This window comes from Felis catus, chromosome C1, assembly GCF_018350175.1.
Source record: "Felis catus isolate Fca126 chromosome C1, F.catus_Fca126_mat1.0, whole genome shotgun sequence".
NCBI lineage: Eukaryota > Metazoa > Chordata > Mammalia > Carnivora > Felidae > Felis > Felis catus.
This window is the reverse complement of record NC_058375.1, coordinates 179,952,554-180,096,732: the sequence shown is the minus strand read 5'-3', so window position 1 is coordinate 180,096,732 and position 144,179 is coordinate 179,952,554.

The following is a 144,179-nucleotide window of genomic DNA, read 5'->3' as shown; positions in this document are numbered from 1 at the left end:
GCAAACATGTAAAGAAAGATGGACAATTATATCCTGATAATGGGAAATAAATTAAATCAACTAATTTGGAAAATCATTTGGAATTATCCAGTAAAACTGAAGATGCAGATACTCAATTATTCTGCCTATATAACCTATAGGAAAATTAACTGCACATGTGTGCACAAGAAGGTGCTCATGAAACATGAAACAGAAGGTTGTATCAAGAGTTTGTATTTTTTTTTTAAAGACACAGGTAATTACATCCAGCTGCTTCTGTCAAAACACATCACGTTCACCAGAGATGTTTGCTGTTTATAGCCACCAAGGGGCCATTTCTTTAGCCTCTTGACCTCGTTTCCTTTCTTATTCTTGTGTTACTCAGCCAAATCTACAACTCTATCAGTGGGATTTTATAGTTTTTGTTTTTGTTTTTTTGTGAAGATATTGTTTCTTAGCCTTCTATTAACACTGCGAGTAATGGTTTGCCTGTGCTATCAGAGGTCAAGGGAGAGGATTGGTATCCGCCTGGTTCAAAATAGCAGATCATTGTGAATGGAAGATAATAATTAAAAACATAGCACTGGAGGGGCACCTGGGTGGCTCAGTCGGTTACGCGTCTGACTTTGGCTCAGGTCATGATCTCACGGTTTATGGGTTCGGGCCCCGCGTCGGGCTCTGTGCTGACAGCTCAGAGCCTGGAGCCTGATTCAGATTCTGTGTCTCATTCTCTCTTTCCCCCCCCTCACTTGTGCTTTGTCTCTCTCTGTCTCTCAAAAATAAATGTAAACAAACAAAAACATAGCATTGGAACTTAAAATTAACTTTTTTTATTATCTAGTCAAAAATGATTCTCAAACTATGATTTTTAGAATCTAAGGCTTCTGGTGGGATATTTTAGGAAGTAACTGCTGGTCTGTGTTACCTTCAGGTATCTTTGCTTTCAAATGTCTAACGTATTAGAATCGCCTGTTTTGAAAAAGGCTGTTGAACAGTTTTAAAATCACCGATACAATCAATTCACTCCTTATGTGTCTGAGGAAACTGATAGAATCTAAGTGACATGAATAGATAAAACTTAAGTCTATTCAGGTCTCCAAGTGAGCAAGGAGGGCAATAATCATATGGCAAATACTTAGTGGAAATGCAACTATTGAATCCACAGAAACAGACTTTTGCAGGGAAGAGGACATTGCCTTATTATGTGGCTGTCATGGACAAGAGGCCTTAGATTTATTTTTAATACCCAAGGGAAATTAATTACAGATGGATAGAACTTTCCCTTTCTAATAATAAGACCTGTCAATAGCAGATGAGTAGTATTTGATGGTGATCATCTGCCTCCCATTGGGTTTCAAGCATTGGCTATACATTCACTTAAGAGCTGTGTGGTATGGTAGAAATTTGATGGCGGTGCAACTTTGTTAAAATTTACATTTACATTTTCTACTGATAAAACGATTTTTTTCTCATAGCAAAAATATGTTTTAATATTTTGTCATAGCCAAGGAGAAAACTGCCTGTGCCCTTCCGAGCTTGAAGAAAAGGATTATATTAAATGGATTTTGCATGCATTGAACCTGTTTAAATGATCTTCCTGAATTATTTGAACTTTTAAATACATATACTGATTTTTAAAAGGTCCAATCCCCTAAATAATTCTATTGAATTTATTTATTTTTTTAAATGTTTTATTTATTTTAGAGAGAGAGCGAGAGCGTGCGAGCGTGCTGAAGTCAGACACTTAACTGACTGAGTCACCCAGGCACCCCTGAATTTATTTTCCTAAACCTTTCTCAGCATACTGTTTCCTTACTCAGAAATGCATAAATGATTCTGTTGTGCAGAGGAAAAAGCTCAAAGTACTTACTACGGCATTCAAGGTCTACCACTGGAAAATGACTTTTCTAAAAATATTTACCACTCAGCAGCATGAACACTTCACCCCTAACAATAATCCATCCATAGTCCCTCAGATAAGTCTTGTTCTTGCTCATTTCTCTATATTTACCTCTATCATTTTCTATATTTCTGTCTCTATCCACAAATATATCTCTCACTTTGTTTCTATGCTTCATACTAAGGTGCTTCATCTCTGTGTTTTTTTTTTTTTTTCTTTTCTATTTTTTTTTTTTTTTTTTTTTTTTTTTTACTTCTCTACCTGGAGTTCCTCCAGGCTCATTCCTGGTGTGTATTTCTTCTATTGATATTCTATTTCTTTAAGCATTTTTTTTTATTTCCATGCTTTAAATACTACCTAAATGCTGACGTATCATAAATTTGTATTTCCATCGATGACATCACAACTGAGCTCAAGCTGACAACTTGTCTTCACTCACATGTCTCTCAGGTGTCTCATCAAAGTCACAAGATACACCACTGTGCTTTTGAAGTTCTTCCCCCCAAATTGTTTCATCCTAATTATCCCCCCCTCTCTGAAAAAGGATCACCACACAGCCATTTTCTCAAGTCAGACACCGATGTGTCAGATGTTGTGTTGCTACCCGATGTCTAGCTTTCAGAAAACTTCACTTATTTGGTCTCCAAAACATATTTGAAATCTGTACACGTCTGTACATCTCTCCTGCCAATGTCCTTGTCCAAGCAGCTCTCATTGTTTGTCTGGAGTACTAAACTAGATTTATATCTAGCAGTTTTATGAAGCTATGATTTAAATAGCATAAAACTCACTCATTTTAAGTGTCTAGCTCACTGATTTTTAGTAAATTTACAGAGTTCTAAAACCATCACCTCTATCCAGTTTTAATCATTTCCGTTACTCCCTAAGTTTCCCTTGTGCCTATTTGAAGACAATTCCCATTCCTGTCCTGGCTCAGCCAACCACTGATCTGCTTCCTGTTTCCATAAAATTAGCTTATTTTTATATTAAACATAAATGGAATGATATATTTTATGTGTAACTTATTTCATGTACCATAGTTTTTGAAGTTCCTGCATGTTACATTTTGTTCATTTTTATTGTGAATAATATTCCACTATATGAATATATCATAGTCTGGTTGGACACTTGAATAGCATCCACTTTTGGCTGCTTTAAAAATTTATGCATAATTTGAATAATGCTGCCATGATTACTTACATAAAATTTCTTTGTGTGGATATAGATATCCACTTACCTTACATATTCTTAAAAATGATACTACTGTGTAGTCAGGTAAGAGTATATTTAACTTTTTAATAAATTGATAAAATATTTCCCCAAGTGGCTATACCATTTACATTCTACCCAAAAATACATGAATTATCCAGATTGTCAATATATATGCCAATATTTTATATTATGCTGTTGTGGGTTAAATTGTGCACCCCCCCCCCCCAGGAAAGATATGTTGGAGTTTTAACCCCCAGTACATCAACATGTGGCTATTTTGGAGACATGGCTTTTACAGAGATAATCAACTTAAAATGAGGTTCAAGAGTGAGCCCTAACCAAATATGACTGATATCTTTATAAAAAAGGAAATTTGAACGCAGAGACAGGCACACAGTGGGAGAAAACCATATGAAGATGAAGGCAGAGATCTAAAAGTCAAAGAAAGAGGCTTAGAATAGAATCTTCCCTTACAGTGGACAAAAGAAGCCAACCGTGCTGAAACGTTGATTTCAGACTTGTAGCTTCCAGAACTGTTGGATAACAAATTTCATTTTCTTAAGGCACACTGTTTCTGGTACTTTGTTGTAGCCATCCTAACAAACTAATACAGTCCGTCTTTTTGATTAGAGGCCTTCTAGTAGGTTTGTAATGATAGCTCACTGCAGCTTTACTTTGAATTCTCCTAATGATTAATGTTGTTGAGGATCTTTTCATGTACTTGTTAGCCACTCATATAATTTCTCTAGTGAAATGTATACTAAAACATTTGGCCATTTTAAAATTGGGTTGTCTTACTACTGGGTTGGAATATTTCTTTTATATTTGGGATACAGACTTTTATTAGATATATGATTTGTAATTATTTTCTTCCAGTCTGTTGCTTGGCTTTATAATTTCTTAATGATGCCATTTTTTCCCCTACTGTTTAATTATTTTCACTATTTTTCAAAACAGCTTCATTGAGGTATAATTGCTATATAATGAATTGGCCTTATTTAAAATGTATAATTTGATAAGTCTCAATGAATAGACACCCTGGAACCATCACCACAATCAAGATAATTAATTTATGCATCACCCTCCAAATGATTCCTTGTAATCTTCATTCCCTAATCCTGCAACAATGCAAGACAAGTATTAATCTGTTTTCTATTACTATAGATAAATTTGTTTTTTTCTAGAGTTTAATATAAGTGGAGTCATGCATTATCTACATCTTTTTTTTTTTTTTTTTGCAGGGGGGAGAGTAGGTTTCTTTCTTTATTTTGAGATTTATCTATACGGTTTAATTTATTACTAGCTTTCTTTTTATTATGGAGTAGTATTCCAGTGTACAATAATACCACAACATGTTTATCCTTCATATATTGGTGGTACCCTACCAGTGATGTCTTGTTATACTGGGTCTCCCAGAATAATAATAATAATAATAATAATAATAATAATAATTTTAAAAGCTCTGATTTATAGTGCATATTGACTTCCATGTTGTAAAATGTTTCCAACATGGCTCACTTCAAGTGGTTAGCAAAACTCCTGAATACTTAGCTCTCGAGAGCTTGTAGGAGCTGTCTCCACCACACCATTGTCCACTTCCAGCTGCATCCCATGTGTTTATGTTGGAAGTCGTCCCCAGTTCCAGCTCTAGTATGGCTCCAGTTTGACTCAAGCTAAAGAGCTATAAAAAGAGAAATTATACTTTACAGCTGGCTAAATAAAAACAGAAAAGCATATAGCCTTTAAAAGCTGCAGACAACCAAACCCTAACAAGAAAGAGAGCTGGCCTTAAGATGAAATACACATTCTGTATGAAGAGATGGCTAAAGAAAATGAGTGACTAAATGAATCCTTGCCTGAAACCCACGTTTTCCCAGACTTCTCAGTTATGTGCACGAATCGTTTGTCCACATCGTTTAAGGCAGTTAGTTTAGAGTGTATTTTGTGACACGTCCAGTTGAAAAATTTTTACAATGAAAGTTGAAAAATTTTTACGGTGAAAATATAGTGACAAATTCTAAGATGTTTTGCAGGGTTATGCTGATAGGAGTGACTATCTTTTGAGGCTTACCAAATGCTGGGTATCGGATCATTATGAATCCTTTCTTATGATACAAAATTTGTGATGAGAGATTTTGACACTCTTAAACTTTAGAATTTGAAACTTCATTTCTCTTTCATAAGATCTGGCTCTTTCATTTAAAGATGTGGTTTTCGGGACCATTGTCTTTAAAATCAGTTTCTTTCATTTGGAAATTGGAAGCCAGGAAGTTAACTTTTCTGTAATAAGCCTTAAATTCAAAATCTATATTAAAAAGCAAACAAGGAATCCCACAAAATCTACATTTAATTGTGGAAAGGTTTCTGGGTAGGAAGGAATCACCATGAGTAAAAACAGATAGATTAGAGATATAAATATAGATAAATAAAGAACTGATATGAAAATGCCTCCTTATTTTATTAAAGGGGAAATTTTAAAAAATATGAGACTTCGTTATAAATAAATAGCACCTATATTCTAACATAGCTGAAACACGTGTTCTTTAGATTCATGGCCCAAAGTCCATTTTCTCACCTTCCAATTAAAAACAGATCTGGCCCTCTTTAAATCTCAGGCCAGAGTAATTTGCCTCTCTTTTGAAAACAGCTAGTACTTTCTGCAATTTTTAGTTGACTTTAATCCATTATCTTAGATTGATATTTTTGTTTTGTCTTCTATTTTCAAATTGATTGTGAATTGCTTGGAAGGTTATCAGATTTTCTTTGGCATTCACTTTCACATGTTTCATAGTACGTATAGTAGGTGCTAAGTTTTTACCTGTTAATTTTAGGTATACTTATTACTTTTAATTCTGATCTCCATGAAAATCAATGTTTTTTTTTCTTTTTAATTGCAATTCTTATAATCCATTTTTCTCTGCCAATGAAGTACCATAGATTGTAACAGCCAAAATGTAGAAAACATATTTTAAGGGAGATGGAATCTGGTAAATTAGTTTTTATAGAGTTCTAATACTTGTAAAACAGTCTTTAAATACTGTGAATATCCTTTACTCAACATCTATAAGGACATGAATACTATTTTTAATAACATCATCTATAATTTTTTTTGTTTTCATTTCATCCACCCTGTATACCAGTATTCTTTTATATTAAACAATATATAAATACAGTGAACTTCTCTTAGAAAGAGTGTTAATGACATCAAACTGGAATAATATTTTTGGTAGTTCCAAGGATATTTATGCATATAAAATTTTATCTGTTATTGAAAGAATCATCATATTTTATAATCAGCAAATGTTAGAAAATATTTTTGAACCACTTGTGTTAAGTGAATTCTTTGCCATTTCCTAATCATTTGACACCAAATTTAAATTAAAAGAACTTTTAAAGAAAGACTGCTTCTTTCTCACCCACATATTCATGTGGATATTATCTAAATGTTACTTTCCAGAACCATTTTGTATTCATGAAAATCTCTTATGAAAAATAATCTTTTTTTTTTAATTTCTAGCTTCTTTTCTCTAGGTAGGATCAGCATATGTTCACAAATATTTGTGGCTAAAAATTTTCAAGGTGATAAGTTTCATTTATATCTTAAAGGAATAAACACCTGAATGTGAAGAACTAGGGATCGCCTGAAGATGACTGATAACGAAAAGAAAATTGAGTAGAACAGAACAATTATCTATTTATTTCATACATGAAATCTACAGTGCACAAATAACCTGAAATCTGATCTTTTAATGTGAGGGTTTTAGTCGTTAACCCACCATATTGACTACACAAAGCTCCTGATATTGGAATACACTAGAGAGAATCATACAGTAATGCATATCATAGTGATTTGCTGTCGAGCAAAGGGAAGTCTTCCTCAGGTTTAGCCATGTAACCACACTGTATTACCGCACATGGGGTTCTTCTCAGCACTTTGCCATCTGAAATAAACATGAGGCCAACTCCCATAAAAATGATTTATTTTCTTTTTTAAAGAACATGCTTATCAGAAACCAGCATACTATAGCATGTTGAAGAGGAAGCCTAGGTTTCATTTCCAGTAAGAATAGAATAGTCTATCTGCCTTATCATATTTATGCTAAGCCCTATATAAAATATAGAATTATTATTTATGGTCCCGTCAAGCTCAGAAGATGCCAAGAAAAAAAGAAAACTCCATGAACTTCCAGAATTTGATATCATTGTGTTGAAGGTTGTCCTTGTTAGGTTTTAGAGCCCAGGCCTCTTGTGCCCGTTCTGTTCGTTATGAAAGAGGAAAATGCCAGAAAGGCAATGCTAGTGGTTTTATTTAGCTTGTTCTGATTGCTTAATTTAATATTGAACGTTTGTGATTCTTTCTTTTGATATTCATTGCTTAGAATATATGTTCCCAATGTTTTCAATTAAATAGCTAGCTAAAAGAAACTTGCAAAATGAGTGACAAAATTGGGGGTGCACTGGAAAAAAGTTAGGCTTCATTTTTGTCCCTCTTAATTTGGGTGAAAGCTTCTATTAATGCACAGAATATTCTGGAATCCTTTAACATTAATGAAATCTCATAATTTAATGACATGAATAAAAAACTTAAGGCACTCATTAAAATGGAAAGAGTTTTCCCACTTCCTACTGTAGGATTACTCTATGTGTGCACTGGGTTCTCTCATTCACCATTTTACTATTTTTTTTTTTTTTTCTGTCTCGGGTATTAAGGAAATGAAGTAAATTGAGGCTTTCGTTATTGTATTTTATTGAAAACCAAATTGGTGTTTTCGTGCATGTGGCTCTTTTTTATTAAAGGATGTTTAAATATATTCTCCGTATCTTTTTTCATTTATGTGCACCACCAACTTAAATGCATATCATTGGTTTTGAGAGAAGCCTAGTCCTTGTCTGATCAGAAGGTAACAGAGTAAGCAATTTATAGTGGAGAGGCAACATGCTGGGCATTCAGGATTAGGTAGTTACGAAAGTGAAACTGAACTGTATCTTTAACACCAGGCTGTTGATTTAAATACATTATGGGTATGCTATTATAATGTGGTATGATATAAACAAGTGGTCTTTAAGTTGTTGTCTTTTTTTTATTATTATTATTTTGAGAGAAAGAGAGTGTGGGAGGGGCAGAGAGGGAGGTAAAGAGAGAGAATCCCAAGCAGGCTCTGCACCGTCAGCACAGAGCCCAGTACAAGGCTTGAACCCATGAACCATGAGATCATGACCTGAGTCCCAAACCGAAAGTCTTACAGTTAACTGACTGAGCCCCCCCAGGCGCTCCAGTATTCTTTTTTGAGCAGACATCATATCCATTTCAAACTTCTTGAGATTTAACTTTTAGATTTTGTTCTACAGTTTACATAAAGTTTACATAAACCTTAAGAAAAGATAATGGCAGATTCTTTCACTGTTTGTTTCTAAAAGAGAAATGGAAGTTGATTTTAAAACTGCTACTTATATGTAGTGTTTGGAGGTAGGTTTTCTTTTCCTAAGATGAATTATGGAAAACATTTGAGGTTCATAAGGTACCCTAATATTTGGTTGATTTTCTGGGTTAGCTTTGAGCATTATAAATTCAGTAAGGTAACACTCTTCAATGAACATGAATAAATATATTAAGCCATATACAATTGTATTTGAAAAAAAATGGAATGAAGATTAACCCCCAAACAAATAGTAACCCCCAAACTGAAATAATAATTTGAAAATATTCTAGGGAACTAATAATACAGACATTGCTAAAAAAATATTCTAGGGGCACCTGGGTGGTTCAGTCGGTTAATCATCTGACTCTTAATTTCAGCTCAGGTCATGATCTCACGGTTTGTGGGTTCAAGCACCGCATCTGGCTCTGCACTGACAGTGTGGAGTCTGCTTGGGATTCTCTGTCTCCCTCTCTCTGTGTCCCTCCTCTGCTCATGATCTCTCTGTCTCTCTCTCTCTGAAAAATAAATAAACATTTAAAAAACATTCTAATACTCATTTGAATAATTTTTGTAAAATGATCGTTTAGCATTTTGTTATAAAAATATATGAATAAAGACTATTAGAATCAGAAGTGCACCTATAGTCTTACCATTAATTTTTTTAATACTTCCAAAAGGCCATTTTGCAAACTTGTAACACTGGGGATAGTGTGGCATGTATTAAATAATGTTAGCATATACATGGGTAAAGGAAAGGGCTTATAAAATCACCCTATTTCTGATCCTGGTAATTTTTTTTTAAATTTAAGTGAAGAAAATATAAAACATATAATTAGTATTTATATTATTCTTATAATTAAAGAATAATTATGAATCATTTTATTCCTTTCTGTGAACCATTGTGTTAATAGACACAAATATGTTATTAATAATACTAATAATGTGCCAGAATGGATGTTTTAATGTATATGGCCCTTTTTTATTAATAAATATTTAAGGATTTTCACATTTCCTTCAAGATATTTGGAGGAACACTGTAGAACCAGAGTTTTCATTTAATTGACAAATAGTTATTGGGTACATAAGTTTGTGCCCAGAACTATGTAAGGTACTAGTTTTTTAGCTATGAGTAAGACCAAATTAAAAAAAAACAAAAAAACAAAAAAAAACAAGCCTCTTCTAAAGGGAATTTGCATGCTGCGAAAACTGTGATGCATATTCTTAGAGGAAGGACAGAATTACAAGAGAGATCTATAAGGAGAAAATATAACAAGATAACCTAATCTGGCCTAGGTTAGAAGGAAGAAGTAAAGAAAGCCCGAGGGAAAAACAATTAAACAGGGACTTGTTGGGTGCGTAAGTATGACAGAGATTCTTTGCTTGATCAAGTTCCTGAACCTTCTAGTCCCATCTGTGTAATTCCTTGTAGAACTCAGTTTTAGCAAGAACCCTGCTAAATCATTTTAACCAGAACCCCCAGTCTTCCATATCGACCACCCTCCATATCTGATGAAGTTCCCCATCCTTTAACATCCCCTGTGCAATGTCTGATCACCCTGGCTTGCCTTCAGCAAGAATCCTGTTAGGTCTGTTTAGCAATAATCCCATCATTCCTATTTCCTCCTAGTAATTTTCCATCCACTGACTTTCACCCTGACCCTTGTCTACAAATTCCCACTTGCCTATCCAGTATTTGGAACTGAGCCCAATCTTTCCCACTGTGAAATCCCATTGCAGTGGTCTCTATATACCACGATGGTTCTGAATAAAGTCTACCTGCATATGTATTGAATATGTGTGTGTATATGTGTGTATGTGTGTGTGTGTGTGTGTGTGTGTATTCACATATTCACACATATTCAATACATATGTATATATTTTTTCTTTAGCTTGTATTAGTGAGGAGGGACCGAGAGAGAGGTAAAGAGAAAGGTAAAGAGAGAGGTAAGCCTATTTCAGAGAGAACAGAATGTTTAAAGCATAGGAATGAAAGGGAACTTGGTGAACTCCTCAAGACAAAGCCCAGGAAGATATTAAAAGAGATACTAAATGAGAATAGAGAGCCAAAAGAGCCAAACATTGATTTTTTTAATGTTCATTTATTAATTTTGAGAGAAAGAGAGAGAGAGAGAGAGAGAGAGAGCGAGCGAGCAAAAAAAGAGGAGGGGCTGGGAGAGATTCCCAAGCATGCTCTGCACTACAGCACAGAGCCTGACATGGGGCTCAATCTCACTAACCAACTGAACCAGCCAGGTGCCCCCCAAGACATTGAATAATTTTATAAGTCATGTTAAGAAGCTGGGAATAGTTCCCAAAACAAAAAAAATTTAAAGGTTTTATTGAAGGTTATAATATAATGCCATGTTGGTTTCAACATGTCCTCTGATAGTTCATGTGCATTGCCATTGTACTACAGATTATATCCAACTCTTCTACAGTTATTAGTTTTAATAGTCAAGAATCTGAAAGGCTATGTTAGTTATTGGTTTTCAAGGTATATATTTAAAAGGGGTCATGTCTGGTTGAGTTTCAGGGCCAATATTTCCGATGCTCTCTGTAATAGTGTATTTGCTTCCTGGGGCTGCTGCAAAAAAGTACCACACGCTTCATAGCTTAAAACAACAGAAATGTATCGTCTCACCTTCTGGAGGCTAGAAGTCTGAAGTCAAGGAGTTTTCAGAGCCATGCTCCCTATAAAACTTGTAGAGGAATCCTTTTTTACCTCTTTCTAGTTCCTGGTGATTTGTCAGTGATCTTTGTTGTTCCTTAGCTTACAGATACATAATTCCAATTTCTGTCTTCATAGTCACATGCTGTTCATCCTATGTATTTCTGGGTCCTTATATGACCATCTTCTTCTAAGGATATCAGTCATGTTGAATTAGTGCCTATCCTACTCCAGTATGACCTTATCTTAACTAATTGCATATACAGTGATTTTATTTTCAAATAAGGCACATTCAATAAATAAAGGTACTTAATACTAAGACTACAGCATATTTTTTTTAGAGGGACATAATTCAACCCATAATGGTAAGACCATTATATCTATTCACATTCTTCTTGACCTACTATATGTATATGTATATGTATGTATGTGTGTGTATATATATATATATATATATATATATATATATATATATACACACACACACATATATACATAATAGGAATGATATAAATGATATAAATACTATATATATATATATATATATATATAATAGGAATGATATAAATATTAGAAGCTACAGTTTTAGAAACACTAGTTGGGGAGGAGCAAGAATGTCTTATATTGCCAACTATTTGGTATATCACTAGAAACAATGAATCCAAGTAGTGTAAAAAGTGTTGTTTTTTAAATCCCTTCTCCCTCTCAGTCATGCTGAATTTTATGATAATTATTACAAAAAATAATTAATTGCAAACATGTGAATGGCATTGTAAACATTAAACTAAACTACATTATAAAAATTATGGATGGAATAATATTGAGAGAATATCGGCTTATAAATTTGCAATGGAAATGACATTACCTTATAACCTCTATTCATGAGATAAAGTGACAATGTAAGGTCAAGGTATATATCTGTATTTATGAGTAATAAGAAGATTCCTAAAGTAGAAGTTATGTAGCTAGAACGACATTGAAAATATGGTAATTAAATTACAATTGTGTTATTCATTTTCAATGACATCTTAAGGACCGTTTTCCAATAAAATATTGTACTCATTGATTAAGGATTCAATCCGTTTTTTTTTCCTAACAACATACTAAGGTTAATGTTCTCATCAAGAAGCTTCTTAGAAAATTTCTTCTGACAGTGATTTGCTATCCTATTAGTTTTTTATATCAAAAATATATACAACTATTGGTGTCTCATTTACCGCAGAAACTAAAATTCTTACTGTTAAGAAGATTCAAGGATATTTTGATATCAAATCTTTATAGGGGACAAATACAATATTATCTGACTTATATATGAAATCTTGAAAGGAAAAAAAAAACATAGATACAGAGAACATATCAGTGGTTGCTGGAGGTGAAGGGGTAGGAAATGGGTAAAACTGGTGAAGGAAATTAAAGATACAAATTTCCAGTTAAAAAATAAATAAGACATAGGGATGTAATGTACAGCATTGACTATAGTTAATAATACTGTCCTGCATCTTTGTAAGTTGCTAAGGGAACATATCTTACAAGCTCTTATCACAAGAAAAAACAGTTGTAGCTATATATGGTGGTGAATGTTACCTAGACTTGTGGTGATCATTTCACAATATGCACAAATATTGAGTCATTACATTGCACAACCAAAACTAAGATAATGTTATATGTCAGTTATATCTCAATAAAAAAATATGCAAGGTAGAAGTTAGTTGAGCTTTGGTAGGTGGTAGACAAAATTCTTAATTCTCAACCAGAAAAGAAACTGATTAGTAGTTGTTGACCATGAGAAAAATCCAGTGAAAAGTCTAACACTTTTGATCCAAACTTTGATTAGACTTCTATCTTTACACCTACTAGCTGTATCAGACAAGGGTCTATGGATTTTGTCTGCTTCATGGCCATGCTTTCTTCCTCTTTTAAGCAATATCATTTCAGTTGAGTTCTAGTTTGCCATTCTGGTTCTCCCATTAATTCATTTCCCACTCATAAGCCATTTTGGCGGGACTGTTATTCAATGTACTGTGCCATCCCCTAACCAGTGGTTGAATATATGATGAAGGCGTACCTATTGCTTAGGAATTTAAATCCTGAGTGCAGAAAGACTGAAACTGTTGGGAGCTTTTTCATCCCCAAACCAGAGTCTTCAGAAAACCAATAATAATTCTATCTACCTAACATTCTATGTGTATGTGTAAGCTCCCATCTTGAATGGATAAATGTTTCACCCTTCTATTGTCTTCTGTGAGTTACCTTATTTCCTTCTTATACTCTTTGCTGAGGTTAGTCAGAGTTATGAATTATTTGTAGCAATAATGATGACAACATCACTTTAAAAAAAGAAATATTTTGATCAACCTGTTTGGTGTTCAGAAAAGTATATACACTTGTTGAACTTCAATTTCTTCACCCTCAAAATTAGAAAAAAATATTTACTTGTCAGACTGATTATAAGAAATAAATGAGATTGTCAAAAGCTTTCAGGACAATGACTAGCAAGTAGTAGATTCTCCAAAAGTAATATTCCCTCCTACGTTCTTTTCTTCTATGCAAGTCAAGAAAAATACTACCTGTTGAGGAAGCAACATAATTATTTTAACTACTTATATATTGTTTATACATTGCATTAATTCGTAATTACACACACACACACACACACACACACATGCTGTTTTTCTAGAGAACTCTAAGCCAGATTTTATTCAGTATGACTGGTGTTTTTATAAGATGAGGAAATATAGACACAGACATACACAGAGAAAAGATGATGTGAAGACAAAGGGAAAGACAGCCACCTACAAGCCAAGGACAGAAGCGTAAAGACACCAACACTGCAAATAACTTGATCTCAGACTTCTGGGCTCCAGAATTATGAGAAAATACATATATATTTTTCAAGCCACAGTCTGCGGTGCTTTGTTACAGCAGTCCTAGAAAACTAATACAGATTTTGGCAGCAGGAAGTTGAGTGTTGCTATAACAAATATCTAAACTTGTGGAAGCAGCTTTGCAACTGGGTGATGAGCAGAGATTGTATGAGTTTTGAAATGCATGTCAGAGGAATGCCTTATAGAAAACTGCAGGAGGGGCGCCTGGGTGGCGCAGTCGGTTAAGCGTCCGACTTCAGCCAGGTCACGATCTCGTGGTCCGTGAGTTCGAGCCCCGTGTCGGGCTCTGGGCTGATGGCTCAGAGCCTGGAGCCTGTTTCCAATTCTGTGTCTCCCTCTCTCTCTGCCCCTCCCCCGTTCATGCTCTGTCTCTCTCTGTCCCAAAAATAAATAAATGTTGAAAAAAAAATTAAAAAAAAAAAGAAAACTGCAGGAAAGGTGACCCTTGTTACAAGGTGGCAAAGAACCTAGCCTAATTGTTTTAGTGTTTTGTGAAAAATAGGACTCAGTAAGAGATGAACTTGAATGTTTAGCGGAGATTTCTAAGCAGAGTGTTGAAGACATACCCTGGTTTCTCCTTGCTGCTCAGAGTAAAAGGTGACAGAAGAGAAATAAATTGAGGAAGGAATTGTGAAACAGAAAGGAATTAGAATTTGAAGATTTGGAAAATTCACAGCCCATTCATGTTGCAAAAAGGGAGAAAACATGTTCTCGAGAGAATACCAAGGTATATCCTAGCTCATTTGCTATTACAACTGTGGTTCATGGATCCAATCAATCACTTTAGCAGAAGCCAAGAACAGAGATCAGATTTTTCAGAAAGAGGCTTGCATAGCCCTCTAGTCTGAGGGTGTCAACCCCCTCCCATTTGCACGGGAAGTGAAGGTTTTGAGAATTTTATAAGAGTAGGAACACTACTAGTTTGGCCTAAAAAGGACAGAAATGGGACAAATGAAGGAAGACTGTTGAACTTCTGGGATTCTACAGATCATCCAGTGTTGTTCTCTGACTGCAAACATGAGTTATTCTTCAAAAAAAGGGAAGAATATCCCCAAGGTAGCTCAGAACTTGGCTGCAAGCACCACTATTCCAGACCTATGCAATGGAAATTCTCCTTTTGGAATGGAAATGGCTATTCTATGCCTATCCTATTCCCACACTGGAATAACTAAAGCAAGTAATTTGGTAGTTGTAGATAATACTTGCATAATTCTACTTTTCCTCTCAATTCCAAAAGCCACAGGTATTATTCGAGCATTATATTCCTAAAATTACTTCTCACTAATCTTCCTATTTCTTTTGTCATATTTTCTTCATGAAAAAAATAAATGAGGGCTTCTATCACAGTGTAATATTGAATGGATAATCTTTTTTAATGTTTATTCATTTATTTTGAGAGAGAGGGAGAGAGAGAGAGAGCACATGCACAAACCTAAGTGGTGGAGGGGGGAGAGAGAGGGAGAGAGAGAGAGAAAAAAGAAAGAAGGAAGGAAGGAAGGAAGGAAGGAAGGAAGGAAGGAAGGAAGGAAGAAAGAGAAAGGAAGGAAGGAAGGAAGGAAGGAAGGAAGGAAGGAAGGAAGGAAGGAAGGAAGGAAGGAAGGAAGGAAAAGAAAGAAAGAAAGAAAGAAAGAAAAGAAAGAAAGAAAGAAAGAAAGAAAGAAGAGAAAGAAAGAAAGAAAGAAAGAAAGAAAGAAAGAAAGAAAAGAAAAGAAAAGAAAAGAAAAGAAAAGAAAAGAAAAGAAAAGAAAAGAAAAGAAAAGAAAAGAAGAAAGAAAATGAGAATCCCAGGCAGGTTCTGTAGGGCTCGAACTCACAAACCATGAGAGTGTGACCTGAGCCGAAACCAAGCGTCTAATGCTTAACTTACTGAGCCACTCAGATGTCCCAAATGGATAACCTTTCAATTCCAAACCCTTTAGTGGTGACATATCTTTTCACAAATTAAATAAAATCTTCCTATCATAGTGTTTAAAGCTTTCCTTGATGGCTCCTTTCATATCTAATTAGCATTCTTTTCCTGGTTTGCAGCACTCATGCTGTTTCCTCCAGAGTAAGGAAATATATTTGTTTTTATGTTTATATAACCTACTACATTTCTGTCTGTTATATAATACTCCATTGCTGGTTTCTTCAATATGATCAGTCAGAGTGATATAAAAGAAAGAAAACAGACAAATTTAAATAAAGCAATAATCTAAGTCAAATTGGCAATAATTAAGTGTTATTAATAGGACTGTGTTTTTATGGCACAATAAGCAAAATTTAGCTAATATTTATATAACTCACTGAGCACCAATGGTTGCATTTCAAAAAATATCCTAGAAACTTCTTTCTTGGATTTAGATTTAGTCTGAGTTTAAGTTGTGATAATTCAAAAAAGTGAACATTTTGTTTTGGGGAGTCAATTATTTTTTCCATAGGAATGTTTATTTCCTGAACTGTGACTTCAGAAAATTCTGTCAGGTTATTCTCTTAAGTGTGCTTTTCATTCAGTGTTTTAATTTGTTTAGATCCTACAGTAAAATAATATACTAATTATAATTTAGATCCTATGCTTACATAGACATTTTGGAAGGGTATGCTCTACAGAGTGAATTAACAAACATAAAAAAATCTAAATGTTAATGAAATATTCCTAAAATGAAAGCATAAAACATGTTGTGGTTTACTCATATTTAAGCATATGATTTTTTTAATTAAAAGTTATCTTAAATCTAAATTCTACAATGACTGGATTACATTTAAAATATAGTAATGTTTACTTAATACCTTTCCAAAGTCTTGGACCCCTTAATAAGTTTAATGATTAGGTAAATTCAAGCAACATTTGCAGACTTTACAGGTTTATGAGGTATGTTTATGGATGCCATGGGACCACAACTTAATTTTTTTAATTTAAATCAATAAATATTAAATTATTAATATTTATTTACATTTAACTTGTATAAAAGAATGCAATTTTTAACTACTTTTAAATTACCTGATAGATTTGTATGGGTAAGTTGTATGTATACATATATAATAAAATCACAAAGATTGAATACCAGTTAAAAGAAGATATAGGACTGGGGTTGTTAGTATATCATAAAAAGTTTATAGATTACTCAAATTCTGAAAGAAATATATTACTATATTTATATCTTTCTTTTCTTTTAAATTGTATTCAATCTTTGTTATTTTTATTTGATATTTTGAATCTTTTTTGCATAAATTAACTCTTTAAATTGGAATCACACAGTATATTTTATTGTATGAATATTTGAAAGTCTATAGATTAGAAAATTCAATCATTAATATAATGTGATGAATTATTCTGATGAAGAGAAAGTATTGCTGACAAAATTAATGAACAATTTGAAGCATCATTGATTGCTCTATTTGCCTTACGGATGAATTCACAGTAGAAATATATTTGTAAGACTAAAATGCTTGTGGATAGTTTATAGATACAAATAAATTCTTTTATTTAAATGTTATATAATGTTTAATAAATAAATTGATCATTTAGATATTTTCTAGGTATGTTTTTGGAAGTATTTTTATTGAAATTGCATAATAATTATAAAAATATTCATAAGCAAATGTTCTCAGTCTGGATTAGCACAGCAAATATTTTGAGATTTTCATATCTTGGAAAAGCTTCTGTTTATACATATATATTTATCTAAGAAAAAGATACTGTGGAATAATTTATCCTTTTATTTTTCCTCTTCCACTTCTGTCTTTTTACACAAATCAGCGGCTGCACAAAATTGTTACGATTTTCTACTTTCCCAGTCACTTCCTTTCTAATTCTCTGTGGCTATCAGTGTTGTGTTCAGTCAAAATTGTCACTAAGTTTATTTTAGACTCTATGACCACTTTAGAACTATAAAATAAATTGATTATGTAAATTTTAAACTGGTTAATTTGTATAATACTTGTAGCAGGGCAAGAATTCCTGTTCCCTTTAAGAGTCCTTCTAGCTGGACTGAGAATCAAATTGACATGAGACAAATTAACAGGAGAAAATCAAATGTAATAGGTGTGTATGTACAGGATATCCACACAGACATGAAATTTCGAAGACAGAAAGATCCTGAGCTAAGCAGAAGGGGGTAGGAGCCTGGGACTTCAGAGGAAAGGAGCGCATTCATAGTGCCATAAGAAGAGAAGATGTTGGGGGGCGCCTGGGTGGCGCAGTCAGTTAAGCATCCGACTTCAGCTCAGGTCATGATCTCAGCTCAGGTCATGATCTCGCGGTCCGTGAGTTCGAGCCCGGCGTCAGGCTCTGGGCTGATGGCTCAGAGCCTGGAGCCTGTTTGCGATTCTGTGTCTCCCTCTCTCTCTGCCCCTCCCCCGTTCATGCTCTGTCTCTCTCTGTCCCAAAAAAAATAAACGTTGAAAAAAAAATTAAAAAAAAAAAAAAGAAGAGAAGATGTTGGGTAATCAGATGTTTGCCCTGTCATTTAGATGGGTCACTCATATAAAACTGATCTTTGCTAATAACCCTTATTCTGGCAAAAAGCCCCCAATTTAGATTCTTCTTTGTAGTTAATGGAGGGAAAAAAGGTTTTCTTTGAGCACATGGGGGTCTCAGTTGCCTTCAACCCAAAATCATCTTCATGCTAGTGTGGCCCATCTTTGGGCCCCTAAGTTTATATACTTTGAACATTGATAATTTTAGACATGTGCAGCAAAAGTCTCAGTCACATTTTAAAGTAAAATTTTATAGGTTTCTCAGGAATTTATAACAGAAATAATAATGGAATCTTGGTATTGCGTCCTTTTTTCTTGTGTGGAGTTTAGTATACAACCTTGGAAACCAGCAAAGCATAATGAACTATTGAAATAACTAAACTGAGTCTTTGCAGGCACATTTTTCATGGGGAGTATTTTTTGGAATAGCCTTCAAGGAGTTTTATCTAAAGAAGACAAGATAATAACATAGTTATGAAATATTTGTTCATAAATAGTTTTAGATTTCTGTTTTAGAATTGTTAAAACTGGAGATTTAAAAAATGCTTTTATAATGATAAATCAATGTTTTTCTGCATTTGGGTCATTTCCTTAGGTCATTTTGCACTTGAATAAATTCCTGAACTCATCCATTTGACATAGAAATGGCTTGTAGTCTGGTGAATTGGATCAATATTGTTTTAATATTTATTCTAAATTATTCAGTCAGATTTGCATACAGAGGTAATGAAAAATAAAACCCAATAGATGAAGTCAATGTCCGTGCACATATTGGATTGTGTGGGCTAATTTGTCCAAAGATGATTAACATCAAAGCTAGTCACAACACCTGACTAGGCAAGGTAACAATTGTCAGTAATCAAGGTAAGGAATAGGATGTTTAAACTTATTCACATGAAATATTTTGAGCACCGTTTGGCTCCAATTAATCATTGCATAAATGTGCATACCTTTGTAGTCTGATTTGCTAAAAAAGAATGTAATAGGAAAGCAGCCACCTTTTCAATAAATCCTTGCAAAGTCAGTGGTAGTAAATCCAAAATTAGATATATCATACTTGACAAAAGAGCTATGGAGTAATTTCAGCCTCACTTTTGTCTGGTCTATGCCAAAAAAAAAAAAAGAAAAAAAAAGAACACAAATGCCTTTTTGAGAAGAGAGTATAATGAAACAATAAAAATCCAATGCTAACACAATCTGTCAATTGTTAACAATAAAATATTCAGAGCAATCAGGGTAGTTGCCTGACATTGGTAAGGGATGGAGGAGGGAAATCAATATTTATTTCTCTGAGAATACCAACCGGGCTGGTGGTATTGATGTTTTCAACAGGATGCAAAAGCTTTTCACTGAAAGACTTTTCACCTTTTAAAAAATTTCACCTAAAAGTCAGTCTATGCATGAGGTTGATCATTATATCATGACCATAGAAATTTTAAAAGAAGATAACGTTTCTCATGTTTACTGTGAAATGCCTAGATTCTAAGCATTACTTAATTGACTATGTTGTGTTATATAGATTGATCAGTTCCAAATATATACCTTTACTTCAACAGCTGTGCTTAAATAGAATTTTTTTTTCTTCTGTGAGGAGAACAAAAAAGCTTCTTATCCTCAGTTCTCAGCCTAAGATGCTTACTGATCACAGCACTTATTGTTAGCACCTTTAACCAATCTCTGTTTTCTTCTTTGGCCTGACACCCTTGGGGACAAGTCTATGGATTAGAGAGACACTGCTGTGGGTGACTTTTGGTTGTTATTTAACTTTGATGCAGCTGAGACCTCTTTAACTAATGCTAGCTTGCTGACCTTTGGCTCCAAGTGGAAGGGATTCATTTGAAAATGAAATGCTTCTTGGAACATTCCCTGGTGTTGGAACCTTGAACTAAAAGTGAATTGTTGTTTGCTCCCCACTGACCCCTGTTTTCAGTGTACTCAATGACCTAACAGCATTTAAATAGCTATCATTTCCTTTTGAAACAAACTAGGGTTAAAATGAACAGATGCAGCATACTTGTTTCTCTATTCATTTTATTTGAAATGACTCTGCAATTGACATCAATAAAAATGTTCACTTTCTCTGAAATCTTTCCTACCATTTCATTTTAATAACTAACGCAAATTAGTTTTTTATAAGTTACATACAAATTATATTTTTAATTTCTTTTTTTTTCCTTTCAATTAAATGGTAGATTATCAGAATGAAGAGTGATTGGTTAAGGCAACAAAATAAGGTACTTACATAATAAAATAGAAGAAAACATTTTTCTTAATAGACACATGGCCATAAGAGGAAAGTGACCAGATTAATGAACTCTACAGGGTGATATTTTGGCACTTACAATAAATACAGTAGCTAAACTTTTACTAATAAATGGCCAATGACTATAGTATGTATTGTTAAATTTTAGTACATGTGATGTAATAAAGGATTTTAATGCTAAAATTGCCCCTTTTGAGAGGATAAATTATGTATATAACACCATCAATTGGTAGACACACGTAAAAGTATTGTGTCAGTCATTCTGCATTCCTGAAGTCTTTTTTAAATTGAATTAGACACCAAGACTCCACCATAAATATGTTTAAGTCACTCATCCTTTTCTGCTTGTGAGACTATTGGGTCTTGGGGTGATTCTGATTGGCCATAGGCCCATAAGGAGGTAATCCTGGATTTTCCACTGGATTGATTGTGATCTTGGCTCTATGATGACATAAGCCAGCACCTGATAGACCTCGTTCTTCAAGTGGCCTCTTTCACTCTCCCTACAGTCCAGGTGAAATAAAATCCCTCATGGCAGGGACTTTTAAGCTGCAACATGCCATTCCTGCATTTTTTGGGTTAGGTTTATAATGCTAGAGAATCTTGAGCCAGATGTCAATTCATGAGATCCCAGTTTGGCAGGCAACAATCCAAGATAGAATCACTAATTGGGTACGACTAAAACAACAACAACAACAACAACAACAACAACAACAACAAATAAATTTACCACCCTAAATAACAAAACCAAGTATGAGTGCAAACCTGGATGAATGTGGTGTTTCTGTTACTGTGGATGCAAGTCTGGACCACTGTTAACTAGGAGAACTAGAGCAAATTGCTTTGATTTGAAGGCCCAGGGATTGTCTAGCTCTCATAGTAACACAGGAACACCCTTTCCATTCGAAGTAGGTAAAGTTCCTAATCTGTTTTGGAGTCAAGAAAGAGTCAGCAAAATTCATGTTTATGTTTGATGTACCCTGAATACTCAGTTTCTCAGAATATCATTTTATTAAAATTATTTTTACCTGTTATAAAAATGTCATTTTTCCATACATGTTCCTCATTTCATGTAGGCTTATGCTTAAGATAAAATGTATATTAAGGAGTTTCCTGCATTTCCATTCTAGCTGAAGTGCTTACTCTGTGTAGAAAACCAAAAACAACAGACAGAAAATAGTTGTAACTAATTAAGAAAAATATATTTAAGGGACGACTGGGTGGCTCAGTTAAGTGTCTGACTCTTGATTTCGGCTCAGGTCATGATCTCATGGCTTATGAGTTTGAGCCCCACATCAACGCAGATCCTGCTTGAGATTCTCTCTCCTCTCTCTCTCCCCCTTCCTACTTGCTTCTCTCTCTCTCAAAATAATAAACATTAAAAAAGGGAAAATATATTTGAGTTACTAAGTTGGTTATTAAAAATAGTCATGTGGTATTTATAGATACAGGAATCAATGGTACAAGACATTTCATTTTACTGTTAATTTATAATATGTATTTACATTTAAAACCTTCAAAATTTTCCAGTCAATATAATCACTAACCAGTTTGACAGTTTGTATTTTCAGGTTTTTATTGTTTTTAAAACTGCATATGATTATTGTGTTTTTTTTAAGCTTATTTATTTATTTTGACAGAGAGAGGAAGAGTATGAGCAGGGTAGGGGGGGCAGAGAGAGAGAGAGAGAGAGAGAGAGAGTGAGAGAGAGCTGTCAGTGCAGAGCCCAAGAGAGGGCTTGATCTCAGGAACCATGAGATCATGACCTGAGCCAAAATCAAGAGTCAGATGCTAAACTGACTGAACCACCCAGGTGTCCCTGCATGTGGTTATTGTTATAGAATATAGTGTTCCATGAGAATATTTATAGAAGAATGTTGAACCTATAAACCAAATACTTCCTACCAAGTTCTCTGATTATCTGTGGGACTATCATCCTTGATTTCAGTTGGGCAGGAAATCATCACATTGCCTCCTAACTGTTCTCTTTCCAACATTATCCCTTTAACTCAATATCAGCCTAAACACAGTGTGAACCTATTAAAATGTCCGTCGGACCATATCAATTCTCTGCTCAAAACTCTCTGATGCCTTCCTGCCCCATCTGGAGTAGAATCATAAGTAAAATAAAACAAAACAAAACAAACAAACAAACAAACAACTCACAATGTAGAAGCCCTCAAAGTCTTGGACCCTCTTACCTTTTTGATCTCACCTCCTGCACCTTTTCTCTCACTTAGACTACAACGGCCAGTGTACCCTTTTGTTTCTTACTAAATTGTTTCTACTTTGAGGCATGTGTTCTTGATATTCTCTCTAGAATACTCTTCCCCCAGACAACTACCTAGCTTACTTTCTCACGTAATTCAAGCCTTTATTTAAATATCACCTTTTTAGCACTACTTTTACCAACCTTCTTAATTAAAATTTTATTTTAATTTAATTTAATACCATCGTGGGATTGCCTATCTCACTTTCAGCTGTATTTTTTTCTATGGCACCTATCACCATCTAATAGGCTAGTATGTGTCTATTATCTGTATAATTTGTCTAGTTCAGTGAGAGCAGGGGTTTCAGTAAGAGTTGTAACTGCAGTCCCTAGAACAATATCTAACACACAGTACATACTTCGTAAATATTTCTTGAATAAATTAATGGGTGATTGACTAAATGCCATTTTATTTGGATTCCATCATGATTTAACAACTTTATCTCTCAGGTGTCCCAGCACTCGTGCTTAAGCTGATGAAGTTTCTTTTGTGGATACACTCCAAATTAGGAACGTCAATCCTAGTAATAAAGCTTAGTCAATGCTATGCTTCCAAAACATGGGCCAAACAAAATACATCATGATGTAATGATATAACAGAAAGAACAAGAACCGGAAGCTAGGAAATCTTGACATTAGTTCAAATTATGCATTATCCTCATAACCATATGATCAACTGTTTACAGCCTTATGTCTTTATCTCTGAAACGAGGACACTGATTAGATCAAACATTCTGAGTCCTAGAAATCAGGAGTTTTTGGGGTGTGGATGAATTTGGGAAATTATTCTAAGAAATGAATGCATTTATGTGTGCTTCAAATATAGTTAGTAGATTGAATAATATTTAGGTCAATTAGATGTGTATACTTCTATTATTCAAATATATAGATATTAATATGACATATTAGTATAAATTTCAAAAAACTATAAAACTGTCTCAAAATATAAATTTAATAAGATCTTAGAATGTGTTGGGTACTGTTCTATAAACAGGTTGTAAATGCTATGTGCAAGTGACAATAGTTTAGGATCCATCTTTGAAACATAAAATTGTTTCCTGAAATATCAGAAAGCAAAAGAACATTTAGAGAAATAGAATTTGCTTCCTAATTAATACTATGTACTTTTTTCAATTCACCATAGGGAGGAAAAGATTCTTTTCAGCTATTCTCATCTTTGTCTAATTTTATACTTCATAGTAATATTTCTTTATTTCCACGTGATTTTCACAAGCCTTTTAGAGATAAATATGAGTCTCACTTTTATACTTAAAACTCTGATCCTAATGGTTTTGGTTTATTATATCCCATGATCTCAATGTGTTTATAAATTATGAGTATTTAAATTGATCTAATAAATAAAATATAGGCAAATAATAGGTTAAAGTTTTAGATATTTTTATCATTTTCTTAGTTTGTTAACCTCTCAGTCATCAACTGATATTGCTTTTCCAAAATTCAATCAATATACACTTGACTTTTCAAAAGGTTCACATAGAATTATTTTGGCATAATTCACAAAAGTCAAGTATGCTTGAATTTCATTTGAGTTAATTGCCAGGCTTAAATGAAAACTAGCTATATTTATAAAAACATAATGTGTTTATAGCTATATAATGAATATATTCCCCCAACTTCATGTTTAGAGACTTACTTTCTAAGGTATTAATGAAGGTCTATATTTTGGAAGTGAGATCTACAACTGGAAGTTGCTACATTTTTATTTATAATGTTATTTCACTCTCTAGGCAGGTATTGTGATATTTATACTTCCTTATGATTGAGTGTATCTAAAAATAAATGTAGTGCTTATAGGATAAGTACATTTCAATGGCGTTCATGTCTACAGGATAAACACTGAATATAATGCCTCTCAAGTTCTGGTCTTTTAGTTTCCTAGTCTCATTTCATTCATATTCCAAACACTAAACACTCATTCTAAAGGACTTACTGTCAAAATCACAAACTTGTCTCACACCTCCATGCCTTTAAACCTGGTAATCTTGCTGCTTAAAATGTCCTTCTTACTGATTTTTCTCTTCTTTTTTTTAATACCCCACAATATAATAGATACAACTGATCTATTATTGAACCCACCTAGATTCTTTTCTTTTTTTTTAATTTTTGTTAATGTCTACTTATTTTTGATACAGAGAGAGACAGAACATGAACAGGGGAGGGGCAGAGAGAGAGAGGGAGACACAGAATCTGAAGCAGACTCCAGGCTCTGAGCTGTCAGCACAGAGACTGATGTGAGGCTCGAACTCACAGATTGTGAGATCATGACCTGAGCTGAAGTAAGACGCTTGACCAACTGAGCCACCCAGGCACCCCTAGATTATTTTCTTAAATCAGATGGAAAATTATTATTTTTTTTACCACTTGATATAAGCATAGACAATGGCTCTGGATAAATTCAAATAGAAATATAAATGTAGGAATTCCTATCATATCAGTCACTATTTACTAACCATTTTTTTATGACAATGACCCTGAATATGTTCAAACAGAAATATGAATGTAAGAATTCCAGCCTATCAATCACTATTTACCAGACTCTTTTTTATGAGTTGATGTCCACATCTTCAAAGAAGCTTCCAGGCCAGTGAGAAGTTTCTGGAACTTCAGAGATGAATATGATTTGATTGCAGAATAAGGTGAAAATATATTTAAGAAGTGCAGATTTGTAAGAGTGACAGCAGACAGGGATAGGAAGATAGCCAAGGTCAGGCTATAAAGAACTTTATGTGAAAATCAGTACTGGTGATATTTTCCCCCCCTGGGTAGATGATAGAACACCCCTGAAGATGGTCCACACTGTAGGAGTATTTATACTTAACATAGGAGACCTAGATTTCACCTATTTATGGAAAACCTCCCCCTCCCCCCATAACTCTGGAGACTAAGACTCTAAATTGTAGATTGTTATGTTTTTATAAGTGGTTTTGAAATATTATTCTGACAAAAGGAGCCAATATATTAAGATTTTACATTAGTGAATTTGCCACTTATAAGCCTTGCATTTCTCAGGAGGAGGGGGTTGGGGAATATTTCTTTAGGACTAATACTTATCATGTATAAAATGGTATTAATTATACCTCTTATATTAACTTAAGATTATATTGTGATGATCAATTTAAGTGATTTACAAAATGTAAACCCCTATGTAAATATTGTTGAAATATTTAGATGTAGAAATTCAAAGTTAAAGCTCTGGAGCGGTGGTTGAAATATGGATTCAAAACCTTTTTTAACTGTTCTAAGCTTTAATTTCCTTACCAGTATGATGAAGGAATAAAAACCTACAACCTACAGTTGCTTTGTTACAAAAACATGAAAATACAGAGTAAGTGGAAATAGTAAACAATCAAAAATATCACGTTTTCATTATTTTTATTAGTAGTATTACATTTATAAATAGTTTAATTTGTTCTAAGATATTTTCTTCTCTTTTTTCCATTTTTGTTCTCTATGGAGGGAAGAAAATCTCTCCCTATGTAAGGGACATTTGTATGACTTGTGTCCCTACTTATTATTATTGTCTTAGCGAGAGAGAGTGTGTGTGTGTGTGTGTGTGTGTGTGTGTGTGCGCGCAAGCAGGGGAGAGGGGCAGAAGAAGAGAGAGAGAGAGAGAAAGGGAATATTAACCAGTCTCCATCCACACTCAGTACGGAGCCTTTTGTGGGACTCAGTACCTTAACCCTGGGATCATGACCTGAGCCTAAATCGAGTCAGATGCTCAACTAACCAAGCCATTCAGGTTCCCCCCTGTTCCTATTTTTCTTAAGAAACATAAACTTTACTAATTTGATATTATTTTCCAAAGTGATGGATCACATCATTTGAACGACAATTTCAATCTTTGCTCACATAAGGATGATATTTTTTTCATGTAATTTTTGCATTAGGTCTGTTATTTTAAATTATAATAAAATCATTTTTAAATGATGTATGATTGTTAAAGCATGTTTACTCCATGGAATAAAATAACATTGCAAAAATAAGCTATATTTGGTTATATGATTAAAGTTGACTTATGAATTACTATGGAACCTCACATAAATGGTGAATGCAAATATTTTAATAAAGAAAAAAATAATAATTTTTCATGCCTCTCTAGAAAAGAACGTGGGAAGCAGAGTAAGAACTATATAGGTATGTTCATTTTTTTAAAAAAATGCCTTTTGTTTCTGGAAAGACCCTTACATATATATTTATTACTTTTTATGAGAAATATGACCCATTGATAATTCAAGAAACTGTAAGTTTAAAAAATGAGTTTGTTCAAAATATTCATTACTAATAGTAGTGTCTGCCTTATTCTCAAATATTAAAATATTCACATTGTTAAGAACACTGGAGGAAAAATGTCTTTGGCTTTCCATGTAAAAAAAACTTTTAACTAATAACTGGACCTAAACTAATTCTAACAGCTCATGTTTTAATAATTAATGTGAAATTTATACCTTTACATTGTATAGCTCATGGGAATTAAGGTTGTTATTTGCATTATTTGGAAGTATTTTATAGAGTAATTTAAGTGAGATAAAGAAGTCTTAAAAGACCCTTTTAGTAGCCTTAAGAATTCTAGTCACAGTTTTATGGTACCTTAATTCACTGTGGAAGTGACCCCAATTTAGTAACTACATTCTTTCAAAAATGAAAGAAATCAAGAGTTGTGAAATATAGTTGGTAGAACTCCGTAATTTCTGTGATGGTTAATATTATGCATCAACTTGATTCGTCTGAGGGATGTCTGGCTAGCTACTGACACACAGACAGTATTTCTGTGTGTCTTGAGTCTGTGTCAGGAAGAGATTAGTATTTAATCAGTATGCTGTATAAAGAAAATCTGCCCTTACCAGTATGGATGGGCATCATCTATTACTCTGAGTACCCAATAGAACAAAATAAGGCAGAGAAAGGATGAATTCCTTCTCTTTTTTCTTGAACTGGGATATCTATCTTCTTATGACCTCAGACATTGGAGCTCATGGTACATTGGACTCTGGCATTTACAGACACCAAAGTTGTGGAGCAAACACTTCATAGTAGATTACATGAGGTAACAGTGAGATAAGACATTCCAGTTTCCACCCTTGATCCCTGGATCCATTAATTTTGCCACTGTAACCAGCAGCACAGTATGCTGGTAATGGATGTAGAATATATACTGCATTCCAGAGGGCCTTAATCTTGCCCCACGGTGTATGGCTATCCATCTATGGCCATAAATAAGTCTTCTAAAAGCCATATCACTGTTACAAAGATCAACTATTACAGGATAGATGGAAGAAGGTAAGACCAGTATGGTACCCAGTTTTCAAGATGGAACCCAACATGTCTGCCTCCTGGTATTACACCATATGTAGTTCCCTTTCATGTTATACTACACCGTAGTTATTCTGTGTAAAAAGTAGAATATCATGAGTGATGGTATGTCACTTCTGAGTTATATAAGTCTATGGCTTCCTGTTGGCTTGTCACTTTATCCGATAATTCATGTTGTAAGCAGCCCAATGGAGAATCCCAGATAGTAAAGAATTGAAGCCTGCAGCTAAAAGTCCTGTGGGTGAGCATTTGAAGCAGATCTTCCAGAATGACACTCACAAGAGACACCTATTAGAGACTTTGAACCAGAACTACCAGCAGTTCGTCAATTTCTGACCTCCAGAAAAAGTGTAGGATAATAAATGTTTGCCATTATAAATTTATAAATTTGAGGTAATTTATGACATAGAATAAATAAGCAAATGGAAGTAATTTCCATGATCATGAGCTATACTTCTTTTACTAAAAATACATTCTTTGGTTAGAAGCAATGCCCATGTAGATTGATAGGCCAGTGAATAATGCGTTACATAAGTCTACAGAAAGTGGTTTTGGCAGAAGCACTGAGGGCAGTGAAAGCAAATCCATACTGAGGGTAAGTTTAGTTCATTGAGAACAAAGTGCTACCGTTCACAGTAGAAGTATTCCTGTTCACTATATCCACCTCTCCTGACTCTCACCATAGAGCTGGTGCCATTTCTGCAGCTCAGTGATGGTCAGTTCAAGGCTTTAATCAGTTTATGAAATTAGAGGTCTCCAACTCTATTTACGTGTGTTTCCTAGCAGCATGTAAGTGGAAATAAAACTGTTGGTTCTATCAAGTTGTCTCTCTCATCTTAAAGATAAGTGTAGTCCTATTGCTATCAATAAGTAGTTCATATGAAACATTATGATTGCATCAGTATAAACACCAAAATCCAGTTACACAATGTAAAGCAAAAATGGGAAGAATTTGACAAAAAATGGTAAGTAATCCATTATAATAATGGGAGATTTAAAATGATCTCCCTCAGACAAAAATCTCTGTATCCCGCAGATACAAATTAGGAAGGACAGGAAGGAAATTTACCTTCAAAGAAGGACGCACTTACCAAACTTTATCTAAAGTTTGTATTACTTTTATGAGTAGATAGAACTCTTGACAGTTTGAAAACCAAAAGATAAATAAAAAAAAGATTCTCAACAGGTTTTAATTTAGGGGAAACACACGCATACACAAATATATATACACACATAAATAGATAACCAAATATATTAATAATTTATGATATTTATTAATTTATATCTAATATATTTATTAATACATCTGTATATATATATTTGTATATATATTGTATATGCATGTAAAAAGATTATCAACAGGTTTTAATTTAGAGATACACATATACAAATGTATTTGTATTTGTATATATGTATATGTATATTTGTACATGTGTGTGCACATACTGAGAATATTAGCATACACTGCTACTGATATGTCTTTATTGAACAAAAATTTTCTATTGTGAAGGAAAAATATGAATACAATTCTTTGTCTACCCAAATATAAGAAGCAAGAAAGATTACAGTTTTTAAAAATAATTATATGCAAAATACTGCAAATATTACATAAATGCGATTTTGTTCATTTTCATTACAGTCACATTCTTTAAACTTTTCTTTAAGCTTTAAAACAAATGGATAAGTTTATGCTTATGAAATCACTTATGCTTGTGAAAATGAAAAATATTCAATAATGCAAAAAGTACTTACATTAAATTAATTAATTAAATATTTTACAGTGGAAAATACCTGCAAGGCTTAGGTGTCAGTAGAAAGTTATCTCAGTAACTGTTTCTATGGTGGATGGTTTTCAATATAGAGTACTATTTTCAAATGTCTGTCTCTGGCAAACCCTCTGTTTCTTTACATGGTTTGTGCAGGTGTCACAAATAAAAACGTCAAACTCATCTCAGAACTTTCTTCATTTGTTTTTTAAAAGTAATTAGTTTCAGTTGTTAAATCAATTTTCTGAGTAAAAGAATGTGGCAAATTTTTATTACTGCAATTACAGTTTTTCCATGTTTTAATATAAGATAAAATAGAAAGTAAAATTCTTCCATAAAGGTTAAGTATATATCCACACATTTTTGTGCTATTTTTATCCAAAAATGACAATATTTGGTGTAGTTATTTCAGATTAAACTAGCTTATAGAGCATATACTGTTCATTTTAGACAATCATGTGATTTATATTAATTTAGAGATACACATATGTAAATATATATATACACAAATGTATTTGTATATGTATATTTGTACGTGTGTGTACATACTGAGAATATTAGCGTTAATATATTAATATTTATATATATTAATATTGCTTATTAAATTAATAATGGGAGTGCTTTTCCATACTTTTCTGGAAAAAAACCCTGTGAATATATAGTTTTGCTGTGTGAATTTTATTATTTATTTAGTACATTTCTCTCGAAGTCGAGTATCTTCTCTTAAAATCTTCCTCCGACTGTTATCAGGACTCACATCCTTAAATGCAAGTCCTTACGGACAAAGACAGACTGTAATGACCACTTGCTTGTTCCCGAAGGCAAATGAAAATATAGACATATTAGAAAGAAATAGCAATTATTTTATTTGCAGAGCTATAGTTCAATAAATTTTTAATGTTAATTTTCCTCAAAGAATTGTATTCTGGAATAAATATTACATAAGAAATAGACATAAAACTTCTTTCCTTGTTTTAAAATTGACGAATATCCAATCTGCTTTAGTAATGAGACATAGCTAGAGGATTCATGAACAAGAACTCAAGCATTATGGGTTTAGACAGCGGAGATGTGTTGGGAGGAAATGATTATGGGGAAAGTAAATGGGGCAGACAGTCTCTACTCAAAATGTGAGCTCTATTATAGCAAAGCATTTTGTCTATTTCGATGTTACTAGAACAGTGCCTGGAATATAACAGAATTTCCAATAAATATTTGTTAAATAAATAAATGAATATTGGATATAAGTCAAATTTTCCAGTTTTCAATAAGCTTTAGCCAGTTCCAACTGGTTCTGGATCTCCTGGAAAGTCAAAGCCCATAAAAAAGAATAAATAACAGTATTTCTTCCCTAGTTTTCTTCATGAAACAAAGTTTTAAAAATAATTGGTGGGCCCATCTATCATCTGTGGCAAATACTGTCTCCACATTATTTTGATGAAAAATTCCAAGCATCTATACAAAATTATAATGCAGTATATGCTCATCAATCAGATTCAACAAATATCAATATTTTGCAACATTTATTTTTAAGTTTATCTTCTCAAAAGTACATTAAAGAAATGCCCAAGCATCATATTGTTTCATCCCATAATACTTCAATCTAATATCTGAAGGGAAGGTCAACATAATTCTTATGTAACTGCAATGCCATTGTTACACCTAACAAAATGAATGTCAGTTCCTTGGGATTATCTCCTACATGACCAACGTTCAAATATTCTTAATACCTCCTAAAGTATTTACAACTACAGTATTATGTAGTTAGTTGTTTCAAAGTAGGACCCAAACGGATACATTCAGAATGTCTGTTTGAAAGTCATTTGACTTTGAAAGGTTTGAAGAGACAGTATATAAGACCCACTAATAACATCTGTTCACAGTGGTCAAAGTTGATGAATCTTGCTTTTGCTCTGGTACATAACTTGTTCTGATCCAGAAAATTTTACACATTGAAAGGTTCTAGGTAGTAAATGTAATTTATTACATTTTTACATTGTATATATTTTAGATTAGTGGTGCAGGAATAAAGAAATTTAGGTTTTAAACCAGTTCTTTTGCTAAATCATCATGTTAATTTGTTGTCTGGATTTTACTGTATCTTGTTTATTCCACAGATAAGATATCACAAATTCTGCCTAGAAAGATGGAGCTATTATATAAAAGTATATAAATATGTTTTGGGGTGCCTGGGTGGCTCCGTTGGTTGAGTGTCTGACTTTAGCTCAGGTCATGATCTCACAGTTCGTGATTTTGCGCCCCAAATTAGGGTCTACACTGACAGCATGGAGCCTCCTTGGGATCCTCTGTCTCCCACTCCCTCTGTCTGCCCCTCCCCCACTCCTATTCTCCCTCTCTCTCAAAAATAAATAAAAATATTAAAAAAGTAAAAGTATATAAATATGTTTTAATATGTGAAATACATTACTCAAGTTAGAGTTGAATCAGAAGTAGTATAAACAAATTGAAATTTTATTTCATCCATTTATTAAGTTATTCCATAGCTATTAAGAACCTGCCACATTATGGACTAGACCCTGGGGTAATATTCAACAGTAAGTGCTTATCTTTGCGTGTTCAAACTAAATAGTTGACTGTGTCCGTGCATGTGCGTGTGCGTGTGTGTATGTGTGTGTGTGTGTGTGTAAAGGAGAGTTGGGATGTGGGAAGGGGAGAGGTTCAGGAGGAAACAAACTAAAATAAGTTATTAGAGCTACACTTATTAAACATGCACATTGCACTATGGAGTGCAAAAGAAAATCTTTTTATGAAACAAGTAAAAAATTAGTCCCATAACAGATAATATATTAAATAACAAAGTTGTGTTAAACATTTTGGCTTACATCTTTAATTATAAGAGACAATTTATTATTTAACATTTATCATTTGAATACCTCTTCTATTTGAAACATGTATCACCATCCAGCTTTAAGACTATATTTTGCCCTGAAACTGAAAACATGCTTTTTAGCTGTATTGCCAACATAAATAAGTTGACTTCTCTGGTCTTCAGGTTTCTCACCTAGATATTGAGCGAACATGTTGGTGTTTGGTTTTCCATAATTCCTTTCAGTTACACACATCTATGATTCCTTTTACATTTTGGCTTGAGAATGACCATAATATTATTTCATTTTAAATCTTCAATTTTCAGATTATAATTTTAAGGTTCTATGACTATATGCTTAATATAGTGCTTCAGTATTTCAAAAACCACAGTAATTGTGTAAGGCCAAAAATATTTTTTGTTATTTACCTAGTATTTACCACTGGTTACAAATACCAGTTATCTGGCAAGCAGAAGAAGAATCAACAAGACAGCACTTGCAAAAACACAGATTCCTGGTCATAATATCTACAAATTCATATTCCTAAATTTGTGTTCAGTTGCAGTAATCCATAATTTTAAAGAGCACATCACTAGATTCTGGTAGGTCATTAGGTTTGAGAATCAATAACATTTCTTTTACTTGTATATTATCCTTTATACCTTATTGAAACTGATAATAAAGTATATGTTCACATTATTAAATCTTCAACAAAGTCACATTAACTTTGAGGGTCAAGTCATGGATAAAACACAAGAATTCCACTGATCTTTAAACAATAAGGGAATGTACTTTATTAGAATATCAATTTTGGGGGTGTCTGGGTGGCTCAGTTGGCTGAGTGTCTGACTCTTGACTTTAGCTCAGGTCATGATGCCAAGGTTGTGGGATCGAGCCTCCTCTGAGGCTGAGTTTGAGATTTTCTGCTTGAGATTTTCTCTCTCTCCCCCTGTGCGCCTCTGCCCCTCTTCTCTGTTTCTCTCTCTCTCTCTCTCAAAACAAAAAAACAAGCAAAAAAAAAAAGAATATCAATTTTTCATTGTATTTATATGCTGTTATCTGAATGGAACATTTAAATGATGAACATATATATTAACATTAAACTATAATTGATAACATATTAATGCAATTCATTATAAAAACTCTATAATAATATGAAGCAAATGTAAAAGTTATAAAAATGATGCATTTTAGTGTTTAATCTGATTTAACAAAAAGTATTCTTTATGGGGTTAGAATTACATACGCTGTACCATAAAGAAAGTAATAATCTTAACTGGCCTCTGGAATAACAATTACCTTGCATTCTTTAAGAAATAAGTTATGAAAACTATGTTAAATTATTCCTGTTTAAAACCACTGCCACAACAGAATAACAGCAACAACAAATTTCCTGTGCTGAATTAACTCTGTCTAGTCTCCATCTACAACTAAATTATTGATGCCCTAAAATCACTTCTGTAAGGCTTCACCACCATTGTGTTTTAAATCAATCAAGCCTTTAATTCAATGTATAAGTATGTACTAACCCAGTGAGGGAAGGAGGGATTTGTTCAGCCTTTGTTACAAAATAGATCTAGAGATTTGCCTCCTTACTCTTTCACCATCCTGTGCTTCCATCTCAGAATGTTGGGTCTCCTTTGTGTTGCTTCTCTTGACCACATTTCTTTCCTGAAACCTCAGGCTTGTGGGACATCTGTCTCCTTTCTTCATTTTCAGTCCTATAGAATTTGGTTCAGCAATTTGTCCTTGACTTTCCTGTGAGCATTTTGTATCAGTCGCAACGTGTTATCTTTTTCTTAGCAATTTTCTCCTGTCTGAGACTAAGGTTTCCCTCTAACTTCAAGGTCAAGTGTTATTGGTAGTATCCTCTGAAGTACTGGGATCAGCTGACACATTTTTATTTAAATTAAGGTCTTTGAACCCACACCCATCTCCCATGGTCTCTAAGGATGGCTGATGGTCTTATATGTTCAGATCATGTCAGATTAGGACTTCTTGCTTCTATGGAATCTTTAATCTTGGCTCTTTTTTATTGTATCACCCCTTTCCCTTTAAATACCATTTCACAAGGTTGAGAACCTCCCTGAGGAGTGCACTGTTTCCAAAACGTGTGTTAGTTATTTTGAGAGTACAGAGCGGTGTTACAGTGCTAATACTGTAACACAAAACAGAATAGTTTATGGCTGGATATTATACTTTACTGTGGTTCTAGCCTCTGACTCTTCTTGCCCTAGGAAAATTCTCACTCATTATTTTCAGTGATAAGATCTCCTGCCCAACCAATCCCTTCCCACACAACCTTGTTGCATTTTTAGGCCAAGCATTTTAATTCAAAGTAGTCACTGACGTGTTACATCTAAGTACAATCCAAGTTCCATTTTGGACAACTTACGTTGACACTTTTTAAACTAAACACCTCTTTCTGTCTTTGACGAGTATGTTCCTCATTCCCTTTCCATCTTTATAGTGAAGTTTGCATTTCTCTTTTTTTAGTATATGTGCTGCCGAAGCGAGCACGAAGTTTGCATTTCTCTTAACTACTTACTACTATTCTATCTTTATGAGGTCATTTCTATTAAGATGTCCCAATTCTCTCACTCCTACAGTCTTCCTCCTCCCCACATTGTCTGTAACAATTTCTGTTGTTTTGCTCTTCATTCCCTCAGAGTGGGACTGGGCACATAGCTTTTAAATTAATCTCTGCACTATCAGTTTCTTCTTCCAGTCCACGCAGATGTTGGCAGAAGAAATTGGGGAGAGCAGTGATCTAAGTAGGAATAAGGTAAAACCACAATTTAAAAACCAAATAAAGTGAAACTTTTTATTTTCCTTATCTCTATGCCCCAATTTTAAATAATTCCACAGTGCCCATAAGATAAAAGTAAGTGTTGCTTGCCTACTATTTCAAGATCTCTCCATTCAATATTATGTGCACCTCATGCTGGTCCAGGCTGCTGCTCACTGTTGTCCTGAATGCCCCGTGGGATATTCCTGTTCTTTGTCTTTTCTTCTGCTTCTGCACCTGCCTCTCTTATGTTTTCCTTTCTATTTTCGCCTACCTGTTATTCATGCCTTAAGACTCAGTGTAATTTTACCTCTGTCATTATTTCTTCCTCAGGTAGTGCTGGTAAAAGGAAAGTCCACAAATTTTTCCTAAGTAAAAAGAGGAAAGGAGATTCAGGCAAGTTATCAGTTCCAGATTTAAGTTTGAATAACTCTAGATGACTGGCCTGGCACCAAACTCTGAGATAATAACTCCACAACTGACCACGACTGTAAGTTTTAGTAATAATGAGCAAACACTTGTTGAAGTGTTTGTTCTCAATGCCAAAAAACTATTCAGAACAATGAAATCCTAAAAACAAATGTAATATTTGATTAGATATAGAAGTTACTTCCTATTTTTCAATTTTAGTGATCACAAGGTGTTTTCCAAATGGATGCTTTTATTTGTATTCATCTGTAGGATTGGATACTAACATACTGTTAATAATATTAAAAGGCAGGGGCGCCTGGGTGGCGCAGTCGGTTAAGCGTCCGACTTCAGCCAGGTCACGATCTCGTGGTCGGGAGTTCGAGCCCCGCGTCAGGCTCTGGGCTGATGGCTCGGAGCCTGGAGCCTGTTTCCGATTCTGTGTCTCCCTCTCTCTCTGCCCCTCCCCCGTTCATGCTCTGTCTCTCTCTGTTCCAAAAATAAATAAACGTTGAAAAAAAATTTAAAAAAAATATTAAAAGGCAAATTGATGGCTATTTTATCTTATAAAATCAAATATTAAAGGTAGTGTTAAAATAATTGAGTTCAATTGTATCAGTAATTGCTATTTTAAATTACAAACATTTAAAATTTAAATTATAAACATTGAAAATATTTAAAATCTTTGCTGATGTTTTTCTAGAACGAAATTCGATGCAGTATTTCATTGTAGTACAGAAAGGTATTATCTGTCTCAGCTTTGCAATTAAACACTACAAAAACCACACTTCATATCTGACATTTGCTTCTAGGTGCTATAATACACGGTGGTGTCTTCAGTTATATAATTTTAAAAGGCGACAAGCTGCAAATTCTAAAAATAAAATTCATATTCACATAGTAATGAAAGAAATAAAATTCCAGAAGAGACATACATCTCTGCTATGGGCTTGGAGTAACTGATTATAGTTGAATTCATCTTTTTATGAAATAAAATAAATCTAGTATAAAAATAAATTGTAGGTACACAGGCAGTAGTCTATTAATTATACTTCCATCCCTTTACGTTCATAACTTACGGGGGACTTCATTCTGCGTCTTGATTATTTTTCTTTATACTTGCCTTCAAAAGTTCCATATCTCAGATAGTCTTTAAAAATATGTATTTAACATCTCTTAGTGGATTTATTTCCTTTGTAAGTAATTTTCATGGGCCCATTAATTCTGTCCCTTCCATCTAGATTTTATTTTCTCTCATCATAAAAATTGACATTGACTTAAGCAATATTCTATCTTTACTGATCATGACAGGTACCGACTCTTGGCATATCACCCAGGTTAGAATTTTTTTTGAAATGTGAGTTAGGTGGACTTTGGAAATGTAAGTAAAGTAAGAAAAAGGGTTGTAATGAAAGACATCTGAGATTTGTTTTATGAATAAGACAATGGGAATGGTATGTAACAAGCATTGCTAGATAGCAATTAAATATTTCAATGACATATTATTTACTTAGATATATTGTTATCCTGACATAAAATTGTGTCTGTGTTTTTAAAAATGACAATTATTGATTCTTACCAAAGAATGCCAACTATAAATCTTCCTAACCTATCCTCAGTCCGCATCACTGTTGTTTTTTTCTTCCCCTTTCCTCTATTCTGCTGTTAAAGAAGCAATTCCATCATTCATCATGAGTATTGCTGTTATTTAAAATTTTTGTAATTATATATAATTTATCATGGAGTGAGCTTAGAGTACATTTTGTCATTCAGGGTCAAGACTATCCTTGCTTATTATCTTCTGGTTATTGGGATGATAGTCTGTGAAAAAGGATTTTAGAAAGCATCAAGGCAAACTTTTACAGACAAATGGTTAGCACCTTAACTGCATCTGTACCTCGGAGCCAAAGATAAGCCAGTACCAAAATAGACACCAATGGAGTCTATGGAATGTTAGGTGTCAGCATGCTTCTTGTGATTTATATATTAAAGGAGGCATTGAGGTTCCTGGGTGGCTCAGTCGGTTGAGCGTCCACTTTTGGCTCAGATCATGATCTCACGATTCGTGAGTTTGAGCCCTGCACCCGGCTCGCTGCTATCAGCCTGTCAGCGCAGAGCCCCCTTCGGATCCTCTGTCCCCAACTTGTGCTCTCCCCAAAATAAATATTTGAAAGAGACATTTATCCTACCATAAAAGGAGGAAAAGGAGTGCACAGTAATTTTGATTATTGGTGGAACTCAAGTATATGCAGTGATAAAATATTGCACTATTTTTCTTTATTGGGACATATTATTTAGCCCTAAATGGTCACCTGTAATGAGGGAAAGTCTTTATCCATCTTCCATTATATGTTTCTCAAATTTAATGCAGCTCTGCTCAGTCAGGGATTTGATACTTTCTTACACTAGAAATTTGGAACTTACTCCACGTCTTAGTCTACTTGGGTTGTCACAACAAAATGCCATTAACCAGGTGGCTTAAAAGAATACATTTGTTTTCACGTAGTTCTGGAAATGGAAGTCAGAGATCAAGATGTCAGCATGGTTGACTTCTAATGAGAGCTCTTTTTCTGTCTTGTAGTTGACTGTCTTTTGCTGTGTGTTTACATGGTGCTTTTCTCTGGTGCTGATGAGTGGAGAGAGGAAGGTCTCTCTCTCTCTTTCTCTCTCTCTTTCTCTCTCTCTCTCTTTCTCAGTCTTTTTCTATTCATTTGAGGTCATCAATCCTATCAGATTAAGACCCCACCTATATGATTTCATTTAACCTTAATTAACTCCTAAATACTCTATCTCCAAATATAGTCACATTGAGAATTAAAGCTTCAACATATGAACTTGGGGTGGGGGGGGCACAGTTCAGTCCACTAAACTCCAATTTACCCCCAATATTTGTTGTCTCTTTAGCTTACCCCTCAGTGTTCATAGTGCTCAAGGTGATTTGCTTTATCCTTACTGTTAAAAAGTTTCCTATCTTATAATTGAGGAGGCGGCACATTGCCTTTTGTCCACATAAACCCAATAGCTAATCCATAATACATTTGTTTCCTGTAGCTCTTGTTCTATTTCTAATAATCCTGATGCTCTCCACCATCCTGAAGCATCTGGCTTCAAAGAACAGTGGAACTCTGACCGATACAACTGGTCTTAATTTATTATGAGTTAGTTAAAGTTATTTTTGGTGAACACAACAGAAACTTATTCTGGCTAGTTAGATTAATGAACAAATTATTGGAAGGATTCTGAGGTATCTAGCATATTACAAGAAATAGCTGAATTGTTATAGCTAAGAGTGTGGTAAAACCAGTTCCCTCCAAGGGAACTCATCAGTAGAAATTCATGGGCCTTCTCTCCAGAATCTGCAGAAATAAAGTTCAGGTCTAGTGATATTTAATTTCTATGTTTGCCAGTGGCAAATATTAAATTTTTTTAACTTTGACATAAAATTTGATTGGTCCATTTGGATAAGATGCCCACCTCTGAGTTAATCACCAATAGCCAGTCATGAGAATTGCACAGTATATGGCTTCTGTATTAGGGGGTGGTCTAAAAGATGCAGTAATTGTTAGGAGCTGGAAAACCAGTCCAAGGGTTATCTATATTAGTTGTGAAGAATTAACCACACATAAAAGAATTAGGACAAATATGGTAAATAATTTAAAAAGTACAAAATTTAGAGTTACAGAGGTTTTGAAGGAAAAAGCTCAAAGTTAAAATATTCAAAACACTGCATTCCTTTATATTTCACCACTTACCATCACCATCACTATCATAGAATATTATTACCATTAGACAAGGAATTATGCAGTGAGGCACAATGTAACTTTTTTTTATCGCAAAAAAGATAGGGTGAATATACTTAATTTATTCACTCTTTGCCCAGTCTTCACCTGACAAATCCCACTAAGTTTTATACAAATTAACCATAATTGTCTAATGCTTTGCCCTGCCTGATAGATTTTGAGTATGTTCAGCCTTTAGAGGCATCCATATCACTGCTGTTAGTATAACTGCAACACAATTCTCTCCCAAGCTCAACTCCCTGAACCTGGTAAGTGAGGTTCGTTGATTATCTCACTCCTTACAATGGGCAGTAACATCATTTTGTACAAATTTTACGATGTATTAGTAGAGACCGCTAGGTAGTTGTACAAAATAACATAACCATAGTATCCAAGGGTGTGGTGGTGATACTCTGAAATTCTACATTCTCTTCAGAACTTGTGTTTTCCTCATTTTTCCATGTAAATTCAATTTTGTAACATTTATTGTGTATCATTAAATCTGAGGAAGATGCTGTCCTTACCTTAGTTATTAGATTTGCATATTCTCACTTCAGGCTGTAATCTCTGTGAATGTGTATGTATGCATGCATGTGTATGCATTTGTTTTCTTTAATTGGATAGTGCAGAGAAGTATTATCCAAAATAGTAACCACTAGTCAAATGTGGCTATTATGTATTTCAAATGTGGCTGGGATTGAAATGTGTTATAAATGTAAAATAGACATTGTATTTTGAAGAGTATGAAAAAATCTTAGCAACCTGAGATTATTATATGCTGAAGTCATATTTTAGAAATACTGGTCTAAATAAAATATTAAATTATTAAAATTTATTAAAATTATTATTAAATTGGTTATTAAAATTCCACTCCTTTCTTGCCTTTTAAAGATGTAATATTTAGGGGCACCTGGGTGGCTCAGTCAGGTAAGCATCTGACTCTTGATTTCTGCTCAGGTCATGATCTCATGGTTCATAGGTTCGAGCTCTGTGCTGGGCTCTACACTGACAGCACAGAGCCACCTGCTTGGGATTCTCTCTCTCCCTCTTTCTCTGCTCTTCCCACACTCATGCATGCACGTATGCTCTCTCAAAATAAATAAAAACACCTTTAAAAATAAATACAAATGTGGCATTTAGAAAATTTTAAACCATATCTAGATAGATGATAGATAGATAGATAGATAGATAGATAGATAGATAGATAGAGATATTTCCATTGTTTTAGACCAGCATTGGACAGTGCTGGTCTAAGGTTAAGGCATGTGTTACATGTATTTTTAAATCAGATATCTTTCTAATGGTCAGAATGTAAGTCTAAATTGCTGTTAATAGAATACTAATTATATAATAGGCTTAAAATTTTTCTAGCTAAAACAAAACTGGAATTATCTCCTTCCCAATCATGGATTAATCCAGTCTTAAGTTACATGCTCATTGGATTTGCTGATGAAATTATTTTTTTAACTAGAGAAAATGTCATTAATACCAATAAGGGCATGCTTCTATTCCCCACTAAGGAAAAGATGGTTTTAATACTGGGAAATTATTTTTATAACAGCAAATATTTCTAATATGTTGTTCTATGGAGTCAATTTGCTTCTTAAAATTCACAGTTTTCTAATGGAGCCAACAAAATGACACATCTTCCTTTGAGGAAATCCCACCCATCCTTGCACTTGCCAGAACTGTCCTTCATTAGAGATCAGCTGTAGAGCAAAATACTACATATACATATGTACAAAATACTACATATACATATACATACTACATAGCAAAATACTACATAGTGAGTTATTTTAATGTTTCTTATTGTAACATAGTCAAAGATATTAGATACGTAGCTCCTTTTTCAAGGGGTGTAATTATATTATGGACTGGATGTTTGTGTCCCCCCAAATTTACATATTGAAAGACTTATTCTCCCCCAACATGATAGTATTTGGAGGCAGAGCTTTTTGGAGGTAATTAGGATCACATGGGATCATGATGGTGAGGCCCTGAAGATGGGATTAGGGCCCTTGTGAGAGATTCCAGAGGACTTTCTTCCTCTCTCCCTGTTGTGTGCAAGCCAGGAGTAGAGCTGTCACCAGAACCCTTCCTTCCATGCTGGCTCCCTGATCTTACATGTCCAACTTCCAGAACTGGGAGAAATAAATTTCTGTTTTCTAAGCCATCTAATCTAAGGCATTTTATTATGGCATCCTGAAGTAAGACATTCATTATTATTAATAGAACTCATAATAAATATTACATAGAGTAAATCCCTCATGTTAAATACTCAGGAAACTTCTGAGACTTAGCTGGATTTCAAGAAGAGTTTCATTATCATTTATAGAAACTGCATCTAATTATTATCTAATTAGTTGGGATTATATATTTTTCACTGGAAATTTTATGAAAATATTTATACCCCTCAAAGAAAGTATGTGGATGGGGTTAAAGATTCTGCCAACATTGTATCATTTTTGCCTAACTTTATACAATTCAAATAACCAAAAGTCTAAGTTATGAACACATTTTTCTTACATATTTACTATTCATTCAATTTTCTGCTTCCAAGAAATTCCTTTACAAATTTGCATATTGGCCTGGTATTACTTTATATCTTCAACCTTTTTTTTATGATTTGAATATGTTTTTGATCACAGTCAGGTCCCTAACTGCTTGACTATATTTCCTCCTTAAAAAAAATAAATAAAGAGCTGAACTGTTCAATACAGGAATTGTATAAACTCAGTAATCTGGTTAGATAAAATTACTAAATTTTTGACCAAAATATAGATTTAATTTACCTGAATTCCCCCACCATGTTGCTCTGCATGGATACATGCAGACTTGTGTTTAATTAATTAGCTAATTAATTTATAACAGATTGAACTTTGAAATCTTTCCAATATACTATTGAATAAGTGGGACAAGTTTTTAATGACAAACTTGCTACTTATTTATTAGGAAAATTTTTTTTCTTTTTCACAATCACTCCTCCAGGCTTGTTCTAACAAAAGCATAATTGGTTTGAACAAAATTGGGGATATCAAAACTCGTGCCATCAGAGGTTAAATTATGTCTGATTTCCTTAATCTCTTCTCTATATTTACTTGTTCTTTATGACAGAGACAAACAGAACATTTTTTAACGAGAAAGAGAAATTCAGGCAGTGCTGTACAAATGGATTCTGCAAAGTCTGAGTCATAAGAGATGCCATATCCTGTAATTGTGTGACTATTCTCTTATGTGTGTTCAGACAGGTGGGTATTAAATCACACCTGCTGCCCCTAGCTAGCCTCTAGTGTTTTGGTTGCTGGCTCAGATCTCAACTTTGAAAACCAATAAATTATTCTCTATACGTAAAGCTGTCTTTACCTCGTTGCTGTGTTCATTGGTCTTTTAATGGTTGAGTGGATCCCTTTTGTGTCATTGTTATTACGTCTCTCAAACAGGTATCAGGCAAAATGAAATTATCTTTCATAGTCTGAAGTCAAAGATATGATTTCTTCACTCTGATTATAAAACTGACCTAGGATATTAATTCCATTTTTTGAGGGGGAGGGAGGCACAAAGAGCACTAGGTCTCCAAGATCTTATTGGAGCCAAATTTTGCAAAAAGCCAACTTGTCAATCGACTTAAGAAAACCCCACCTCCCTTGTGAAATACCAAGTTGAAGCAAATGTTTTGTTTTTTTTTTCTTTTACACTAGTGAAATTTTAGCATTCTTTCCAATCAAGGAGCCAGGTTCTTAGATGTCAAAATTCATCCGAAAGTAATTCATTTTTCAATGAGGCCTAGAAAATTTGTAAAATGAATGTACTGAAAGGAGATAATGCCAGTGGTTCCCAGGTCTTAAAGTTCCAATGACTATTCTAAATGTATCCTTCTATATATGAACTAATGGAACTACATCCCTGTAAATAAACTTCACATAGGGCAAATTAAGTTCATTTGTACTGAATAGTTCACATCGTTATTATTTTTCTATATATTTGTGTGAAGTCAGAATTTAATAGTGATTTCAAAAAGTATGGATTATATTCTCTTTCTTCTTGCAATAATAATCAATTTGAAAATTATCTATTCTTCAACACGAAGTAATAATATTCTGCCTATAATTCGGTAACTTTTCTTTCCCCATGACAAAAGTCTTTTCACTTGAAAAAATTGTTATCTTTTCTCCATTGTCTCCTCACAGGAAACTGATAACCTATGGTTAGGCACCACTTAAGTAAATTATGACAATGTTTTACTGTACAGCCCTGAAATGCACATTGAAAAGTAGAAAATAAAAATAGTGAAAATAGAATTCAATGTGAATTTCAGGTTCAATACCCCTTCCTATTTCTGTTGCAAGTGTACGTGTTAAATCCCTGACAATGTCTTCAAGAATTGTAAGTCTTTTTGTTCATGTGGACTCAATGGCATGAAGATACATTGTCATCTTTATTAGTTGTAAAAAACAAATATCTGTAATTAATGTATCAATAATTTGAACATAATTATATTTTACATCATAACTATTTTCAAAATTAGGATGTATGTTCTCATTATTATTTCTAGTTTTAATTATTTTCCAATAATTTGTTGTCTGAAAAATAAATTATGATTTACTGTGTATAGCTCACATGAATGTACTATACAAATGACCTAAATGTGGGAGTTGAAAATAAGGTTGATTTACTTAAAAATCTATTAATGAAATAGCATCCATATTAAGAATATAGTTTCATACAAATTCTGAAAATATCTATATTTCTTTGTATATTTGTATGAATATGTAATCTTGCACAAAACATTATGATATCTCAAAAGAAACATTTAATATTTTCCACAAGATGAAAAAAAACAAGCAAATGCTAATGCTAAGTGCTTTCAAGATTTCTCAGTCTATTTTCTCATTTAATTTTTTTTTCATTTTCTTATTTTAATACCACGTCTTTTCCTCCACTTTTCTCTTCTAATTAACCTGCTAGTTAAGTAGCCAGTCAAAAGGAATAAGGCTTAAAGTAATAGGCAGTTCTTTGAGAACATAGGATTGGTGATAATTCTGGAAGAAGAAACATCATTTTTGTTTCATTGCTTCTTTTAAAAGCAAAGATAGACTAGATTGTGTTTATAAGCAAAATATTAAAAATCTTAAAATTACCCAAATAATAGTTGGTGCTAGAAATAATTTATTATCATATAAGAATAAAAATAATTACTAGTTACTAATAAATATATATCAGGAATATGTTCTGTGACCTGCATGGTATTTCATTAACCTACACAATAGCCATATCATGAATTTACTAGTTTTGCCATGTTTCCAGAAAGGAAAAAAAGTCTGACGTTTAAGACATAACTTTAAAGCCCAAGGTTTTAAATTTTAATCTGTTTACATATTCACTGAATCTAAGCAACCATGGAGAGACAAATATAACAATAAAAAATCTAATTGGAAACACTGTCTTTTCTACAATGTTTCACAAACTGGGCCAGGTTTATATAATTATAACTTCAGATTATTAAATATAGTGCCCAGACATTTCTTGTCTGCAGAATTGGTTGGCATTTCTGAGGCCATCAATTTTGAACAGAACTAAGCCATTTTAAATTACACTTAAGCAGTGGGAGTGTGTGAGTCTGTGTGTGTGTGTGTGTGTGTGCATATACATGCATGTATGCATGTGAATTTAATTCTCAGCCTTCTAAAAGTGTTTTTTTTTGCTCTAATTACAATGTTCTTTGAATCCTCAGTAGCAAACTCTAGATATGTTTTATGTCTCCCCCCATTAAAATTTTATGCTTCACCTCTGAGACTCCTATACCAGTCACAAAAATTCATAACAGTTTAAAACTGAATAAATTCATTATGTTTAGAAATATACTATAATTGTTTGGAATTAAATATTCAATGCCAAATCCATTTCACTATCAATTAATAGTATTAAAGTGTATTTTAAAGCTTTCAGAAAATATATGCATAAGAAAGTGAAAAAAAAAACTATACCTCTCCCATTTATTTGGCATCCCAGGCTCTCCCCTGATAATATCATGAACCAAATTAATCTGAATCCAAACAGCACTGCTAGGAATTTACCCAAGGGATACAGGAGTGCTGATGCATAGGGGCACTTGTACCCCAATGTTTATAGCAGCACTCTCAACAATAGCCAAATGATGGAAAGACCCTAAATGTCCATCAACTGATGAATGGATAAAGAAGTTGTGATTTACATATACAATGGAATACTACTTGGCAATGAGAAAGAATGAAACATGGCCTTTTGTAGCAACATGGTTGGAACTGGAGAGTTTTATGCTAAGTGAAATAAGTCACACAGGGAAAGACAGATACCATATGTTTTCACTCTTATGTGGATCCTGAGAAACTTAACAGAAGACCATGGGGGAGGGGAAGGGGAAAAAAAAGTTAGAGAGGGAGGGAGCCGAACCATAAGAGACTTTTAAAAACTGGGAATAAGCTGAGGGTTGATGGGGGAGGCATTGGGGAGGGCACCTGTTGGGATGAGCCCTGGGTTTTGTATGGAAACCAATTTGACAATCAATTTCATATTAAAAAAAAATCTTTGCCTACTACTTGACAGTTCTTGTGCTAAGGACTGAAAAGAAAAAGACTAGTAAGAAAAAAAAAAACACATACTTATATTCAAACGGCTTTCAATCTGGCACATAAAAATGGGAAGAAGTGAGAGGTATTGAGGGCCTGCCATGTGCCAGGAAATAGACGTCTTTAATACATGTTATCTTGGTTGGCAGTGTAATGTAGTGGTTAAACACCAAAATTGAAGCTGAACTGCTTGGGTTCCCACTTACTAATGAGTGGTAAAAAGCAATCCATAAAATCTCTCAGTCTTTTTCCATTTATAAAATTGGATAATAATCCTGTAACTGAAATCGGAATTCAAATATTGAGTTGACAGCATCAGAATGGAGGAAAACTAGACCCTGAGTCACAGGGAGAGAAGAACCCCAGTGGACCCACATCTAACTTTTGAGCCAGAAATATTATTTGGGATTTATATGGTATATCTGTGAAAACAGTGTGGCCCACTCAGACCAATATAGGAAGTTGGTATCTTCAAGTATTGTGCTAGCATAATAAAATTTTGAACCATGTGCAAGTGGCTTAGCAGTCGAACAGTGGCTTACAACAAATGCAACTATCCTATTTGGTTTGTCCATTTCTACCCTGAGGTTGAGTCTTCTACTTTTAATTCACAATATCCCTTATTCAAATGAATATTTAATTAAAACCTATGAAAATGCAAGGAATTGAGTGTCTTAAGAATAAACAAGACATTTAACCTGCTTCAAGGAACACACAAGATAATAAAGAAGATAATATGCAGGAAAATAATTGGTATTTAGAATAATGTATCCATATTAAATAATGCAAGTACTGGGAGAGCATAGACAATGTACAACAAACTAAACTTGGAAGTATCAAAGAGGACTTTAAAGAAAAGGAAGTAACTAATGTTTTAAAGGAAAACCAAGAGTTTGGCAGAAGGAAATAACACTAAGCTTGTCCAACGAGAGTGAATGGTAATGTTCAAAGGTAAGAAAAGGTTGAATTCAGGGAATCACAAGAAGCAATAGTGTAGGAATGACAAATGGCACAATGATGAGGCTGGATTAGTTTGCAAGTGCCACACACTAAAGGCTTTTGTAAGAAGACAAAGATAATTTGTTCATTATAAAAAACAGGGTTATTGAAGTTACGTTTGGAGATCAATTGGATGAGAGGAAAGGCAGAAGAAAATGCTTTTCTGCATTGGAGTGATGTATGTAAAATGTAAATACATACACGACTGGGTAAATGACTATATTGGAAGAGAAAGTTTGAGGAATATCCTAATGTTTGCCTTTTGATAGCTGTTTTGAGGAACCTATGGACATGTAAGGAATTATAACCATTAGGTAGGAAAATTGGATAATTACATTACATTACAGGCATGAAGTTCATCATTTTGTCAAATAAACGTGAAATCTGGATGAAAAAATTACCTCCAGAGACCAGAAAATACTGTTTTCCAGATCTCCCACCTCCTTTATTCAATTTCCCTACCCTGTAGTGAACAGTATAATAATTTCTATACAAAAAGTAGAAAGACTTTATTTTAATAAGGAATGTTCAGATGTGTGTGTGTGTGTGTGCGTGTGTGTGTATAAACAAAAATGGTAATATAAAAATGCGACTACTCTTCCATGATGCCTTTATTTTCTAATTTGAGATTGCCAGATTTCCTAATTTATTTGTGCTTCATCATAACACAAATTATGTCAATCAATGTGTTTGTCTTCAGTTTTGCAAACTGTTATGGAGCAGGTGTCATGTCTTTAAAAGCGTTTCTGAGTAATACTAAGCATGAAAGCATCCACCTGAGGGAGCTTAATAGGTACCCATCCAGATGCTCACCATTTGTAAACTACTCCCTGGGTGTAGGTTAGGCACTTTGGAAATGTGTCAATGAGTTAATAAGTACTACTCTGACTTTTATTCTTTCACGTAACTAATATATTATAAAGTAACAACTTTAGTAAGCTTGATCATGATCACAATTATGACCCAATAATGACCATATAAGTTCTTTGAGGTATGTGATAGGTACCATGAGAAGTTCATTAGCATCTTTGGAAACTGAGAGTTAACTGACGATGATAAAAACTCAATGTTCCTTGCAAGTAGCATACGTACTTTTATTTCATGGCTAACTTCTAATATATTATTGAAATTCCACATTGTTTTGCTTAGGAAAATTTAAGGGATATGCATTCTAAGATTTTTTTTGTTAGGTCTCCATCATATCATCCAGTTCATTGGGGCCCCTGGTGGGTCAGTCCGTTGCGCTTCTGACTTTGGCTCAGGTCATGATCTCATGACTCGTGAGTTTGGGCCCAACGTTGGGCTCTGTGCTGACAGCTCAGAGCCTGGAGCCTGCTTCAGATTCTGTGTCACCCTCTCTCTCTGTTCCTCCCGTTTGTGCTCTGTCTTTATCTGTCTCTCAAAAATAAATAAATGTTAAAGAATTTCAAAAGTCTAATATGTAATTTTATTTTTCAGAACATGTATGAGTAATCTATAGAATAATTTTTCACTAATCTAATTTTTCATTTTTTTGGCATAAATAAATGTAGGTACTAGTATACCTGTTTATGTAAAACTGTACTTTCCCCCAATAACATGTGATTTTCACAAGGAATCATGGCTTTATTTCTTTTATATTCTCCACCATTCACAGCATATTATTTTTCAAGCATTTAAAGGTTGAATAGTAAGACATATCAGAATTAAGAGCATTGAATGTACAAATGAATATAAAAATTTGTAATCATGCACGAAAGGGCCACATAATCGTGAGCCTGGACCTGCTTCGCATTCTGTGTGTCCTTCTCTCTCTCTCTGCCCCTCCCCAGCTTACGCTGTCTCTCTCTGTCTCTCAAAAATGAATGAACATTAAATTTTTTTAAAAAGATCATAAACTAAGAGATTATGGTCCTGTACTTCCATATCCACTCTGATGTCCTCCTTATAGGCTTTTAGCAATCAGACAGCTGTATTGTTTTGTTTTAAACAAACCAATAATTAATATTGAAACCCAAGTAAAAAAGAATAAAACTTTTCAAAGAGTAGAAAGCTCAATATCAATAAACACATCATTTTACAAAAGAAAAGCCATGGTTTAAGTCATTTTCAAAGACGAGCTTAAAAATGGGGATAGGAACACAGTAGTATTTCATGATTTGTGATTATTGACATGGATCATTGATGGACTTAAATGATTTCTAGTCTTTTTGTTAAAGTTGTTTTTATTTTTAATCTTTTTTCAAGTATTTATTGAGAGAGAGAGAGAGAGAGAGAGAGAGAGAGAGGAAGTGAGGGAGGGGCAAAAAGAGAGAATCTCAAGCAGGCCCTGAGCTGTCAGTGAGGAGCCTGATGTGGAGCTTAAACTCACAAACTATGAGTTCGTGACCTGAGCCAAAACCAAGAGTCAGACATAACCAACTGAGCCACGTAGGTGCCCCTTAAGTGATTTCTATTAAGACCCACAATAAGTTGAATTCAGATACACTTAAAGGCAGTATAGTGGTAGCAGCCTAATATTTTGGATATGAAGAGTTGTGATTAATTTTGTTGACTATAATAAAAAATGAGTCAAAAATATCTAACTTTTATTTTTATGACTGCCTTGAACAAAAACAGTTGTAATAATAAGCTATGATTTTCTCTTTAACATATTTCCAAATTTTGTGAAGAGATACAGATTTTCCCGAGTTACAAAAATATGACCTATAACCTTATGCTTTAAATTAAAAACTGCCAATATCAGAAAGGAAAGATGGGGAATGGGTAGTTATGTCATGATTTGTAATTATATCTAAGGGTAAACTCTGTATAAGAATGAGAGACTAAATCCTAAGCTGGAAGCTTGAGTAACAACAAACTATCCATGTTATCTGAGTGCCAGAAACATCTAATGTGTATTGGTCAATAGCATGTATAGATCAGTCCTGATAAAAGACACATGAATGGGGTGTAAGTACTGTCTGTTCAAACACATCTTACAAACTTCTTTATTGAAGTCTTTCTTAAAGAAGCCAAATTAAAAGTAAGAACCAGCTAGAGAACTGAACACGTCCATAATACAAATGTTGGCTTAAAGTATATGAATACTTTAGTTGAGATTGTGTGTTTTTTTTCTTCAAGGAACACAACTCCATAAATATAGATATTTTCCACTTTGAGAAAGTTTGCCTTATACTACTTTGTTTTACAAAATAACTACCTTAGAACAGTATTCCCCTTTATCTGTGGTTTCTCTTTCTGTAGTTTCAGTTATCCGCTGTCAGCCACAGTTCAGAAATAGATGGTCCTCATTCAGACTCTACATTCACCTCGCTTCAGCTCATCATTTTATCATCATCTCACATCATCATAAGAAGGGTGAGTACATTACAATAAGATATTTTCAGAGATCATAATCATATAATTTTTATTACAGTATATTATTAGAGTTGTTCTATTTTATTATGTCAATAATCTCTTACTGTGCCTTATTTATAAATTAAACTTTATCATAGGTATGTATGAAGAGGAAAAAACATAATATATATAGAATTTGGTAATATCCCCAGTTTCAGGCATCCACTGGGGTTCTTGAAATGTATCACCCATGGATAAGGGTGTAGGACTACTGTACTTATTTCACTGAATGAAAGAAATCTGATGGGCATCTTTAAGGAAAGAAAGAAAAGAAAGAAAGAAAGAAAGAAAGAAAGAAAGAAAGAAAGAAAGAAAGAAAGAAAGAAAGAAAGAAAGAAAGAAAGAAAAGAAAGAGAGAAAGAAAGAAAGAAGGAAAGAAAGAAAGAAAGAAAAAGAAAGAAAGAAAGAAAGAAAGAAAGAAAGAAAGAAAGAAGATGAAGAATGCTGAAAGTGTAAGGCATCTGTTCCGCAAGCACTTTTAGAGGCAGCATGCAGGGCGAGCAGCACTAGTGGCGCCCCCAAACTCCTTTCATGGGAACTACACTCAACATCTTAGCCTGGAGCTGCCAGATGTAGCTTTGAACTGTGTTGGTGAGCATCTGTGCTTTATCTCAATTTGTTTTCTGCATCTGTTGGCGAGATATGTCCTAAGGTACAAGAAATGCCTAACAGAGGTTATTTTGGGGGGGTTTGAGAATGCTCAAAATTTTTCCATATAAACTAACGGGAATTGTTTCCTTGTTTTATGCCATTTAGCTTACAAAAGGTTTCATAAGAACATTCTACTTTTGAATAGTCAGGGGAAACCTATATAAAGATTCTGCAAATAGATATTTCCTTAAACTCTCTAAGACTCAAACCTAATCCCATCCTCATTAGACTTTACTGTTTACTGTACGTGTGTGTATATGGCAAGCTGTAGAAAATTTTATAAACTAGAGTGAATTTTGTTTCTCATTAAAATAACCAGAAAGTGTGTTTCTGCACTCAGAAGAGCACAAATTGCATTTTATTTGCTTTGAATTAATTTCAGAGTGATGTTAGGATCTAACTTTTGCTTGGAAAAAGAAACTCAAAGAGCTAGTTAGAACTAAGTCAAGACATTTGAAGACCTAAGCATTCTTTACAATATTTATGGATTTCTTTGATGTGATCTGGATATAGAATTAATGCCCACATTTTTTGCTCATGATCGGTTCTTTTAATTCTTGGTTATATACCAATTATACACTTCAGAGATATAATTCTCTATTTTACTGTGGCATCACATTTAACTTGTCATCTAGCCCCTAGTGTTATTGATTCAATATATTTCCAGAAAATATACAACTGTATTTCCAAAACTGTGTTTGGAATTATACTATAAAAAATTTGAACTTATGGTAATATTAAACCTAAAACTAGAGGAGAGAATAATATAGAGAGCAAATGTTATAAGTTGAAGAGTTGATAGATGAGAGATAATAGGTAAATAGAAAATGATTTTTTTTAAGTTGGGAGGTACTGTGTCTATAATTTTCTAGATAGGGACATATATGTATATTAACTCTGACACAAATCTTAAAAATACTACCATGGAAGTCAAACTGAATTATTTCCCCAAATGATGAGTGAACATTTAACTTAGAACATATTTTTAAAAAGTGGTTGAAATGTTTTAACATGCATTTTAAATTTACAACAATTTTGCATGTGTATTAACCTCTCTGGATATCAATGCATAGACATATTAGTCTAAAATTATTGTATATGTTACATGTTAGAGTACCAGGACATCTATTTTAAGAACCGTATTTTGTTAAATATTTAACTTTAGATGATTCAATTTAGATGTATCAACTGAAAATGAATAGCAGTATCTCCATTCTAATTTAACTGACATTATTTGCCATAACCGTCTATTTCAACACGACAATTTACAAAATGGTATATAGGAGTAAATCCCACACAATTCCAAATTATGCATAAATAATGTAAATTGATTATAAATATAAGGTGAGTGTAGTATCAATCCAATTTGCCTTACAAAAATTATTTTAAATTAAGGGAATAGTTTAAATAGGATAAGAATCCAGGAATTCACCTTTTTTTTTTTTTTACTGAGCAATTTTACAAATCCTTTTAATAAATAAAACGATGACATTTGGTATAATTAGGTTCAAAACCTCTCATGAAATACCATCCATTTAAACAGTTTGTATTTAACAGACTACCACAGCTTTAGAAAAAAATTCCATAATGAACAGTTAAAGCAAATGTCATCTCTTACTCAACCACTTATTTATTTAGTGGAGAAAACATGAATAGAAATTCAGATACATTAGGACACTATAATAATCCCATCACATTAATAATGCAGATGGCACAAGGAGGTTAATTACATCTAAAGTGAACAGGTTTTGTTCACAATGTTTTTTCTTTCAATTCTGCCCACTCCACCTCTATAAGCAAATACATTTTCTTCCCCTTGTCTTCTAACAAAATGTTGTACATGTGGGCATATAGTCCTTAATACAGATGACTAAATTGCTCCTTCCAAACTTATTGCCACCTTAACAAACTAGTTTGGCATTTAAGTGATGGTTTTGTTAGAACATTTAAAACTGTTTTCACCCCAAGAACTGCTATTTGAAAATATAGAAGAATTAGTCAGATTTCAAAACTATTATGTGTGGCTTACATTACATACAATATTATCTTCTTCATTTGTTGAACGATTATCTTGTTCACTAACCAACATATACTGCACTATATATTAGGCATACAATCATCAATACAGTTAAATATAGTCCTTGCCTCATGGTATTGCAGTCCATTGAGAAAGTTTGGCAAAAGTCAAGTAACAACAACAGAAATATTAACTACAACAAAAAGACGGTTTTCTTTAGGACAGATTACCTTAGCCATCCATGTGATGGAATTGCTCCATTCGTATTTAACATGTTAATTTAAATTAATCTATATACATAGTCATATTATTCATGTTAAATATAAAAAGTCATGATATTGTCATACTGAGGCATAATAGGATTGTTACAAAATATGGGCCCTGTTAAATCCTGGCACACATATTAGCTATATATGATCTTGGACAAGTTGCCAAACAACTCTGACCTCAATTTGTAAGTTTTAAAATGGGGATAATTATGATACATCACAGGGTTGTTGTGAAGGAGATGTGAATGGGCATTTGTAGACCATTTGAACAATACTGGGCACATTATAGTACTATGTTGATACTTACCTATTAAATGAGAAAAAAAAGAATAAATTAGTAAACTAACACTGAAAAATAGTGTATAACTTACCTCACATGATGTAAATGAAAGAATTCAACTTTTTGGTTATTTTCAAAACATTTTCCAATGAAAGGATCACTTAAGACACATATGAATTAGTACACACACACATGAACATACTTATAGTCAAGCACTGGTATCTATGGTGAGCAATCTTTAAAGACATTCATTACATAATTAGAGATAAACCAGGTTCACCCTATTTTTTTATGAATTTCAAATGACGAAAAGATATTTCTTGGGAAGAATGCTTTAAAAACCTTAAACCTCAATTGTTTGTTGTATATGTGTGTGTGTGTGTGTATGCCATTTATAGCTTATTTTGATAAATTTGTATTAACTTGCATTAGTAGGTTATTATGAGTATTATTAGTTATGAAAATATACATGCCTTTCTCAAACTAATGTACTTATCTTTGGCCTTCTGTATCATGACCGTGCCTGGGGTGGCTCAGTTGGTTGTGCATCCAACTCTTGATCTCAACTCAGCCCTTGATCGTGGTGGTGTGAGTTCAAGCCCTGCACTGGGCTCCATGCTGGGCGTAGAGCCTACTTAAAAAATAAAATAAAATAAAAAAATCTTTTGGCCTTTCTGTAAAGTATGATCCTTGAGAAACTTATTGCCATTTTTTCTTATATTTATGGCAATCACAACATTATAGTTTCAGTGCATCAGTACCTTAAGAAACATTTGTATCTTGATATCAGTCGCTGTCCTCTTTTTTTGTCAGTAGGTCAATGGCATCCCAGGTTGTATGTGTTTATTTTCTCGAGATTATCCTTACATACCCTGCCCCCTTCTAGAGGCTTTTATGATTCTACTGTGGTTTGATTCATTTAAAAATAATATTTTTGCTACAGAGAAAACATACTTTTATTTGCATATGAATTGATTCCTCGGAACACTTCTTCTAAAACACATATTAAAAACACAATAATCATATATTTCTTGGAAAATCCACTATTAACATGTGCACATCTAGTAAAGTATATGAAAAATAAAAGCTTTTAAGATCTTAAAAGCTAGTTTTATATCTTAAAAGAAAAGTCACTCCAGGCTTCAAATTCATCAGGGTTTTTTGAATAGAAAATCTTATGTATTAGATACATTAAATTGTTTTTCATATCCCAATTTCTTGAAGTTCAAAAGTGGGAAATTGTGACTTCTAAAAAAATTAATTATATGTAACACATTTTTTTTGTTCCACTTACCAGTTAGATGTAGGAAATGATTAGATGAAAAGGCTATGATTTTTTTTTTTTTACTTTTTTTTTTCAACGTTTATTTATTTTTGGGACAGAGAGAGACAGAGCATGAACGGGGGAGGGGCAGAGAGAGAGGGAGACACAGAATCGGAAACAGGCTCCAGGCTCTGAGCCATCAGCCCAGAGCCTGACACAGGGCTCGAACTCACAGACTGCGAGATCGTGACCTGGCTGAAGTCGGACGCTTAACCGACTGTGCCACCCAGGCGCCCCGGCTATGATTTTTAAAAAATGATAAATTATATAAACTGGAAAAATAACATAAACATTAAAAAGGCAAAAATCTAAATTTTGTAAATTATTCACTTGATATACCATTAATTCACTAATTGTCAATATTACTGAAAAATACAAGAAATTCCATTTTTCAATTATTTTATATAAAATTCTACTGAAAAGTATGATTTTCATGCTACAAATGCACTTTTCACATGTATTGCATAGGATGATTAAAAGTTTCTCTGTAGAGAGGAATAAATGAATGTGTTAGGCCCATAGTTCAAGTAATTTCAGTCTATTTGCACAGACATTCCAAAGAGACTTTATTATATTTGGAAGAAATCATTATGCTGGTCCATGAATATGTCATTTAATTTTGAAATACCCTCTTTTCTTGCTAAGAATGGTCCTATGGACATGAGTAGCATTCAAAAGATATTTTTGAATTCACAGTAGTAAAATTAAAGCTGCCATGATTTAAATGTGTGCAAATCTTAGGAGAATGATAGATAGCTAACTCATCTGCATATAATGAATATGAGATCATAGAGAAATGTGCAGACCATTTCAACGTCTTGCTTTCCAACCTTTCTCTTCTGTTTCCTAGAAATATAAAATAAATCAGAAATATAACAGGAAATGCCAGGTATTTTTGATCAAAATATTACTTTTACTAAATATATTTAATGTCCCATATTTATTTAAATAATTTCCAGTTCATTCTGTTTTGCAAAGTGATGATGATATTATATTATTTCACAAAACACATAATAAAATACTTATTTAGAGTGAGGTAAGTTTATGTTTTTTTTTTCCTGAAGAGCTGTTGTATTTTCTTTTCTCAGATAGCTATCCATCATTTTTCTCTTTATAATTTATTTCCCAGGAAACCTGGAATTAAGTCATTTTTATATTCCCTAATTATATATGCTATCAATTAAGATGCTTTATATATATATTTTTTAATAAAATTATTTTCCATTACAAAGGGGGAAGGAAGGATCTCCCCTTGCTTCTGGATAGAGGTGATCTTCACTAAAACCATAGAAGGGGTTGCAGTTGGCAGTTAGGCTGTTGGAAGAATGAAGGTGATCTGGAGATCTTCCATACAGTGTTCTGAGAGTGGATGCCTAGGTTCCCTTGTTGGCATGGTTTGTGTATGTGTGTGTGGGGGTGGGGGGTGGTTTCTGAATAGAGCAGAATTTTCTAAAAGTTGTCCACATTGCTAGATTACTCCTTTCCCGGTACTTTGGCTAGAAGAGCTGGCTTTTGCTGTAACATTTTGTTGTCTGTCATTGGTGTTCCCAGTCAGCTGGCTTCTTTAACTCTAAGTCTGCCATGTATGAGACAAAGAACAGCAGCAACAACAACAACAACAAAGAGAAAAAATAGAGAACTAACCATTTTGTTATTTCAGTCTTTCATAGTTTTCATAGGTTTGTGTTACCTGTACTATCCAGGGTTTTTATTTGTACTTAGTGGAAAGATAGGGCATACTACATTTATTTCATCTTCTTAGAGACCTACTAGTGACTGGTGACATTTGCCACCATTGAGGGGTAATAAAATGGTGTCCAGTGTGTAGTGTTGGGGAAAATCATGTGGGGAGCAGAAATGAATCACTCTTACCCCTCCCAAACAAAGAAGTGTCATTGGAAACCTTTTGGGGAGTTTGAATTCTCAAACTGTCATCCCAACACAGGAGCTCACTTCCCAAACGTGGGTGTCAACTGAGGCCAAGTGGGAAATCTGGGTTTTTTTATCCCCCCTGGGAGTAAGAAGGTGATGACTACATTTCCCTTGCTATAGCCATGTTAAAAAAATAGAAAAACAGAAGTTTTAAATAAGCTCCAGTCTCATAATATTCAAAATGCCAAGGTTTCAATCAAGTTACATATCATACCAAGAACAAGGTAGATCTCAAGCTAAATGAAAAAAGACAATCAAAAGAGGCCAGCAGTGAGAAGAAATATATGCTAGATTATCTTGCAAATATTTGAAATCATCTGTTTTAGAGACTCTTTATTGAACAATAATGAACATACTAGCATTTTTTTAAAGTCATAGGAAAGAAATCGAATATATAAAAAGAACCAACTGAACATTTTAATACTGAAGAATAATATAACCTAACTGGGGGGAAAATTCAGTGGATAGGCTCAATAACATAACTGAGGGAAAAGAAGAAAGAATCAGTGAACTGGAAATACATGATTGAAATGACTCAATGTAAACAACATAGAGAAAGTAGACTGCAAGAAAATAAACAACCTCAGGAACTTGTGGGATTATAACAAAATATCCAACATTTGTATCATTGGTATATTTGAAGAACAGGGATAAGTAGGCAACCCTGAAAAAGTACTCAAAGAAATAACACTGGAAAAGTTCACAAATTGGAGAATTATAGCAATGTTTGAATATTGTGGTTCTAAACATAGGTACAGTTTCTCAGGATCCACATAAGAGTGAAACCATATGGTATCTGTCTTTCTCTGTATGGCTTATTTCACTTAGCATCACACTCTCCAGTTCCATCCATGTTGCTACAAAGGGCCATATTTCATTCTTTCTCATTGCCACGTAGTATTCCATTGTGTATATAAACCACAATTTCTTTATCCATTCATCAGTTGGTGGACATTTAGGCTCTTTCCATAATTTGGCTATTGTTGAGGGTGCTGCTATAAACATTGGGGTACAAGTGCCCCTATACATCAGTACTCCTGTATCCCTTGGGTAAATTCCTAGCAGTGCTACTGCTGGGTCATAGGGTAGGTCTATTTATAATTTTTTGAGGAACCTCCACACTGCTTTCCAGAGTGGCTGCACCAGTTTGCATTCCCACCAACAGTGCAAGAGGGTTCCCGTTTCTCCACATCCTCTCCGGCATCTATAGTCTCCTGATTTGTTCATTTTGGCCACTCTGACTGGCGTGAGGTGATATCTGAGTCTGGTTTTGATTTGTATTTCCCTGATAAGGAGCGACGTTGAACATTTTTTCATGTGCCTGTTGGAAGGAAAAAAAAAAAAGAGGTTAGAGTGGGAGAGAGCCAAAACATAAGAGACTGTTAAAAACTGAGAACAAACTGAGGGTTGATGGGAGGTGGGAGGGAGGGGAGGGTGGGTGATGGGTATTGAGGAGGGCACCTTTTGGGATGAGCACTGGGTGTTGTATGGAAACCAGTTTGACAATAAATTTCATATATTAAAAAAATAATAATAAAGAAATAAATTAACATAGGTACAGGAAATATTTAAAATGATTCTAAATGGAGGGAAGTAGAGGTACACAAAGAGAGGTAAGAATTCTATACTTCACCCAAAGTGGTAAAATGATGACACACATTACCTGTTGGAATTTGTCTATCAGTATCTATCAATGCATATATGTAGGTAGGTAAATATATAGACAGTAGATAGATAAATGATAGATAAAATGTAATACCTAGAACAACTGATGAAATTTACATATGGGAATACAAAAAAATACTATAGATAAAAATTGAACTCAAAAATTGTTCAAATAACCCATAGAAATGCAGGAAAAATAAAAAAAAAGAAATTAAAAACAGAAAGAAAAACCAGGAGATAAAGCAGCAGACCAAGCCCTAACACAAGAATAATTAAGTTATATGTACGTCATCTAAATATATTAAAAGACAGATGGGCAGACTGGATTAAAAATATGGCCCAGCTATCTGTTGTCTACAAGAAACTCATGCCAAATATATATGAATCAAATTGAAAGTAAAATGATGGAAAAAGCTATATCATGCAAACAAAGAAAGTAGGTGTGGCATATTAATGTAAGATAAATTAAACTTCAAAGCAAAGGAAATTATCAGAGAAAAGGAGACATGCACCAAACAACAGAACTGCATAATGTGATGGGTGGAAATGAACAAACCTAAAAGGAGAAATAGACAAATTCACAATTCACTTGAACATGTCAATGTCCTTTTCTCAAACAAATGGCAAAACAATCAGACATAAATTCAACAAGTATATAGAAAAACTCAATAACCCTGTTTAAACAACATTTATAATATGCTCTACCTCAAAACGGTAGAATATGCGTTCTTTTCAAGTGCACAAATTTAAACCAAAAGAGGTCATATACTATAACTGTCTTCAACAAATTTAAAATAATTGATATCATAAAAATGTGCACTCAAACCAGAAATCAAGACAGAAAGATAATAGGAGCATCTCCTAACACCTGTAAACAATACACTTCTAAATAACCTATGAGTAATTGAGGAAGTTTCAAGGAAAATTAAAAACAAAAACAAAAACAAAACATCTCCTGAATGAGAATGATAATATAACATGTCAGAGTCTGTTGGACACAGTTAATAGTACTGAGAGGGAAATTTATTGCACTAAATGCTTGCATTAGAAAATAGAAAACTACTCCAATAAATTATCAAAGTTTCTACCTCAAAAATTTAGAAAAAGAGGAGCAAAATAAGCACAAAAAACCAGCAGCAAAAATAGATGATAAAAATAGCAAAATCTATAAAGTTGAAAACAGAAAACAATAGAGAAATTCAATAAGATTAAAGCTGTTTTTTAAAATTAATAAAGTGACAAACCTCTGCAAAATTGACAAAGAAAAAAGAGGAGACAAGACATAAATTACCAATACTATAGACCTTGCAGATGTCAAAAGAATATTAAAAAATTCTTACAAACAACATACATTTGACCACTTAGTGTAAATGAGCCAATGCCTCAAAAAAACACAAGCTACCACAACTCACCCAATGTAAAGTGGTTTGTATAGCCCTATAACTATTAAGTAATTTGAATTTCTATTAAGAATTACTAAAATAGAAATATAAAACCTAAATTGATTTTCTAGAGAAGTCTGCTGAATGTTTAAATGAGAATTAATACTAATTCTACAAAATATCATGTAGAGTACAGCCAGAATTTTCTATTTTATTTCATAAAACTAGTGTTACCCTGATATGAAAACTAGAGCACTGAGTAGGAAGAAATATCTACAGATCAATTATTCTTCATGAATATAGTTGCATAAAATTCTTAGGAAAATATTAGCAAATAAAATTCCACAGTAAGTGCATACAAAGATTTATAAAGCATAACTAAATATAGTTTATTCCAGGGATGTAAGGCTAGTGTAATGCTTGAAAATCAATGTAATCTATCACATTAGCATGCAAAACAAGAAAAATCACACAATCATAAAAATCAATGCCAAGAAAGCACTTTACAAAATTTAACATCTATTCATGATAAAATCTCTCAGGAAGGTAGGAATACAGGGGAACTTTCTTAACTTGATAAAGACATGCACAAAAAACCAACAGCTAGCATAGGTGAGCTTTTACTTAATGGCGAAAGACTGAATGCTTTCCCCCTAAGATCATGAACAAGGCAAGTATGTCTGGTCTCACCACTCTGAGTCAATGTAGTGCTAGAAATTCTAGCCTGTGCAAAAAGGAGAGATGAGAAATAAAAAACATAGAGATTGTAAAGTAAGAAGTGAAAACATCCCTATTTGCAGATTCTATGATTGTGTAAGGCAGAAAATTTCTAGGAGTGTACAAAAAAACTCAAACTCCTGGATCTAATAAGTGAGTTTAGAAAGGTCAGAGTAGACAAAATAAACAAAAAATTAATTATAGTTTTTTATACTGGCAATGGACACATAGCAAAAATAAAAATATAATACCATTAAAATTGCTCAAAATAAATGAAATATTTATTAAGTAAATAATATTTAACAATTCTTACAAAACATATTCAAAATATGTATGCTGAAAATTACAAAATGTGATGAAATCAAAGAGTTTCTAAATAAATGGAGAAATATACCGTATCATGGATTAGAAGACTCAGTCAATACCGTATGGATTATCAAGTCTTCCGAAACTGACATATAAGCTTAACACAATTTCTAGTTACATACCAGCAAGAAGCTTTATAGATATAGAAAACATTATTCTAAAATTTCCATGAAGTGGTAAAAAAATAGATAAATTGGACTTCATAAAATTAAAAAAATTTACTCTGTGAAATGACTTGTTAAGAAGATAAAATAGCAGTACACTAAGTGGGTAAAAATAATTGCAAACCATATATCTGGTGAAGGACTAGTATTTGGAATATATTTTAAAAACTTTCAAAACTCAAGAGAAAAAAAAATCTATTAGAAAATGTTCAAGGAGCACCTGGGTGGCTCAGTTGGTTTTCAGACTCTTGATTTCAGTTCAGGTGATAATCTTGTGATTTGTGAGATTGGGCCAAGTGTCCAGGCTCTGTGCGGACAGTGCAAAGCCTGCTTGGTATTCTCTCTCTCTCTCTCTCTCTCTCTTTCTCAAAATAAAAACACTTAAAAAAAAAGAAATAAGAAAGAAAATACACATTAAGAAAATTAAAAAAAAAGAAATTAAATATGATAGCACAAAATTCAATTTTACCAAACTTAATATAGAGAAAATCATATAATAAAGCATAAAATAGTATATCAGTAATGTAATTAACTAATATCTTCTAATGTGAACAAAAAATGACCCAAAGTCTTTCCTTCTGTTATCATTTTAATATAAAAACTAAGACTGGCTAATTTTTTAATTAACTTTTTAATTTTAATTCCAGTATGGTTAACATACAGTGTAATGTTAGTTTTAGATGTACAGTACAATGATTCAACAATTCTATGCATTATTTAGTGCTCACCATGTACTCTTTAATCCCCATCACCTTTGTTACCCATCTTCCACAGCCCCCTCCCCTCCGGTAACCTTCTGTTTTCTATAGTTAGGAGTGTGTTTCTTGGTTTCTCTCTCTCTCTTTCTCTTTGGTCATTTGTTTGTTTCTAAAATTCGACATAAAGTAAAATTGTATGGTATTCATCTTTGACTGATTTCATTTAGCTTATACTCTTTAACTCCACCCATGTTATTTCAAACGGCAAGATTTCATTCTTTTTTATGGCTGAAAAATCTTTCAGTGTGTGTGTGTGTGTGTGTGTGTGTGTGTGTGTGTGTGTTTACAGATCTTTATCCATGCATCTATAAATGGACACTTGGGCTGCTTCCATAATGTGACTATTGTAAATAATGCTGCAGTAAATTTAGGGGTGCATGTATCTTTTTGAATTAATGTCTTTGTATTTTTAGGTAAATATCCAGTAATAAAATTACTGGATTGTATCTTTATTTTTAATATTTTGAGGAACCTCCATACTATTTTCCACAGTGACCGCACCCCTTTACATTCTCACCAACAGTACATAAGTTTTCCTTTTCTCCACATACTCACCAATACGTGTTGTTTCTTGTGTGTGTGTGTGTGTGTGTGTGTGTGTGTGTGTGTGTTTAATTTTTTTCAAGTAGCCTCCGTGCTCAATGTGGGGCTTGGACTCACAACTCTGAGATCAAGAGTCTCGTGCTCTACCAAGAGCCAAGCTGGTGCACCTATTTCTTGTGTTTTTGATTTCAGCCATTCTTATAGGTATAGGGTGATATCTCATTGTAGTTTTGAGTTGCATTTCCCTGATGATGAATGATGTTAAACATCTTTTCATGTGTCTGTTGGCTATCTGTATGTCTTCTTTGGATAACTATCTGTTCATGTCTTCTGCCCATTTTTAATAGGATTATTTGGTTTGTGGCTGTTGAGTTGTGTAAGTTATTTATATATTTTGTATACTAACCCTTCATTGAATATGTCATTTGCAAATATCTTCTCCCATTCAGTAGGTTGTCTTTTAGTTTTGTTGATTGTTTCCTCTGCTATACAGAAGCTTTTTATTTCGACGTAGTCCCAAGAGTTTATTTTTGCTTTTATTTCCCTAGCCTCAGGAGACATACCTGGAAAAATATTGCTATGGCTGATGTCAGAGAAATTACTGCCTGTACTCTCTTCTGGGATTTTAATGGGTTCAGGTCTCAAATTTAGGTCTTTAATCCATAGAATAGCTAACTTTTGTTTTGTGCTATGTGCCAGACTCTGTTGCAGTGCCTTGTCTATAAGTATATGCTCAATTACAATACAATTTTATGGGGCAGCTGTTTCACCATCTCCTTTTCACAAGTCAGGAAACTAAGAGATGTTAAGTAACTTTCCCAAGGACATGCAACTAATAAGTCTAGGATTTGTGTGCACATAAATCCACTATACTAATTTTCTCCCATAATGTAGGACTAATAGCTATTATACAACAACAACGGATGATAAATCAATTATGGTAATTATCACTTATAAAAAATTTCAGCAGCAGAATGAAAGCCAGTTAAAATTTATTAAGTAGATGTAAGAATATGTGCTTATGAACTATCTAGAATATTGAATGCAATTCCAGGAAAATGTGCTATGCCAAAAGTCTTATAGTGTCACTTTTCATGAAACAGTTGGTGCTGGATGGTCTATATCCTACTAACAATGTTTTATAGTATAATCTTTTTGCTTAGAACCCAGAAGTCTCTGACAAATACCAGTTATCAAATATTTCATTAATTATAGAAAATGGGCTGAAACTGGTATTTATGCAAACAATAGAACTTTTCTTATGAGAGTTAAAATCGACAATATATTTTAGAAACAAAATTGAAAACCACGTGAGGCTACCTGGGAGAAAGAACAAAATCTTAATTTAATTAAATAAAGATCATCAATATTTTTGAAATCTAACAAGGCATTTTTAGTTCCCTGAAAGCATATAAAGAGAAATTATAAGAAAAAAGTCCTTCACACAAGGGGCTTAATTTAGGATAAACAAGAAGCAGGTAAGGTATAAATATAAATATAAATGTAAATATAAATATACTTTAATGGAGGAACAAATGTGCAATTGAGAAAGTCCATGTGATGCATAACTAAGAAAAGGAATGAAATCTTTTATGACTGAAACGTAGAAAAATTCATCTGATTAGAGCTTGGTTTTCCTCTGCTTTTAAACACATTCTTGTCAAAGTGGAGACAGAAAATGCTGAGTCTGGAAGCTTTTAATGACCCTCAACATACAATTGACCTTTGAACAATGCAGAAGTTAGAGACACTGACCCCTGTATAGTCAAAAATCCATGTATAACTTTGACTCCCCCAAAGCATAACTTCTAATAGCCTGCTGTCATCTGGAAGTCTTACTGATGGCATGGACAGTCAATCAACACATGCTAAATGCCATAGGTCTTATACACTGTATTCTTACACAATACAGTGAGGTTGGCTAGAGAAAAGAAAATTGTAAGAGGAAAATACACTTACAGTATGTGTATATATGTATATGTATATGTATATGTATATGTATATGTATATATACACAGACACATATGTATGTATGTATGTACATATTAGAAAAGTCTATGTATAAGTGAACCCACATAGTTTAAACTGTGTTGTTCAAGGGACATTGTAATATCTAAAACTTTTGTGACTGCTCATCACTGGTGGGAAGAAGTTCAAAGCAGGAGCTGAGAGACAGCCAGGATCCAAGCCTAAAGTATTGTGCAGTGCATGAAGAGGGTGTCCTGCTTTGCTGTGTGCTTCCTTCCATTGGCTGCACTACAGCTTTTCTTCTCAGAATCCCTTCAGCCCCTGGAAGGGCTAGTGGAACCTCTTTGCCTGCTGATGTAGAGAGTCCAAGTAATTCATACATGTGGGAATAAGTGAGCTCACCTCCATTGCCTCCACAGGACAATCCTGAGGGTAACATACACACCACTGTTCTCTTAACCTGAAGCCTTTTTCTGTAGGACCTTGGAATGAAATCACACTCTTTCAAGTCTTCCTCCTCACTAACTTGCTTCTTCCATTTCCTTACTGGTCTCTCTTGAGAAAACTTTCTTAATACATCGTGTCCACATATAACCTTTCTTTAGGTTATGCATTATAAATTATGCAAATTATAATTATATATACTATAAATTATAAAACATGTTTCTTAAGATTTTGAAGAATGGGTGGAATATCAGTCCCAGAGATGGAACTAAGAGAATGAGCATTTTGTATAAAAAGAACACCATGTAAGCAGAAAACAGTTTTCGACTAACAGTAACATTTCTGTATGTTGAGTAAGAGAAGGTTTGGATCTATCAAGAATGCTCATGATGACCAGAGAAAATTTTGTTCTTAGTTCAGTAGGCAAAAGTGAATCATGTAAGATTTGGGGCTACTCAATTTAATGATGACAATGACCTTAGGTAGATAAGATTGGTATCTAAATCCAGAATTTAAACAGGGTGAGTATCAAGTTTCTGAGGGCTGCCTTCTCTAAAATCCCGAGAAAGGGATGCAGCTGGCCCACATTCTGATTTTAGCCCATTGAGACCTGTATTAGTTTTCTGTCCTACAAAAATGTAAAATAACATAATTTGTATTGTTTCAAGCCACTGAGTCTGTGGTAATTTCTTATGGAGGCAATAAAAGACTAATGGACTCTCTTAATATTTTATTTTTATTTTTATCATATACATAATACAAAATAAAATAATACAAAGAGTATTATAATGAAAAACCATCTGAACTCCCATTTCCCAGTATATGTCGCACAATATTCGGTCCCAATTCCCAACGGGAGACTTCTCTTGACATTTTCTGATTTATTTTCTGCAAATGAGTAGAGCAAATGTCTTGCTTTTTTTCAGGGATATGGTAAATCAAGTTGAGATTTTTTTGGTTCTTTTTTCATTGAAGTATGATTAACATGCAGTGTGATGTTAGTTTCAGGTGTACAACCTAGTGATTCAACAATTCTATACATTACTCATTGTTCTTGTGATGTGTAGTTGCCATCTTTCACCGTACATTGTTACAATATTATTGACTGTGTTCCCGATGCTGTACTTTTCATTTCCATCAAGTATTTGTTTTATTACGGGAAACTTGTACCTCTTAATCTCCTTTATTTCACCTATCTTCCAGCCACCTCCAGTGAAATAAATGGCTTTAGCTTAGTTATACTATCCAACTGAGCTCTTCCTCTCTTTTAATTTTTTATTTGGTTGAATTTCTCTTGATTAGAATGGTACTTGTAACTGATACCATTAAACCTCACTTATCTTCCTTTTAGTTCTAGACAGTCATCTTGACTTCCTACTCTATTAGATCTTGTGGCGGAGACTGGTGAGACATTCACCAAATGGGTTCTGCTTCATTCTGGAAACACATATGGATAACACTTTCAGTCCTTTTCATTTAAGTGTAGTCATGTGACCGAATTCTCAGCCACGGATAGGTGGGGAAACTGGTTGTACATTTAGAGGACACTCTCATGCATGCTTCCTACGCCTGTGTGCTTTCATATCCCACCATCTAGTTGTAGATGAGTTTGCCATTCTTAGAAACAAATTAGGAAGATGGTCAAACTACAGGATAAGTAGATCACGAGTCCTTAAGAAACCTCTCCTTTTTTGTTTTGTTTTGTTTTTTGTTTTTCTTTTACAAGAATAAGAAATACCCTTCCAGTATATTTTAGCCGTTACATATCTGAAGGTATATTTGTATAGCAGTTTATACTGTTTTACTATGACAGGATTATATTATTGCCCCCACTTTCCCCTCATCTCTTTTTTCTTGAGGAAAAAAAATAGTGCAGATAAACAGTGAAGCAGAGAGAAATGGTAAAGAGAAAACTTCCTGTATTTCCTAGAGTTTGCTATATTATGCCTGAGCTCTTCCCTGCTCCTTAATTCTCTAAGTGGTCATTGCACTTATAATATAAACGTATTTTACCTTAATTAATCAAATAAGTGATTATTTGATGCTTGTGACCAAGAGTTTCAACTAGTGTGACAGGAAGACAAAATATCTCTGCCAAGATATCTTACCATTTTTTTTAGTTACAGACAGATATACAGGACCTTATGTTGCTCTTTCTCTTTTTTATTCTTTAAGGGAACTCAGAGATAAGTAGTTTACTTATGAAGCACCTACACACTCCTTTCATTTTGTCAGTTCTTTGACTCATCACTGAAGCTTCACATTTTTCATTTTAAGTCACCTCAAGTACTTTATTGAAATAAAAAGAGCATAAATAAGTACAACATGTCTACTTTAATAGTATTTTTCTTCCAATTTATATATATGTATATATATTTATATATATATATATATATATTCCAATTTTATATATTCCAATATATATATATTTTTTATTTTGTTTCCAATTTATAAGTTTAAATGAGAGAGAATGATCACTACTACTTCTCCATTTTCAAATATATAATGATTAAATGTAATTATCGGATAAAAGATTAATTTTCATATTATGATTTTTTGAAATGTTTATTTATTTTGCGAGAAAGAAGGTGGGAGAAGGGCAGAGAGAAGGAGAGAGAAAGGGAGGTAAAGATCCCAGAGAGAATCCCAAGCAGGATTGAGGCAGGTCTGGCAGGGTGGGGCTCCACCCAGGGCTCAACTCAGGAACCATGCGATCATGACCTGAGCCAAAATTAAGAGTTATACTCTTAAAGGACAGAGACACCCAGGTGCCCCTCCTACTATGCTTCTTAGAAGCCTGGGTCTCAGGAAGTGTTTTTAGAGTTTTAGAATGTAAATGTTTTCTGCCGTATACTAGTTAAATTGCCTGATGAACTAATTCATAATTCTCTTATATATTGGTTTTCCCTATTTGACATCAGATTTTAAAAATTGTGCCTTGCTGAAAATATTTGACATTCTGAAATAGAAAAAGGAAACTTCATACTATTACATTATGAATAATAATGCAAAACTGATGATGTCCTAATTTTAGGGAAAAAACATTATTCACGAAAAAAAATTATTGATAATTATTTTTTAAACTTTTTAAAGGCTTTTTTGGGGTTTATTTATTTTTGAGAGAGAGAGTGAGCGTGAGTGTGTGTATGGTGTGTACGGTGGGGGGTGGGTTGGGGGGGAGGGTGCAGAAGGAGAGGGAGACACAGAATCCAAAGCAGCCTCCAAGGCTCTGAGCTGTCAGCACAGAGCCGGATGCTGGGCTCAAACCCACAAACCGTGAGATCTTGATGTGAGCGAAAGTCAAAGGCTTAACTGACTGAGCCACCCAGGCGCCCCTTATTCTTAATTCTTTATCCTTAAATCCAAATTTTTGTGATATATGTTCAAGTCACAATTAATTATTTTTAATAATAAATAATATAAGCTAACGTATTATTAATTTTTCAAGAGTATACAAATTTTGTGACAGAGATCAGTTCATATTTCTTACAGTGCTTGTATAAAAAAGGTGCTAAGTTTTAGGGATAGGAATCTTGGTTTTGTGTGAAACAAGAGAAAAAAATGCATGTGATCAGTAGATTTCTAAGCAGGAGTACACTTTGGCAATTATTCTGGACCTACTATAAACTGGTATATTTATTCTTACCTAGTTTTAAAGCACTGAATATAAACTGCTGTTTATATTTATTTATATATATAATATATAAATATATATAAATATATAATAAATATATAAATAATAAATATATTATTTATATTAAATGCATATTTAGTTCATTTGTTCATTTCTGATGGTAAATAGAAAAATAAAGGCAATATTTTACCTGATGTTTCCTGGTTTCTACATAGCATTTTCTAGCACAGTAGTATTGTGGGCCACCAAGGAGTACAGCTGAACACAAGTACAGTAGTTCCATTGGAGACAGAAAGGTACTAAGAGTTGTGTCCAATGTCAAACTTCCAGTGTGCTTCTGTAGTTCAGTCTTGCGAATGTTGCTTTTTGTCTCCACTATTTATAACCTGAATCCTTCCTATACTCCCTTCTAACCAGCTACCTTTACTTTTTTCCTTAAAGATGAAATCTTGCGCCTGCTATAGTATTTGAGTACTTATTACCTGTTTGAGATCTTTTCGCTTTTTTGACAATTTTCATTACAAAGCTTCAGTTTCTTTGAGTGGAAGTGCTCCTAACTATGTTTTCTTATAATTATGTTACATAAATGTAAGAGTTTAGGAAATGCATATATCATAGGATCGAGACCTACCTCTAATTTCTTAATATTTGGTGTTTAATTACAGACAATCCCTGTATACTTGTGATATCTAGAAAATGTGTCTGTTGCTGCTGTTACTGTTATCTTTACTAGTACTAAAGTATGACCGTCCATATTACCACCACCTCCAAAACCTATTACTTATTGACTCCCTGCTTTGACATTATTTAGTATATTGCTTACATCAACTCTATAAGGTATTTTACAGATTAACTGATTAGGACTTTGTAAGGAAGATAATTGTTTCTTTACACAAAACAGTTCTCTACCTGATGTGTCAGTTTTTGTGTTTTTTGTTTTGTTTTGTTTTGTTTTGTTTTTTACACACTAACCAATTCTGCAGCACCAGCTGGATGTCCTGCAATTCAATTAAGTTCTGACGCTATCTACCTGTAGTTAACATCAGATCCCACAGGTTAAGGGCTCAGTCCCCCAAGACTGCCCCCCACTTCAGATTCCAATTGAAAGTTCCAGGCTGTCCTCTGTACTTCCAATAGCCTGGCTATAAAGTGGGATTCTCAGGATCTCCTCCTCGAGTTCAGGAATATTTTAGAAACACTCATAGGACTCAGAGAAATACTTACTTATATTTACCATTGTACTGTATAATAAAGGATATAATAAAGGACATATAAAATCAAATACATAGGTACATAGTTGAGGACTAAAAGGGTGCTGAGCATCTGTCCCCATGTAGTTGGGGTACATCACTGTGCCGGCATTAAATGTGTTCACCAACCTGGAAACTCTCTGAATGTTGTGGCTCAGAGATTATTATGGAGATGTGATTCAGACTAACTCAATCCCTAGGTCCTTTCCCCTCCCTGGGGAAGATGAGTCGTGGAGAAATTTCCAAACTTCTAATCATGGCATGATCTTTCCTGTGACCAGTCCCTATCAGCCCACCAAGAATCAGCTAATAGAAGAAAAGATGCTCCTATCATTCAGGAAATTCTAAGGGATTTAGGAACTCTATGTCTGGAGCCAGGGGTCAAAGACCAAATATTAGAACAAAAGATGCTTCTATCACCTTTTTTTTTGCTTAGAAAATTGCTAAGGTTTTAGGGAGTATGGCCAAATGTCAGAGATGATGACCAAGATACATGCTTTTCATTATATCACAATATCATAGACTTAACAAGGGGAAACAATATCCCAAAGGATATACAGTAGAAGAATAATCCAGACATTGTACTATGGTTTCTCTTAAATGTTGCTCCTAAACATTATGATATATTGCTCCACCAATGTTTTTATTAGACCCAATAAATATAAACACATTGGATTCAGTTTGTAAATGGTAAGTAAAAGTAGTATAGTAAAAATTCAATTTGAGACTGAATTTCCACACATTCTTCTGCAGAGTTCAATAAAGCTAAAGCTGTTCAATGAAATGGTTTCATTGGCCTTAGAAGTCTACTTGATTGTCCATTTGGGACTATGATTGAGAATGAACACAACATGTATATGGGAAGTTTTGACACAATTCTCCACTGACAAGTTGAGTAAAAACATGAAGAAGGTACTAAGAGAAGTCTATTGTATTTTGGGAGAAAAGATACTGAAACTTTCCTAATGGAAAGACATCTATCTAGTCATATCGGGCTTGATTCATAAGGACTATTGTAGTTATCTGAGGGAGGAGTGATTCTGAGTAGAACTTGGATTATTACTTGAATTTGCACTGGATAGAACAGTATTATAACATAACATATGGGCAAAATCATGGTGAATGTACCAGGCTGGGGCAGCTAAGCCAGATGGAACAACAAAGAATAATTGTGACACATGGAGGGATGGCAAGAATACTGTGGAAATGAGTTTGTTGTAGAGGACTAATGAAACATGTCAGATTTAGAGACATTCATTATTACTGGAGAGTGTGGGATGCAGGTATTTTGCTAGAAAATCTGTATGAAGAGTTAAAGACAAGAACCAAGGTGAGGGGAAGGGTTGTAGCAACTTATTGTGAGCTTTTAAACATATTTCCATTTTTATCCACATAAAATATCTTTGTAAGTCTATGATATACTTATAATCTTACTAATATCTCAAAAATACAAAAATAAGTGGTGCTTATAGAAGAATAAAATAGTACCTTTAATTCAATTTTTATCACAGAACAAGTGACTTTATATTTAAGTTATTCACAAAGGTGTACATTTGTATTTTTTCTAATGGGTTATAATGCTAAAATGACATGAATGTGGTAGAGAATGGGAATGTAGTAGAAGTCATGAAATTATTCAAGTCTTTTTCTTGTCATAAAGGGGGAATAAAAATACAGTGGTCAAAACTTCATTTTATTATTATCTTTTTGTATTTTGAAATGAAAGCATAATTCTCTTTAGGAACTATTCTATCATTGCAAAAATTTTAATCTTTACTAAATTCACTTGTAAACAAACTCTTATATAAATATTATGGACATATATTCATGAGGGGAAACAACTGAAATGAAATCTTTGGACAACAGAATAGGATTATGACAGTGAATAAAAGGAAACAAATGAGTTAAGTGGACTTTTCATGCTGGTAATCTGCTTTGAAATATTTTCCAGACCATGGCTTAGGAAGGTTGAACTCAAGTAGTGACCTATGGTCTTGCTGAGTTGAGAAGGCAGAGATAGCATGCAATCTTGCTGAAGTGGTTAGAATATGTTCTGTGGGCCATATGACAGAAGAGGAAGCACCACTAGGAGGCATCTCCAGGAGTTTACTTGGGGGGTTTGGGGGTCCTTGGCAATGACTTAGCTGCCATGCCAAGCAAAAGCAAAGTACTGCAGGCCTGGCAGAGAATACTTGATGTAGGGGTAAGAGGTTATTGAAAATAGTGAGATTTTTCTGTGCTGGGGTATTTTGGAGTTCCTCTCAATCCAGAACAGAGATCCTGATAAGCCCTTTAAGGCTTCCAGCTGGGAATCCAAAAAGGTCAAATATTTGAAATAAAGAGCAAATTCTAGAGTGAGAACCACATCCTAGCACTAAAGAGACAATAGTAATAAAGTAGCCGTAACAAAGCATTAAACTGAGTCTGAGAGAAGCAAGGTGATCCTCAGTTATTTTAAATGCCTGCCATTATAAAAGTCAATATCCTTTAAAGGAAGAAAATATAATCCAGACTCTCAAATGTTTCACTCAGAATGTCAACAGATAGTAAAATAGTACAAGATATACAAAGAATAAGGAAAATGTGATTCGTGAGCACCAAGTAATATAAGTAATATATCACGAAGTCATTGTTCTTTGTTCATCTTTTATATGAATAGAGCCGGTTTTAAGAGCACTGATAGGTGGCCTCAAAAAGTAATCTATATCAAAATATGTGTCATGAAGAAGGGTGATATCAGCAAATCTCAATTTCTGTATCCTAAAATAAAAGAACTCAACTAGATTGCCTCTAAGATTGTTTTTAGTATTACTGTCTTTTGATTTTTGAATCTGTGGAACAAATGACCAGTGGATTTAGCCAGCCTAGTGGACTCAGTGCCATTAATGATTCAGGACTAGCAAATAAGATGTAAGGTATGTAAACAATAGTAAGAGTAAAGTATTAGGAGGCTTATGTAAGAGTTGGCTGGGGTAAAAAGAAATGAATGTATTTATCTGTGGGGATTAGAAAGTATTTGATACTTTTTCAATACAACCAAGTCCATTTATTTTCAAATAGCAATACCCTTAGGCTTATGGCCTTATAAATAGACGACCTATTTCAAACACATATTCTTTAAGGTCAGAAAAACTTAGTAACACATGGAGACAATCAACTAACAATTTTTTTTAACATTTATTTTTGAGACAGTGAGAGACAGAGCATGAACAGGGGAGGGTCAGAGAGAGGGAGACACAGAATCTGAAACAGGCTCCAGGCTCTGAGCTGTCAGCACAGAGCCCGACGCAGGGCTCGAACTCACAGACTGCGAGATCATGACCTGAGCCAAAGTCGGCCGCTTAACCGACTGAGCCACCCAGGTGCCCCAATCAACTAACAATTAAAAGGGAAGTTTATTCCTAGCAGTGCTATTGCTGGGTCATAGGGTAGGTCTATTTTTAATTTTTTGAGGAACCTCCACACTGCTTTCCAGAGTGGCGCACCAATTTGCATTCCCACCAACAGTGCAAGAGGGTTCCCGTTTCTCCACATCCTCGCCAGCATCTATAGTCTCCTGATTTGTTCATTTTGGCCACTCTGACTGGCGTGAGGTGATATCTGCGTGTGGTTTTGATTTGTATTTCCCTGATGAGGAGCGACGTTGAACATCTTTTCATGTGCCTGTTGGCCATCCGGATGTCTTCTTTAGAGAAGTGTCTGTTCATGTTTTCTGCCCATTTCCTCACAGGGTTATTTGTTTCTCCGGTGTGGAGTTTGGTGAGCTCTTTATAGATTTGGGATACTAGCCCTTTGTCCGATATGTCATTTGCAAATATCTTTTCCCATTCCGTTGGTTGCCTTTTAGTTTTGTTGGTTGTTTCCTTTGCTGTGCAGAAGCTTTTTATCTTCATAAGGTCCCAAGGGATACAGGAGTACTGATGCATAGGGGCACTTGTACCCCAATGTTTATAGCAGCACTCTCAACAATAGCCAAATTATGGAAAGAGCCTAAATGTCCATCAACTGATGAATGGATAAAGAAATTGTGGTTTGTATACACAATGGAGTACTACATGACAATAAGAAAGAACAAAATATAGCCCTTTGTAGCAATGTGGATGGAACTGGAGAGTGTGATGCTAAGTGAAATAAGCCATACAGAGAAAGACAGATACCATAAGGTTTCACTCTTATGTGGATCCTGAGAAACTTAACAGAAACCCATGGAGGAGGGGAAGGAAAAAAAAAAGAGGTTAAAGTGGGAGAGAGCCAAAGCATAAGAGACTCTTAAAAACTGAGAACAAACTGAGGGTTGATGGGGGGGTGGGAGGGAGGGGAGGGTGGGTGATGGGTATTGAGGAGGGCACATTTTGGGATGAGCACTGGGTGTTATAATGAAACCAGTTTGACAATAAATTTCATATATTGAAAAAAATAAAAAAAATAAAATAAAAGGGAAGTTTATATATTTTCTAAACTTTTCAAATCTTCCAAAAGATTTTATCCTTAAAACTCTTAGTTTAAACAAAACAAAACAAGCCAACACTTCATCTTATTCAGTCCCTACAACTGGATTGCTGACTTATTTTGCCCACAAAATCCTTCCAACCAGTTAGAACATCCAAAAGCAGGAATGCACATGGAGTTCTGAGTGGCGGGCCTGTCTTCCATACCCAGACTGTCTTCTATCTCCCCTTCTTCTGATGGATGTTCCATAACTGTAATTGCAATCACTCAGTTGGTGGCTGAACAGGACTCTGTTCTGTGGTTCCCAATGTTAATCAGTTGCATAGAGAATGAGAGATGCTGAAATCATACTTCAACTCTGTCTCTCCATTGTCTTCAGGTCTAGCTTCTTGTAATAAGTTAATCTTCCTCTTACCTTTTAGTACTCTTGCTTTCAAAAGGATCCATTTTCGCGATGCTCTCAGCATGTATCAAGGGATTTTATGACTGTCAAAGAAACGTTGTTAGTAAATTTTATTTCGATGGTTCTGTTTAACTTCACATCAGTGTTACAATTAAAATCAAAAGGGGATTTTAAAAGATGCTTTCTTACAAAAATAAATGTGTGCTTCCTCATAAGCACATTCTACAGAAAATATATAGCAAACAAATAAAATATCAAAATAAGTTTAATAGTTATCTTCTTCCCTTAACATGTACAGTGAAACATTGGATTGCGAGTAACTTATTCTGCGTGTGTTCTGCAAGATGAGTAAACGTTTCTAATAAATTTTAACTTGATAAACAAGCAATGTCTTGCAATACAAGTTGTACATGATGCCAAACTTCACATGATCACAACTGAGCCAATGGTTCTTCTTGCTCTCTCTCTCTCTGTCTCTCTCTGTCTCTCTCTGTCTCTCTCTGTCTCTCTTAGGGATTGTGGGTGATAAACTCCCATGTTTGGATGCTTGGTTTCAGGCCATGGTGTTTGGCAAAAGTCTGATTTTTCATAACATTGGAAGGTGCCCGCAACTGGCGCTGGTGTATTTTTTGTCACTTTATAGCACCTATGGACAGTCTTTTGTTTTTCCATTCAAGCTCAGGAGTGCTTTGCTTTATTCTGGGTCAGGCTGCCTGCAGAATTAGACCCTTTCCTCTGCTGCCTTATTGCCAGTTACATTAAATACAGTATATGACAAGAGTTTTATTAATACTGTACTGTAGTCAGTTACAATACAATACAGTACACTATTGTACTGTAACCATTAGTGATAGTGAAAGTCGTCCTACACAATAACCTTCCTCTCTCATGTCCCTCACACCAGCCTTGAAGGTTTTCAAAGGTAAATGCACATTAACTTGTTTATTTTTCTATTTTCTATTTTCTTTGTATTTTGTATTATAATCATTTTTTGAATATTTTTGGGATGTGGAACGATTCATCTGAGTTTCCATTATTTCTTATGGGGAAATTCACTTTGATATACAAGTGCTTGGATTACAAGCATGTTTCTGGAACAAATTATACTTGCAAACCAAGGTTTTGCTGTGCTTACAATGTATGCTTTATCACAACTCTTTTAAAATGAGCCTAGAACAGTATTAGCATCCTTCATAAGTAAATATGCCATCCAATTTCAGTAATATTTTTCAACTTAAACTTGTCACAAAATATATGTCGAGTACTCACTGACAACTCCAAATGTTAACCATTTTTGCAAATGAGAGCAGCATTTTTTTTGCTAAGTTTCTTTCCCAAACTTACATACCTAAGGCATACTACATGAGCACTTCTAAGACAACAAATATTCAAGCTCCCTAGTTGGCAGACCAGCTATATGGAAGTGAAAGACATTTTTGGTGCAAGAGAGAGCAGAAGCAGATTTGTGATCTTAATTCACAGTCATGATGGTGTGATCTTGAAATTAATATTCAGTGATCGCTTACCTTAGTCCTTCTGATGATTTGTAGAAATTGATATTCGGTGATCGCTTACTGTAGTCCTTCTGATGATTTGTAAGGTACAAATTATCTTCATTACATCTTTTCCTACTAGTATTTTCTATTCCCTGCAATGTACTCTGATACAGGTAGGAATCCTGATGATTCTAACGTATGTAGACTAATGACAGATTGCAAAGTATTTAATTTTTTGAGTGGTTTAGAAATATGGAAGATCTACTGGTAAGTATTTGGGAATTTTATAGCTCATTTCTTAACTCTTTGCCTACCAATCATTTTCATCATTACCAACTCATTTACTCAGGAAATGATAACTAGGAAGGTACTTTTACCCTAGATTTTCAAATATCACTCTGTGTACACAGATGAGAAAAGTCTTTACTTATTGATACTTATGAGATAAGCAGAATGACTACTTAATGTTAAGACTGCTTTTTTTGCCTTGGAAAGGTAAGGACAGCAAAACATTTGTCACAATAGTAATAATCTAGTATTATTCAGTGAGATCATTAACTGGCAATAGAGAAAAATGGATATTTTTGAGTATTGTAGAGCAAGTGTTTAGATTTCTAAAAATGGTACATTATATCCAGACCCTTTCTTGAAATGTCACCAATGATCACCCATTGCTTTAAATTTGTTTTCCCATTGATATGAACTTGTTACCCTCACCCAGCTGTACTGACAGATGGTTGGTAACTTCCTTACCATTATACCTTGAGTTACTGCCAAGTATAACTCCAAGGGATTTGGGTTATTCATAAATACCACTGTGATGTACTAACATTAATGTAGCATTAGCAAGGTTTTGAGTCCTTAGTGCATAGTATATTGAGCTTAATATCCTTATCAATGTACTTGGAAAATATAGTTTAGATTATATAGCTATTATGTCAGCAGGCAACTGACTAAATTGTAATCAGAAAGCAATAAACAGGGGTCGGACTGGAGGCAGGGGATATAACAACTGGTGTCCTACAGGATTCATCTTTAACTCGGGGTTTTATGCTTCATCACTGTCCAAAATGATGGAATGGAAAGTATAAAAATTCTGTTTGTAGATCGTACCACATTAGTGAGGCCAGTTTTCACCTTGGATGAGATGATTGGAATTCGGTGTCCTTTACAAACAGAAGAAACCAGATACAAGTAACAGGGTAAAGGCCAGTATAATAACACTTGTGGAGAAGGAACAATGTACTAAATCCAAGAAGGACAATTGTTGATTCCAAGATATTACAGAAGGAAAGAGTCGTGAGATCAGTGAAGAGTCTATTGAGGTTATTAAATACACAAAAACCTGAATAAACTTGACAATGCGATTCAAAGTAAAATAAGGCTTATTTAGAGTCTGTTCTCTATTGGGGTCTTCTCTTGACCAGAAAATATATTAAAATTATTATTATTATTATTATTATTATTATTATTATCATCATTCAGTGCTTATTTATTTTGAGGGAAAGGAAAGCAAGCAAGAGAGAGAAAGAGCATGAGCGAGGAAGGGGCAGAGAGGCAAGTAGAGAGAGAATCCCAGGCAACCTCCGCATTATCAGTGCAGAGCCTGACACAAGGCTTGATATTATGAACTTTGAGATCATGACCTGAGCCAAAATCAACAGTCAGAGAGAGCCAACTGAGCCACCCAGGTGCCCCGAAATGATATTGTTTTTAAGGACTAAGATATTTAACAAAGAACAAATGAAGAGGAGACACTAAATACATGTGGCTGCTCCCTCACAGCTTCCATTTTAAAGACCCAAAAATGCAGAATGGATTAAAAAAAAATCCCTCCCTGCTTGATTAAAAACTATGGTGATCCCATGAAAGATGGCAGTCAGAGGAGATTATATTTAAGAAGAAATCAGAGACTAAAATGTGCACAAACATGGATGGAAGATTTTTAAAAAGGCATTAATCCCAGGGTCACCAGAGATGGGTGATAGATACCAATTGCTAACAGGAGACTCTGTAAGAATTTGTTGAGATATTACCTTTTTACTTATCATTTTACTTATTTGTACACATCATGTCTGTTCCACTCGGACAGATGCAGAACAAAGAGACTTTTCTCTTCTCCAGGTATGGCCATGAATGTGGCAGTTGAATCACAGAGAAAATAACCAAATGGCTATATCCTAGGAGGGAGAGTAGCTGAGCAACAGAAAATTAGGCAATTGAGCAGCGAGGATGATGGTTTTCCAAGAGGAGGAAAGATGTGTTCAAAGATCTGAGTTTCAGCAGATTAAACAGGGCCTCACACCAAACGTGTTCAGCCTTCTTCCACTAACACTGGAGTCAAAATTCAATATATCCTGGACTAGTTCAAATGTCAGCATGTAAGAGGCACTGTCCTTGACCACCCAAGCTAAGAAAAATGCCCTCTCCATAACTCTCCTATGTATTACATAATTTTACTTTTATCTTAGCCCTTGTCGGTAGCTGAAATTGTCCAGTTTATGTGTTTACGTGAGATATGCGCACATTTGTTTTCAACATATTTGAGAAGTTGTAAACTGGTACTTAGAAGGACTGTTACAATGTTAAATGAGTACAAAGGACAACATGTTAAAAATTAATGTGCTAAATATCCAAATTTAGAGGTTAAAAAAGTAATTATAAAAACCCAAAGAGAAAAGAGAAAAACTGAAGTAGGGAACTGTTGACTCCAATTCCTTCCTACTGAAATTCATCGCATATCCTCCTCTTTCTCTGTAACAACTCCGCTTTTGTCCTAGTGCATGCGGTGCATTTTCTCTTGTCAACAACACCTATAAACACACTGTGACTAGCTGCTCTAGACCAGGATATCCTTGAGTTGATCAGTGAGCGAAAAGAAATTTTAAAAGGAGAGACGCTTCATAAGGAAGTAAGCACATTTGTTGGCAAAAATAGAGCATTTAATGAATGTTTTCCCCTAAGTTTCCTTAGGCTAACAGTTGTATTGGAGTCATTATAGTGAGTAAGGCTAAGATGGAAGCAGTTTGCTTCAGACTGAAAAACAGGGATCCCAGCTTAATAAAAAACATGTATCTTAAAGTTACTTTTAGATGAGGATACATTTATAGTAGAACTACATCTAGTCCTACTATATTATCTTATTTACTGTCTATCTGGGGAAAAAAATCAGGCCTTAAAATATGATTAGCTCTACTAGTAAAACATTTTCCTGATGTCAAGACAAGCCTGGCCAGATATCTATGTTTGGAAATTAAAGTTATATGATATGCAAGCAGTTGTCTTGTAGATGTAATAATTTTGTGTATGTGTGTGTATGTAATGGTTTTTAAACAGTCATGTTTAAGTCATTTCTTTATGTGCTTTTGTGCTTTTGCATTTTCAAATACATGAATATTTTAATCAAGAAAACAATTAAAGACATATGTATATTTTTTATTTCTTGACTTTATGGAGACAACAGAGAAAATGATGTAGAAATACAGAAACATGGATAGAAAAGTACTGTAAATGAAACACAATGTCTGAATGAAAACAAACTCATTTAAATAACAAAAAACAAAGAGAGCAATAGGTAGATAATAAAGATAATTATTAGGAGACTAAAATCACACAGCGAGTATTATAAGCTATACTATGAGTTATTAAGTATTTATAAGAAATTAGATACTCTTAGGAAGTAAAAAGAGAACAATGAGAATACTCTAGAACAGTGGGAGTGAACCCACAGAAAGAACATTCTTGAAAGTGGGTCCTCCACAAGGCTAGAATTCAGACTTTGTTGGAGAGGTTGTGACTGAAGCCTTATCTGAATGGTAGAGAAGTTTGACAGTTGACCCTACTGGCCATGGACTTATGCCTATAGTCAGGGTGCCACGGCTGGGCCTTCCAACTGGGTATCAGTGAAACCCATCAGGAAGCTCGAAGTGTAGGGAAGCTTTTGAAGCTGTTGGAAATTCACCAGTATAAGACAACAAGTAGGATGGGACCTGTAGGGGTAGTGCTACTGAATTCACTGGAAATCAAGTCAGGACACCTATAGAACTTGCAGGGAAGCCACCCATGTGGGTACTGCTAAATATGAGATCCACTAGGTGTCCTGCATACCAACCATGCATCCTCTAGAAGCTGGAAGAAAGAAAAGCACAATCTGTGGGAGGGTTCCCTTTAGTGCAAAGTGTCCCTCTTGTATCCACTGCTTACAGGACTTAACACTGAGCCAGTTGGAAAAACAGAGAGGTAGTCCAGTGTCATAACCAGGGCAACGAAGAGTAGATTGGTGGCTGAGAGAAATAAATGGCTAACTGTCAGGAGTCAGGACAAAAATCAGTGGAATTGAGAAAAAAAATACAATAGAGAGGATAAACAGAATCAAAGGTTGCTTATCTGAAAAAGTTAATAAAATAATAAATTCCTAACAAGAGTGATTACGACAAATGAGAAGAGGTAAAAATAAATACAAATGAAAACATTTACAAAAAGTGAAATGATAAAAGAATTCCATGGAAAATTTTACACCACTACACATGAAAGTGTAGACGAAATATTCAATGTCTGGACTAATAAAATGTTAAATTGACTCAAGAAGAAAGAAATTAAAGAAATTGAAGCAATAGTTAAGAGATTCTAATAAATAAATACTAGATACTGATAGATAGGCACATTCTACCAAAATTTCAAGGAATGGCTGATTCTATTGTTATATCAACTCTTCTAGGCAACTGATGAAGAGGGTGAGTAATTATCAAACTCATTGAATGAAGTAATTTTAAATACATAAAAGAAATAGAACTTAGTAAAACTTTGTCCAGTTTTGTTGAAGGAAAAGTTGAACTCTCCCTCAGTCATAATAATCCATGCAAACTCCATGATCCTTAAAAATATTAATAACCTGGGGCGCCTGGGTGGCTCGGTGGTTAAGCGTCTGACTTCGGCTCAGGTCATGATCTCAAGGTCCGTGAGTTCGAGCCCCGCGTTGGGCTCTGTGCTGACAGCTCAGAGCCTGGAGCCTGTTTCAGATTCTCCGTCTCCCTCTCTCTCTGCCCCTCCCCTGTTCACGCTCTGCCTCAAAAATAAATAAACGTTAAAAAAAAATTTTTTAAATATTAATAACCAGAATCCACCAATATTTTCAAAATAAAATTTCAAATATTTTTAAATGTTGAATATAAAATGACTAAATTGAGGATATAAAAGAAATTCACGAGTGCTATAACATTAGAAATTTATACATACCACTCGACACATTAGCAGGTTAGAGAAAATACCTGATCATTTCATAGACACAGTGAATTAGGTTGTTAAAATTAAACACATTTCATGAAATAAAGTAAACCTTTATTTAGCACGTGTGATAAATAATATCGACTAAACGCTAATAGCAAATATCGTTATTAATTGAGAATCTACAGAAGAATTCAGTTTCAAACAAAGAATATGACACCGGTAACATTGCTGGTGCTATTCTACATTGTACTCAAGTCCTAGCCAAAGGTATATGAGTACAAAAATATATCAAAAGCACAGCATCATAGAGGGAGAAATAAAGCTATCAGTCTAAATTTATAAATTTATTAATTCTAAAATTTCCCATATTCATGGGAAAGAAGATTTAACGTTGCATATAGGTCAATTCTCTTCATATTGAGCAAAAGATTCAATACACTTTTAAAAAATTTGAGTAAGGTTGAGAGATCACTATTACAATATATTTTTTACTGTATTTCTTATGTTCTGCCTCTTATTTTTGTGAATTATTTATTCCATCCATAATTAGAAGCCTTTATCTTCCATTCGCCTTCACCCAATTCAATGAAATTTTAATGATGATCAAACAAGGTTTTTTCTTATGAAACTTGGACAAATTTGTTTTCAAACTTATATGGAAAAGCAGTTTCAAAAACAGCCAAAAAACTTCTTAAAAACAATTTGAGGAGTTTTGAATAAATTTATGATAAATGAGATTATGGCACTGAACCTGAGATGAACAAATTAGTCAATTGGATAAATAGAAAACACAAAATTAGGATATGATTACATGGGATTATTTGATTAATCCAAATTGGCAGGCAAAGTAAAGATTATTTACCAAATAATGCTAGGCAATTCTTCCCTACTATGTGTATTTCCTACTATAATTCCCTATTATAGCCCATATATACAGAACATAAATATGAAAAAACAAACTTTCAAAGTTTTAGAAGAAAATAGAGAACCCATGAAAATAGCGTTCAAACATTGTGGCAGGGAAGGATTTCCTACATGAGATAAAAAATGCTGGCCCTACCTCAGAGTATGGATAAATTTTGCTACGTTAAAATTAAAAGTTCTATTTAAACAGAAGATATTGGGAATAACAGTAAAAATAAAAATGTAAATATGACTTGCAAATTAGACATGAAAGTTACAATGGAGCTGACAAAGTTTTAGTATAAAATATAAAAGAACTCCTACAGATCATTAAGACAGAAATTAAAATGGGGAAAACTCAGAAAGGCATTTTACATTGGAAGAGATACATATGGCCAATGCACTTTTTTAAAATTTATTTTTATAAGGATAATTCTTTGTTTTTAATTTTTTAACGTTTATTTTTGGGAAAGAGAGACAAAGACAGAGAACTAGCAGGGGAGGAGCAGAGAGAGGGAGATACAGAACTCAAAGCAGGATCCAGGCTTTGACCTGTCAGCACAGAGCCCAAAGTGGGGCTCGAAGTTATGGACCTTGGAATCATGACCTGAGTCGAAGTTGGACGCATAATAACTGAGTCACCCAAGTGCCCCCCTTTTTTTTAATGTTTATTTATATTTGAGAGAGAGTGAGATAGAGTGACAACAGGGGAGAGGCAGAGAGAGGGAGACACAGAATCTGAAGCAGGCTCCAGGCTCTGAGCTGTCAGCATAGATCCCAATGTGGGGCTCGAACCCACACGCTGTGAGATCATGAGCTGAGCGGAAGTTGGATGCTTAGCCAACTGAATCACCCAGGCACCCCTGAGCTCAGTCTTATAAATTAAACAAGACTGAATTGTCCATCCAATTAATTTATCCAAAAAATATTTGTCCAGTGTTTTCCAAAACCACATCTGATATTGTCACTGGTAACGCTCTTGTCTTGCCTCCTTCAGTCCTTTTGTTGTTAAAGTAAATAGAAAAATATAAGAAGTCTGGTAGTTTTAAATACAAATGTAATCTTGTTTCATATATAATATACTATAATAACCATTGACTCCCCACTTGGGGGTGGGGCTGTGTGGTAGTTAATTGCAGTGTTTGCTGATTTTCTACAACAGGTGACTTCAAGCTTCTAAGGTAATGTCACTGAATGCAGAACTGGTAGGAACTGTGCACAATAAGCCGTAGCTACGGCATTTATATATCGTGGGAGACTTTCCAGGTCAAACTTATATAGAGTTTCTTAATTCCTTTTTAAAAGCACACACTATTTCATAGCATCAGTGCAATAAAACATATCTATGTTGATGTACATTACAGGTGTCTGTTTGCTTTTTGCAATTTAGAATGTTAGATATTTTACTAATAGCCCTTTAATATAAAAGTAAAATATATGCCTTTTCTAAAAGGCAGCTATTTAGATTCTCATACAGCATCTTATGAGGATAATCTTTCTCTATCCCCTCCCTCAGGGATTGTTATCCTCGAGCCAAATGTTCTCATTCTCCTGCCCTGCTTTCAACCTTTACCTACACACCCATACCTCTGGAAGGGCTTCTCTACTTTTATGACTCTCCTTATTACTGGAAGTTACTTCTAAGAGGTTTTCTTTCAGTTTTCCCATCCTGCCCCCAGATTTTAGTCGGCTTCAGCACTTGTGCCTCGGTCTGAGGGTGAGGGACCTCCCTGTAAGCTGTCTCCAGTCCCAGCCACAGGCAATTTCTGACCTATGCTCATGGACGGACCCTGCATCTCCCTCCACTCTCCTCTTCCCCCAGATTGTTGCCTCCAGCTCATTGAGAGTCCTTGAATGCCTGTGGGGTTTCTTTGTTTTTCTATCCTTCGGCTACACTTTGGAGCAGACTGTAAGTTCTTTTTTCCTGCCCTCCACTGGCTGCAGGTGGTCACTGTCTTACATCAGGATGTTCTGGACAGCCCACAGGCGTTCATTCAGTTCTCCTGCCCAGATCTTATGACCGTAGGTGTTCACACACACAATATCCCATGGGAAAGAATCCATGGGTGGATATTGACTCTGTGTCTGGGCTCTGAGATATTACAGACCTTCATACCAGCACACACATACCTTTAAAAATTTGGAAATATGGGGGTTCCTGGGTGGCTCAGTCAGAAAAGCGTCTGACTTCTGCTCAGGTCATGGTCTCAATGGTTTGTGGCTTCAAGCCCCATGTCGGGCTCTATGCAGAAAGCCCAGAGCCTGGAGCCTACTTTGGATTCATTCTCTCTCTCTCTCTCTCTCTCTCTCTCTCTCGCTGTCCTCCCCCACTTATGCTCTGTCTCTCTTCCTCTCTCTCAAAAATAAACATCATTTTTTTAATAAAAAATAAATGGGAAATGTGTTATTTTCTTGTCTCTGTCTACATCATCTTTCTCTTTCTCCTGCTGCTCTGCCTGGGGTTAAAGGACCCAAGGGCTCTTTTCTCCTAGGATAACTTCATTTGTTTGGAATGCATAGCTCTCTGATAGGCTTAAAAGCATGAATTTTGTAGTTAATATGAGTGTTCTCATCCTTATGTCAGAGTAAGAACTTTTTGACACTTTCTATATCCAATGTATGCACAGCCAAAGCCCTGGTCCATGACCCCAAGCACACAGAGTGACAAATTAATCTCATTACCTAGTTTTCTCTCATGATTTCCATTTCCCTGTAATATTATTTCAAATTATTCTACAAAGAACAACTAACATCTTAAACTAGCCTATGGCAAAGTAGAGTCAGCATAATACAGTGTAAAACATAAAGAAAAATTGTTATAGGTTATAATATTCATTTGTAACAACATTTCCAAAGTAAAACAGTTAAATAGTCATATACTCTACCTCCTATAGAAACTCAGTAAGTTAAAATTTTTTTAATGTTTATTTTTGAGAGGGAGAGACAGACAGACAGACAGACCTCAAGAAAGGAAGGGCCAGAGAGAGAGAGGGAGACACAGAATCTGAAGCAGGCTCCAGGCTCCGAGCAGTCAGCACAGAGCCCGATGCGGGGCTCAAACTCATGGACCGCGAGCTCGTGACCTGAGCTGAAGTTGGTTGCCCAACCGACTGAGCCACCCAGGCGCTCATGGATGCATATTTGCAGTGTATTGTACTGAAATGATATGGATATATGATTCAGGCTGTAAACCAATCAAGAAAAGGGCTATTGTTTTGTTCAACTCTATCATGAGAACCAGCATTGATGATTGGATGTGATTATAAAATAGCAAATATTGATACATGTATATGTCCCAAGGTCTAGATTTTTTCCCAGCTCACTGAAAATATCCTTTAAGTGTATTTTTTTACATCACTATGTATATACATCTACCGATGTATACATGTATACATATATTTAAAGGATGTTTTAAATGAAGTAGGAAATCTATTCAGAGGAACCATACTGAGAAGGCCTTTACTGCTTGAAGAATCCATTTGTAAAACGAAAATGCATTCCATATATAAGCATATTGTGTTCAAACTTTTGTACATAAATATTTTTAGACATAGTTATGCACATAATAGCATTTTAAAATAATTTAAAGTCTCTTTTCTTTATATTTTGTCTTGTTTCCAGAAAGCTAACTGTATACCACGACCAATATCGTGACTTTAGAGAGTAACAAAGTTGTTGCTGCAGTTACTAGCTAGAAGTTTCAGGATTCTTTTGAGCTCTTAGCATCTCTAAAGTCTCTCCCTTTCTCTGTCTCTATCTGTCTATGCACATACATATATTCCTTCCCAAGCCAAATTGCTTTAAAATGTATTAAAAGTCAGATTAAAGTAAGAGAAGGAAAATGCCTTTTTCTGAAAGAGAGATAATACCTTCGAGGACAAATAGGAAATTGGATTGACAGAAAAGAATAAATTAAGACAGTAACTTCAAAAGAGGTTTGGTTTTGTTTTTTTGTTTTTTTTTTTTGTTTTTTTTTTTCCGGCTGACCATTCTTCTTTTGCTCTAAAATATCTCACTGTAAATAGATGAGTTTATCATAATTTGTGATTGTATTACTACATGTGAAGGCTGTTGGACACTTTGCATTACAAGAGAAGTCTGGGTCTGATTTCAGCTGTCCTGTTAAGTTTATTTCTGACACAGGGAGCATCTGTATATGTTTCTCCTCTTAAATATCAGAAGAGAATAGACACATTCTAAATGACTCCATGAGTGAAAGAGGGACCACCAAAAGCTTCCCATGAACTCTGGCACTAGAAAATGTTCCTGAACCTCAGGACAACAATATTTTAGAGGGGAAACAACTTCATATAGGAAGTGCAAAGCCTGTGTAAATTATAACCTCTTGACTAGAGCATTCAAGTCTGAGCTACTAATGTAAATGTTTCCCATGTATGTACACTTTCATTTTTTTTTTACTTATAAATTTGATTTCAGTGACCCAGACCCATTTTATTTCAGCATTAAATGGATTCAACATCAGAGCTTACTCCAAATCTGAGTTTTCTAATCTTTAAACTATTTTCAGTCTCATTAAGTCTTTTTGACTGTGACTGTAGCAAGTATTGTGCGAACTATCTCCATAACTTCATGTCACCTCAGCTCTCGATTCTGAGTGACACTAATACTCCTATTTTATAGTAACACTTATAAGCACGTCATTCACAAAAGGGAGGAGAGCTTTAAGCAGAAGTTCTGAAACTCATGAACAAACTTTTCCACTTTATGCTTGGGTATCTGTTTTCCCTAAACTATTGGAGATTAATTTATATTACAAACAAAAACATAAACCTACCTATTATTTTAAATGCAGGGAGAATTTATTTTAGAAAATATTAAAGCATATATATGGGAGTAAACTATTACAGAAATGCTCAAACTTAGATTTCATCCAAATTTTGAATAAAAATACCCTTGTCTTCAATAAATTCTAATTTTTTTACATTTATTTATTTTTGAGAGACAGAGAGAGACAGAGCACAATTTGGGGTGGGGGGAGCAGAGATAGAAGGAGACACAGAATCCGAAGCAGGCTCCAGGCTCTGAACTGTCAGCACAGAGATCCATGCGGGGCTTGAGCTCACGAACTGTGAGATCATGACCTGAGCCGAAGTCGGACATTTAACCGACTGAGCCACCCAGGCACCCCTTCAATAAATTCTGTAAATAAAATGTTGCATTTTAAGTACCATAATATACGTACAAGTATTTAGTATACTTTGGAGATTCTCGAGTGAGTCCCACATCTAGCTTTAAATTCCTCAGGTGGATTACTAGGTCACTTTTCAAACCACCTTGTGGAACAGTGCTGCTGATTTCCCACCTCAGTCCCTCAGCCCCCTCCACCTCTGCCATACATTTACCTTTTTCTCACTGTTTTAGGATCGTCCCTTGTTTTCCTTTATGGATGAAACTGAATATGGTGCTGCTTATAAGGCCCTGATGCCAATCCCTAATAACCTGATATTGTAATAAATCTGTAGCATTTAGTCTCATCTTACTGCCAAACATTTTTTTATAACAATTTGCTCAAATAATAGAAGGTGAAGATTATTGACTCAATATGCCTGGCTATTCCATAGACATGAAGCTGTTTTCATACCTCCAGGGGTCCGTACAGTAAAACTGTTCTTACATTTAACCGTGGAGAATGGAACAGAATAGATATATGCCATATTATTTCAACACTCAAACCAATATCAGGGACATCTTCTTATAATTGGCCACAGACCATACAGTGTATCCTACTGAATTAAGATGTCTCTTTCTGCAAATTAATGGAAGGCTGGAGGACACAGCACATATGCCACAGCTTATAATTGTGCGGAGACCCAGACAAGTGCTGCACACAGACAGGATAAACGGAGATGTATACAAATGTTTTCAAATTAAGTAAAAATGCACATTGTTAACATTTGAAGATTTTGAAGCAAATGATGTTGGTTGATTTAGATAATACTTGTAACAGTTGGTACTTTATAGCCTTTCTTTCTTAGTAAAGATTTGGAAACATTGGAGAATGGCATTAAACTCTTATATAGCTTGGGGACTTAGATTTATTTATAATTAGTGAATAGAAACCTTATTTATAAGTGGATCAGGAAAGGGGCACCTGGGGGGCTTAGGTGGTTAAGCATTGGACTCTTGATTTAGTCTCAGGTCATGATCTCATGGTTCCTGAGACTGAGCTCCACAGCATTGAGCCTGCTTGGGATTCTCTCTCTTTCCCTCCATCTGTACCTCCCCTGCTTGCATGTGCGTGCATGCTCTCTCTCTCTCTCTCTCTCTCTCTCTCTCTCTCTCTCTCTCTCAAAAACAAAACAAAACAAAAAAAACAAAAGTCTTTAAAAACAACAAGTCAATGGGGGAATTAAAGTATTTTGTCAAGTGATTCCAAGGAGTGAATTATAAATGTTACACAAAATAATTCAGTTTATTTTCACAGAATGAGCTTTGAACATTAAAAAAAATCAATTTAACATATTTATTTACAAGTAAATTTTGTTGCCATTTACCACCTTTTTTTGTGCCGATTAGATTCTTTCATATCAGATAATTATATAAAAAAACCAGTAAATAAGGGGACATATCATATAAATGGTTGATGGATAGCTAAAAAATAATTTAAGAAAACTGTGTAAAAAGAACAAGCATGAATTTGGAGCCAGAATTCTGATTCCTGGAAAATATTAATGGAAAAGATTAAAAATGACATTTAAAGTTTCTAACTTAGTGTTTAGCACAATGTGAACAAATAAATGATAAACATTTTCATATACTAGTAATAATATAACATGCTACACTCAGAAACATTTTTAAACTCAGTCTCTGTGAGTATAATTAGTTGCCAGCAAATTAGTATTCTAAGTCACATAAATAATCTAAGTCTCAGAATCAAAATTGCTTTAACTCTCCACAGCCCCCCAAATTGAAAAGCATGAGTCATTACCCTTATTTCTTTTTTCTTTTCTTTTTTTTTTTCAACGTTTATTTATTTTTGGGACAGAGAGAGACAGAGCATGAACGGAGGAGGGGCAGAGAGAGAGGGAGACACAGAATCGGAAACAGGCTCCAGGCTCTGAGCCGTCAGCCCAGAGCCTGACGCGGGGCTCGAACTCACGGACCGCCAGATCGTGACCTGGCTGAAGTCGGACGCTTAACCGGCTGCGCCACCCAGGCGCCCCATTACGCTTATTTCTTAATTACACAATTACATAATGGAGAAGGAGCAGATTTAATAAATTAAAAATAATAGTTTAAAACACCATTATGAAAAATAACCACGCAAGTCTAACTCTAGTTGGACCTTTGTCTCTACTTATTGTAAAGAGGTGTTATTTTCTAATGTTTCTTGAAACCTGACTTTGTTCCTATACCACAGATTTCTGAACCTAATGTCAGACCGGACCTATTTAATTGGAATTTAATCAGCGGCCTTGGAACATGAATTCTTTGCTAGCTTCCAAAATAAATCTTTTTTTTTTTTTTTTTAGTTTATTCATTTTTTTTTGAGGGGGGGCATCTGAATGGGGCCGGGGTAGAGAGAGAGGGAGAGAGAATCCCAAGCACATTCCATACTGTAAGTACAGAGACAGACACAGGGTTCAAACCCACAAACCATGAGATCATGACCTAAGCCAAAACCAAGAGTTGGATACTTAACCAACTGTGCCCCCCAGGCATTCCCCAAGATAAATCTTAAATTAACTGAAATATGAAAAAATTTGCTCAATTTTTCTGCCCACTGAGATATGTGTGTACATACATATACATATATGGTATATAATACATAGTAATTATTATATATATAATATGGTAAAAATAAATATATATTTCTGGGATAAAGAAGTAGATAAGTTATACATTATATATTTATAAAATTAAATATATCTATTTAAGTTAATCCCAATAAGAAATGGTAGGGATCAAACAAAGAAAAGAATCTTTCAGCTATACAAATATACAGCAGTCAAGAAGTTAGATCTGCATGAATGGTTATTTCAGAATACAAATATTGGCTATGCTCCCTCAACTTTCTTATATCCTCTCCCATCTTCTGAGACAGTTTTGCTTGGACAGCTCCAGTTCAATTATCCTTATAACCTATGAAAAAAAATCTGTTTTTGCAATCTCTGTTTCTGTTTCAACTTTATTCTTATTGTAATTTTTTTTTCTTCTCCTCTGTCATGGCCTGAGATATGGAAACCAGCCACTTTTCTTTGACTCTCTGAAAGGGTTCCCACAAGACATTTGTGCATGTGATATGCTTCCCTCACTACATGGGTTTTTTATGACCTAAACCCAAAATGATACATACTACATTAGGAATAACATATATATCTCTCTGTTCTTGGAATTCTTTTACTTACATTTCCATTGGATCTAATCACAAGCTTCAACTCTAAACTTGTTGTTTTGTGTCTTTACTTACATAACACTTTGCTCATTCTCCTCGCTAACCTCAGGCTCCCTGAAGATTCAGTTTTTTATATTACCATTTTTATTATTGTGCAGAACAAACGAATCCCATTTTGACTTCACTTCCTGGGTTTTTTCTATCTTTACATTATTTAATCCTGTTTTAATTTTCACAGCTATGCAAAACAACCAAACACACATAAAATAAGGCCATAACTCAGATCTCTATCCTATAAAAAACGGAATTCACAGTGACTGGAAATGTCTTAAAATTTTCAGTTATCCTTTCTTCCTCTCTAGTCCTAGTAGAAGAAGCACCTTGAAAATCTAGTTTTCACTTGAATATTTATGCCACCCTTCGGCAAAGCGGACCTAGTTACAGTCCAAGCTGTTTTATTTTCCCTAAAACAAGTGCACACACACACACACACACACACACACACACACACACACTCCTGCAGTCAAACTGAGGAAATGTGGGTTTGTGTATTAGATTGGATGAAACATTTGAATGATGTGCAGGCTATTTGAAATTACACGATTATTTTCCTTTTCTGAATTTCAAATTCCTCATCCTATAGATGTAATAACACTTGCCTATAATAAGTACTTAGATTCCCTGGAATACAGCAAGCAGTCACACAATGTAATTACTCTATTACAGAATTTTAGAATTAAAAGGGACCTTAAATCGCACCAGATTTAAACCCTCCAATTATCATTTCTATATCTATTCATATATTTACATCATCTATATCTATATCTTATCTATATCTATATCTATATCATATGTATATACATACATACATACAAAACAAGAGAGATGTATCCATTTAATCAAAAAACATTTATGAAAGGGATGAAGGGAAAGAGCATTCCAGGCATTGAGAACAGGAAGCAGAAAAACCCTGAGTGAGGACAGAGCACAGTGCATTCAGAAAACACATGCAGTTGAGGTGGCTATACTATGATGTGACACTACATCAAATGTCACTTCCATGGCAAATGCACAGCTAAGATGAATACAACCTAACCATCACTCACATTATCTGAGTTAATTTAACCCCTTCATTTGTTTATTTTCTTCTTTGAAACTAAAATAGGCTGTCTCTAGTGAGGGAGTTGAGTGTTTGAAGATTTGAAAAGTAAGGGGTAATGGCAGCATAATAGGGAGACGTTTCAGGAAAAGGCAGCCTTTTGTGAATTCTGTATAGCTGAAGGAATAAGTAAGAGAGGAACAGTTAGATATAGCCAAAGGCAAAATATTTTGCTTTCCTAGGGGTTTTACCTATGTTTCATACTGAGGGTTTGATTTTGATTCAAAATGTTACTATAGTACAGTAAATTGATTCTTATTCTGTTCACCAAAATCTCAGTTGATTGAAACCATTCTTTAATTTTTCTAGGTGTTTTATTCTTCTGGAATCAGTGAGAATTTTTAAGCACCTGTTGTGCACCTGACACTTGAGGCACTTACATTTAACAGCAGACATTCAAGAAACAACTTAAAATCAATACAAAGAACTAAAAAACAATACAAGGTAACATGAAGTCAGGTGGTAGATTGATTGGTACAGCTTCAAGATCTATAAGCATCCAGAAAAAGGAGATCACAATGACTGATGATTTCAGGAACTACTCATAGAGAGAAAGAAATAATGGTCCCCTAAAGGAACTGTAGGATTTAGTCTGATGTGAGGGAGAGGGAGGGCTTTTTGGTAGAAAGGTATTATAAAGTCAATACAGAGAAAGAAACATGAACAACATATGTTATTTGTGCAGGAATTGTATTTAAATTTGGTTTTTTGTTCAATTTTTCTCTGATGCTCATTTCTTAGTCAAATTAACACTTTTCTTTGTTACTTATTCTTTCCCTTTCTCCCTTTTTGGGTTTTGATTTAAACTATCTGTAAAATATCTCGTTTTGTAGGAAGAGCCCATTATATGTAAACAAATAAATGTGCAAATTATTTAAAACTAAAGGACATAGAGTTACACACACACACACACACACACACACACACACACACACGGTCTATCTGAAAATATACAGAAGGAAAATTGCATGATAATTAATGAATCTAAGACAGATTCTTTTTTCATTTTAAGGAGGATCCTTTGGGGGCACCTGGGTGGCGCAGTCGGTTGAGCGTCCGACTTCAGCCAGGTTGCGATCTCATGATCCGTGAGTTCGAGCCCCGCGTCAGGCTCTGGGCTGATGGCTCAGAGCCTGGAGCCTGTTTCCAATTCTGTGTCTCCCTCTCTCTCTGCCCCTCCCCCGTTCATGCTCTGTCTCTCTCTGTCCCAAAAATAAATAAACGTTGAAAAAAAAATTAAGGAGGATCCTTTGTTAATATAGATGATAAATGGATCTTGATACAGATATAATGGAGAAGAGAGAAGGTGGGAGTATATACAGATCTAAAGATGAAGATTAATCAATGTAGAATTTCTATTGATTTGAGTATTTTCCATATTTTTAAGATAAAATTTATTTAGAAAATGGGACACTAGTCAGTGCAGAATGATGCTCCCTGAAAGAAGAGAAGGTGAGTCCTAAAATACCCCCACTTTCTGCATGGAGGTACTTTTGGACTAGGGCAAAGGAGGAGGAAACCAGGCATACTATGAGGATACCCAGGATTACAGAAACAAATACCAGACTTTGAGGAGGTCTAGCTGATTAAACATGTAGGGCATATTACTAAGAGAGAGGGTCATTTGCCAACCAAAATTTTGTCTCTGCACTGTTGGGGATTGCTATGTTTTGTTCCTTTACTTAAGTGCAGTGAATGAGAGTCAGTGTAATTCCTCCACCTAAAAATTAACAAATGAATTTTAATGATAAAGCCTTAATTAAAAATGGAAGAAGTTATGCTTTTCATAAGTAATATAAACTATTATTTCTCTTATAGTAGTCATTTTCTAAAATTAGAGATTTGATTATTTGGCAGAAAACAGTACATGTTACACCAGTGTTTCAATTTCTTACACATTATTGTTTTATCAAATTGAACAAAGTCTATCTTACCAAAATCAACATGATATAAGTCCATTTTTCTCCTTAACTCTCAACTTTTATTCAATATTTATTGCTTGTACTTCATTGCTTGTTGTACTCTACTTCATCTTTGATCTGTCAAAACAAGCACAGAAAGTACCTTTTACATAAAATACGAAGACGTGGAACAATAGGTTAACAATAAACATACAGATGTACTCTTGAATAATAGTGTAGTACCCAAAATATCTTGAGTGTAGGCTATGATTTTCTTATGTACTTTCTAAGGAACAATGTTACTCCTGTTTTTCATTCCATACATAATTATTTTGATCACAACACAACATAAAGTATAACTGATATTGGCCAAAATTATGAAAAGTATTTTTTCATGAATAAAAAAACAACATATAAGACTATTTCTACTCTCATTACAAAGTAAAATGAATTGAACTAAGAAAAATTACACTTTCTAGAAAGAATTAATTAAGAATAAAATCAAATAGTAAATGAGTGAATATTATCTAAAGAAAATATTATATGATAAATTTATGCTTGCTGTAAAATGAAAAAATAAAGCAATGTTGTATGAAACTGATACAAAAATAAATACTCCATTGACTTGGAAATATTAGCTCTCATATAGTTCTATAGCAAATTTTGGACATTTGAGCTTTTTTTCTTTTTTTTTAAAGCCATACTAGAAGACATTTTAATATTTTCCCTCATATTTTTCATTTTTATTTTATGGACAATTTTTATTTACTTATTATGAAATTGAGCAAAATGCTGAAATACACGGTTATACTGTTATTTATTTATAGCCAAATCTGTTGTGAGACAGATTTTTCTCTTTGCGATTATGTTAACATTTAAATTTCCCAATAAGTCTATGGTTCACTGTGCATAATAGCATGTTTTCAATTTTTAAACAAATATTTATTTGCATTACTGTGAGCTAGGATATCTAATCCTTAAAAATGTAAACCTACATCCACCTTAAGCTTCTGTCGCATTTTTCTGTTCTGTTTGATTTCAGCTCAAACCCTTCAACTTACCAAACTTCAACACTTGAACTTTGAATTCACTCTTGGTCATTTCCTTTGGGACCAAAACCAATTAGGGTCTTGCCTGCTGGCACTCCATTAAAATAGTTGTTGAAAAGGTCAAGGGTGATCTCTGCTGTTGCTGAACTGAATATCCAATTCCTATCATCCATCTTACTTGACCTATTATCATCTGGCAAAGAATCTTCTTCAAACTCTTGTCTTTTATTCCTTCTCACTCTCCTTTGTTGACTTCTCTGTTCTTAAAATTCTAAATGTTGGAATATCCAACAACTCAGTATTTTTATCAATTTTCTTCACAGTTACACTCATTCCACAGGTGGTTTTATTCACTGACAACTGTAAATATCAACTTTACCCTAATGACTCACAAATAGTTATATTGGCCTACTTTCACCTCTGACCTCTATACTCTTATGACCAACTTTGCCAATTTGACATCTCTCCTTATCTGTCATGAGTATCTCAAATTTATATGAAAAAAACCAAACTCCTAATTTCTCACAAACTCCTCATTTCCCTCCCCACCTGAATGTGTTTCCTAGGACTGCCATAAGAAATTACCACAGACTTGGTGGCTGAAAACAATAGAAATTGATTTTCTCACAGTCCTGGAGGAAAGAAGTCTGAAATCAAAGTGTTGCCAGGGTTTCCTTTCTTTTCTTTTCTTTTTTTTTTTTTTTTGTTTTGTTCTTTTTTTTTTCCCTAGAGACTCTGAAGGTGAATCCCCTCCTTGCATATTTCTCCTAGCTTCAGTTGCAGTTGGTCACCAGCAATCTTTGGTATCCCTTGGTTTCTAGATACATCACTCCAATCTCTGCCTCCATCTTTACATTTCCTGCTTCTCTGTGTGTCTCTGTAGTTTATATCTTATAAGGACACTGTCATTAGGTTCAGTGCTCATCTAACAGATTATCTCGTTCAACATTTATCTTAAGAATCTGCAAAGATCTTGGGGCACCTGGGTGGCTCAGTTAGTTAAGCATCCGACTCTTGGTCTTGGCTCAGGTCGTGATCACACAGTTCATGATTTCCAGCCCCACCTCCAGCTCTGCACTGACAGCGCAGAGCCTTCTTGGAATTCTCTCTCCCTCTCTTTCTGCCCCTCCACATCCCCCCACCCAAATAAATAAATAAACTAAAAAAAAAGTCTGCAAAGCCCCTATTTCAAAATAAGGTCACATTTTGAGATTGCAGGTGGACGTGAATATGAGGGAGGGAGTATTCAAACTATCTACCCTCTTTTACCCATTTTATTAAATTAGAATTTTATCCTTTAAGTTGCAAAGGACAAAATTCTCAGAGTGAACATTCACCCTTCTTGTTCTCTTATGTACACATTTGATCCCTCAGATCACTTATGTTTTTTACTTTCAAATTACCTCCAGTATCTGACCACTGCTTACCATTGCCATCACTTAACTGTGGTCCAAACCACCATCATTTCAAACCTGAATTATTGCAACAGCCTGGTAACTAAATTCCTCGTCCATCTTGCCTCTGTAACCTGTGTTGAACACAGTCATAGAAAAACGAATGTCTTTAAAATGGCCTATAGGACATTTCTTCCCTTTCCTTGCCCACATTAATGCAGGCCCAGTGCTCTCCACACAGTTCCTTGAACACAGAAAGCATTCTTCTCTCTCAGGTATTTTTCACTTGCTGCTTCACTGTTTGGAAAAAAAGATTCTCCATATGTTCTACATTTGCTCACTCTTCAAATTTGACATGTTTCTGTTCAAATAGTATCTTCTCAAATAGATCATCCCTGACCACCTTAAGTAAATATGTTTTCTTCAACTGTCTCTTTATTCTTCTCCTTTCTTCACAGATTTTATAACAACCTAACCTTAAATACTTATTTGTTTAGGTGTTTACTGTCTTTTTTATCAGTAATGTGTAAGAATCCTGATGTTAAGGACTTTGTTTTATTCCTAGATCCATAGCTATTACATGGCTGGTACTCAAATGATCTTTGTTGGATTAATGAATGAATGGATAAATCCGTCTCAAATTCTTTACAATACACAATCCAACTCCACTTCCCCCTCGCTTATGCCTGTCAGAAATCCAGGAAGATTCTCGCTGGCAGAAGCTTCTCTACCGTGCTCACATCTCCAACAGTGAATAAATTCCTGAGATAAACATTGACTTAGAAATAATCCTACTGTTAGAAGATGAAAAGGGATAATTTTTAACTTGTGCAACGGGATAACACATTTTTCAGAGAGTAAAAAATGAATCATTTATTAATTTAAGATAGAATGTTTAGTATGCTAGCTTTACTATTCTCTTCTGTTTACGTTTAAATATCACTTTGTCATCATAATGCACAACTTAAAATCTTTAATATATGTTTTATTGCTTGTCTAGTCTATAACATTTTAATAAAATACAAGGAGTGTTATGACTGCAATAAGTAGAAAAATAGTGAAGTTCCATTTACAGAGCAAAAGCCAAGGTGTTTGACGTGATGTCAAAGGCTGTTTAAATATATAATTCATCCCATCTGTTCTTTCCCCCACGTAGCCAGCTGTAGAGGTTTAAAAGTGAAAAAAAAGAAAAAGCTTGGCAATTCCTAGCCCTGTTTTGATTAGCATAACTCCTGCTTTCTTGTCAGGAAATTCCTCCCTGTACATTAAAATATCCTGGAAGTTGCCATTTACTTTTCTTGCCTTATGATGGTTTATGATTAAGAAATTAAAAAGTATATATAATAAGCAAGATGCCATGTTTTATCTGAGCAGTATGTTCTGTGAAACGTCGGGCGGGGCATGTTGCCACAGTTTATTAGAGGGCAGAACACCTTCAATATAAAGATGTCATTCATCCCAAATTTCAAGCTGTGTTGAAGTTAAATTCCAAGGGAGAACAGATACAGGAGATTTGTGCCAGAACATTTCCCAATAGCAATATCAAAGAGAAATGAAGAATAATTTTCCTAATTGGAAATACGTGGGGAATATAAGATAGGGAGGATTTAATTAATAGATTTGGAGTAAGGCCAGAACTTCAGGGTTAATACCTCTGCTATTTCAAAGAGTGCCATGGGATGTCAAATGCCTTGAGTGGTCAACAAGACTGGCCAGTTTTACTCTGGTTTCATCCTAATGCAGCTTTAAGAATTTCTTTGGAATAAGTGTTTTATGGAAGCTGCTTCATGTCTAATTCTTTTTTTTTTTTTTTTTGCAAACGATCCGTTTAGCACAATATGATATTTTGAAGAACTTACTATTTTAAGGTAAATGTTCAGTGACCAATAAGGTTATTTTAAAATACTGTTTATTTACTAACAACATTCACAAAGCTCAGGGAGTGAAATTGATTACGTAATGTGTTTTAAAATCCATCTCTTCATTTGTTTTAATACTTCTAATTTTTAATACAGCTATCATAGAACATAGTTAAGCATCAGTCCCCCACCATGAATAGTAATAGAACTCATTCATTATTTAAAATAATGCTCTTAAAATAATATGGACTCATACAAGAATTACAAAAATAGGTGGCCTGGTATTTCACACAACATGGTCCATCTTGTTTTTGGAAGAAAATCTACTTGAGTTACGGAATTTTGATAATCATCTGACAGTTACTGTGGCCAGTTCTTACTTCAAATAATTGATCATTATCAATAGCAAAGTGTAGTTTCAGATATAATCTCCTATAAAAATATAATGATTTAAGGATACAAGGGATAGAAACGAACAAGAAAATGCTTAAGTATTATAGTTAAATGCTACATGAACTATTGTAGTTTATATTTGAAAATATTATAGACTTCTTTTACATTGATTGGAGTCATTTGGCAATAAGTTTAATGTTGATGATTTATTTACTGATGCTCTTAAAATATAGCATTGACTTATGTATTAGTCTGCCCAGGCTCCCATAAAATAATATCACAGACTGGGTTGCTTATAGGAAAGAAATTGATTTTCTTCTAGTTTTGGAGTCAAGAAGACCAAAATCAAGGTGTCAACATGGTTGTTTTCTGGTGAGATCTCTTCCTGGCTTATAGACCATTGTCTTCTCTGTATGTCATCACATGTTTTCCTCTGTGCCTATGCAGTGAGAGAGAGAAAGCTGGGAAGAGAGAGAGAGAGCTCTTGTATCATTTCTGCTTCTAATAAGGACAACAGCCCTATGGGTTTAAGGCCTCACCCTTGTGATCTCTTTTAAGCTTAAGTATCTTTCTAAAGGCTTTATCTCCCAAATATAGACCACGTTGGAGGTTAGGACTTCAGCATATGGATTTGGGGAGGACATAATTCGGTCACTAACAGCCGACAGTAGCATATTTTATATCTATCTACATTACTTTGCTTGTACCATAAAAATATGGGTAGAGTTGGGGCACCTGGCTGGCTCAGTCAGTTAAGCATCCCACTCTTGATTTCAGCTCAGGTCATGATCTCGCAGTTTGTGGGTTTGAACCCCACGTCAGGTTCTGCACTGACAGCAAGGAGCCAGCTTGGGATTCTCTCTTTCTCTCTCTCTGCCCCCCCCCTCTCTCTCTCTCAATAAATAAACTTTAAAATAAAAAAAATATATACATGGATAGAGTTGGGCATTATTTTTGAGAAAAAAAATTAACATATTTGGGGTAATATCTAAAATACTTTCATAAAAGAATATTCAGGGGCACTCGGCTGGCTCAGTCATACAAATCTTGCTATTGGGGTTGTAGGTTTGAGCCCCATTTTGGGTGTAGAGATTACTTAAAAATCTTAAAAAAAAGATTTCAGAATGAGTAATGTCATTTGTTTACTGTTACATACACTATCTGTTTTAAATATTTTATTAACATTTGTGCATACACACACACACCTTTTCATATATGAAATCCAACTTCCCAAAAACATTTCAAATACTCTTGGTTAGGTCAAAATAGAATGATGGATAATGAATTAAGTCGTGACATGAATACATCATAAATAGGCTTCTATATTGTTACAATAATTCACATTTTTCCTATTCACATTTATAATTTTGTTTAAATTGTTTAATATTTATTTATTTATTTTTGAGAGGGAGAGAGACTGAGTGTGAGCAGGGGAGGGGCAGAGAGAGAGGGAGACACAGAATCCGAGGCAAGTTATAGGCCCTGAGCTGTCAGTCAGCACAGAGCCTGATGTGGGGCTTGAACTCACAAGCTGTGAGATCATGATCTGAGTTGAAGTCAGATGCTCAACCGATGGAACCACCCAGGCGCCCCTTCATATTTACAATTTTATTTCTCACACCTGTCCCACCTTCATATCTTAATTTCCCTGCAGTCCTACCAAAACAGCAACTAAACCGTATTGTGTATTTAAATGCTCAGTGTCAGATCAAGTCTCCAATATTATACCTTGTCACCCTATCTGACTACTGAAATACATTTTTTATTTGTTCTTGTGTACTAGCTTGACTTCTATTTTGAATAAAGTAAGTACTATCCCTTGGCATTGTAACAAAAGAGATTATTGAAAATAATTCTCTTGGATAAAGAGTTCTGAAGCCTGCAGAAAGGAAAGGATTAATATAGAGACAGTTTCTGCAGCTGATTATTGTGCCCACAAAAGAAAAAATGTTTTTCCAATTTTACTTTGCATACAGTTTCCTTATATTAGTCTAGTTCACATTTATTGATCTAGACAAACATATATTTTATATCATTATATGCAGTTAGAAAATAGCTTATGTTGGAGTACCTGGGTGGCTCAGTCAGTTAAGTGTCTGACTTTGGCTCAGGTCATGATCTCACGGTTTGTGAGTTCGAGCCCCGTGTCAGGCTCTGTGCTGACAGATCATAGTCTGGAGCCTGCTTTGGATTCTGTGTCTCCCTCTCTGTCTGTCTCTCCCCTGGTTGTGCTCCGTCTCTCTTTCTCTCAAGAATAAATAAACATTAAAAATTTTTCAAAAAAAGAAGCTTCTGTTACCCCTCACTTTTTTCGACTGTATTCGTCCTTACTTCAACTTATAGAACAGTTAATATATATGTTCTTAGTTTGAAACAAGAGAAATAAGCACTAATTGATTATAAAACTACAAATAAGGATAGTCACAGGAAGATAATAGGAAAAAAAACCAGCAAATAAATTTGCCTAATACATGCCACAAAAGGGACAGCCTCTTACAAAAAAAGAAAACTTCTTTTTATCATGGTTTATTTCACTATCACCTAGAGGCAATATGAGTTTTTAACCTCTTCTCAAAATGCCAAATAAATTATTATCAGTCCTTTGTTTTGTCTTTTATAATCACCACACCTTTGCAAAATATATTCATTGTCATCATCATGGTGTTAAATTTTTGGGGGTAGGCAATACACACACATTAGATAAAATGAGAAAACATAAAATCTCCTTCCATTGCAAGCATATCTATATCTCTCCACCTCTATCTGTCTATAGATACACTGCACAGTAAACCAATTTTTTTAAAAATTCAGAGACGTATTCAGTTAAAGTGATGTTAGTCTAATATCAGAAAATAAATTCGGATTTATTAGTTTGAGATAATTCAATTAAATTAGACAACATGCATATTTTCTTTTAGCTGGTTGATACATGTTTTTCATACAAACTGCATTTGAGGACTTAGCTTTCTGGCCATGCTGGAATGGAACATTTACAACTTGAACCCTTACCATACACAATTAGAAAGCTATATGAAACAACTGTTAGCAGACTTTGGACAGAGAAAGCACCAGATTGTGATTCCTGAGAGATGGAAACAAAGGAAGTAAGCTCTCCAATAGCCTTGGCGTTATGCCTGAAGGCAATTTCAGAAATTCAAGGACAAGGAGCAAGTCCTCAAAACGAGCCTGGCAGTCTCACTAAGTTAAGAGATAATTGGCGTTTGGGGAGGCTGAGGCAGCTGGAATTATAGGGCAGAGTTCTAGAAAGAAGATACAAAGAAAAAGAGCCTCAGAGATGTGCAGATAATTGCTATATATTGTACTGCACGCACATAAAATGCAACTCCACCCCGCCCTCCAAACACACACACACACAATGGGAAGTTTTAAGCTGAATCATTTCCAGAGCTCACACAGGTCCAGAGACTTTCAAACTCTGACCAGCCCAGATAGAGAGCCTTGGGCGTCAGCTGGGATACTCAGTAATGAAACTTAAGGAGGCACACTTCAGTTTAGGCTGAAATAGCTATCCCTGGGGTAACATCTATTTTAGTCATGTGTTAGCAACATTTAAAAACAGATCCCAATGGAATTAAAATGATCTGAAAATAATTTAATTGCCTTGAATCCCCAAATTTCCTTTTAAAATGGAAAACATAACAAAATGGTTTAAACATTTAAAAATATAATATTTACAGTTTTTGGTATCAAATAAATGTGTCTAGACATGCCAAGAGACAGAAATGTGTATGTAGAAACTCCTAAAGAAACAATAACAACCACAAAATTTACTAGACTTAGTCATAGAGTTTAGAAGTTAATCAATGAGAAAGGCCATAGGACACAAATTGAATATAAAATATCAATTGTACTTCTATATGTTAGCAATGATCAGAAAGAGATTTTAAAGTGCCATTTATAAAACTATCAAAAATCGAATACAGAACATTTTAACAAAATATATGCAAGATCAAAACTTGAAAACTATAAAACATTGCTGAGAGAAATTAATGAAGTCATAAATAAATGGAGCAAAAAATGATATTGTTAAGATAACAATTCTCCCCAAATTCAAGTATAAATTTAGTGCAATCATGGTCAATGTCTCACCAGGTTTAATGTAGAAAATAACAAATCGATAGTAAAATTTGTTAGGAATGCAAAAGACATTGAATAGTCAAAAACTTTCTGAAACTTTTATTATTATGAGACAGTCATCAATACAGTTTGTATTAAGCATGTAAACATAGATTAAACAGAACAGAGTCTGAAATAGACTCATAATGTGAACTAATTTTTTAGAAAAGGCCTAGTCAATTCAAAAGTTAGTGTTTTTTTTGGGGCGCCTGGGTGGCGCAGTCGGTTAAGCGTCCGACTTCAGCCAGGTCACGATCTCGCGGTCTGTGAGTTCGAGCCCCGCGTCGGGCTCTGGGCTGATGGCTCAGAGCCTGGAGCCTGTTTCCGATTCTGTGTCTCCCTCTCTCTCTGCCCCTCCCCTGTTCATGCTCTGTCTCTCTCTGTCCCAAAAATAAATGTTGAAAAAAAAAATTTAAAAAAAAAAGTTAGTGTTTTTTTGTTTTAATGTTTATTTTTGAGAGAGAGAGAGAGTATGTGCATGTAAGGGCAGGCAGGGAGAAAGGGAGACAGGATCTGAAGCAGTCTCTGTACTACAGCGGAGAGCCCCATGCAGGGATTGAACTCACAAACCGAACCATGAGATCATGACCTGAGACAAAGTTGGATACTTAACCGACTCAGCCACTCAGGTGCCCCTAAAAAAGTTAGTGTTTTTAACAAATAGTGCTAAGAACTCCACATATTCCAACACAAATTCAAAATGAAACATAAAATGAAGAGTAAAAACTAAAACTATTAACTTTCTAGAGGAAAACATAGGAACATGTCTTCATAACTACAGAGTGAGCAAAATAATAAAACAAAGTTCCAAACCATAAAATAAGAAAATAAAAATTGGAGTTCACCAAAGCTAAAGCATTCTTCTCTGAAAAAGATAAAGAAACGATCTGAAAAAAAAAATTAAAAAGCTGTAGAGAGGGTGGAAAATATTCACAATGCATGTATCTGGCAGCATATTCATATCTAAAATATCGAAACTCTTAGACCTTAATAATAAAAAGATTAACGACCTAATAAAAACGTGCAAAATATCTGAAGAGATACTTCACGACATAAGATACATAAATGGCATGAAAACATGCTGAGCGTTAGTAATCAGGCAAATATTAACTAAAACCACAAAGACATACTGCTATACAGTAAGGGCTGATATTAAAAAGATTATAGTACCAATGCTGGCCAAGAAGTGGAGCCAGGGTAATGTTTCCAGTAGGGATGAATAAGATGAAAAACACTCTGGAGAACGAGTATGGCAGTTTCTTACAAATGCTAAGTATTTGACTAAGGCAATTGCTGATTTTCATATGTGAACGCTTAGTGTCATTAATCCCTGCTTTTAAAACACTTGAAAATATGAAATACATAACTGTTCACTCTATTTTCTTTAAGTTTTAAGGTAAAAACTACAAATTGTATAGTCCCCTTCACATTGCTGGGGAAACTGATGATTGATCAAGGTAATCTACTTTGAGAAATTGATTGTGTGACATGAAATGTCATATCAGGATGAAGCCTAAAATTGATAGATAGTTATGGAAATATTAGAGTTACATATTTACAGAATAAACAGCCATCTAGATACGTCCCAAGTGATATCATTAATCTTTCAATATTTCATTATCATCATATCATCTGGAAGCTCCCCCCCCTTTCCACTTATCAATTATTGCATAACAAATCACTATAAAACTTAGCGGATCAAACCAATGGCAGCATATATATTTGCTTGCTAATCTTAAATGTGAACATGTTCAGCGGGGACCATTCTTGTCTTTTCCACTTGACATCAATGAGGTGGCATGAAGGTTAGGAGTGGGAGTCATCTGAGGGTTTTCTCACTCATGAGTACTTGATGTATGCTGCCAGGTAAGATCTCAATTAAAGTTATAGCTTCTTATATTTCTCAAAGTATGGTGGCTGGGTTTCAAGGGTGAGTATATCAAAAGAGAGCCAAATGGAAATGACATTGTCAACTTTGGGAAACGATTGGCACTAACCCTCAGATGACTTGATGTGAAGGTTAGGAGCTGGAGTCATCTGAGGGCACTAACAATGAATATAGCTATATGTCATGACCCAGAAATTCTACTAATAGGTGTAAGTCCAACATAGGTATATATTTATATCAAATATACATATACAAGAATTCTAATGGGAGCACTTATGTCTAATAAGAAAAAATAAATAAATGAAATAGCACAAATATTCATCAACAATAAGATAGATGAATTAAAATGTATTTACTAAATGGAATACTATAAAAACTGTTGCTATGTGCAATAATATGGACCGATTCATCAGGGTATTCCTGAGTGAATGTTTGCAAATGAAACTATACCTAAAAGAGTATGCAATGTTTAATTTAATTTGTATAAAATTTGAACCCTCTAAGGAAAACCCTATGGAGATACAATTTATGTTAGATGTCACCTTGAGGTTATCAACTTGAGGAAGGCATCAGGGAGAGATGGTTCTATTTCTTATTTGGGTGCTGGTTACATTGGTGATTTATTTAATTAAAATGCACTGAGCTGTGCACTTAACACTTGACCACATTTTTGTATGAATGTTATACTTTGACAAAAAATTTTAGCAAAAAATACATTTACAGATGAACATTTCATGTAATCTGTATATTCCTTAACTATATGGTTCTTTTGGATTCTTTTAAATCCATGCCTATATGCTATTAAAATATAATTATATACTTCCTTTTCTGTATTTTTAAAACAAGCCACAAATATGAAAACCTTTAAAGAGCGAATTTTTACATAAGGGCTTTTTTAAAAAATTCAGTCAAGAAAATGATTTCCTGTTATAACAAAGAGACAGCTCAAGAAGTGCATAAACTTAAGTCTCTTAAGGAACCACTTTCAGAAACCTAGTTCAAGAACATATGGGTTGGCATAATCTAATCACATTGAATTTTTCTGTTTGATGATATTCTTTTTTTAAAATCTATAAGTAGAGAACATTGGAAAGGACAGAGAAAATTTTCACCTTATTCACATTAATATTATAGTTAGCTTCAAAATGACTATCATTAAAGTATGACCATCATTGTCTTAGTGAATATATTTCTACCTGATTAAGCTGTTCAATTGCTTATAGATTGAGGCAGTCAGCTTGATTTAGACTATATTGTAAATAAAGACATAAATTACTTCTATCTATGGGACAGTGGTCATTTATACATTTTCCATTCATTCATTGAAAAACTACATAAAGATATGGATAAGACAGACATGTACCACATCTCAGAAGGCCTAATCAAATGGGGAGTGTTATGGACTGAACTGTATCCCTCCAAAATTTATATGTTGTGGTCCCAACCTTCAATATTTCAGAATATTACCATATTAGGAGGAAAAAATCTTTATGAGGTGATTAAGTTAAAATGAGACTATTAAGGTGGGCCTTAATCACATATGACTGGTATACTTATAAGAAGAAAAAGAAATGCCAGAGATGTGTGTATTGGAAAGACAATGTGAGGACACAGCTAAAGGCAGCTGCCCAGAAGCTAAGGAGAGATGTCTCAGGAGAGACCAAACATGACAACACCTTGATCTTAGGTTTCTAGCCTCCAGAACTGTGAGAAGACAAATTTCTCCCACTTAAACCACCCAGTTTGTGGTATTTTGTTGTGGCAATCCTCGCAAACTAATATAGGGATTTACGTCATTAGAGAGTATTGATATGGATAAGAACAAAATTGCGATTTTTTGTTAGTATTGCTAAAGGAAAATATTAGGTTTAAAAAATATAGATTATAAGTCTTTATCCAGCTATATGCTAGAAAAAAACCTAAGAACTAGTATTTATTTTAAGCCAGAAGAGTGAGTTGGATTTAGCAAGGTGAAGTGTATGTTACTCCAGGAATATGAAACAGGGTTGATGGTAAGGACATTGGCCAATTCTAAGATCAAAGGCCAGCGGAGTAGGAAGTAAAGAGGACAGTGGCATAAGCTAAAGTCGTATTAGTCAGCAGGGATCAAATCACATACAATCAACCCTTGCTATAACTATACTTCAGTGTTTTAATTACTGTATATATTATTGTGTCTATACATAATTATATATAATTATTAAATGTATAATTAAAAATTATACATCTTATAAAATATATATTATGTATGAGTAGATAAATACATTTATAGATACACATATTTATATACATGTATATACATATCTATTCTTTTTCAACAAAGTCTTGGGATTCATTATTTCATATAATTTTAATAATCAACTTTTCAAGTTCTATCACAAATCCTGTTATATATTGTTAAAATTTTTTTAATGTTTATTCATTTTTGAGAGAGAGAAAGAAAGAGAGAGAGGGAGAGAGAGAGAAAGCAAGTGGGGGAGGGACAGACAGAGAGGGAGACACAAAATCTGAAGGAGGCTCCAGGCTCTGAGCTGCAAGCACAGAGCCCTATGTAGGGTTTAAACCCACGAACTCTGAGATCATGACCTGAGCTGAAGTCGGATGCTTAACCGAATGAGCAACCCAGGCACCCCAGCTATATATACTTTTTAAATTAAGCTTTTTTGCATTGATATTGAGTAAAAAGTAAAATCTTTATAATTCTGAGAATAGCCATTTGTAGATATGTTATTATTCACTTTAAAAAAATATGCTTGTATCATTTTAGGTTTAACAAAATGTTACAAAGAGAGGATAGGATGTTCCCTTCCCTTTTTCATCTAGCTTTGTCTAATGTCATTATCAATAGAAGCATGTTATATTTATCAAAACTAAGAAATTAACATTGTTATGCTACTACTAACTACAGACTTTTTGATATTTTAGCACTTTTCCAGTAATATTTTTGTCCTGGCTCAGGATTCAAACTAAGATACCACATTGCAGTTAGTTATCATGTTTCCTAAGTCTCTCCCAATCTGTGACAGTTTCTCAGTCTTTTCTTATCTTTTATAGCCCTGATACTTTTGAAGGTCATTTTTGTCAAGTGTTTTGTAGAATGTCCTTCAATTTTTGGTTTGTTTAATATATTTTTTAGTGTTTATTTATTATTGACAGAAAGAGAGAGACAGACAGAATGTGAGCAGGGGAGGGGCAGAGAGAAAGGAAGACAGAATCCAGAACAGGCTCCAGGCTCTGAGCTGTCAGCACAAAGCCCCAAGCAGGGCTAGAACCCATGAACCACAAGATCATGACCTGAGCCAAAGTCAGCCATTTAAGTGACTGAGCTGCGCAGGTGCCCTATGTTTAATATTTTGTAATGAATATATTGAAGTTATAGTTTAGGAAACAGTGTCTACAGAGACATATGCATATTATATTGGCATGAAAATACTATCAATGGTAACGTGATCCTTTGGTTCATTGCTGCCAGTTTTCTTCACTTCAATTTGCTATATTTTTCCCTTTTAATATTCTCTTACTTGAAAGGACTCACTCAGTCCAGTCTATACTCAAGGAGATGTAATTAAGAGCCGCCTTAAAGAAGGGGTATGAAAAAATGGTAATGATATGTTCCAAACACCAGTGCCATCAGTAAATTTGAGGAAAGGTTCTTTGAGATTAGGCAAAATTTTGTTTCCACACAAGTTAAAACAGAAAAACAAAACAGAAAAGGGAAGCAATAACCATATTGGTTTTTCAGACATCACTGGAATATTCTGAGAAGTAACCAATGAAAACCAATGGTAGTCACAAGAGTAAAATAAAATGAGATTATCAAAGCAAACATTTTAATTAAAATTTTTTTTGAGAGAGAGAGTGAGAGTGGGAAAGGAACAGAGAAAGAGGGAGAGAGAGAATCTTAAGCAGGATCCCTGCAACACAGGACTCCATCTCACAACCATGAGATCATGACGTAAGCTAAAATCAAGAGTTGGGCTAAATGGACATAAAAGTGTAAGACAAAAGGAAGAGCAGAACTTCACTGCGAGACATAAATGTAGGAAGGCAGAGAAGAAAAAATGGACAATTGCATTGACCTGTCAGGAACACAGAGGTAAATAAAAAATCAGAATTATATGATAACAACTACTATGAACAATTATACACCAACAAATTGGATAATTTAGAAGAAATAAATTCCTAGAAACATACGATCTACCGAGACTGAATCATGAAAAAATTAAAAAAAAAATTTGAACAGACCAATAACAAGTAAGGGAATGGAATAAAAAACTTCCCCTCAAATAAAAACACAGGACCAGATAGATTCACTGGTGAAAACTACCAAATATTTAAATTAATACCAAATTGAAGAGAAAAGAACACTCCTAAGTTCATTTTACAAGACTAGTATTGCTCTGATACTGCCAGATAAATTTACTACAAGAAAACTACGGGTGAGTATCCCTGGTGAATATAGATGTAAAAATTATCAACAAATTGCTAGAAACCTGAATTCAACATATTAAGCACATTAAAATGACGATACACCATAATCAAGTGGGATTTATCCTTGGGATGCAATCAGCGAATGTGACAGAACTTAATAATATTATAGAAGAAAATAGAAAAAGCACATAATCATCTCAATAGATGAAGAGCCAACATAGACAAAATTTAATATACATTCAAGATAAAAACTCTCATCAGTTGGGTAAAGTTGCCAAGATCACAGCTACCATCATACTCAGTGGTGAAAGACTAAAAGCTTTTTCCCTAAGATCAGGTACAAAATAAGGGTACACACTCTTACCTCTTCTATATTCAGTATAGCACTGAAAGTTCTAGGAAACACATTCAGGCAAGAAAAAGAAATACAAGATATCTGAATTAGAAAGGAAGAAGTGAAATTTTCTGTTCACAGATGACTTGATTTTATATACAGAAAGTCCCAAAAACCTCATCAAAAACTGAATAATGAATTCAGTGAATTTGCAGGACACAAAGTTAATATGGAAAACTAGTGTGCATTATCTAGATACTAATAATAAAATATCTGAAAGAGAATTTAAGAAAACAATCCAATTTATATTATAGAAAAGAATAAAATACCTGGCCATAAATTTAACCAGAAGTGGAAAGAGTTGTAAACTGAAAACTATAATATACTGACAAAAGAAATGAAACATTCAAATAAAAGGGATGATATTTCACTTTCTTGGATTGGAAGAATTAATACTGTTAAAATGTCCGTGCTGGGGCGCCTGGGCGGCTCAGTCAGTTAAGCGTCCGGCTTCAACTCAGGTCATGATCTCGCAGTTTGTGAATTCGAGTTCCAAGTTGGGCTCTGTGCTGACAGCTCAGAGTCTGCAGCCTGCTTCGAATTCTGTGTCTCCCTCTCTCTCTGCCCCTTCCCTGCTCATGCTCTGTGTCTCTCTGTCTCTCAATAGTAAATACATGTTTAAAAACATTTTTTAAATGTCCACGCTACCCAAAGCACTCTATAGATCCAATGCAATCCTTATCAAGATGACAATGGCATGTTTTGTAGAAACTGAAAAAAACAATCTTAAAATTTATAGGGAGTCGCTAAAGACCCTGAATAGCATGACCATTCCTGAGAAAGAAGACTCCCTCATTTCAAACTATGTTACAAATCTATGGTAATCAAAGCCTTACGGTACTGGCATAAAAACAGACACATATGCCAGTGGAATAGAACTGAGAGCCCAGAACTAAATCCCCATATATGGTCAACTAGCATTGGAAAAGGGAACCAAGAATACCCAACAAGGAAAATAGTCTCTTTGATAAACGGTGCAGAAAAACTCACAAGCAAAGAAATGAATGTGGACCCCTGTCTCTAACCGCTCACAAAAATTAACTCAAATGGATTAAGACTTAAATGCAAGACCTGATGCCGTAAAACTTCTAGAAGAAAACATAGAGAAAAAGCTCTTTGATTCTGGTTTTAACAAGGACTTTAGGGATATGATATTCAAAGCACAAGCAACAAAAAGCAAAAATAAACAAGTAGGACTACATGAAATTGAAAAACTAATACAGAGCAAAAGATATAATCAACAAAAAGAAAAAGCAAACCATGGTATGAAAGGAAATACTTGCAAACCACATACCTGATAAATGTTTAATATCCAAAATATTTGGAGAACTCAAAGAATTCAATAGCAAATAAACAAATAACCCGGTTGAAAAACGGGCAAAGTACACGAACAGATATTTTGCCAAAGAAGTCCTATGTATGGACAACCAGTAAAGGAAAAAGATGCTCAATATCGTTAATCATTACAGAATACGAATCAAAACCACAATTAGATATCACCTCACACTGGTTAGAATGTCTAATATCAAAAATGCAAAAGATAATAAATGCTGGTGAGGATTGTGAGAAAAGGGAACATTAGTATACTGTTGGTGGTATGGTCAACTGGTATGGTCACTATAAATAACAATATGCAAATTCCTCCAAAAGTTAAAAATAGAATTACCATATGAATCAGCATTTCCATTGCTTTAATTAGATACGACTAGAGTGGATAATTTTTTTTCTAAAAAAATACCAAGTGTGAGAGAATGTGGAGCTAATGGATCCTTCATACACTGCTGATGAGAATAAAAAATTGTTTCGTTGCTGAGGGAAGCAGGTTGAAACTTGCTCAAAAAGTTGAACATAGAATTACCATGGAATAACTCAACAGTTATAATCCTAGGTATACATGCAAGACAAACATGTCCAGACAAAAACGTGAACACTCATGTTAACAGTAGCATTATTTAGGGTGCCTACGTGGCTCAGTCAGTTAGGTGTCTGATACTTGATTTTAGTTTAGGTCACGATCTCATGGTTCGTGGGATTGAGCCCTATGTCGGACTCTGTGCTGAGCGTTGAGGCTGCTTGGGATCTTATCTTTCCGTCTCTCTCTGCCACCCCCCAAAATAAATAAATAAACATTAAAAAAAAGTAGTATTATTTGTAATCATAATACTGGAAATAACCAAGATGTTCATCAACCAATAAATGGATAAACGAAGTGTGATATATTTGTACAATGAAATATTGTATAAAAATTAAAAATAAGGGAAGTACTTGGCATGTTCTAAAATAAGGATTAATCTTGAAAAGATCATGCTAAATGAAACAACCTAAGAACAAAAAGCTATATGTTACATGACTTAATTTATATACAATGTCCAGAATAGGCAAATCCCTTGGAACCAAAAAATGGATCAGTGTTCACGAAAGAACATGGGGAGTAACTAATGTAGAGTGGCTAATGGGTATGGGGTTTCTTTTCTGGGTGGCGAAACTATTCTGAACTTAGATAGGAGTAATGGTTGCCCAACTCTGTGAATGTACTAAAAACTACTAAATAGTATATATACGTCAAAAAGATGAATTTTATATTATATGAATGATGTATAATAAGGCTGTTATTAAAAAACACATAATGAAAAGTGTTTCTCTTTGCTTCATATGTGAAGGAATAATTAGAAAATTATAGTGAGAGTGATATTTTAAAAACTTAAATTTTAAGAGTTTATATTTTATTTTTTTATTTTTTTATTTTTTTTAACGTTTTATTTATTTTTTTTGACAGGGAGAGACAGAGCATGAAAAGGGGAGAGTCAGACAGAGACACAGAATCTGAAACAGGCTCCAGGCTCCGAGCTGTCAGCACAGAGCCCGACGCGGGGCTCGAACTCACGGACGGAGAGATCATGATCTGAGCCCAAGTCGGCCGCTTAACCGACTGAGCCATCCAGGCGCCCCAAGAGTTTATATTTTAAAGGTAAGCATTTTACTCAGTGGTGAGCCCTATATTGAAGTGACTGTCATGCTTGGCTGCATATTAGAATCACCTAAGGAGTGTTTATAAGCTCTAATGGCAGGCACCATGTAAGATCAATTAAAAAGAAAGTCTGGGGTATGAGTCTGTCATGAACATTTCTTAAAGCTCCACTATGATTCTAAATTTAGCTAAATAGAGAATTGCTGTAATTGTGTCCTCTATAAATGAATACAGACTATAGTTTAAGAGGATGAAAGAGATTAGATGATCTGGCAACAGTTGACAGTAGTACTGACCTAATATTGAAGTGGATATAATTGAAAGGTTTATCTAGCAAGTAAAAATATAGTTAACAGTTGTGTCTATTTTTATATAGGTATAATGTGTTGTTTGTTTAAACAACTTAGGAAAGGCAATAGATTTGTCCTGATAATGGACTAAGATTCTTACATTCAGACTGGATATTTGTAGAATTAAAGATATAAAAAACAAGAAATTAATAGGATATATTTAATAAATTACATGACTCCAACTGGTAAATCCTCTAATCAAAAGATTTGTCAGCATGGCTACTGAAAGTTCGATTTGCTTGTAAGCACTTTGCCATGAAACAAAAAATATTGCAAGTCTATAAAAGATAAATATGATTTTTTGAAATATAGTTTGCCTGAGGTAAGTGGCCTATGTATGTGTGTGTTTGCTTATATTTATTGCAGTTGCACTTAACCATCTTGAAGAAATTTCGAGTTGACATAATGTATATATGCCTATTTGCAAGACAGTTCTCATTCAGCATGGTTTCGATTATTTTTTTTGGATATTTATTTTTCCCCTTTAAAGTAAAATGTGTTAATATTTTACAAAATTTGGGAGAGCACACATTTGAAATATTTCTTTACTTACTAGAAGGAGCATTTTACAGCCAGAAAAGAAAGTTTTAAATGCAAATTGTGGAGGTATTCAGTTAAAATATTAATTGAAACCCTGTATGACCAAGACTAAGTAAATTCAGAATTTCTATTCACTGAAAGACAAAGTTTTATATCAATGAATTCTTGTAGTTAATTTTCCAAATTTAAAATTATTTTCAATTTCATGATGAAATTTATAAAATAAATAAATAGTAATTAAATAATCATGAATAAAAACATAAACCAGAAAACCTTCTTATATTTTACTTATTGACACACAGTAGATATTTAATTGATTTCTTGGCAAAGGTGTAACAAAGAAGGTATGAAACACTTAGTGGTCATCGTTTGATAATGCTTTTAACTTCACTTTAACTTCAGTTACTTCCTATTTGGCCATAAATTCCTGACGAATAAAATCCAAAGAAATTTCTGTTCATTAAGAAATTTTATTGATCACCCTTTGTGTACAATGAAGTGAGTTAGACAGTAATTAGTGACTGTTACATATTTTGTTTATGATAAGTAAAATTTAAATTTCATTTTCCCCAAATTCTCCAAAGAACCTTCATTGAAATATTTAAATTATTCCATCAAATAATTGCTCCTCCTCTACTTATTCTGAAAATTGACTTAAATTCATTCGTGATTTACTTATCTTCCTCTTACATATCACACTGTGCACTCCAAAAAAAATGAACAAGTTATTTTAAATATGCTAATAGCTGAGAAAGAACTTATGTGTGGTTTTTGTCCACCATAGTTGGTAAGGTGGGAGCTCTGTCCTCATGTTTTTACCAATGTGAATGAGACACTCTGTTAAGAGCTGAAATTCAAGTGGATAAATGAACCAACTTGACCAGGCACATAGTCTCTCCTGGGAATTTGGCTGATTGAGACCCGAGTCATTCTCTAACAGTATTAAACTTGAGAGAAAATGCAGTCCTGAATTTTATTGGAATAGACATTTCCTGATGAGATCACAGAGAAAAGAAATATGGTTTGCTGAGAGAATGATGTAGATGAGATGAGACATTGCACAGAGAATGTCTGAGAAATTAGGTGTCAGGTAACCAGCGACTTTCTACTTTTGTTATCTTGAGTGGCCCTACTGCATTTTCCACCCATTCAGTTTTGCTTTCCATGAGATGGCAAGGTATCTTTATACACTTTCCCCCTATATTTTGTCCCACAGTGTGTGTGTATGTGTGTGTGTGTGTGTGTGTGTGTGTGTGCGCGCGCATTCACACACACACTTTCACTCATTTTATGTGATTTCTTCTTTTAGGGTAGCTTGGATTGGTTTCTATTTCTTTTTTTTTTTAAGTTTATTTATTTATTTGAGAAAGACAGAGACAGCATGAGCACAGAGTGGGCAGAGAGAGGGAGAGAAAATCCCAAGCAGGCTCTGAATTGCCAGCACAGAGCCTGATGCAGGGCTTGAACTCACGAAACAGTGGGATCAAGACCTGAGCTGAAGCCAAGAGTTGGAAGCTTAACCAACAGAGCCACCCAGGAGCCCCCCAGTTTCTATTTTTTAAATCTAAAATGTTCTTGACTAGTACAAAAAGAATACTTGTAGTAGAGCAAAACTCCAAGCCAAGATTTAAAGAATAATTTTGTCTTGCTAGTTTCTATTTATAAAAGTTTACATTTTCATATAATTTTATATTTATTTGATAATCTCCAGTTAATTTTTTGGAATAGTCTCAGTATTGGAAGTTGTTTTTAAGAAAGATGAGCACTGAATATTATATGCAAGTGATGAATCACTGTGTTCTACTCCTGAAATCAATACTACACTATATGTGAACTAACTTCAATTTAAATAAATAAATTTTAAATAGAAAAATGTTTCATGAATATGTAATTGAATTTAAATTATTTTTAAGTGTGATTGCAAATAAACTGGCTTCCTTTAACATCTTAAGACTTTCAAATAAAATCATAATTGTTTGTAAGTATAAAATCTAGGTACATTAGAATGTTATTTAATGCACATTTCAAAGCTAGAGTCTGTGGCATAGCTGCTAAAAAAATCTTATTTAAAATAATTGAATTTTCTTAACATTCCAAGAATATGTCTTGACCTGGTATCACATACTGTGAGTATATCCGTGTATATGCTTTTGGATTAAGAGCAAAGTCACTGTGTGCTATCTACTCAAAATGTAGAGTTAAATTTATATCTCAGACACCCATCTCAACTATTTAAATATATGGAGGTACATATGCTTATTTATTCTTGCTGTTTGCCAAATTTCATTCATTAGAATGTCTTATTTAAGAGCTACTAAAAATAACAATTTAGAGTGTAATTTACCGGAGACAAAATTAGTCAAGTCACTGAAGACAATTAAATAAGACAGTTTAATAAAAACTTCATAAATATTTTATTTAGCCCATTAGTGATTTCTTCTTGTTCCACCAAAAATAGTACGTTCTTTCCTTCTTAAGCTACATTTAATTAAACATATACTGTACAATTTGATTAAAGACTTTCCCCAGTTATTTCTTCTGCATTATCATCATATGAGAAGTTACACCACATGATGTCATATCTGTGAATGTATTATGGCAGAAGGCTGAATACTTCAGGTTTTCACTGGTTAGGAGGTAGTGGAGGGCAGTGTGAATGGCAGTTAATAACATGGATTCTTGGTATAGACGATCTAGATTGGAATTCCAAATCTGCAATTTACCAGCTGTGTGTCCATGGGCAACCTGCTTCACCTTTCTGTATCTCAGCTTTCCCCTCTGTAAAATAGAGATAATGATAACTGCTTGTTGACAGAATTATTCTAAATGTTAAATGAAGTAATATTTTTAAAGTTCTTAGAACAGGATCTGGTACAGCTAACATGAAGTAAATATGTGCTATTGTTTGTACGTGTGTTGGAGACGAAAAATATGGCTGGTGTTGCACGTGCTTTTTTGTTAAAAATCAAACAGTGTGTTTTGGAGAGTAGAAGCTAAGGTAAATGCATATTCTTGGACATGAACATTCTTCTCTTTCTGCTAGGCTTTTACTGTGGGGGGGGGGTGTATTAATAGAATCAGGAATTGAACTGGATTTGAAATTTGTTTATCAGCATTGCACCCAAGGCTTGAAATTCTCATATTATCTTGTTTTCAGAGCGTGTGAGTTTAATTTGTCAGGGGATTTTTCTCAGTTTCTGCTCTTTGCTTGTCTCTGATTCCTCCTATTGTATAGCTGCCCACCACGGATTATCTATTTCTTGCGGTTCTCCCTGATGTATTTCAGGTTAGTTTTTCATGAGTTTTGTTAGCATGCTGGTGGAGTGTCAGAGAGGAGCATTCTCTTATATTCTGATTAAGCTGGGTCTTAGACTGGAAGTAGAAATCTGTGTCTTGGGGACGTGTGTGGCCATCACCCTCTTCCTATCCTAGAGCTGGACTCATCATATAGTACTCTTCTTCCGGGGTAGAACTTAAGTTCTATTTGAAGTATAACTATTTTGACATAAGAATTTCTGTTTACATAAGAAAAAATAAACTTGAAAATAAATATAACTTGAACTAATATGGTTTAAGCATTAAAATAGTGGATATGATTTTTTTAATCAACATTTATCAATGTTTTGGGGCCATTTTTCTGGGCTGGGTGTAACTTTTGAGACCAGGGAAAAACCCAAATTATATTATTTGAAACATGTCATTTGGCTATGTAAATGTCTGCTTAAATGGAACAATGATGATGCTGTCATTACTGCCAAATAAGGTTTTATTAAATTATCTTTTAGAGGAGATATGGATTGAATTATATTAAGTTTATATATGTCATTATTTTCTTGACTAAACATTCATTTTCATGAATGAATAAAATACATTTTGCAAATATTGCTTATTAAGTTTTTGGTGATGTATTTGTTATTAAGTTCTTATCTTGGATAGTTTAGTAAAGAAAATGGTAGCTTTATTGAACAATAAACACATCTGAAGTGCTTTGGATTGTGATTCCGAACCTAAACATTCATTTTGTGTCATTGTAATTGTAGTTGAAGGATAGTCATGCTGATAAAAATGTGAAGTAGAGTACAATGTATTATTTAAAAAAATTATTGAACCATAAAGTCTCACTTTTTTTAAAAAATGTTTTTGAATGTTTATTTGTTTTTGATAGAGAGAGACAGACAGAGCATGAGCGGGGGAGGGGCAGAGAGAGAGGAAGACTCAGAATCCGAAGCAGGCTCCAGGCTCTGAGCTGTCAGCACAAGAGCCCGACGCAGGGCTCGAACTCATGAGCCGTGAGATCGTGACCTGAGGTGAAGTCAGACGCTCAACTGACTGAGCCACCCAGACGCCCCCATAAAGTCTCACTTTTAACAGGTAGTATTTATATAGACTACCTCTTCATCAATGGGGTATAAAAAGGCCATAAGACCCTAGAAGTGCTCTTAGGATAAGTACAGTATTTTGTTTGTTTGTTTGTTTTTGTTCATTTGTTTTCCTATTTACAACCTAAATACATCACTTTTGACATTATCCATTTCAGTTGTAAAACTTCTACCAAAGTCTTTTTGGGCCTTCTTCCAAGATTAAGATAGTTAGGTCATTATTTTCTTAGTGTTTGCAGTTTACTTCATTTTTTTTAAGTCTTGTCTTTTTAAAAATTTATTTATTTTGAGAGAGAGAGAGAGAGAACCAGCAGGGGAGGGGCAAAGAGAGAAGGGAACAGAGGATTTGACATGGGCTCTGTGCTGACAGCAGAGAGACCATGTGGGACTTGAACCCAGGAACCATGGGATTATGACCTGAGCTCAGAAGCTTAACAGGCTGAGCCACCCCAGCACCCCTGCAGTTTACTTCATTTGTAGATGGCTTTTCTCAGCATAGTATTGTTAACCCAGTGAGAATTCATCCTTTATTATCAGTCCTGCACAGTTTGGTCTAACCAGCTACCCCACTGGGGAGCTGTGTGCTAGGCAGTCCTCTCCATAAGAATTAAACACTACAGCTTTTCACTTCGTATGTTATATATTCCACCCAATGCCTTCTATTCAGTTTATTTACAAAAAAATTTAAATGTTCATTTATTTGAGAGAGAGAGAGAGAGAGAGAGAGAGAGAGAGAGAGAGAGAGAAGAGAATGTGAGCAAGGGAGGGGCAGACAGAAAGGGAGAAAGACTCCCAAGCCAACTCCACACTGTCAGCGCAGAGCCTGATGGGGCTTGAATTCACTAGCATTGAGATCATGACCTGAACCAAAATTAAGACCTGGGCGCTTAACCAGCCGAGGCACCCAGGTGCCCCTTAAGTTGTTTATTTTATTTCTAAATATTAACCTCTTCAATAACATATTTCCCTTCTGAGCAGTATCACCAAAGAGAAAATATATTCTCTCCAGATACTGTATTTAATTTAGGTTTCTAATCTTGGACAGTTCATTAATTCTCTTTTGCTTTAGTTTACTTACCTGTAAACTGAGAGATTTGGGTGAGAATCTTTCAAGGGTGCATTATTCAAAACTGAGCAGAACTTTTCAGAACTTTTCACTTGAGCAGTTAGGGAATTGGAGTTGGAGTTCCTATGATTAATATTCCCCTTTCAAAGTTTTCATTGATTAGGTATTGCTACAATTCTCAGATATGTTGAATTTGCATATCTAGGAATTTCCAAAGTTTGCTTACCAACAAATTTAATTATTATAATATATTGAAACGACAAGCCAACAGAAGCTCATGGAGTAGTAGACACATACACACAGAGTGGTTTTACCAATGACTCACCTCTACAGGAAGTATTCAAAATAGATGTTATATATTTAACATGAACCAATTTTTAGTAATGTCACAAACATTGCAGAAGCCCTAAGAGAAAATACATGTATTATCTTCCAGCATGTCATTCACAAAGGCAGATTATTATATAACCAGAAAGCATTGTGATACATTATTATTTGAAGTATTGCAATAAATTTTAAATTACATGTATCATTGTGATCCTGATTTTTTTCCCTGGAAACTATGAATGTGTTAATATAGCAGGGAATGCTTTCTTATAAAGAATGTCATTAAACAAATAGATTTACACAGATTAGAACACCCAATAAATCAAAACTTGCTTATTATATCAATATTTTAAATATTTTTTCTAGTTAATATGTAGGCTGATGCATTAGCTGGAACACTAATCCAGTGTCGTTCTACTAGGTATCTATATTCAAATTGAGAAAGTCTGCATCAATTGTTAGCTTGCGTAATCATTTAATCAGAATTTCTCCAAATGTGTAGTTGGAATGAGTGATTTCCAATATATTTCAATGTTACAGTGAATACTGAATATTAGTAATATATTTCACAATGAAATTATCACTTAATTCTCAGAAATATCATTTTTAATATACAACTAGTTTTAATTCAATGTATTTTTACCTTTCACTTTTATTCTAATGCCTATTGATTCCTTTTAGACTGAATGTGTGTTGACATGAGTGTATGAGTGCCCATTTTTATTTTAGTTTTTTTGTTGCTTGTTTGTTTGTTTGCTTATATTCTGAGATTTGAGCAGAATTAGGCCAGCCTAATTGAAGGGATTGAGGCGTTCACATGTGCTCTCATGTTCATCTATAATGCCTTGACATATTTATATTGCCTTGGATTTATTTTTTTTTCATTTTTTCCAAATTTTCTCATTATTGTTATAGAGTAGACTGAAGCAAGCCAATGTGCCACAGCCAGAAGCAGAAATTGACATTTTATTGTACTTTACTTGTACTTTCTGCATAAAAATGTCATTTATTCCCCATTCAGTTTGTTCCAACGTATTTACTAAGTGATATTTACTCCTTGAAATTGGTTTTCTATTTTTCATAAATTAGCTTTGTTATAAATAGTGTGTTACCATAATTAAGACAATGGGTTCCTAAGTCAGAGAGACTCAAGTTCAAATTCTAAATTAGCCTATCTTTTCTTTGCAATCTTTGAATTATTTAACCTTATTCGTCATATTTTCTAAATGTCTAGTGGATGTAATAACTGCATCAATCCCCTGGCTCGTTGTGAATATTAAACAATTGAGAATGCAGGTTTTCTGGCACTTAGTATTAAATATATTTTAGGGGCGCCTGGGTGGCTCAGTCGATTAAGCGTCTGACTTTGGCTCAGGTCATGATCACGCAGTCCATGAGTTCGAGCCCCGCATCGAGCTCTGTGCTGACCGCTCAGAGCCTGGAGCCTGTTTCAGATTCTGTGTCTCCCTTCTCTCTCTGACCCTCCCCCGTTCATGCTCTGTCTCTCTCTGTCTCAAAAATAAATAAACGTTAAAAAAAATTTAAAAAATAAATATATTTTAGCTAACATCATTTATATATTTTATAAACATTCCCAGTTATTCTATAAAATCTAGGTCCCATGGGTGATATTTAACATAATGTTTTCCAATTCTATATATGAATGATAATTTAAAATTCGAAGACTTCTGGCAGGATTCTAATTTGAGAAGTATGATCAGCCATTTTCCATTCTATTTTATTCTTTTTTTTTTTAATAAGCATATTATCTTAGTGCTCTCAGGACTGTGTGCAAAAGAGAACACCTTATTTAAAGATCATTATTATTATTGTTATTATTATTATTAAACTTATTTATATTTATTTTGAGAGAGAGAGAGAATTGGTAAGGGGCAGAGAGAGAGAGAGGGAGAGAGAGAGAATCCCAAGAAGTCTGCTCCGTCAGCACAGAGCCCAGTGTGGGGCTCAAACTCAGAAACTGTGAGATCATTACCTGAGCCAAAATCAAGAGTCAGATGGTTAACCAACTAAGCCAACCAGGCACCCCTAACCAGAATTATTATTAGTATTTATCACTATGCACAGAAATAGAAATAGAAAATAGTCAACATATTTGTACTGTCAATCTCTCAAAGAATGCACAAGTTTCATCCATTACAATCAAAGTAGCTATGTTCTTTAAAAACTTACTCAGTTTTATAAATTTGTAGTATTCATTAAAGACAATATAGAACACATAAACCTGTTTAAATATTGGGGCGTCTGTCTGTCTCAGTCAGTGGAGCATGTGACTCTTGATCTCAGGGTTGTGAATTTAAGCCCCACTTTGGGTATGCAGCCTACTTACAAAATAAAAAAAAATAAAAATGAATAAATGAATAAATGAATGAATAAATAAATAAATAAATAAATACTTAAAGATTATACTCATGATATTTATAGAAAGTATTTTTTCTCTCCCTTTATCTTTCCCTTGTCCATCCTTCTAAGATAATGATAATTTTACTCTTAAAAAAGTATTCTGAGTCTCTTTCTATGTATGACCAATAGTATAGATCTAATATATTATTTTATACATGATAATAAGTAATAGAAGTATGAACCTAACATGAACCTATTATATAACCTATCTGTAGACTATTTTCTCTTATTGTGGTTGTGGTTGTTATTTCAGGGAGAGCTCTGAAAGAGATCTCAAGCCATAAATCCATGCATATTTGTGAAGTGATATGCATAGTATATATTCCTACAAATGGAAGATTGAGTTAAAAGGCATATACATATTAAGTGCTTTGATACAAATGGCCAGAGTACTGTCTAGAGTTGTTTACAAAAATCTTTCTAGAACTAGTGCAAATGTAGCCATTTCCTCCTGCCTTCCCCCATACTGACAATTATTTTTTTTAACCCTCCTTCCCCTGATACAAGAAAAATATGTTCTACCCTTTTAATACACGTTTCTATATAGATGAGTTAGTTTAGAAAGGTTTTTATTTCTTAATTTATTACTTATTTCTTCATTTTTGTTTTAATTGCTTATTCATGTTCTTCAATTTTCTTTCAATTTTTCCTTCTTTTCTAAAATTTCCTAGTACATAAAGGAGAGAATTTCTTTCATTACCATGTAAGGGTTACAAGTATATTTCCTAGTTTCCTATTTGTCTGTGTCATATATAAATGCCATATTTTTATGAACATAACTATATGAATCTATTTTTGTTTCTAATTTTTGTACCATGGTTAAGTTTATTCTACATGCACACTGTGTATTATAGTATTTGTTAAACATACAGGATATTGAATATTAAGCACAGACACTGAGATATAATAGAGAAAGTCAAGGACCTAAGTTGCTCATGAACACAAGTATAGAAAACATATATGTCTACATACATACAGATTAATTAGAATTGACAGTAGGAAACATTCTGCAGGAAGCCTCTTAGGATACACTACATTTATTCTGTTCTGTTAGTATACATGAGCCATTGTTTGGGGCTAACCAGATTGTTCTTTGCCTATATGCAGATTAATATTGTGTGTAAATGATGCTAGCATGGAAGATGTTATCAAATGTTATTAAAGTTTCTTCTGTACGTAATTTTACACAGTCTAAATATTGTAATTGCTGATTTTGGGTTGTTATTGCCTATGCTTAATATTATATTTACATTTTTAGGTATGCATTTATCTGCGTAAGTTTGTTAGAGAGGGAGTCTATGTCAGACCACTTATACACACACGTAAACACATAAAACACAATTACTCGTACACTATTCAATTTACAATTACCAAGTTACTGCTGTTAGTGTTTTAAAACTTACAGTTTAAATACTCAATATTGAAAAAAATATATAGATTTAAGCTATGCACATAAAATATAAATTGTATTACACATAAAATAATTTTCTGTTTGCAATTATCAAAGCATCACATATAAGTTACACTTACAAATATTGAACACCTATAATTTGTAGAAAATACCTCCTTTTCATAGTAAACTCTACAAATATGCATATATGAATACATATTATATTACAAATAAAACAGGACACTAATACACATAAATCAAGATAAGTACTTTGAGAGAAACATCTTTTAATGCAGTTTGTGAAATTAGTCAGATTTTCTAGACTTAAAATATTTTCACTCTTGGCCCACTGGACTTATACTCTGTGACTATATTTAAGCTGTCATAAAGTTCCTCTCCCTTAACAGTACACAAGTTACTTTTATCTTCTACTTAAATAATTTCAACATATAACCTGTTTTAATGTAAAACCAAAAAAAAAAAAAAACCCACACCTGAAATGCACAAATTACAAAGTGTACCACTTCATTAATTCTATAGAATTATCACCATAACCAACTTGAGTCAAGAGACACACACAAATCCTAGCACAAAATGAGCACAGATGCTCATTCCTGACCCCTTTCTAATTGATAGCCTTTTTTCTTTCTAGGGGGCATCATAATGTTCACTTTTCTGATAATCAGTTTCTTGTTTTTACCTTAACTAGATATGTGGTGCCAAAAATATAGAGAAGTTACAGAAACTAGAAGGAGAGAATCCCTTAAGGTCAATCTTCTTGAAAAGAAAAATGACCTTTGATCAAGGGAAACAGTTATCCCAAGGGTACTGTTGTACCCTTGTATCCTTGTATCCCAATGGATAAAAATCTAAAGGAAGAAATATTGATGCCTAATTTTCCATCCTCTCTCCAATTTTGTACTAAAACTCTTCGATGGAAACTTCTATCCAAATGCTAGAATGCAAAGGAATCTGTTGCTATAATCTGTATAAGATAGAAAAACAAAAACTTAACAGACATCAAAACTATTTAAAAAATCCCATCCAATGCAAATTATTAAATTGCCACAGATCATCCAGATGAAATAAGTTTTTTTTGTAAAGCAAATTAATCATTTGGCAAATGAAATCATTCAGAAATAGTGTTCAGCCAAACTTTTCAGCATGCTTTTCAGAAATAGCAAATGTCCTGGAAGCAATATATACTCAGGGAACATGTAGAAAGGAAATGATACTTGGCAAGCAGCACTCCAGCTGATGATCATGGCCACTGAAAAGAATGAGATTTAAATCATCTGAGACACAAACACAAAGATCCATGAGTGGTTGAATTCTAAGTGATAAGAGAAATACTATTGAATTAAAAGTAGAATTGAAAAATAGGTCCCAGAGATGGGGACCTATTTAAACAAGCATTAAATAAATTCCGCTGATCTACTCAAAAAAGATAAAAGTAAGCAAAATGACGCAAAACTATATGTGAGAGTAAGGATATAGCCATATATACAAAGTAATTATATAATTATAAATATATAATTATAAAAATAATTACATGAAATTGATGTTTTCAACTTGATGGAAATTATTTTTAAAACTTAGATGAAATATTTTAAGAAATTTGTAAATCATCAGATACCAGGAGATAAAGCAATATAAAAGTGAAATTATATAAAAAGATGATAGAAAAATATTGAATTATTATTCTTCATTAAAACACCAGGCATGACTATTTTCATAGATGTATTCAGTGATATATTTGAGTAAGATGTAATTTTATGGTATATGAATTCTTCAAGAAGACATAAAAAGTAGAGATTATATGTTATTTTGGACTAATGAGAATAACAGTGATAAGAAATCTTTAGAAAAACAAAAGAAAATAGAGACCAGATCATTTTAGAATTGGTGCAAAATATCTTAAATAAAATTTAATCTAGCTATAAAGATTTAAAATATTTAAATCTGATCGGGTGACATTTATCCCAAGAGTATAAAATTATCCAAATTATCCAAAATTAGCAAGTCTTTTAGTATAGTTAAAAAATTGAGGGGCGCCTGGGTGGCTCATTCGGTTAAGCGGCCGACTTCGGCTCAGGTCATGATCTCACGGTCCGTGAGTTGGAGCCCCGCGTCGGGCTCTGCGCTGACAGTCAGAGCCTGGAGCCTGTTTCAGATTCTGTGTCTCCACTCTCTCACCCTCCCTCATTCATGCTCTGTCTCTCTCTGTCTCAAAAATAAATAAACGTTAAAAAAATTTTTTTAATAAAAAAAAATTGGTAAGTCTGTGTAGAATAATGTGGTTTCATAGATTTAAAAATTTATGAAACCCAGTAATTCTTTATTTTTTTATTTTTTTTTAATTTTTTTTCCCAACGTTTATTTATTTTTGGGACAGAGAGAGACAGAGCATGAACGGGGGAGGGGCAGAGAGAGAGGGAGACACAGAATCGGAAACAGGCTCCAGGCTCTGAGCCATCAGCCCAGAGCCCGACGCGGGGCTCGAACTCACGGACCACGAGATCATGACCTGGCTGAAGTTGGACGCTTAACCGACTGCGCCACCCAGGAGCCCCAATTCTTTATTTTTTTAAAAGAAATTTTTCCTTTTTTTACTTTTTATAAAAATTATCAGAAAATGAAAGATATTTCATTTACATAAGAAAAAGAGGAAAAAGAGAACCCATTAAATAGTATCTCCTAAGTAAAATATACTGATTAGTTTTTATTTTCCAGCTTCTCAATCTTAAGCATAATTATAAGGGTTAACACAGTATCACTGATATTTAAAAATATATAATCTCTAATTAGCAAATTTATTATTTCCATTTTCTTTTCTATCAGTGTTTCCCTGTTGACATTGACTGAAATGCCATTAAATGTTGGCATTTATTGAAATGCCAAAGGCATAATTGAAAAAGTCCATCTTCAAATATAACCCTAGAGAATTGAGAGTAAGATATTCTAAAAACTTGCATTGTAAATATAACTCATTTTTATTTTATTACTTTAAACTATTAAAATATGCAATATGAATAAATTACCATCTTTATTTGATTTATAAACACACAAGCCAATAGAAGAATTAGTTTCATGCAATTGACATATATTTATTTGGCACCTGCAGACAAGTTCTGACCTGAGTAGAAGTTTTATTCTAGTAAGAAAGCACAGAAAACTTCATGAAGTAATACTTTAGATCAGATGATCTGGGAAGGTGTTGGAGGAGGTAAGTGAGAAGATGTGGCTTCTGGTTAACCCAAGACATGGGCCTGGGCCACCTAAGGCTCTTTCCCCACCTCAGATCTTGGAATTAAAGTTCTACCCACGATTCCAAGGTGGAGGCTGTTTCAAGAAGGCAGCCATGAGAGAACAAGGTGATGTTGAGATAGTCTGAATGATCCCCTTGACTGAACCCAATTAAGGCCTCTATGAAAACATTTAAGATTATGGTTGGCTGGGGTGGAGATCTACTTGTCTTGCAGCTGCCCAACACCAGTATTGTATATAAGTTCCCCTGCTTATTAAAACGGCCACCCTCTAATCAAGAGTAGTCTGCCTCATTCTTCCATCTCTCCTTACACTTCATGTTTGGGGAGCCAGATACATTCTTGAGGAAAAAAAAAAGAACAGAGATTGAAATAAAGAGCTAACTGAGGGAAAAAATAAAAGTGCAGCTGGGAAAGAGGGAAGAACATGGTAAAATTGTGCATGGCAGTTTTAACTAATAACAAGAAAGCTAATGTTGCAAGAGCATGTAGAGTTTTAAGTTTGATAGATACCCAGGGGTCAATTCATGTAGGGCTCATTAGACCAAAGTTAAAAGTAGTGTATTTGAATTTATTCCATATGTGATAGGTCCTAATGTATTGGAGGTCACTAAACATGCAAATAACACAATTTTATTGGCATTTGAAAAAGATCATTTTAGATGCAGTTTGGACCATTGACTTTGAGGGACAAAATTAGAACCAGGGTAAACAGGTGGATTTTTCTGAATTCTCAGTGAAAGAGAATGATGGCTGGGGTGTGATGGTGATGAGGTCATGGGAACTAGCTGGATATGGGTTTTTATCTTAAAGTAACTAAAGGATGTGTTTATAGAACAGTTGAGATGAGAACAAGAGTCAAATCTGAGTCCAAAGACAGCCTAATTAGCTAAATGAATGCTGAGGGTATTCCCTGAAATGTGAGTAACAAAGGGAGAAAGACATTTCTGCAGGAAATTAAAAAAATTGTTTTGGACACATTCACTTTGAGATACCTAGATGCAACATAAACAAGGTAGCTTGGTAAATGATCCTAGGGTCCAGGGGATCTCTGTTCTGGTGAATGTATATCAAAAGTGAAGACCTATTGAGAAGAGATTTCTGAATGACATTTCAGCACTTTTGCTCTACAAAAATAATTCTATTTTTTCCTGTTCCTTTAAAATTTTTTAAATGTTTATATATTTTTGAGAGAGAAAGACAGAGCATGCATTGGGGAGAGGCAGAGAGAGAGAGGGAGAGAAAATCCAAAAGCAGGCTCCAGGCTCTGAGCTGTCAGCACAGAGCCTGACACAGGGCTCGAACTCACGAACCGCCGAATCATGACCTGAGCCGAAGTCAGATGCTTGACTGACTGAGAAACCCAGGCGCTCCCTTTCTGTTTCTAATTCGGGACCTCTAGAATTAATAATATTTAATCAGAACTAAAGCAGAATGGTGAATTTAACAGTGATTGCTAAAGTTGTAGATTCTCCTAGATAGGGGTAATAATTCAGTTTGGAATATGACTGAAAATAAGAGGAATAGGGATAAATGTGGGTTTTTTGTTTGCTCCCTTTTTGTTTATGTTGTTCAAAGATCAGGAAAGAATTCTCATTAATGGCACCAGTACAGGAAAATAATGTGATAAAATAAGAACAATACTTACGTTAGTAGCACAGGGCTCAGTCTCCTTCTCTTTCACACCCTCTTGGCAAGTGGTATATTAATTGATGTTTTGCTTTATTGGTTGTTGTTGTTTTTAGCTGTGACATCTAGTTACTATCATATGCCAGGTTACTTAATCCTAATGATTTTTACAGACAAAGATTTTGGGGCACCGAAAGGTCAAATGCCTCATCCAGAATCACACAACGGGTTACTGGTGGAGCAAGGATTTGATGTGAAGCAGTCAGGCTCCATTTCATGCTCTGATTTCTATATGGTTTTAGCTCTGTATTTTTATGTAATTCTTATGTACATAATAAAACATGGTACATTGTGTTATATTGGATCATGTCTCCATAATTAGATTAGGAGTTACTTAGACTATGGTTTTATCCACCTATAGGATCCTAGTCTCCAGTCAGAATCCAGAACGGATTAGATGAAGATGGAAGATAGTTGAAAGAACATTTGTATTCCATAGAATTATTATGAGAATTAGATCATGTATATTTAATGAGTGAGTTAACTTTGAAAACTATAGAGGACCACAATCTCAGAAATAAGAATGGAAAAAAAAACATTTTCACCTTAGCAAATAAATGATTAAAAAAACTATAACATTATATTTTTAGAATCTGGATTTTACTTTCTGTGTTGGCAAAGCGAAAGCTAATTGAGAGCTTAGAGAGATCCGCAAGCCTCCCATTAGTGTAGACAATTAAATTCACGATATTACCTTTAATAGAATATCATGTGAATATCATCAATGAACACCTTAGGAACTTCAACTTGGTATGGAGATTCAAGTTTTAAGATACATCTAGATTTTCCTGGAATATATTTCCTTGGTGGAGCATCTGCTATGTTTCCAAATGAACTTACCCTTCCCTTTTAATTTCTCATTCAATATTTTTTAAATGCTTCCTTAAAAATATTTATGAAAAGCATCTAGTCACACTCATTTTGTTTTTAATTTTATAAAAGATTAAAAGTACTAAACTCTGTCCACTTAATTTCATGCCCCTGTGTTATCCTGCTGACAAAAATAAAGAGATTACTTTCTATATTGTTCAGAGATATCTGGAAAGTATCTTTGTCTTTTGTGAATTTCTTCTGAAGGAAAGTGGGTGAAACTTTGTTTTAGGGTAGTAGGTACAGTTCCTCCTTTATTCATTTTATTTGTCTTATAATTATCCATTGCAAGAGTGTAGCATACTCTATCCATTTCATAATAATTAAATTTCAGAATGTCCCCAATTTTTAAAAGTTATTTGGCAATGAAAAATTTCTATATCTATTGTCTATATCATCAATACCATCTATATCTATATCATCTATATTTGTATCAATGTCATCTGTATCTGTATCTTCTATATATCTTTAGATGCCTATGCTATTCCTGTGGAACAGTTTTTTATAAGTGAGAATGCTAGGTAACTAATGTTTCATATAAAGTATACTATTTGCTAGCCTGATAACCGAATTATAATCAATGCAGTGCTGTTTGGTATTCAGTAAAAATAAAAAAAAAAAACTTTACGATCTTTGAGAAATGTCACATTTCTAAATTCATTTAGTCTTTGAAAAATATATTGTGATACTTTCAATCTCTGATCTTTTTTGACTATATTTTTCTAAGGCATTTTTGTACATTTAGTGAACTATATAAACAACATTTTCATAAGTACAACTAATATTTTCCTACATGATGTTTCATTTTATTTTACCAGGTTGAACAAATGATCTTTCACCTTATTCCCATGGCATAGCACAGTCTGGTACCAGGTAGGCACTAAATAAATATTTGCTAAGTTAATCAATGTCCTTGATCAAAACTAGACAAATGCCTATTTACTGATTTCCAAGGAAATGAGTAGATTCCACTATTGAAATCAATTTTTCTCCCATATGTAAGTACCTAAATTAAGATCTGGGTCAAGAGTAGTCAAATTTCTTTTCCCTCTAGATGTCTCACAGAAAATTAAAACCACCTGTACTAATACTGGTCAGTATGGTTGCTATTCTTAAATAATGAGGCACTGAATTACATATTCGTCACGTGTTTCAAACTTCCCAAAAGACATTAGACAGTAAAATAGAAACATTTACTAGACATTCCTATATAATCTTAATAAGAAAAATACTTATTGAGATGCCATTATACTATTGGAGAAAGCAGGGTGGAGAAGTTGTGAGACAGAAAAGAAGTGAATCTATTTTGCTTTACAGTGTAGGGAAGAGACAAGGATTAAAAATATAATTTATCCAAGGAGTCAGAAAAGCTGTAATTTTTTCAAACCTGCTTTAACTCCTACATAGATCCAGTAATAACTTTGCTAGATAGATGGGGAAAAGAGTTGAAGTTATTTAAACAGCAGCAAATGTATTGGATTTCTCATTTGAAGTGCCATTTGCAATACTCAGAGGAACTTCACATTTGGCTGAAAAAGCACACACCATTATTCAACTAGAATGCTGTATAACTTCTGGCAGGCAAAAAAGACATTATTAATAACATCATCATCATCATCATCATCATCAACATCACCACCATCATCATCACCATTATTATGAAAAAGGGATTTAATCTCCCCCTAGGAATTCTAACTTGAATATAGTCCAGCTTGTAAGAATTGTGCTATACATTTTTTTTAATGAGTAAATGAAAGGATGAGAAAATAGCTCTGATGTTTTATTACCTTGGAATCTGGGACTATAAAGAGACCTGAATTATACAACGTAAAATTATGGGAGAATAAAATGGCACAATGTGCAGTAATTTACAATCAATTTAGTATGTGTCAAGTCATAAATCTGTTGTTCAAATAGATTTCTCACTATTGGAATGAGTGTTTAATTTTAATGTTTATGTGTGTCCCCTGTGCCGTTCCTTTAGGAGTTGTTTCAATAAAATTTTATAATACTCAAAGATATTTTTGACCTGATCAAATCACTGCATTTTATATATGTGGAAAACTTCACAACTGTCAATATATTCTGGCTGAAATTTTCAAAACCTGGCATCAAAAAGGTACACGTATATTGCACATTTGAGTTCCCCTGTTGACACTTAGCTAAAGCAAATACCCATTTTCATGCCTAAGTGCTTGCTGGAGTGAAACAATTGTGCATTTAGTGCCAAATTCAATACCTGAGTTGAAAGAGTGGCTTCTATTTCGAAGAAGGTTAAATATTTTCTGTAGTGGTCATCAGCATTTGTCAAGGTGATTTGAAGAATGGGAAGAAGTTGTCCTTGAACTAAGGTATTTATTTGGTTATGCTAGAACCTTAGCTAGAATGCCCTCTCTAGTGTGATGTGTGTTAATTCCATGGACTTCTAGCATATGTATTTTAATATAGTGTATCTTCTCAGAACACAATTAAAATTCACACTGTTTCTAGTTAATGTTTTTCTTCAGCAACATTATTCCAGAGATATTTGAAACATTTTCAAGGAATACACTGAACAGAGTGCACACAATTAGATATTTATGGCAGGTAGAGAAGAACAACACAAACTGAAATATTCTACCTCCACTGCAGGGAATACTTGCCCTAGGTGAATAGTATATAAATTCAGCAAATAAATGTTTCTTCCTGGTACTGCAAAAACATCCACAGGGACATTTTAAAAAAGGGAAAAACAAGTGAAAATACTTTTTGTTCCTGGTGGATTTAGTTGCCTGAAAATTACAAAGTAGGGCTTAAATATACATTTTTAATGAATAAAATGAATATTTTTTGTTAAGCAAAGCATTAATGAGACAGTTACTATAGAAATTAGTCAGTTCCTGGTTCAACTATTTGAAATCTGTATGGAAATTTTTGATAAGACAAAGTAGAGGCCAAAGGGAAGGAAGGAAGGAAGGAAGGAAGGAAGGAAGGAAGGAAGGAAGGAAGGAAGGAAAGGGAAGGAGGAAAAGAGGGAGGGAGGGAGGGAGAGAGAGAGAGAGAAAGAAAAAGAAAGAAAGAAAGAAAGAAAGAAAGAAAGAAAGAAAGAAAGAAAGAAAGAAAGAAAGAAAGAAAAGAAAGAAAGAAAGAAAAAGAAAGAAAGGAAGAAAAAGAAAAAGAAAAGAAAGAAAGAAAGAAAAACAAAGGAAGGAAAGAAGAAAGAAATTGAGAAACTTAAATGTTTGGGGTGCCTGGGTGGCTCAGTCAGTTAAGCATCTGACTTTAGATCAGGCCATGATCTCATGGTTTATGGGTTCGATCCCTGTGTCAGGCTCTGTGCTGGCAGCTCAGAGCCTGGAGCCTGCTTTGGATTCTCTGTCTCCCTCTCTCTCTGTCCCACCCCTGCCTGCTCACACTCTGTCTCTGTCTCTCTCAAGAATAAATAAACATTAAAAATTTTTTTAAAAATTGAAAAACTTTAGTCAGAAAAAAAAGTGGAGGGGCGCCTGGGTGGCGCAGTCGGTTAGGCGTCCGACTTCAGCCAGGTCACGATCTCGCGGTCCGTGAGTTCGAGCCCCGCGTCAGGCTCTGGACTGATGGCTCAGAGCCTGGAGCCTGTTTCCGATTCTGTGTCTCCCTCTCTCTCTGCCCCTCCCCCGTTCATGCTCTGTCTCTCTCTGTCCCAAAAATAAATAAATGTTGAAAAAAAAAATTTAAAAAAAAAATTAAAAAAAAAGTGGAAAAGAAATGGGTGACATAATTATGTGTGTGTGTGTGTGTGTGTGTGTGTGTGTGTAATTGTGTGAAGGAATTGTGTGGGTATGTGTGTGAAGGAATGTACAGGTACTCACATTTACTAAGGTGCTCCTGTGTTCCTTTGTTTTTTTTTTTAATTTTTTTTTCAACGTTTATTTATTTTTGGGACAGAGAGAGACAGAGCATGAACGGGGGAGGGGCAGAGAGAGAGGGAGACACAGAATCGGAAACAGGCTCCAGGCTCTGAGCCATCAGCCCAGAGCCCGACGCGGGGCTCGAACTTACGGACCGCGAGATCGTGACCTGGCTGAAGTCGGACGCTTAACCGACTGCGCCACCCAGGTGCCCCTATTTTTTAATAATCCTTTTTTCCAGTGTGAAATAAATATCTTATTCTTGATATACATTAAAAGATTTTTGTCCTGGGAAGTAAAATATCACTATCTGTGCCTCAACCTCATTAATCACATAATATTAAAACAAATAAAAATAATGAATTTAACAAATTGGATTTCCTTCAATTTGAAACATTTTGATTTACTTAATCAAATACTTCTGAATATTTGATGGAATTTTTTATTTATTAAATTAGACATTTTAGTGTTTTAGATAGCTTAAATAGAAACAACACAATGATTCCAGTTACAATCAATGCTTTCACGTGAAATCCGAATACAAAAGTGCAGATGCTAGGGATTTACATGGTTTCTTGATTAATTTTTGACATTTTTATTTTGACTTATATTCTTATATTTTAAATTCTTTATCATATTTTTCTTTCTATTCTTAAATACATATTTCTTGTTTATTGAAGGGAGGTATCATTAATATTATGTAACTGATGAAATAGGAAAGATGGTCAAAAATTTGTGGGCAGGGCTAGAGAATTTGGTAAACCTTTACCAGTTCTTCTGATCAAGTACTTTATGACAAGAGAAGGACACCCTTTTAAAATTAGACACTGTCCATTGCATGTGGAGATGTCCAAGTTCTCTGCCTTATGAACTATGAGTGTGATTGCTGAGGACTGTGCAGTCGATGTTTAATTTTTCAAGAAACTCCAAACTGTCCACCAAAGTGAGTATCCTGTTTGACATTCCAACTAGTGGTCAGCGACAGTTCCTGTTGCTCTGCATCATTAGCATGTGGCATTGTTGTTTGCTTCTTTGGCTTTCCGGAATTCTATTAGCTGTATAGTGATATCACATTAATGTTTTAATGTGCACATAATAACATGATATTGAGCATCATTTCATATCAAATTGGAATCTGCTTATTTTCTTTGGTAGGCATCTTGTTGGGTTTTAATTCTGTGACCCTATTTTTAGATTTTTTTCCACGTATCATTTCTTTATATTTCATCCTTATATGAGTCACACACAATTGATGTCTTTTTCAAGTGTATTGATTGGAGCCTAAAGGTTCAGATTTGGTTAAACCTTAAAGCCTTTATTCAATTGGGAATGCAGAAATGACAATTTTTTTTTTCTTTCTTCTCAGAAGACGTTAAAATCCAGACTTAACATTTTACATTCTTCACCTAGCTTCTAGCTTTCATTTTCCAGGAAATTGCTCAGATAAGATGGCATATATCTCTGCAAGAATAAGAAACACTTTGGGGGCATAACACAACCTAAATTTTTATTAGTTCAAAAAAGACTTCCCCATTGGACACAGTGAAATCAGAAATACAGCTATTCTCTGCAGCCGAATTCAGGGCACACCATCACCCACAGTGAGCAAGTTCTTTAGAGTCTTTAATTCTGAGATGAGTCCTACATATATATATATATATATATATATATATATATATATATATATATATATATATATGATAGAGACTATATATGTGTATATATACATACATATATGATAGAGACTATGTATGCATATATATATATATATATATATATATATATATATATATGCATACATAGTCTCTGTTGATTGAGGCTGATCCCAGGGACTGCTAATTCCCCACCACTTGGGCCTTCTGGGTTTTGGAAGAGCCCCTTCCTAAAGCTTTAGAAAAAAAGACCTAGATCAGAGGTACAGACCTAGGCTGTAGAATCACTTACAATGGGGTCGCAAGACTCTGACATTACAAATGAGTTTCATTTCAAACTCATCTAGTGCTAAGGAAGAGAGACTTTTCATACCATCTTGGAGGACATTAGATCCCAAACTTTGATGTAATAATCTCCCTAGGACCACATCAGTTTATCTGTCTACTTCTCTGCTTATTTGTGCAACTCCCCCTTGGGTTTTTAAATGTATATTTGGGTATTTTCTTTTTTTTCATTTCTTGGGAAGGAGGCCAAATTTCTTATTCTTCTTTCTTTATTTTTTAATTTAGCTTTATTTCTAATTACGTCTAATGAGAATTATTTGAGAACTGCCTAATCCACAATTTTTCTGGAACAGGAAAGTCCCCACAGTGACATAATTTTATTTACTGGAGGAATTTCCCACTGCGACTATATTATTTGATTGGTTAGTGATTTATATGTTTATAATTTTTCTCTCCTTACTAGGTATAAATTCCATGAATGCAGGGACACTAGCCATCAATCACATAGAGATTAAATGAGAGAAGTTGTATTTGTACCCAGACAGCCTGACTCCAGGGGCCGTGTACTTAGCTGGCAAGTTACACTGCCAAATAATTTTTGCTCATAATACAATTTTCCTTTTAATAAAATAGTTTTCAGTGTTAATTATCGAAAGAACAGTATGGAAAGTTGCTTGCCTATGTTCGTTCATTTAATACTTGCAATAAAATTAAGTAGGTGTATTATTATTTCTATTATATGGATGAGCGACAGGATTGTTTCAACTGAGTTAACAGGTAATTAGTAGCAAAATTCAAACCCAGGGCTGCCCTACCTCAGTTCTGTCTGTCTTTTCTTTCCTTCTTCCTTCCTCTGTTTTTTCCTTCTACTCTTCTTCCCTTTCTTACTTCGTACCCTCTCCTTCTTTACTTGTTAAATATTTATTGCAGTTAATGAAATCCAGCCACTTTATATTCAGGTAGTTGGGAACAAAACAATGAGCAAAACCATCATGCTTAATGTCTTCATGTACATTTTAGTGAGGGATACAAAACAAAAACTGTAAGTAAACAAATGAGATATTGCATAATACGGCAAATATGAAAGGAGTTAAATGAGTGGCTAAATAGAGAATAGCAGAGCTGTGTGGTCTTACCTCCATACGAAGGAATTTCTCTGAGGAAGGGATATTTTGCTGAGACACAGGAGATGAGAATGATCTAGCTCTGCAGAGTTTAGAGGACACAGCCCTTCAAATATAGGAACAGCACGTAAAACACCTTGATCAAGAAGGAGTTTCTGTGAGCTTATGGAAGAACATTATCTGTGAAGGATAGTGAGCAACGGTAGGCAGGTGCAAGGTAAAGTTAGAATCAAAGAAGTGTCTTGAAATTTGATGATCAAATATCTATTCTCAACCATCTCCGCTGCTACTACTGGTCATGCACAATTTACTCTGAACGTTTCCATATTATTTAAACCTATTCTTGAGGTTTGCTGTCTTAGTAAATTATATTCCCTCTATCAATCCTACTTTCTTTTATTTCCTCCTCTTGGAAAAAAATCTAAGTCCCCTTTCCTCTTTTAAAGGTTTTTGCCTTGTTTCTCCAAGCAAATTTAATTGCTCCCTCTTCTAAATAGCTCTTATATTTTTATGGTGGCATTTACCACATTTTAGTTCAATAGTCTGTTTATAGCAATGTGTCTCTGCCCTAAACTCTGAGATCTTGTGAGACAATGATCTCCTATTCATTGTGTGTTCCAGAGAATGCCCTTTTTAAAAAGTCAGGTTTATTGTATTCTAATTTACATAGAGTAAATGTCAAATTTTTAGTGTGTAGTTCAATGCATTTTAACAAAAAAAATTGCAGTCATGTTGCAACCACAACCATTGCTTAGATTATTTCTATAAACCAAAAAAGTTCCCTTATGCCCTTTGCATTCAAACACTCTTCAACTCTGTTCCCTTGCAATTAGTGATCTGTTTTCTGTCTCTATAGTTTTGCCTGTTCCAAATGTATATAAATAGAACCATGGAGCATAATCTTTTTGATCCTGCTTCTTTGCATAGCATAATGCATTTGGTAGCAACCATTTGATTGTATTATATATAAGTGTGTGTATATATATATATATATATATATATATATGAATATTACATTCATATATATTATATCATTATATATAATAATATATATCTGAATATTATATTATCTGAATATATCTATCTATATATATAGATATATATAGATATATATCTGAATATTATCCCATAATATGGATGGACTACTGTTTCTCTGTATATTTACAAGTTGCAGGCATACAGGTTGTTTCAGGTTTGGAGATTATATAAAGCTGATATTCATGGACTGATATTTTTGTGAATATATGTTTTAATTTATATTGGTCAAATATCCAAGCCATTTGAAACTTCTGGGTCATACATTTAGGGCATATTTAAATTTGTAGGAGACTACCACATTGTTTCTAAAGAAGCTATGACATTTTTCATTCACAGCATCAGTGTATGAGAGTTCATGTTGTTCTTTAATTGGTATTGTCACATTGCCTTTTATTTTCCTTTCCAGTTATTCTGTATGTTGTGATATCTCACTGTGGTTTTAATTTCTTCAGTTACAAATGATGGTGAGCATTTTTATTTGTGTATGTCCCATTGATATATCATCTTTGATCAAATATCTATGAAAATCATCTACCAATTCAAAAATATTACTGTCAAGTTTTGAGAGTTTTTACATATTCTGGATATATATACTTTATCTGGCAAGCATTTTGAAAATGGGTTTTTTTATGATTTTTTCTTTAATTTCTTTCTAGGCATTTTGGAAAGGTAGAAGTTTTTATTTTGATGAAGTCCAATTTATAAATATTTTAATGGATTACACTTTTGTGTCATATCAAAATTATTTGCCTAACTCAAATTCACAATAAATCTCTTCAGTGTTTTCTTGTAGAATGCTTGTATTTGAGGTTTTGCATTTTGTTCTATGATCCGCTTTGAGTTAATTTTTTAATGGAGCACAATGTATAACTTTAAGGTTCATTTGATTATATATGATATTCAATTGCTCCATTACTGTTACCTGACTAAAATGTATTTATTCCATTGAGTTTCTTGGTATATTTGTATCAAATAAATTGATCATATATGTGACACTTTATAGGTTAACAGTGTACAATGCAGGCCTATCCAAACACTAATACTATACCATGTTAATAACCCATTCTTTTAGGTCTTGAATTCTAGTAATATGAGTCTTCTACCTCTCTTTCATTTTGTCTCGTTTATTTGCTTTCCCACATAAGATAGTCACTTATTAAATTCTTTTAAAAAACAACAAGAGGGATGCCTGGCTGGCTCAGTCAACAGAGCATGTGACTCTTGATCTTGGGGTTGTGAGTTTAAGCCCTGAATTGGGCATAGAGCTGAATGAATGAATGAATGAATGAATGAATAGAAAAAAATAGAAAACCTGGGAATATAACTGGCTTGTGATGAATCTACAAAGTCTAATTCCTATGACACATCTCTCTTTCATATTACTCTGATGGGAATAACCAAGTAGAGTAACATGTTCACAGCCAGAAGCAATAGCCACATCATGTCTGGAGTTAGGCATGTAATACATTCTATCCAAAGCACACACATTACTGGACATGTAGAAGTGAGGATCCCTTGAAGAAAATGTTAGATACTGATGCTAGAGGGAAATTGAATATACCCTAAGCAGCCAAAACAAAAAAAAAATACCCTCATTATAGATAAAAAAGTAATTTATATATATTTTTCAAAATTAGAGACTATGTCCCTTTGTATGTATTACTTTTATTTATTTGGTTGTTTATTTATTTATTTTTAATATAATTTATTGTTAAGTTGGCTAACATAGAGTGTATACAGTATGCTCTTGGTTTTAGGAGTTCCAGAAAAAGGAGATGAAGAGAAAGGGGCAGAAGGTTTACTTGAACGAATTATAGCTGACAACTTCCCCAACTGGGGGAGGAAGCAGACATCTAAATCCAGGAGGCACAGAGAACTCCCTCCAGACGTTAACAGGAACAGGCCTTCTCTATGACATATAATGGTGAAACTGGCAAAATGCAAAGATAAAGAGAATTCTGAAAGCAGCTAGAGATGAACAGGCCCTAACGCACAAGGGTGTATGTATTATTTTTCATTTAGAATGATTAAAAGTTATATGAATGAAAAATTGGATAAATACAGTTTGTAGAAGAGGCAAATGTATTAGTCAGTATTACAATATTGTGAACCATAAACATCTTAATTAAAAAAAACAGCCTTTTTTTGTATGCAGCCTAACATCTCTACTGATTTGTTTCTTAAGTTAATAGAAGCCCACTCTCCAGGTAGCTTCAAATTCCTGTCATAGATAAATGCTTTTAGCTCTTTCTTTTCATGTCATCGTGCTTATGTACCTTCATCAGCCCGAGGCACTTTGTGCTTATTTAGTTGTTTTTTTTTTTTTTAAAGTGGTCCTTAATTAACAAATGGTTTGACATTCTTCTGCAAAATGAGATTTAAGCTAATATTTTTTAATGAATTTATGCTTGAAAATGGCACTTCACAGGGGAATATGATAAACTTATTAGTATTCAATACCATGATTGATGAGTCTCTAAATAGACTTTTGAATGTTACCAATGCATATTTTCATGATCAGAAAGGATTTTAATAGGACACTCTGAGAAGCAAAATAATTGGAATACAAAACAACATGATAATATAACATGATATTGGAAGGAGATCATGTGTTGCTCAAAATGGAATTAAAATGTTTTCTCCAAACAAATCAATATCAATTGTATTTGTGAGAAAGAGATTTATATAGTGTGTAATTGCTATCTAGATTATCCTTTCCTTTCTTGGAGAAATAGAAACAAACCACTGTAGAGACAAAGTTATGTAGAGAACATCTTTTCACCCTATCAGAATCTATTGTAGTAGCTGGACCCATCTTTCATCATCCAATAACAATAGGCTTCAGAAACAAATTAGATCAGTCTCCTGTCCTTCAGCAGAACGTTCCTCTTAAATTTCAAGAATTTTAGCCTTGAGGCAACTGATTCTTGAAATTTGGGAAGCAAAAACACCTGGGTAATAGAGTAAATGTTTTAAATTGTCCTGAAAAATGCAATGTTCCTAATGTAGATATAGTTAATTTTGCTTTCTTTTTAATGTCTTGATATTTTTTGTGCTCTTACTTTTAAAAGAGTTTTATTAATCCTGACACGGTTTTAAAACTCTCAGCGTAGGGCTAATAAAACAAGATACAGGACAGATTAATTTATTTTATTAAATAGACTAGATAACTTGCCACCGTAAAAACAGAGCCTGAGGCTAAAAGTACAAATAAAGTAATATTTACATCTTTATCATTAGGCATCATGTGGAGAATGCCCTTATCATAAAATGGACTTTTAACCTTCACCCACTAGTCTCCTCAAATTCATCATAAAAAGACAGACACTGATTTAGAATTAATAAAACATGCGTTACTCTAAAGCTACATAATAATTGTTATAATCCTGTACTGATTTGTTAGTATTCATTGTGTTTTTAAAATAAGTTAAATAAAAGCCATAAATTGAGCCAAACATGGTATCATAGATAACAGTGTTAAATAGTAAAATAATACTTCTGAAGTTTTACAGGAAAATAAATCCTCAAAGTGTCACATGTATCAAGTCTTGGATTAGATTTTAGCCTAGTTACAAACCATTAAGTTAACCTATTAATGTTTTATAGATTATGCTGGAAGAGAAAGAGTTGGTTCAGAGCAAAAAGATTGTTAACATTCACAGCACAGCAAGTAACAGGTAAATCCACACGCTTGCATCAATTTGGTCACCCAAAAGTCCCACAGGGATGAAGCGGTATCGGCTCAAATGGAAAGTAGGGTTTGTTTTGCAGCTGAGAAACATCGAGCTTTGTGGACCCACCACTCAGGAGCAAGCATGTTCTTTACTGCAGAGACAAATGTTACCTTCAAATGTTCCTAAAGATTACTAGCTGGAAATCTAGACCTGAGAAGTATGCCAGGTAAAAAGAGTTATCAGGTAAAATGTGTAGGAGCATGAGAGACCCATGAAGGAACATCTCTCTCCAAAAGTTTTTACTATAAATATGGAATAAACAGATTCCCCACATGGGGTAGATACATAGATAATACATATATATATTATATAATATATATATTACATATAATATATATATATTATACATGTATATATACATATATATACATATATATGATATATATTTCTTAAATGATTAATTTTTTAAAGTTTATTTATTTTAAGAGAGAGAGCAAGCTGGGGAGGGGCAGAGATGGGGATAGAGAGAGATTCTCAAGCAGGCTCTGCACTGGCAGCATAGCACAGAGTCTGATGCAGGGCTTGAACTCACAAACCATGAGATCACGACCTGAGCTGAGATCAGGAGCCAGATGCTTAACCCACTGAGCCATCCAGGCACCCTAAAAAAATGTGTGTGTGTGTGTGTGTGTGTGTGTGTAATATATTATATATATATATATATTATATATATTATATATATTATATATTATATATATTATATATATTATATATATATATTATATATATATATATATATATATAAAATCAGTGAATCAATCACATATATTAAATAAATAATTTTATTTTACCCTGTGGAAATAGGCCCACAAAATCATCATTGTAAAACTAATTTTTTATCATATTTTACTCATTTCATGAGTTCATACTGCGCTTCACAATATGGATAACAAATAAGAAGTAAGATTTATTCCCTCATTTGCGTAGTTGGTTTCATGCTTGCTTTCTTAACAGTTCAAAATTGTCACTGAAATTAATCATGTCCTACCCTTTTTTCTTGAATAATCTTCAGGAATTGCTTTTAGAGTAATGTGTAAACTACACACGTGCGCGCGCGCACACACACACACACACACACACACACTCGGTATTACCTGTCAACACACATTATTTTTAGACAATTTCTTAATGCTTGATTACCCAGTTTATTTATCAGCTATTTCTTATAATCTCTTCAAATGAAAAAAATGTCCCAAGAAAATTGTATCACTAATAAATCGTGTTTTTAACATAATTTAGAAGTTGAATTCCAAAGATATTTTAGGAGGCCATAGTAACCAAGATTATAGTCTTGAATATATCTATAGATAGGTTAATACCCAAGAAAATGGAACCTGAGTGGCTCAGTCAGTTGAGCATCCAACTCTTGATTTTGGCTCAGGTCATGATCTCATGGTTTGGTTCATGCGGAATGAGCCCTAGGTCCGGCTCTGTGCTGGCAGTACATGGCCGGCTTGGGATTTTCTCTTTCCTTCTCTCTCTCCCCCTCCCCTGCTTATACTCACTTTCTCTCCAAATAAATAAATGAATACATAAAATGCCTTTAAAACAATTTCATCCATATTATATTAAAACATTGAAAAGATTTTACAAATCAGTAGGAAAGCATTTTATGATGCAAATGAGGTAGTCAACATGTAGATTATTTCAGAATAGAAAATTTACCTGGAGATAGTCCACCTCTGGTCAGTTGTAACTCAAATAAATTTCTTTGACTGGTAGAATTTTAGGCCAAGAAGGATTTATGAAAAACATAGTTTATGTTTATATATTTTCAGGATAATAAAGTAGAGAGGCTAAAATGGTCTATTCATGGTAAAGCAGTAGATTAGAAGTATAACTAGCAACTATTTCTTTCATTTTCCAAACTGAAATTTGGTTAATTTGTAAAAATTTATCAAAATCTCAACAAATGAAATAGGGAAAATACTGATTTAATAAGGTTAAATTAATTAAAATTATAATAATACTAATAATATTAGATAATACTTATAGAGGGCTTACTACATGTTTTATTTATCTATTTGTATATTTATTTCTTTACTTGGACAGAGAGCACATATGAGCAGGGGTAGGGCATGGTCGGTGGGGAGAGAATCCCAAGCAACTGACAGAGCAGAGCCTGCTATGGGGCTCAGTTAACCATGTCTTAAATGATGGAACCATAATTTTATGCAAATAGTACAACTTTAGAGCAAGTATTCTCAACCTTTAAAGCAGGTATTTAGGCACAGGCTAAGACACAGGCAAAATGTAAAAGAAATAGAATATGGGAAAGAATAAAATTAATGTTATACCGGTTTTGCTTGTTTTGTCTGATCCATTCTAACACAAGAGAGGAGGGTGGACAGAGATTTCATCCTAAAAATTGGATTTTTTGGCAAAACTCCTGTACACTAAGCCTGTTCCTAAACTTGGTAGACATAAATGTAAGAGATGTGACTATACAAAATGTGGGGGTACATCCAAAATAATTTTTCCAAAACGTATCATCTCTCTTTGGAGTCTCAAAGAAATGATTAGGAACCATGATGTCAAGGTAAATAGCTGTTCAGAAAATTATGATCCTACAACAGAATGATAATAATTGTGAGCCAATTTATATTTTGTTAAGTATCAAAGCCTAGATGTGGGGCATTCCACAAGGCACATTAAACTGAATTTCATGTCTTGATAAACTCTTACGCCTACCTACCAATTTCCAACTCTTTTCAGTGATCACAGAGCAGAGGCATAATAAGATTGTTACTGAGAAATGATATATCATTTCCAATGACTCAGTTTGGAGTTTCTCCCACCTCTACTGCCTGGCACTTTCCCTTACCCTCCATCGATAACCCTCTTGTGGACATCATTTTAGATAAAACCAAGTCTAGTCATCTAAAGCATATCATCGACATCAGCTGCCCCTAGCTTGGCCTTATTCTGACTTACAGTGCCAGCTTGCCCTTTCTTTTAGTTGTGTAAAAAGGGATAAACACTTAAGGTATTGAGTATAATGCATAGATAATGCCTCTACAGCACTAAAGAAATTCTAAACTGTATTGGATGATAGAGATAGAGAAATCTGTGGATGTAACAGTTTGATTTTCCCCCAGCACTTCAGGCAATGAATCCAATCTTACAGATCTCATTCCATACTAGCTTTTCGTGTTCCCAGGGGATAATGCTTTACTTATGTGAAAACGATTAAGTCATGCATTTATACATCTGTCGATAGTTTCATTGGAAGATTCTTTAAACTGTATTTGCATTCGGTGTATAATATGGAATTTGATTTTACCATAATGTTATATGGGATAATCTTTGTAGAACAGTGTTTACTGAGAAAAGATGGATAAATTATAACAACTGCACACTGCTATGATATTGTCCACATTATTATTACTGAAGAAGAGATTGTAGAATCTCTCAAATAGGATTTCTTTAAATTTGGTTTAACAGAGTAAACAACTCTTGCGTAACTCATA